At 44.6% G+C, this 120,060-nt stretch overlaps 16 protein-coding genes and 5 non-coding genes across 52 annotated transcripts in view; 12 read left to right on the forward strand and 9 right to left on the reverse strand.

The window, feature by feature from the left end:
- The window catches only part of LOC4336342 (uncharacterized), a 4,435-nt gene extending 3,413 nt beyond the window's left edge, over positions 1 to 1,022 (reverse strand). The window contains exons 1-4 of one of the 2 annotated variants that reach the window (XM_026024620.2): positions 922 to 1,022; positions 602 to 823; positions 406 to 482; positions 52 to 211 (exon numbers count right to left, since the gene is read on the reverse strand). In XM_026024620.2, the coding sequence (XP_025880405.1) occupies positions 52 to 211; positions 406 to 482; positions 602 to 773 (409 nt within the window). In that variant the 5' untranslated portion in view covers positions 774 to 823; positions 922 to 1,022. Of the gene's footprint in view, positions 1 to 51; positions 212 to 405; positions 483 to 601 lie in introns of both variants that reach the window. The other variant, XM_066309267.1, reaches the window with a different exon arrangement.
- Positions 1,023 to 13,037: 12,015 nt separating this feature from the next.
- Positions 13,038 to 15,722, forward strand: LOC107275983 (G-type lectin S-receptor-like serine/threonine-protein kinase At2g19130). The gene has a single exon (XM_015778763.3). It carries the CDS (start codon positions 13,115 to 13,117, stop codon positions 15,494 to 15,496), a length of 2,382 nt encoding a protein of 793 aa, XP_015634249.1. The 5' UTR covers positions 13,038 to 13,114; the 3' UTR covers positions 15,497 to 15,722.
- A 7,347-nt stretch (positions 15,723 to 23,069) lies between these two features.
- On the forward strand, positions 23,070 to 24,509 carry LOC4336343 (sialyltransferase-like protein 3). Its single transcript, NM_001402396.1, has one exon. It carries the CDS (start codon positions 23,137 to 23,139, stop codon positions 24,289 to 24,291), a length of 1,155 nt encoding a protein of 384 aa, NP_001389325.1. The 5' UTR covers positions 23,070 to 23,136; the 3' UTR covers positions 24,292 to 24,509.
- A 5,774-nt stretch (positions 24,510 to 30,283) lies between these two features.
- On the reverse strand, positions 30,284 to 36,378 carry LOC4336344 (uncharacterized). 21 transcript variants are annotated; one of them, XM_066309896.1, is made up of 6 exons: positions 36,232 to 36,378; positions 34,313 to 34,435; positions 33,790 to 33,866; positions 31,826 to 33,625; positions 31,444 to 31,630; positions 30,284 to 31,358 (listed from the first exon to the last, which is right to left on the reverse strand). In XM_066309896.1, the coding sequence occupies exons 2-6, from the start codon at positions 34,353 to 34,355 to the stop codon at positions 30,649 to 30,651; spliced, it is 2,817 nt and encodes a 938-aa protein (XP_066165993.1). In that variant the 5' UTR covers positions 34,356 to 34,435; positions 36,232 to 36,378; the 3' UTR covers positions 30,284 to 30,648. The 21 variants fall into 21 exon arrangements, with proteins under 21 accessions (XP_066165993.1, XP_066165992.1, XP_066165990.1 ...); XM_066309895.1 differs by having other exon boundaries at positions 31,444 to 31,633; XM_066309893.1 differs by having other exon boundaries at positions 31,826 to 33,628.
- A 3,186-nt stretch (positions 36,379 to 39,564) lies between these two features.
- On the reverse strand, positions 39,565 to 55,958 carry LOC4336345 (DNA mismatch repair protein MSH1, mitochondrial). Of its 3 annotated transcripts, none has more exons than XM_015781189.3 (22): positions 55,612 to 55,958; positions 53,482 to 53,548; positions 53,275 to 53,372; positions 52,721 to 52,796; positions 52,172 to 52,291; positions 51,504 to 51,551; positions 49,388 to 49,452; positions 49,066 to 49,151; positions 48,326 to 48,490; positions 47,763 to 47,872; positions 47,460 to 47,565; positions 47,297 to 47,372; positions 47,102 to 47,160; positions 45,105 to 45,172; positions 44,314 to 44,487; positions 44,028 to 44,234; positions 43,497 to 43,753; positions 43,025 to 43,168; positions 42,371 to 42,422; positions 41,319 to 41,618; positions 40,158 to 40,865; positions 39,565 to 40,070 (listed from the first exon to the last, which is right to left on the reverse strand). In XM_015781189.3, exons 1-22 carry the CDS (start codon positions 55,731 to 55,733, stop codon positions 39,846 to 39,848), a joined length of 3,333 nt encoding a protein of 1,110 aa, XP_015636675.1. In that variant the 5' UTR covers positions 55,734 to 55,958; the 3' UTR covers positions 39,565 to 39,845. The 3 variants fall into 3 exon arrangements, with proteins under 3 accessions (XP_015636675.1, XP_015636674.1, XP_066165775.1); XM_015781188.3 differs by having other exon boundaries at positions 53,482 to 53,614; XM_066309678.1 differs by lacking the exon at positions 51,504 to 51,551 and having other exon boundaries at positions 53,482 to 53,614.
- A 317-nt stretch (positions 55,959 to 56,275) lies between these two features.
- On the reverse strand, positions 56,276 to 58,136 carry LOC9270292 (protein LOW PSII ACCUMULATION 1, chloroplastic). 2 transcript variants are annotated; one of them, XM_015781191.2, is made up of 4 exons: positions 57,651 to 58,136; positions 56,932 to 57,528; positions 56,766 to 56,816; positions 56,276 to 56,678 (listed from the first exon to the last, which is right to left on the reverse strand). In XM_015781191.2, the coding sequence occupies exons 2-4, from the start codon at positions 57,516 to 57,518 to the stop codon at positions 56,537 to 56,539; spliced, it is 780 nt and encodes a 259-aa protein (XP_015636677.1). In that variant the 5' UTR covers positions 57,519 to 57,528; positions 57,651 to 58,136; the 3' UTR covers positions 56,276 to 56,536. The 2 variants fall into 2 exon arrangements, with proteins under 2 accessions (XP_015636677.1, XP_015636676.1); XM_015781190.3 differs by having other exon boundaries at positions 57,646 to 57,992.
- Positions 58,137 to 62,533: 4,397 nt separating this feature from the next.
- Positions 62,534 to 64,339, reverse strand: LOC107275997 (benzyl alcohol O-benzoyltransferase). Its single transcript, XM_015779742.3, has 2 exons — positions 63,812 to 64,339; positions 62,534 to 63,719 (listed from the first exon to the last, which is right to left on the reverse strand). Exons 1-2 carry the CDS (start codon positions 64,244 to 64,246, stop codon positions 62,805 to 62,807), a joined length of 1,350 nt encoding a protein of 449 aa, XP_015635228.1. The 5' UTR covers positions 64,247 to 64,339; the 3' UTR covers positions 62,534 to 62,804.
- Positions 64,340 to 65,729: 1,390 nt separating this feature from the next.
- Positions 65,730 to 77,017, reverse strand: LOC4336347 (CLIP-associated protein). Of its 2 annotated transcripts, none has more exons than XR_010740731.1 (21): positions 76,521 to 77,017; positions 75,715 to 75,870; positions 75,558 to 75,620; positions 75,396 to 75,464; positions 74,885 to 75,050; positions 73,765 to 73,926; positions 73,169 to 73,266; positions 72,726 to 72,800; positions 72,585 to 72,653; positions 72,427 to 72,512; positions 72,227 to 72,344; positions 71,526 to 71,624; positions 71,066 to 71,426; positions 69,121 to 70,918; positions 68,889 to 68,987; positions 68,300 to 68,404; positions 68,141 to 68,215; positions 67,984 to 68,052; positions 67,809 to 67,877; positions 67,028 to 67,129; positions 65,730 to 66,236 (listed from the first exon to the last, which is right to left on the reverse strand). XR_010740731.1 is itself a non-coding variant. In XM_015780562.3 (21 exons), the coding sequence occupies exons 1-21, from the start codon at positions 76,857 to 76,859 to the stop codon at positions 66,078 to 66,080; spliced, it is 4,332 nt and encodes a 1,443-aa protein (XP_015636048.1). In that variant the 5' UTR covers positions 76,860 to 77,017; the 3' UTR covers positions 65,730 to 66,077. The 2 variants fall into 2 exon arrangements, 1 of the variants encoding a protein (XP_015636048.1); XM_015780562.3 differs by having other exon boundaries at positions 69,121 to 70,913.
- A 7,281-nt stretch (positions 77,018 to 84,298) lies between these two features.
- Positions 84,299 to 88,039, forward strand: LOC4336348 (GDSL esterase/lipase LTL1). Its single transcript, XM_015781439.3, has 5 exons — positions 84,299 to 85,046; positions 85,152 to 85,279; positions 85,362 to 85,604; positions 87,024 to 87,276; positions 87,410 to 88,039. The coding sequence occupies exons 1-5, from the start codon at positions 84,800 to 84,802 to the stop codon at positions 87,643 to 87,645; spliced, it is 1,107 nt and encodes a 368-aa protein (XP_015636925.1). The 5' UTR covers positions 84,299 to 84,799; the 3' UTR covers positions 87,646 to 88,039.
- Positions 88,040 to 88,420: 381 nt separating this feature from the next.
- Positions 88,421 to 90,506, reverse strand: LOC9270356 (2-phytyl-1,4-beta-naphthoquinone methyltransferase, chloroplastic). 2 transcript variants are annotated; one of them, XM_015781442.3, is made up of 8 exons: positions 90,341 to 90,506; positions 90,161 to 90,225; positions 89,993 to 90,083; positions 89,814 to 89,902; positions 89,547 to 89,680; positions 89,395 to 89,456; positions 89,094 to 89,193; positions 88,421 to 88,708 (listed from the first exon to the last, which is right to left on the reverse strand). In XM_015781442.3, the coding sequence occupies exons 1-8, from the start codon at positions 90,500 to 90,502 to the stop codon at positions 88,608 to 88,610; spliced, it is 804 nt and encodes a 267-aa protein (XP_015636928.1). In that variant the 5' UTR covers positions 90,503 to 90,506; the 3' UTR covers positions 88,421 to 88,607. The 2 variants fall into 2 exon arrangements, with proteins under 2 accessions (XP_015636928.1, XP_066165545.1); XM_066309448.1 differs by having other exon boundaries at positions 90,161 to 90,242.
- A 91-nt stretch (positions 90,507 to 90,597) lies between these two features.
- On the forward strand, positions 90,598 to 94,735 carry LOC4336350 (uncharacterized). Of its 4 annotated transcripts, none has more exons than XR_001545621.3 (4): positions 90,598 to 91,010; positions 91,648 to 92,418; positions 93,329 to 93,439; positions 94,480 to 94,735. XR_001545621.3 is itself a non-coding variant. In XM_015781440.3 (2 exons), the coding sequence occupies exons 1-2, from the start codon at positions 90,683 to 90,685 to the stop codon at positions 92,361 to 92,363; spliced, it is 1,044 nt and encodes a 347-aa protein (XP_015636926.1). In that variant the 5' UTR covers positions 90,598 to 90,682; the 3' UTR covers positions 92,364 to 92,606. The 4 variants fall into 4 exon arrangements, 1 of the variants encoding a protein (XP_015636926.1); XR_001545622.3 differs by having other exon boundaries at positions 93,329 to 93,415; XR_001545623.3 differs by lacking the exon at positions 93,329 to 93,439.
- A 2,728-nt stretch (positions 94,736 to 97,463) lies between these two features.
- LOC4336351 (protein trichome birefringence-like 2) lies at positions 97,464 to 100,962 on the reverse strand. The gene is made up of 5 exons (XM_015781438.3): positions 99,538 to 100,962; positions 99,096 to 99,288; positions 98,811 to 99,007; positions 98,541 to 98,699; positions 97,464 to 98,245 (listed from the first exon to the last, which is right to left on the reverse strand). The coding sequence occupies exons 1-5, from the start codon at positions 100,779 to 100,781 to the stop codon at positions 97,903 to 97,905; spliced, it is 2,136 nt and encodes a 711-aa protein (XP_015636924.1). The 5' UTR covers positions 100,782 to 100,962; the 3' UTR covers positions 97,464 to 97,902.
- A 396-nt stretch (positions 100,963 to 101,358) lies between these two features.
- LOC4336352 (uncharacterized) lies at positions 101,359 to 104,679 on the forward strand. 2 transcript variants are annotated; one of them, XM_026025131.2, is made up of 5 exons: positions 101,359 to 101,520; positions 101,914 to 102,065; positions 104,055 to 104,116; positions 104,252 to 104,310; positions 104,387 to 104,679. In XM_026025131.2, the coding sequence occupies exons 2-5, from the start codon at positions 101,980 to 101,982 to the stop codon at positions 104,399 to 104,401; spliced, it is 222 nt and encodes a 73-aa protein (XP_025880916.1). In that variant the 5' UTR covers positions 101,359 to 101,520; positions 101,914 to 101,979; the 3' UTR covers positions 104,402 to 104,679. The 2 variants fall into 2 exon arrangements, with proteins under 2 accessions (XP_025880916.1, XP_015633738.1); XM_015778252.3 differs by lacking the exon at positions 101,914 to 102,065.
- Positions 102,383 to 102,470, forward strand: LOC112938846 (small nucleolar RNA SNORD25). Its single transcript, XR_003242166.1, has one exon. It is a non-coding gene; the product is annotated as a small nucleolar RNA SNORD25 (small nucleolar RNA).
- Positions 102,809 to 102,896, forward strand: LOC112938849 (small nucleolar RNA SNORD25). The gene has a single exon (XR_003242168.1). It is a non-coding gene; the product is annotated as a small nucleolar RNA SNORD25 (small nucleolar RNA).
- LOC112938836 (small nucleolar RNA snoR136) lies at positions 102,972 to 103,115 on the forward strand. The gene has a single exon (XR_003242156.1). It is a non-coding gene; the product is annotated as a small nucleolar RNA snoR136 (small nucleolar RNA).
- Positions 103,566 to 103,652, forward strand: LOC112938848 (small nucleolar RNA SNORD25). Its single transcript, XR_003242167.1, has one exon. It is a non-coding gene; the product is annotated as a small nucleolar RNA SNORD25 (small nucleolar RNA).
- On the forward strand, positions 103,732 to 103,819 carry LOC112938845 (small nucleolar RNA SNORD25). Its single transcript, XR_003242165.1, has one exon. It is a non-coding gene; the product is annotated as a small nucleolar RNA SNORD25 (small nucleolar RNA).
- Positions 104,680 to 105,595: 916 nt separating the features above from the next.
- Positions 105,596 to 111,353, forward strand: LOC4336353 (isocitrate dehydrogenase [NADP]). Its single transcript, NM_001419646.1, has 15 exons — positions 105,596 to 105,885; positions 106,003 to 106,046; positions 106,140 to 106,249; positions 107,351 to 107,388; positions 107,990 to 108,067; positions 108,473 to 108,526; positions 108,608 to 108,709; positions 108,798 to 108,883; positions 108,989 to 109,092; positions 109,507 to 109,575; positions 109,656 to 109,771; positions 109,908 to 109,942; positions 110,033 to 110,175; positions 110,329 to 110,451; positions 110,984 to 111,353. Exons 1-15 carry the CDS (start codon positions 105,645 to 105,647, stop codon positions 111,075 to 111,077), a joined length of 1,437 nt encoding a protein of 478 aa, NP_001406575.1. The 5' UTR covers positions 105,596 to 105,644; the 3' UTR covers positions 111,078 to 111,353.
- A 1,557-nt stretch (positions 111,354 to 112,910) lies between these two features.
- LOC4336354 (glutaredoxin-C6-like) lies at positions 112,911 to 115,779 on the forward strand. Of its 2 annotated transcripts, none has more exons than NM_001419645.1 (4): positions 112,911 to 113,118; positions 114,112 to 114,200; positions 115,208 to 115,306; positions 115,481 to 115,779. In NM_001419645.1, exons 1-4 carry the CDS (start codon positions 113,018 to 113,020, stop codon positions 115,573 to 115,575), a joined length of 384 nt encoding a protein of 127 aa, NP_001406574.1. In that variant the 5' UTR covers positions 112,911 to 113,017; the 3' UTR covers positions 115,576 to 115,779. The 2 variants fall into 2 exon arrangements, 1 of the variants encoding a protein (NP_001406574.1); NR_185092.1 differs by lacking the exon at positions 112,911 to 113,118 and adding an exon at positions 113,355 to 113,384.
- A 121-nt stretch (positions 115,780 to 115,900) lies between these two features.
- Positions 115,901 to 117,508, reverse strand: LOC9267434 (uncharacterized). The gene has a single exon (XM_015779381.3). The coding sequence runs from the start codon at positions 117,393 to 117,395 to the stop codon at positions 116,208 to 116,210; it is 1,188 nt and encodes a 395-aa protein (XP_015634867.1). The 5' UTR covers positions 117,396 to 117,508; the 3' UTR covers positions 115,901 to 116,207.
- Between the last annotated feature and the right edge of the window lie 2,552 nt (positions 117,509 to 120,060).

Below are 120,060 nucleotides of genomic sequence, written 5' to 3' on the forward strand. Positions count from 1 at the left end.
AGTGCCACGTTGAATAAACAAACGATCATGAACTGGACAAAAGAAACTTACCATACAGCTGGATGAAGATGTTGGGGACAATAAACGGGATGATGATTGACACGGCATACACAAGAAACTTCAGAATCCAGCACCCAGAATGCCACGAATTTCGAACTTCATGGAGCTTGCGAGTTCCAAATGTTGTGGCAAACATCACCCAGAAAAATATCTGGACTTATGTATAAGGAATGAACATATGGAACACAGCTCCTCCATAGACAGATAATAGCATGCCTATTCTTTCAATTTTGCTAAGTAGTTCCAAAGAAAACATCTGAAAACAGTCTAGCTGAGTGCATGTCTTCGCAATTAACATGCAGAATTAGCGATTTCAATTGCAGTATTCAGAACTGAAAAGGATACAAAGCAACCTAAGCTCACTCGAAGCACTCCTCCAGATTGGAAGCACTTGGAGTCTCCTGCTCCACAAACCGGCACATCTGAAGGTCAGACGAACAAACAGTAGGCACAGTGAGAGCTGGAATCCACAATTCATGGCGCGAAAGAACTTAGCGAACGCAGATGATTCAGAATTTTTGAGAGCGGAGAAGGAACCCACGGTGCAGGCCGCGGAGCAGCTTGGCGCCGTAGTCCCTGACGAACCAGGCCAGCAGGTTGGTGGCGAAGAATATGAGCCCGTACGCGTACCGCGCCCTCAGCGACCGCCTCCTCCTCGCCGCCTCATGCACGCCGTCCTGGTACAGCACTACTGGGCCCTGAACCTTGATCATGGCGGCACCGTTGCCGCCGGTGATCGCCGGAGCTTCAGAGCTTGAGGCTTCTGCGACGAACCAAGAAACGGAATTGAAGCCGCAATGCCGAGGCCTCAGCTGCTGCAAAGCTCGCGTAGGCCAGCAAGGGAGGACGAGGAGGGCTCACGGGCGGCGGCGCTGCTGCTAGCTCCGACGAGGTGGCGGTGCTCTCTGCTCGAGCTCGACGCTGCTCTGCTATTTCTACTGTTGCAGTGGTCGGGTCGGCGTGGCTTCACGCTTGGCTCGCTTTGCCGCTTTAAACCGGGCGGGTGCTGCGCTGGCAGTGGCGCACTGGTCCCGAGCATCTGGACCGTCCGATGCGCGGGATCGGATGGCTGCGCTGTACTGACGGGTGGGGCCCACGAGGTGGACCTGTTCCCCTCTCTTCTAGAAGCGCGCCCGGTCGACCGTTGGGGCGCGTGGGTGGCGTTTAAAGAAGGACGGCGCGCTTGCGAAAAGCCCCCTATGTTTTCCTCGTAATTACAGTTTCTTATTGGATTTCTGTAGTACGGGATTATTTGGGGAAAGTTGAGGGTTCATTCGAGAAATTTGCTTCTCAGCTGTTGTTCAAACGAAACCCAAATTCCTGTAAATTACTATGCGCTTTGGTTCATTCGTTGGGACACGTTTGTACTACGCATTTTTAATGGGGTTTGGTGAATAATAAACAGAGGGCCCCTAGCCTTTTCAGGGCTTTTCCGTGATAGGGGCACAAAATGACACGTTGATTAGGTATAAATAATCACCAACTGCTTTTTGCTAATAATTTTGCTTTTCTTCTTGGACTGCAATGAAGCAGCTATGAGCTAATAATTTTGCTTTTCTTCTTGGACTGCTTGGACACGATGCCTTTTGCCACATCTCTGGATTAACTTGTCGCCATGGTAAAATACAATATAGCATGTCTGGCCATTTCGGTCTGAAATTTGGACGGGATTTTGATCTAATCGGTCCAGGACTTGTTAATTTTGTGCCAAAGTATAGCAGGTTGGTGCAGCGTGAACAGTTGTTTCGTGGATGCAATTGTGGTCAAAGACCATGAGTGTACAACTTGGTGCAGTAACACGTAAGTCAGTGACCGACTCCATTCCTCCAACCATTCACAGTTTCTCTGACAAAATTGTTTATGCTGTTTGTCCAAGAAAGTAAAAAAAAACAATATTGTAAAAGTAATATAAAGTTAATTACAATTTGAACCATCTTTTATTATTTAAGTTTCACTTTTCACCATGCTTTTATCATATATTTTCACTTTTGGTTAGTTTATTTTACTATCTCTTATTTCACTCTCTTTTTTTTTCTCAGTTCGGACCACCCAACTCTTTTCTCTAGTCATGTCTAATCACTCTCTCTTGCAAAAGATATGGCTTACGCATGCGTGAGGAGTTCATTGGTGCACTGAAGCCAATGTGCTGATAAAAATAGTTTGGGTTGGTACAAATTACAACAAAAACAAAACTACTAGTCTGAAGTGGAAAGATAAGACAAAAGAGTACTCCCTCCGGTTTCATTTTAATTGACGCTTTGTGTAAGATCAAAGTGTGTTTTGATTCTTATTCTGTGATGAACAATTGGCATATGTGATTATTGGTTTTGATATTTGGAGATTATCGTTGAAGTGGTTTTGGAGATAATCAATTTTCAGGTGATGATCGGATTCACTGTTATTTTATGTGACCGGTCCGACTGGGCGGAGGTTGCCAGTCAGACCATGCTATGTGTGCGGTCAGACCGGCCGGCCCGCGGTCTGACCGGCCGACGCTGTGTAGGTTTCGGTTTCGGGTTGTTTCTTTGGATATCCGTGATTGTTTCATGGTTATGGCTTCTAGATGGATACTATACGTATGTAATACTATTGTTTGCTGCTAATGAGTCAAGTTGGAGATAGCTTGGTCTCGGAATATGGTTTCTTTGTTAGTTCCATGTGTAGGTGACTCGATGTCTCGGGAGATTATTTGCGGTGATGGACCGGGAGTCGGCTTGGGGATAAGACGACGTCCGTGGTGGTCAGAGATCATGCGGGATACTTTGGCTAGAGTTGATGCACGTGGTTGATGGAGATTCCATATGGCATACGATGGAGGTATTGTGTGCGTATGGGATGCGGAGTCGAATTTTGAAGGAGTCCAAATTTGGTACGATTGATTATGTAAAGTTTGTTTCTTGTACTAGAGGGTTTCCTAAGGTGTTTAGGACTCTTAGTATAAGTTTGGTTCGTGGCTTTAGGCTGCCTACCTCATGTATAAATAGAGGGGGAGCGTGAGGCTTCCCGGTATCTCTTTTTGTGTCGCTTTTCATAGCGTTGTGTTTTAGGGTTTCGAGTTTAGTCGAGATTTTTGTAAGGAGTGCTGTTGTTGCACTTTGTAAACACAGAGAGAAGCAATAAAGTTGTCATCTACTTTGAGAGTTCTTCGATTTGTGTTTCACCGGGTTTCGGCGGTTTAACCGGCAATATACCGACGGTCAGACCGGCGGCAAGCGGCGGTCAGACCGGCGGCATACGGGCGGTTAGACCGGCGGCGGTGACAGGCGCGGCAGGCGATTTCGGCGGTCAGACCGGAGATTCAACACTGGTCAGACTGGCATCCACTCGGTCAGATCGGCAGATCAATCTCGGTCAGACTGACTTCCGTCAATTTCGAGGGTAATTTTTATTTCCGCTAAAAGTTTTGGTTTTTGGGTATATCAACCATTCACCCCCTCTGGTTGGCTTAGTTCTTGTGATTCGATCCTACAAGTGGTATCAGAGCCTTGTTTTCTTCTTTGGATTTTTATCGATCTAGAGTTTTTGCCATGGCTACTCCCGCTAGGTTTTCAACTAAGCCTCATGTTTTCGATGGAACGGATTTTTCTCATTGGTATAGTAGGATGCAATCTTACATTATGGCTGAAGATTATGATATTTGGAGAAAAGTTTCTCATACTTATGTGATTCCTGAAGCTATTAATACTGCTGCTAAAAAAACTGCTTTTGAACAAAATTGCAAAGCTCGCAACATTCTTTTGAGTGGTATTTCTTGTTCGGATTATGATCGTGTTGCTCATCTTCAAAATGCTCATGAGATTTGGGTTGCTTTGAGTAATTTTCATCAAGGAACAAATAACATTAAAGATCTTCGTCGAGATCTTTTTAAAAAGGAGTACATTAAATTTGAGATGAAACCTGGAAAAGCTTTGGATGACTATCTTTCTAGGTTTAATAAAATTTTGAGTGATTTTAGATCTGTTGATTCTTCTTATGATGCTAATTATCCACAATCTGAGATTTCTCGTCACTTTTTGAATGGTCTCGACATGTCTATTTGGGAGATGAAAGTTACATCTATTCAGGAGTCTGTTAATATGTCTACTTTGACTTTGGATTCACTTTATACAAAATTGAAAACACATGAGATGAATGTTCTTTCTCGAAAAGTCATTCTAAGTCGAATGCTTTGATTTCTTCTTCTTCCTCTTTGGATGTTGATGCTTCTTCATCTAAGTCATCTTTTCTTGCTGTTTTTAATGCCACATCCGATAATCAACTCGAACAAATCGAGGAGGAGGATTTGGCTTTGGTTGCTAACAGAATTGCTCGAGCTATGAATAATGCCAGGAACAGGAAAAGAGGTGGTCCAAATCATTGCTTTGAATGTGGTTCAATTGATCATCTTCGTTCGCATTGTCCTAAGCTTGGGAGAGGCAAAAGAGAAGACAAAGATGGTGAGAAGACCAACGACAACAAGCCCAACAACAACAAGTCGAAGGGTTCATCCCAAGGGAGGAAGCTGGATAATCTCAGGAAGGCTTTTCAACAAGTTTGCGCCGCCTTCGAGCCACTAAGTGATGTAGATGGTGAAAGTAGAGATGATGATAAGGGAAAGAACATATCTGATGTTTGCTTCATGGCGCATGGTGAATCTGACACAGAGTATGAAGATAATGAGGTGAGTGCTTTTGAGGAAGCTATTAATATTTTGAGTGCAAAAAATAAGAAGTGTGAGAAGATGTATAGAAAACAGGAATTTATCATTGAATCTCTTAAATCTAAAATTGATAGGTTAAAATCTCTTATTCCTAATGATGATGATTGCTCAAATTGTGAGGTTTTAATGAATGAGATTCCAAAAATTAGAGATGTTAATGCTGCACATGATTTGAAAAATATATCTTCTCTTGCTTGTAGTTTTGCTTTGCACACACGCACTTTGGATGAGTTGTTTTTAACTAAAAAGTTGTTGCAAAAATATCAAATTGTTTTTCATGCCAGTTTGATGTTTAACATGATTTCTGTTAAAAAGTTAAAACAACCTCATGATGTTTTGGATTGCTCAACATGTAGTTTGAATAAGATGAAACTAAAAGATGCTTTAGGTCGTGTTGAGTTCATGGAAGATGTTGTGAAAAAAAATGAAGTGCTTTCTTGCCCTAAATGTCGTAAAAGCAAAGGTGTCATGGTAGATTGTGAAAATTGTGCTAATTTGGAAAAAGAGGTTTCTTATTTGAAAAATTCTTTGCTAAGATTTTCTGATGGTGAAAAGAACCTCAACATGATTTTGGATCAATCAAAGGTTAGCACACATAACCGTGGTTTAGGTTTTAATCTTTATGCTCATAATTCTAGACATCCTCCTGTTGTGTTAGGTGCTGGTGCTAGAAGTGGTGAGATTTTGGTTAAACTTGATACTAATAAAACTGTGTTTAAATCTGCCGGTATCATGTCTACCTTGAATGCATCTTCTTCGAAATCCAATGTTGTGAATGCAAAACCTTCTGTTGTTGCTTGTGTTGCTAAGTCTTCTAATTCTACCAATGTGTCTAATCATCGTGAAAAATATACTTGTTCTTTCTGTGGAAAAGATGGACATATTATTGGTTTTTGTTTCAGATTAGCTCATAAACAGAAAAAGGAGAGAGAGATTGCTTTTGCAAAATCAAAGTGGCAAAAATCTGGTTTTCCCTCGAGGAAACCGGTCAGACCGCAGTGGGTCCCGCGGTCAGACCGGCGACCGGTCAGACCGTCTATAGAGCGTCGGTCAGACCGGGCACTGGTCAGACCGGCGGTACAGAGGCGGTCAGACTGGCCCCCGGTCAGACCGGCCACTGTACCTCGGTCAGACCGGCCTCGGAGGAATTTTTCTGAAAATTCTAAAATTGATTTTGCATGTGGATATATGCCTATTGGATCTTCTGGTCGTGTGTCTCGGTACTGGATTCCTAAATTTTTATTATCTTCTAACCCCAGTACTGAGGCTTCGACTTCTGCTTGTGTGTAGGCTTTGGTGGCAAGGAAGGAGAACGTGTGGATCGTGGATTCCGGTTGTTCGCGGCACATGACTGGTGATAAAAATTGGTTCTCCTCTCTCAAAAAGGCATCCAAGACTGAATCGATTATCTTTGGTGATGCTTCTACAAGTGCCGTTCTCACTACAGGTTGGTAACTGAAAATTTTGAATTGAAGAATGTAGCTTTGGTTGAGGACTTAAAGTACAATTTGCTTTCAGTTTCATAAATTGTTGATGAAAATTTTGAGGTTCATTTTAAGAAATCTGGAAGTAAAGTTTTTGATTCTTGTGGTGATTCTGTGTTGAATATTTCTCGCTATGGAAGAGTGTTTAAAGCTGATTTTGAAAATCCTGTTTCACCTGTGGTAACATGTTTGGTTGCTAAGTTTGATAAAGATGTGATGTTTTGGCATCGTAGACTTGGACATGTTGGTTTTGATCATCTCACTAGGTTAAGTGGTTTGGATCTTGTTCATGGTTTACCTAAACTTAAGAAAGATCTTGATTTGGTTTGTACACCGTGTCGTCATGCTAAGATGGTTTCTACTCCACATGCTCCTATTGTTTATGTGATGACGGATGCACCGGGGCAGCTATTACATATGGACACTGTTGGTCCAGCTAGAGTGCAATCTGTTAGAGGAAAGTGGTATGTGTTGGTTATTGTTGACGATTTTTCTCGATATTCTTGGGTTTTCTTTATGGCAACTAAGGGCGAAGCTTTTCAACACTTTTGTGGTTTGTTTCTTCGATTGGATCTTGAATTTCCTGGTTCTTTGAAAAGAATTCGTAGTGATAATGGTGGTGAATTTAAAAATGCTTCATTTGAACAATTTTGCAATGAAAGAGGTCTTGAACATGAATTTTCTTCTCCCCGTGTTCCTCAACAAAACGGTGTTGTTGAAAGGAAAAACCGTGTTTTGGTTGAGATGGCTAGAATGATGCTGGATGAATATAAAACTCCTAGAAAATTTTGGGCTGAGGCTATTAACACTGCTTGTTATATTTCAAATCGAGTTTTCTTGAGATCTAAACTTGGAAAAACTTCGTATGAACTTCGATTTGGACATCAACCAAAGTTTCACATTTGCGTGTTTTTGGTTGCAAGTGCTTTGTCTTGAAATATGGAAATTTGGATAAGTTTGAGGCACGTTCTACCGATGGATTGTTTCTTGGTTACCCCGCACACACTCGTGACTATCGTGTACTTATTTTGGAGACTAACAAAATCGTGGAGACTTGCAGAGTTTCTTTTGATGAGGCTAGTCCAGGTACTAGACCCGATATTGCAGGTACACTGTCACAGGTTCAGGGGGAGGATGGTCGTATTTTTGAAGATGAGAGTGACGACAACGACGACGACGAGGTTGGCTTGGTCGGTCAGACCGGGCGCCAGGCCGGTCAGACCGGCGCAGGACGTGCGGTCAGACCGGCCTGGGTCGTCGGCTGAGGGTTCTGCTGATGCTGTTCGAGATGGTCCTCCGGAAATTACTACTTCGACCAGTACTGATACAGAACATGGATCAACTTCAGAAGTTGCTGCTCCTTTGCACATTCAACGACGACATCCGCCGGAACAAATTATTGGTAATATAGGTGAGCGGACTACAAGGTCTAAGGTAACGACTCATGATGTTTGTGCAAATTCTGCATTTGTTGCTTCTTTTGAACCCAAAGATGTGTCACATGCATTAACTGATGAATCGTGGATTAACGCCATGCATGAAGAACTTGAAAATTTTGAGAGAAACAAAGTTTGGACTTTAATTGAACCACCTTCTGGACATAATATTATTGGAACCAAGTGGGTTTTCAAAAATAAATAAAATGAGGATAGTTTGATTGTGAGAAATAAAGCTAGACTTGTTGCTCAAGGTTTTACTCAAGTTGAGGGTATGGATTTTGATGAAACTTTTGCTCCTGTTGCTAGAATTGAGGTAATTAGACTTTTGTTGGCTTTTGCTGCTTCAAAAGGTTTTAAATTGTATCAAATGGATGTGAAAAGTGCTTTTCTAAATGGTTTTATACAGGAGGAAGTTTATGTCAAACAACCACAAGGTTTTGAAAATCCTGATTTTCCCAACCATGTTTTTAAATTGTCTAAAGTTTTGTATGGTTTGAAACAAGCTCCTAGGGCATGGTATGATAGGCTTAAGAACTTTTTGCTTGCGAAAGGTTTTGCAATGGGAAAGGTTGAGAAAAGGCTTTTTGTTCTTAAGCATGGTGATAATCAACTTTTCGTTCAGATTTATGTGGATGATATCATCTTTGGTTGTTCGACTCACGCTTTGGTTGTAGATTTTGCTGAGACTATGTGCAGGGAATTTGAGATGAGCATGATGGGTGAGTTATTGTACTTTTTGGGATTGCAAATTAAGCAAACAACTCAAGGTACTTTTGTGCATCAAATGAAGTATACGAAGGATCTTTTGAGACGATTTAAGATGGAGAATTGCAAGCCAATTTCAACACCAATTGGTTCTACAGCTGTGTTGGATCCTGATGAAGATGGTGAAGCTGTTGATCAAAAGGAATATAGAAGTATGATTAGGTCTTTATTGTATCTAACTGCTTCTAGGCCAGACATACAATTTCTTGTGTGTTTGTGTGCACGCTTTCAAGCTTCTCCTCGTGCTTCACATCGTCGAGCGATCAAGCGAATAATAAGGTATTTGAATCATACACTTGAGTTTGGAATTTGGTATTCTACTTCATCTTCTATATGCTTAAGTGGATATTCCGATGCTGATTTTGGGGTTGTAGAATTGATAGAAAAAGTACTAGTGGAACATGTCATTTTCTTGGTACATCATTGATTGCATGGTCTTCTAGAAAACAATCTAGTGTTGCTCAATCAACTGCTGAATCTAAATATGTTGCTGCTGCTAGTTGTTGTTCACAGATTCTTTGGCTCTTATCTACTTTGAAAGATTATTGTCTTACTTTTGAGAAAGTACCTCTCTTTTGTGATAATACTAGTGTTATCAATATTGCTAAGAATCCTGTTCAACACTCACGCACAAAGCATATTGATATTCGTTTTCACTTTTTGAGGGATCGTGTTGAGAAGGGAGATGTTGAATTGCAGTTTTTGGACATAAAGTTGCAACTTGCTGATATTTTCACTAAACCTTTGGATTCTAATCGGTTTGCTTTTCTTCGTGGTGAATTGGGAATAATTCATTCTTTTGGCATGGTTTGAGGGGGAGTTTGTACCTCATGGTTTTATCAAGCAATAATATGACAATGAGAAAAATTGAGAAAAGAGAGCTTTGTTTATGCATGTGGTATTTTCTTGTGCATGCTAGCAATACTTTGAAGGTTTATTTGTCTCTAGCATAGCTTGTATGTATTCTAGTCTTTTCATGAGAATTAGATTTTGCTTTTAAGGGAGATGATGCATGACACTTAAATTCTACTTGAATTAAGCAAATATGCAATGTTGATGCTAGCATATGGTTTGATTTGTAAATGCTCTATATTTATGCTTTATTGACTTGTTATTCCTCACATAGATTTAATTGCTCATTGTGAAAAAGAGAATAAAAATATGAAAAAAATGAATACCGAATCCTTGGAAACAATCTTGACGACAAGGACGTATTCGATGTGAGCAAAATAATGGGTGCTGAATCCTTGGAAACAGTCTTGACGATAGGGACGTACCTGGAATAAAAGAGAAAAATATGAGCAAAAAGGCTCAAGAAAAGAAAAAGTTCAAAAAATTCTCTTGGTTATTTTGTGCTAAAGTTTATTTGGGAAAGAGTGATAAATGCAATAGGTATATGCGTTTAGTGTTTATTCTTCAACCTATGTGCTTGTTAAGATGTTGCATTATAAATCGTATGAAATCATGAATTTCGATTGTTGATTCTAGCTTAATTGTAAAATATTTGGTTTATGGTTATACTTTAATGCATGCTTGTTATATTATAGATGGGTTTATCTTCTTTTTATTGCAACACATGACTTGATATGCTATATGTATGCTAAGCTCTTGAACATTAATGAATATAATTCCTATGCTTGATGAAATCATTGTCAAAAGGGGGAGAAGCAAGGTGAAAATTTTTGGATTTTTGGAGAAGCCACGTGAATTTTCGGAGAGTTGTTGAGAAGAGCATGTTTTTGGTTCAACTAGGAATTTCTTTCTTTTAAAAAGGGGAAGATTTCTTTCTTTCAAAAAGGGGGAGATTTCTTTCTTTTAAAAAGGGGGAGAAGTTTTCTTTTGGATTTTTGAGCACGATGTGTACATTTGTACGAAATGTGCTTTTTACCGCTCTTGTTTTTATTTTTCCAAACACCAAAACATTTTTATTGGGTTTGCCAATGTGTTCATCAAGGGGGAGATTGTAAGATCAAAGTGTGTTTTGATTCTTATTCTGTGATGAACAATTGGCATCTGTGATTATTGGTTTTGATATTTGGAGATTATCGTTGAAGTGGTTTTGGAGATAATCAATTTTTAGGTGATGATCGGATTCACTGTTATTTTATGTGACCGGTCCGACCGGGCGGAGGTTGCCAGTCAGACCGGTGCTATGTGTGCGGTCAGACCGGCCGGCCCGCGGTCTGACCGGCCGACGCTGTGTAGGTTTCGGTTTCGGGTTGTTTCTTTGGATATCCGTGATTGTTTCATGGTTATGGCTTCTAGATGGATACTATACATATGTAATACTATTGTTTGCTGCTAATGAGTCAAGTTGGAGATAGCTTGGTCTCGGAATATGGTTTCTTTGTTAGTTCCATGTGTAGGTGACTCGATGTCTCGGGAGAGTATTTGCGGTGATGGACCGGGAGTCGGCTTGGGGATAAGACGACGTCCGTGGTGGTCAGAGATCATGCGGGATACTTTGGCTAGAGTTGATGCACGTGGTTGATGGAGATTCCATATGGCATACGATGGAGGTATTGTGTGCGTATGGGATACGGAGTCGAATTTGGAAGAAGTCCAAATTTGGTACGATTGGTTATGTAAAGTTTGTTTCTTGTACTATAGGGTTTCCTAAGGTGTTTAGGACTCTTAGTATGAGTTTGGTTCATGGCTTTAGGCTGCCTACCTCATGTATAAATAGAGGGGGAGCGTGAGGCTTCCCGGTATCTCTTTTTGTGTTGCTTTTCATAGCGTTGTGTTTTAGGGTTTCGAGTTTAGTCGAGATTTTTGTAAGGAGTGCTGTTGTTGCACTTTGTAAACACAGAGAGAAGCAATAAAGTTGTCATCTACTTTGAGAGTTCTTCGATTTGTGCTTCACCGGGTTTCGGCGGTCTAACTGGCGATATACCGGCGGTCAGACCGGCGGCAAGCGGCGGTCAGATCGGCGGCATACGGGCGGTCAGACCAGCGGCGGTGACAGGCGCGGCAGGCGATTTCGGCGGTCAGACCAGAGATTCAACACTGGTCAGACCGGCGGCATCCACTCGGTCAGATCAGCAGATCAATCTCGGTCAGACTGACTTCCGTCAATTTCGAGGGTAACTTTTATTTCCGCTAAAAGTTTTGGTTTTTGGGTATATCAACCATTCACCCCCTCTGGTTGACTTAGTTCTTGTGATTCGATCCTACACTTTGGACAATGACACGCTCTACAAGATATACCTTTGACCTTATTTTTCTATTATAATATATACAATAAATAAATGCATGTTTACTTTTATTATAGTGTTTTGAAAAACAAATCTATATATGTTTTTCTAGTTTCTTTAAACTAAATATTTTTAAAGTTATTGAAGGACAAAGTTATAAAAGTTTAACCTCAATCTTGTCCAAAACGTCAATTAATATAGAACCAGAGGGAGTAACCCAAAGTAAACTTTGTTAATGGAAGATGGTCCAAACTATAATCCACATGTAATACTAATATTGTTATATAGTAAAATATGGTATAGTTTTTATGTAAAAATATTATCTAGTACACTGGCTCTAGCAATCTAAAGTACTAGTCCTCTACATATATCTCTCCATGTCTCTTGGAGCTAAGGTAGATATTGCCATCTGCATCTTGTTGGGGAAATAAACCTCACTCTAGTGTTCGGTTAACTAATATAATAGATGGCTAAAATGCCTTCAAGACAATGCCACTCACAGGTAACGACCCAAGGGCAATGATGCAAATTTCCGAGGGAACCCAAGCTTAGATTCATGACGGAGGGGAGGGGTCACCCCGATTATTCCATCTATTCAACAACCATTCTCAGTCTCTTCCTATCATCTTCTCCCTCACGAATCTAAGCTTGGGCTCCCTCAAAAAAAGTGGAGTCCTTGCTATGTTTGTTGGACATTGCTCTAGCATTGTTCCAACATATCTCCTGTATTTTATTCCTTCTATACTGAGCATACATGACATTTTGATATTTTATGGATAGTGTTTAAGGGTTTATTGTACTTGCTTCAAGATAACATTTGAGAACAATTGTTTCGGTTTCAGACATACCAAGTAAATACTGAATTTGGTGGGAATGCAAAGCATGTGTCCTGGTTGTCCATAACGATATGATGCATGAGAGTGGACTCTCTGATTATTTTTTCGCCGGAACGACTGTGATTATTTACATTATCATTGCAAACGATCATCAATCATCATAGATTAAACAGATTTGTGGCCAGTGTTCAAAGCTGATGCAAGTGTTTATGATTTCCTTATGACCGGTTCCCCAACTAATCATATCATCCGTGCCATTCTGACTTTGGTCAAAGTCAAACTATTATCAATTTGACTACTTTTATAGAAAATAAGTAGTAATATTTTTAATCCAAGATAAATATATTATAAAAAATTATTTAACTATAGATTTCATGAAACTATGTTAATGTTGTAAATATTACTACTTTTTTTTATAAAATTAGTCAAACTTAGAATAGTTTGATTTTGACCAAAGTCAAAACGTCTTATAACTTGAAACGGAGAGAATATGATGTATGAACTGCTGTTATTTATTTTCTAAAAAAATGAACTGCAGTTAACTAAGCTGCTTTGCACTGTGCCACTGTGCAATTATGCATCCTGCATAATCGCTTCCAATTGACCATGGAGTTTGCACACCACAAGCCAACGCGCCATGGCACTTCTCTTCGTCCCATTTCTCTTCTCCCTACTGATCACCACCTTCCCGCCCGCTGCAACGGACACCGTCACCGCAGGCCGGCCGCTGGCTGGCGGCAACAAGCTCGTCTCCGGCAACGGTAAGTTCGCACTGGGATTTTTCCAAATGGCCGGCGGCAACGGCAGCAGTAGCACTGCCCCGAAGTGGTACCTGGGTGTATGGTTCAACACGGTCTCGAAGTTCACCCCGGCATGGGTGGCCAACCGAGAGAACCCTCTCGCCGACGGCGGCGCCTCGTGGCAGCTCGCCATCTCCGGCGACGGCAACCTCGTCATCTCGAACCGCGCCAACAACAACTCCATGACAGCTGCAGCCTGGTCCAGCCAGGCCAACACCACGACGAGCAACAACACCGTCGCCGTTCTCCTGAACAGCGGCAACCTCGTCCTCTCCGACGCCTCGAATTCCTCCATCATCTTCTGGGAGAGCTTCAGCCACATGACGGACACCTTCCTCCCCGGCGCGAAGATGGGGTGGAACAAGGCGACGGGTTTCACCCACGGCCTCGTCTCCAGCAAGAACTCCGGCGACCTCTCACCCGGCGTCTACTCCGCCACGCCGTCCTCCGACTTCGCCAACCCGGGCCTGTTCCTCGCGTGGAACTCCTCCGTGGTGTACTGGTCGACGGGGCCATGGAACGGGGACTACTTCAGCAACACGCCGGAGCTGACGGCTCGGGCTCTCTTCACCTTCGACTTCGTCAGCAACGACCACGAGGAGTACTTCACGTACAGGCTGAGGAACGACACGATGGTCACGAGGTACGTGCTCGCTGCCTCCGGGCAGGCGAAGAACATGATCTGGTCCAGCGTCTCGGAGGATTGGGTGACCTTCTACGCGAAGCCAGGAGCTCAGTGTGACGTGTACGCTGTCTGTGGAGCTTTCGCTCTCTGCAGAGAGGACATGCTCCCGTTCTGCAACTGCATGGAGGGCTTCTCCATCAGGTCACCACAGGACTGGGAGCTAGGAGACCAGACCGGTGGATGTGTTAGGAACGTTCCTCTGAATTGTGGTGTGACAGATAGGTTCTATGCCATGAGTGATGTTAGATTCCCTGCTAATGCCAAGAACATGGAAGCTGGGACTGCCGATGGATGCAAACAGGCTTGTCTGAATGATTGTTCTTGCACTGCATATTCGTACAACGGCAGTTGCAATGTTTGGAGTGATGGATTGTTTAATGTTGCACGGCAGTATAACTATAACCAGAGTAGCAGTGGAGGAATTCTTTACCTTCGCCTTGCAGCTGAGGATGATGTTAGTGAGAGCTCAAAGCACACAAGAGGATTGATCATTGGAGTGGTTGCTGTTGCAAGCGTTCTCATTCTGTCCTTGTTTACAATTGTTATCATGTTTGTTAGGAGAAATAAAAGGAACTGTTCATCAGTCGGTAGAATTATATGTGGAACAGTAGCTTTTAGGTACAAGGATCTCCAGCATGCAACAAAAAACTTCTCAGAAAGATTAGGGGGTGGCAGCTTTGGTTCTGTGTTCAAGGGTGTTTTGACTGACTCCACTGTAATAGCTGTCAAAAGACTTGATGGTGCTCGTCAAGGAGAGAAGGAATTCAGAGCAGAGGTGCGTTCAATAGGAATAATCCAACATATTAACCTGGTCAGGTTAATTGGTTTTTGTTGCGAAGGTAGCAATAGGTTGTTGGTCTATGAATACATGCCAAATGGTTCACTTGATTCCAATCTTTTTGGGAGTAAAGTTGCATCTCTGGATTGGAGTACTCGGTATAAAATAGCGCTTGGTGTTGCCAGAGGATTGGCCTACATGCATGGGAATTGTCTGGACTGCATCATACATTGTGACATCAAGCCACAGAATATTCTTTTGGATGCATCATTTGTTCCCAAGATTGCAGATTTTGGGATGTCAAAGCTCATGGGGAGAGATTTTAGCCAAGTTCTGACAACGGTACGAGGAACTATCGGATATCTTGCGCCTGAATGGATTAGTGGAATGGCCATCTCATCAAAAGTGGATGTTTACAGCTATGGAATGGTGCTGTTGGAAATCGTATTTGGAAGAAGAAATTTTAGAGGAGAGTGCACCAGTAATGCTACCTATTTCCCGGTTCAGGTTGTTGGTAAACTCCTTCAGGGGAATGTGCAATGCCTATTGGACCAAAACATTCAGAGTGACATCAATTCAGAAGAGGTTGAAAGAGCTTGCCGAGTTGCTTGCTGGTGTATTCAGGATGATGAATTGAACAGACCGACCATGGCACAGGTAGTCCATATACTTGAAGGCGTCTTAGAAGTCGACATGCCTCCCATGCCAAAGTTGCTTCAGGCAATTTCTGGCAACATGGATTCGACTAAGACATAGATATGTGGTCAGTGACATAAAATTGTTCGTGTTTAGTTTGTCCTTTTTTTTTGTAATGGGCCGGCCCGCTCGAATCCTAGTGGCGATCGATCGGACGGTGGGCTGGTGGTGGCCCACAGACCGGCGAACCGTCAATCAAACAGATTAGCGCTAGCCTCAAACAAAGGCATAAGTGCCAATCAAAATCAAACAGGTGCTCTAAATAAAAGCTAAGCATAACAACCAACTAATGATCTTTTATATTTCTTCTCCAGCTCCAAGCAGCTTGTGCTCCCTTTTTCCGGTAAGGATGCACTACAACGCACTGGTATATACACGAGTTATCCTCTTCATGGTGGTAATACACCTCGTGTGCATGCTCGTCCATATCTGCTTAGCGAATGTTAGTTTAGATTACACTACAAGCTTATCCTAAACTACTAGAATTGATTGAAATGATCTATACCGTATACGACGTGACGCGCGTTTTTTTTCTTCTTAAAATTAAAGCACTTTCGGTAAACGCGGCGGTGCTCAATGGCTTTGCTCATCTTGGGCAGGTTACAACACGGGAACTCTTCTCCGGCCCCAGTTGCTCTCGTGACGAGTGAAAAATCAGTGAATTAGGCAATGCCCAATGGCCTCATTTTCTGTTGTCTTATCGGTTTTATAACAGAACAAACACTTAATGGTGGGACTAAATGAAAATTGTTAGGACAGGAAAAAACAAAATTTCATCTTAAAATAGAACATATGTATATGTAAAGAAATATTATTAGGAAGTAAAATGAGTCATTTCTAATAGTTTTCCCCGCGTTGTTGTTTTCAGGGCCTGTTTATTTCGCGAAAAGAAAATTTTTAGGTTTGACCGGATGTCAAAAGGGGTTTTCGGACACGAATGAAAAAATTAATTTTATAACTCGCCTAGAAACCGCGAGACGAATCTTTTGAGCCTAATTAATCTATCATTAGCACATTTGGGCTGTAGCACTTATGGCTAATCATGGATTAATTAGTCTCAAAAGATTCGTCTCGCGATTTCCTCCCTAACTGTGCAATTAATTTTTTAATTTATGTATATTTAACACTCCATGTATGTATTCAAATATTCGATGCGATGTTTCTGAGAACTAAACAGAGCCTTAGTTGGTGGAAGTGTTGTAGTCTGTCGACGGAACAGTTAATAGGAATAAAATAGACCCTTTTTTTCTACAGAGGTAGTAGATTTTAAGCCCGGAAAGACATGTGTAGTTCAAATAATATCAAAAGTAAAAAAAAACAATTGTGAATGTGATTACATTTCTACAAATAAATTAATTTTTTTTGTCTCAGTGTAGATCAAATTTTAGTTGGGTTGATACAATCTACGTTTTAAAATATACAATGCTACAACCTTCCGATTTTATGTTTAAATAATTACTATTTTATTGTGACAAATATATGTTAAGCGTGACTTATAATTTTTCATATTTACACTATTTATTTTATAATGAATTGTCATAAAGATATCTACATCAGTGCAGTACACTTGAAAACAAAAGGAGTAGCACTCTATATGTTCTTTTCTTCTTCTTCTTCTTCTTCTTCTTCTTATTATTATTATTATTATTATTATTATTATTATTATTATTATTATTATTATTATTATTATTATTATTATTATTATTATTATTATTATTATTATTATTATTATTAACCATTTAGACCCCGTATTAGAAGCGAGCACACATGCCACCATGATTAGAAATTCAGAACTATTGATTTCCTGAAGAGTGGCAGATTTGTGGTGGTCACGTCCTCTCCTGAACACTTGGACAATCATATATATCGTGATTAATTTTCTGTTAAGATTAGCTAATCCTTTTTAATAAAAGAAATATAAACGCTTACGCTCACAACTTCTGCACACGCACACCCACACCCTACTCATATGAATACTATTAAAATAACCGGCACCAATAACTCATCGATAAACGAACGTGGAGAAGATCCAAAACTAACAACGACATTGAGGCATGACATTTGTTAAAAAGTCCAGCCGAAGCCTACGTCTTCGGGTTATTGATTATGAACACTCCCCCCTGATCTAGCATAATTACAGTATATTAGAGTTACAATGACTCTTGATTGGAACACCACCGGTCAGTTGTTTTCTTTCGTCTACGCTATGTCGTCGTGCAATTACAAATTATAATTGTATCTCTCTATTTAGAGAGTTTAGGACAGAGATCGACTCTAGCTCTATCCTAACACATGTACAACCCCCAATGCTAAATTGTAACATACTTTATACATATATTAGATAGAAACTTTATCTAGCACCCTCGAAAGACCGGACCGACAATATCTTAAGATTGACGAAATTATCATGGGCGTCTCTCCATCAACAGGTATGTACTGAAAGAATAAATTGTCATACATATGAGCACATATGTCAAAGATTAAAACTTGAATTCGGATAGACATGTTTCATAAAAGAATGAGACATGGTAGGACCGTCTCCAGGGTACACCGGCAAAGCGGACAATAGGCTTGCAAATGCTACATTAATCCAAAGGAATGCTACAAGCTCATTCCTGCATTCCAAATGGGACATGGATCCTCTGCAGTACTTGTAACGCTCCGCTTTTCGTGAGACATTAAAAACTAATTCGGCAAAATCCTAATTGCGAAAATTTTCGTTCTTTGTGTGAGAGTCTAAGTCGTGCCATGGATCTCAATTCAATCCCATTGTTCCCTCTCATCGAAATAAAAAATCCTCCACCTCAAGATTTCCTATTCAAAATTCAAGTCTCCGAAATCAAATTCCGAAAGTCAATCCCTTCCTTTGAATCCTTGCCGAATATTCGCTCCGACTACAAAAAAATATCCAAGTTTCTGTTTTGAATCTCTTCCTTGACTTCTCCTCGAGTCTCCCTTGATTCCTCCCTAAACCATCGAGTTCGAATGTCAAATTTGAATTCGAATCCAAAACCCCAATTCGAATCCACTCCAAATCAGTCTTCTCTGCAAAAGTCTATTTTACCTCCCTCGGGTGTTGTGGGCCGTTTTCCCCCTTAGCCGTTTCTCCTCCCTCAGCCTCGCACGTGCGTTGCACGTGCCGAGCCGAGCCGAGAGAGAGCTCTCTCGCTCTCTCTGTTTCTCCCTCTCTCTCTCTCTCTCTCTCTCTCTCGTTTTCTCTCTCTCGCGCCGACGCCGCTTCCCGCCGTCGCCGCCCAAAACCCGCCACCGCCTTCGCTCTTTCCCGCGCTCGCGCGTGGCCGACCGGCCGGTTGTTGCCGCCGTCAGCCCTGCCACTCTGCCGCTCCACGCCGCTAGCTTCCAAAGCCGAGAGAGGCAGCCCCTCTCTCACTCCCTCTCCCTCCTTCAACTTTTCCCGAAACAGCAAGGAGCAGACCTCCCTTTCTCCCCCTTCTTTTTCCTTTTGCCCGACCACCATCGGCGTCACCGCCTGCCACCGCCTGGACCACGAGCGCGACCGCCAGCTCCTCCCCTTGACCGCCCTAAGTCGGTTTCCTCCCCCAAAACCGACTTCCCACACCCATAAAAACCAACCCGAGCCCCTCCCTTTCCTCCTCGTTTCCATGCCCAACCTCCCCCGCGCCATTGTTGCCACCCCGCCCTGCAGTCGCCCTCACTGTTCGTTGCCGAAGCACCAGGGAGACCGGTGCGTGCATGGACGCGTGACGCGGGAATCCGGGCACCCTCTCCTTCCCCTTCCCCGGCCCGAGGCCGGAGAGCTCGCCCCGCACCGCCGCCACCCATCACTGCGCCCGGCTCGGTAGTGCCTCCCTCCCGTTCCCCTTCCCCGCTCACCCTCGTCCCCTCTAGCTTGCGTGGTAGCTCGGTAGCCCTGCCGAACGCGCGTAGACGCCACCCCAAGGACCGCCGCCACCCGGCATGGCCCCGCCGCCATTGCCGCCCACCCCCGGAGGCCGCCTCTCGTCGCCGGACCTCCACGGCGCCGCTCAGACCCATCCGACCCCGGAAATGAGCTCCTTGAACACCGGAGATGCTCTCGCCGCCTTTAATTGAGTCTTCGTCGCTCCTCGGTGATTTCCCCTTTCTCTCGCCGCCGGACGCCGCTATCGAATTCCACCGCCGTCGAACTCCCTCCGGCGAATCCGAGCCGTTGGCTCGCTCCTTCTCGACGCCCTCGTCACTCCGGTGTGCTCCCCGAAGACCAAATCCGTTGCGCTTGCTCCGGTGAACACGGCCGCCGTCCGCCGTCCATCTCGGCCTCCCCTTCTTCCTCCTCCCGCCGGCCTACGTGGCTTCCACGTAGGCGCCACGTCGGCGCCACCTCGGCTTTGACCGAGCCGAGCCGGTCAGCCGCCTCCTCCCTCCCCCCCTCGCGCGCGCGGTCCACGGTGCGCCAACCGGCTGCGCGTGGGCCCGCCGCATCCCTGGTCCATCCGGTGCACGTGCGTGAACCGCGCTCACCCGAAACCCTAGTGCCGCCCACATGCGCCGCTCCCACAGTGAGCCGCGCCACCGACAAGCGGGCCCCACTCGGGACCCCGCAAGGTAGACTCGGCCCACCGGCCCTCTCTCTCCCTCACTCTCCCCGCGCCCCCTTGGGCCGCCTCTCCGGGCCGGCCGGCCCATTAGTTCGGCTGAGCCATGCCTCCCCTCTTGGGCCGCACCCAAGCCGCCCGAGGAAGTCTAAATCATATCCCTCCTTCAATTTCTTTCCAGAAAGGGTTTAATAAATTATTAAATCCTTTTTCTTTAGACAGAAATTCCTTAATCCTTAGAAAATCCATATCTTCTCAACCGCTCATCCGATTGACTCCGTTCAACTTCCAATAATTCCGTAAAATTGAGATCTATCTAATGGTACTATTATCTAGTCTAAATAGGATCTTTATTTTGGGTCTTGTGTAGGTTTTTAATTGTTTGCGTATAGTTGTGGTTACCGGATTTTCGTCGATCGGGGGTTTTCTCGAAGATTCGTGAAGCTTCGTGAAGACCTCGAGCAAGGCAAGTCACCATTTGACCAATTGCTCCTATAATTAGAAAATTATTATTATTTTGTTTGCAACTTGCATTGTTAGAATCACACACTTAACTTGCTTGGCCTCGGTTTGCGCGCCAAACCGACGGACCTACCCAGTAGTCGCACTAATTCCTGTAGGCTGTACTACCCTGACTCCTTGTCGCTCCACCTTTGTGGTACCTCGGTATCCGTGCTCTCTGAGCGCGTATACCAAATATCCCACATACACCGTTGTTTGTCGAAAACTTGGGAAATGGGTTTGTAAAGCCTTGAAAACCCGACATGTGGTGTCGGTGTGATTAAAAATAAAATGAATTGTGAAAACTTGCGATGCAGGGGTTGTGCCTATGTGGCACTGTCCGTATTCGCATATTAGGACCGGTTCCTATGGGAAACTCATCGAGCATAATCAAAGTGCAACCACAAGGTGGTATGGGACACCCTGGCTAAGTAATTAGTCGGTTCAGGGAAACCTCGCATGCTAATAGTTGGGAACGCCGGGGCGGGGTCGGTTGGAGCCAAACCGGGTTCCTGGTAAGCAAGGAAGAGAAGCTTGCTGAATTACCGATCGAGGTAGTTGGAGTTTGATTTGTGAAAACTAAAATGGCCTATATTTATGTGAGGATTTGATCCTTCTATGTGGCATGAGGTAACCTTGAGTCGGCTTAGGAAAGGCTTTGTCGCGAACCTCTGACACCGGCCAGTGTCTGGAGTAAGTTCGTGTCTTGTGGGTAAAGTGTACCCCTCTGCAGAGGTTAACTAACTGTTCGAACAGCCGTGCCCACGGTCATGGGCGGATGTGAGGTGGTTCCCGTTGCATAGATTTGTTTGCCTGTGCTTTGTGAAAAGTTGTTGTGGTGTGGGAATCGTAATCAGAATCAGCCTATGTGGCAGATGGATGACCTGAGTGGTCAGAAACGAATCTGTGTGATTCGGGATGTCTGCGGGCATCATAGACTAGGCTTTCCGAGTGGAAGCGGATTGCTTTGCTGCTGGGCAGCTGGACTCTGGGAGTCCGCGAAAACGAATAAGGCTCTGGGAGCCGCTTAATCAAGTGAAATGGCTCTGGGAGCCGAGAAGTAATGATCTGACCCGGGAGGTCGGTACATTACCAATTGAGCTGTTGAAAAGCATCTCTTAAGTCGATTTGAGGCGCAAGTCTCTTTTCGACCCAAACTTAAAAAGAAATAAATCACTTAGTGATTTCAAAATGATTTCAAACAAAATATTTGCAAAACAACCTTGCCTCTCTTCCAATCTTGCATTAAACACCTAAGTTCCTGTGACTTGCTGAGTACGAAAGTACTCACCCTTGCTCTATATAAATATATATATAGTTCCTCCGCCCTGAAGAGAAGATAAAGTGAAGTGACGATTAGGGTTTCGTCCTGATTCCCAGCCGTTGCCTGTGGTGTTGGGTGTTCGTTCGTTGGTTCCGCTGCTGCTGCTGTTGTTGGTGTTTCCTCGTCAGCGTCGTCGGTTGCATTCTCGGGCTGTTCTGAGCTGCAACCTAAGTTAAGGTAAATAAGTCCTTTATTTATGTTAAGGATTTGCAATGATTCAAATTTGTCACCGTGGGTACCAGCGCTATGTCCTGGGACTGGTACTGAGATCGCGGTTTCGTAGGAAGCGATTCGCGCCGTTTTTCCTACGACACGCTCCAGTCAGGTGCCGTTGTACGGCGGTACCAGATTGGGGTGTGACAGTACTGCATTTACAATATCAGTGGTTGACATGTGGACCTGGTCCTATATGTCAGTGGCTGCTACTGCAGGTGTAGTACTGCAGACAATTCCCACGGTTACAAATGGCATGATAATAGGGTCAGGGACTCAGGGCGTTACCGTGCGTGTAAGTTTTGCCCTTTTTGTTTTTTTCTTCTGAGTGAAAATTCGCATGTTCTGGGATCTTAAGATTCCATCGCTGGACGCAGATTTGCGTGTAAAGATGACCGAGCACTTCGACCAAATGTTCAGTTCAGAGCTGGACGGAATGTCGATCAGCTGCCATGTTAGACCACCGAGTCACCGACCGGTACGTGTGTATCTTCCCATTTTCCACCGAGGAACGTGCCTGGGACGACGAGACGCACGCACACGCGCGCGGGAGCAGTAGTACACGACTCGAAATACATGCATCACATCCCACGACGTCGCCGCCGATCGACCTCCCCCCCGCGGCCCGCGCACTAGTTGATCACTGCCGCGCGAGCAGAAAACGCGGCCTCCTGGGGGAGGCACGGCTCGGAACCTTCGCCAATCGCGTCTCGTGGTGCACCATCTGCCGCTCCGTCCCCACATGAACCTCCGCCAACTTGCCACGAAAACCAATTGTTTACGCCGCCGCCGTGCCCTGAACCCTGCAGGCGAAAGCTTCAGCTGGCAAATTGTATTTTTTTTCTGCGTGGTAATCTCAGCCGTGAGCCGTCAACGGAGTAGAAATTATTAATTGAGAAAATTGTGCGCTAGTATGGGCGTGGTTCTGTATCTTCGGTTTCCAGATTCCGTCTCCCCGTTTTGACGAAACATGGGCTACATGACAGTGAGGATGCCATTTGGAACACCCGTATAAAATGGCGGATTTGCCCACAATCGTGGCGTGTGCTCTCTCTCCTCTGATACTGCAGAGGCGAGCTGTGCTGGGCGGGAGCTTACTTGGCGAGATGAAGAGGAGGCATTGGAGCCACCCGTCGTGCGGCCTCCTCCTGCTCGTCGCCGTCTTCTGCCTTCTCCTCGTCTTCCGCTGCTCCCAGCTGCGCCATTCCGGCGATGGCGCCGCGGCCGCCGCGCCGGATGGTGGTGCGGGACGGAACGATGGTGATGACGTTGACGAGAGGCTTGTGGAGCTCGCGGCCGTGGACCCGGCGGCGATGGCGGTGCTGCAGGCGGCAAAGAGGCTGCTCGAAGGGAACCTGGCGAGGGCGCCGGAGAGGCACCGCGACGTCGCGCTCCGGGGGCTGAGGGAGTGGGTCGGCAAGCAGGAGCGGTTCGACCCCGGCGTGATGTCCGAGCTCGTGGAACTCATCAAGCGCCCCATCGATCGGTACAACGGCGACGGTGGTGGCGGCGGCGAGGGGGAGGGCCGGAGGTACGCGTCTTGCGCGGTGGTCGGGAACAGCGGGATCCTGCTGGCGGCGGAGCACGGCGAGCTCATCGACGGGCACGAGCTCGTGGTCCGCCTCAACAACGCGCCGGCGGGGGACGGTCGGTACGCGCGCCACGTCGGCGCGAGGACCGGCCTCGCGTTCCTCAACAGCAACGTGCTGAGCCAGTGCGCCGTCCCGCGCCGCGGCGCCTGCTTCTGCCGCGCCTACGGCGAGGGCGTGCCCATCCTGACGTACATGTGCAACGCCGCGCACTTCGTCGAGCACGCCGTGTGCAACAACGCCTCCTCCTCCTCGTCGGGCGCCGCCGACGCCACCGCGGCGGCGCCGGTGATCGTGACGGACCCGAGGCTGGACGCGCTGTGCGCGCGGATCGTCAAGTACTACTCGCTGCGGCGGTTCGCGCGGGAGACGGGGCGGCCGGCGGAGGAGTGGGCGCGGCGGCACGAGGAAGGCATGTTCCACTACTCGTCGGGGATGCAGGCGGTGGTGGCCGCGGCGGGCGTGTGCGACCGCGTGTCGGTGTTCGGGTTCGGCAAGGACGCGTCGGCGCGGCACCACTACCACACGCTGCAACGGCGCGAGCTGGACCTTCACGACTACGAGGCGGAGTACGAGTTCTACCGTGACCTCGAGTCGCGGCCCGAGGCGATACCCTTCCTGCGCCAACGCAACTCCGGCTTCCGCCTGCCGCCCGTGTCGTTCTACCGCTGACACGCCACGCACGCAACCCCGCAAACGCATAGCATGCATAAAATTCTTTTTTGTAATTAGATACGTGTTTTAGTCATTGCAACAAAGCGAAGCAAACGTAAACAACAATCCGTGAACATTTGGGTCGTGAACTCGTGATCAGCTCGCTAATCTTTTGCCGTGCTTTGGCTGCAACGACATTGGCTTTGTTTGCGACGACGGCCACGATACTTTCGTTAGCCTCGATGGCGCGCAACTTGCACTCCATGATTCCATCAGCTTTGTCTAAGATAGTTTACGACTTACGAGTTACGAGCCTTCTTCCGTTCCCATGCACGTATTATTGTTTGGCGGCCAAAATCGCAACAGGCAGTTGACTCGTATTTGCTCTAGTCCGCGGCTTTGCACGGGCAGCACTTAAAATCGTCACGAACTAGTGGATCTGCAACTCCAAGGCGCTGAATTGGTAAGCACATTGTACAATTGCTGAGCTTTATTTGGCAGAGGACAAGTGGACTCTGCTGAGTATTGATTTCGCCGCGCGTGAAACATTATGAATCAATGCGACTTTTGCGATTCGGGCCGAATCCAAATATAGGAGTAGTATTTCCAAACTCCAGCCAGTTAAATCTCCACTGAGAACATCTCTACCATGGTTTACTTCTGGTGTTTCTAAGCTTTCACCTGTCTGTGATGACGCATTTCAGAAAGTTCTCTCCTAGTACTAAATTTACGGCCCATCCAGAGATTTTTTTTTTAAACTAATCGACGAGCTTCAATTTCATTGAATAGAGAAGGAGTAAACTTTACAAAGCGAAAGGAAAGAAAACGAGCTCAGAGCCTTCGGTCCGAGCTAAATAAAAGAGAGGCAATTATAGGCCCATCCAGAGATAGGTATGCTAAGATTTTCCCATCGCTACATTCTTCTTCTGAGCTCCTTAAGGAATCAGGATTCTCATGTAGTTTTGCACAAACTGTGCTCTACCATTCTACGGGCTGCCTCTGTAAAGTTCAATACAGTGGAAGATCCATGCGATCTTCAGTTCTGTGCTAGCCTAACTAGTCCATGAAAATTAAACCGATGAGAGAGCTGGGTCTAAAGGTCTTCAGGATTAGCAGACACACACATTGGAAGAAATCAGAGTACAATAATGGAAGAAACAGAATGGTTACTCCACTGAAACCATTTACCTGACGCCTCACATGCAAATAAGTTTTGCAGACAAACAGATCTAGGAGCAGGATTTAATCCTTCATTGGCAGCATCCATGTATATGATATGGACAGTCCTTGCAATTCATCAGGAATATAACAGACAGGTGAATTCACTAATTCATAATATTTAACGAGATAGATTATGAAAATATAAGAGACTATACAAACATACAAATCTAAATTCGATCTACACATGAAAAAAACAAAAATAACAAACTTTATTTGCGTTATACCGACACTATTCACTGTCTGATTTAATTGTTTTTGTTTCTGTAGTTATAAATCAAATTTAGTCTTGCATGTATGTTTATAGATATAGATTTGTATCATCTCAATTATAATGTTACTATTTTAAAAATAATTCTATAACTATTTTAAGTTGTATGCAAATAATAGATGTATAGAAAAACCCTGCCCAATAACTTCACGGAGATCACAATGCGAGACACTGTAATCTAACGAGGATCAAAACCACTCCTCTGAACAGGGAAAAGATATTGTTCCCAGTTGAAAAGCTGGTGAAAAGTTTGATTATTACAGGGCACGTAAAAACCAACCAGATAAGGCCAGAACATTGTGTAACAACCAGGTAAGGTCAGAAGTCTAAAATATGTGCCCCAATGCCCACTCATCAAAGTAGGAAAATTAATGGTGCCACAATGCTTTTCTCAAATCAATATCGCTGCTCCTGCCCCATTGACCGATGCCTATTTAACATTTAAACTGATAGTGCTGCACCTTGAAAAAAGAAAGATGACGTCCAGATTAGAAAAATCTCAAGCCTGGAGAACGTCCAGTGCTGACAAGAGCTCAAAGTTGCCATATTGTTGCACTAGACAAACGATTCGGGCCCAAGCCGCTGCCCAGTGCGCGCTCTTCCTCGCCGCCGCAATTGCTTCCTATGGATTACCGTTGCACTGGTATTGAAATACCGATTGACAACTGCTCCAAATAATCTAGGACAAACACTGACAACGACAAGGCCGTCCAACACTTCACACACAATCTGTGGTCTGATATGCTTCCAATTTCAACAACAGATGCTGAGATGTCTCGAAGAAGGAGGAGAGAGGAGCAAGAGAGGACCAGGATGCGGTGGCGCTCCGGCGAGGGACGGCGTGAGTGAAGTGGTCCCGGCGTTCTTGCTACCAACGGAACGGGTCGGAGTTTTAAACTCCGAACGCCCTAGGCCTCTTACAACCGTCCGATCACATTCGGGCGGCCAAGATTGAGTAGCAGACATGCCTCCCTCCCTACCGCCTACCGGCTGGCCCAACACTCGACGCGGCGAAATCTAGACCGCACGGACCTCATCGAATAGCGATCATCGATAAGATGACCCGGGGGGTTCGGAGCTGAAAACGAAGAGGAAAAATTTTGCCAAAAATGCGGAGTAGAATTTGTTGATTCTCGGATGCGAAGATATCAAATGGGATACATCAAACTCACATGTCCCGTGATCCAGCCAGGTTCTATTGATCATGTCTCCTTCTCAACAGTTGTACCTTGTCTTGGGGTTTTGGCTTTACTATCACCGGAAAAATCAAAGTCTCGGACTTCAGAGTTTGAAACTCTGAATGTATCTCGACTCTGATCACTTGTTGGGCCATCGTAATGGAAGCTGGGCTTTGACTTGCAATTCAGGCCCAACTCGGCCCCGTGCGCTCTCTTCCTCACCGGCGCAATCTCTCCTTCCAACCTCGCTGCGGCTCAGCCACGTCGACTTCGGAATCGCCGGCGTCTCGCCGTGACGCCGTCTCGTCTTCACCGGAAACTTCGCGTGCGCAGGTGCGCTGCCACCGGTCGTCGTCTAGCTGGTGCATCCATCTATTCTCTTCTCCTTTTCCTTCGTTTCCTTCCCTGCTTGCAGTGCCGCTAGCTACGTGGTTCTATCTTGGTAGTGATGAAGACTGTTTTTTTTTAAAAAAAAAGAAGGCAATAATTTCTCCTTGTATATTTATAAAGGAGTTACAGGGAAATATTTACAGGCGGGGAGTTTAGGTCATTCCCGGACCACAGCGTTTAGCGTGGAAGACAGTTGGAAAATGTGTGGTGGAGTTGCTGCCCAAATCTCTGCAGTTAAGAGTTTCTGAAGATGATGGAAGCTTTATGTCAAAAGAAAAAATAGATGACGGAAGCTGGATTCGGAATGTTGTAATTTGCAAGAGCTCGAAGTATCTCCATCTAAAAACCATCTGCAACCATCTAGCTCAACTTAAGTGTATATGTCCTCCTGCTGCAGATTTGTGGACGAAGGGGAGTAGATAGATATGTGTGGTTAGGGTAACAGAACAAAAGAAACTCCTGCTTTGGGCCAAAGAAAAATATATATAAATTCTAGAGTTTGAATCCTATGGGAAAATCTATGACAACACTGACAATATCATCCAACACTTCACACACAATCTGTGATCTGATCTGTTTCCAATTTCAACAACAAATGCTGAGATGCCCTGAGGAAGGAGGAGAGAGGAGCAAGAGACGATAAGGATGCCGCGGCGCTCTAGTGAGGGACGGCATGAAGCGGTGCGGGCGTTCTTGATACAAACGGGAGGGGCCCGAGTTTAAAACTCCAAACCCCAGGGACTCTGGTGGCCGTTCGATCAGGTGCGTGCGGTCAAGATTGAACAGTGCCTCCGTACTCGACTCGCCAAAAGACTGGCCCAAGAAAGAAGCATCCACGAAATCTAGGCCGCACAGACCTCATCAAATGGTGATCAGAGACCCAGAGGGGTTCGGAACTTTAGGGCTTGTTTGGTTTGAAACCCTACCAAAATATTGGTAGTACCAAACCTTGGGCACATTTTAGCACTACCAAATTTTTTATAGTACAGATTTGGCTCCACTCTATTGATTTGGCAAAATTTGTCTCCAATCCAAAATGCTAACATGTACTATTCAAAACTACCAAAGAATTGGTAGGGCAAGAATTGGCACCAAACCAAAATGGCCCTTAAATACCGAACCCCTCCGGGCTATTTGATCACTTGCAAATCCAACCCAAAGCCGCCGCCTTATGCGCTCTCTTCCTCAGCCATGTCGAGTTCGTGATTGTCTCCGGCGTCTCGTCTTTCACTGGAAACTTTGCATACTCGCGCTGTCCCCGGCCATCGTCTACAAAAAGTCCGTTGAATTTTTTTTTTTGGAAATAGGCAAGATGCACTTTTTTCTATTAAGAGAAATAAAATTATTTACAAGTCGAGGGCTGAAAAAGAAATGAAAGGTGAAAGGTACTGGAAGTGGGCAAAGCTTCGAAAGCCTATTCTCGTGACATTGATTGGACAGGAGCTGAAGTGTCACCTGCTCGGCCATCCCTTTGGCAACATCTAACTAGCTTCTTGGCTTTTGATGGAACACCTGATTATTCAGCGCCTTCCAAATTGTCCAGGCTATGAGCGTTGCAACGGCGTCGAATCCTCACCGAAGAGGCTTGCAAACTTTCTTCTGGTTGTTGCAGAGCCAAAGATGAAAGGATTCATCAACATGCAGTTAGGCTGCCCAATCGCTTTGAGCACACACCACTAAAGTTGCCTGGATTCTGGACATGCGACTAATAAATGATTGATGGAATAACCTATTTTAGAGGTTTTTGTGTGTGTGTGTGTGTGTTGGGGGGAGGGGGGATGAGTTTGTGGACTCGCCTTGTGTTATCATTTCCCACTCTTTGAATGTCAAGCACTGTTCTTTTTCATGTGTATCATCCAAACGATAGTTTTGATGTTCTCATATGTTAATTTTTATATGAATTACATAGGCATGACATTCTATTCCTGGACATTGGGGATAAGGCCAAGTGTGCAATTCCTAATCAGACAGGGCCAGAATGTTTAACAAAGATAAGGTCAGGAGTCTAAATTACTTGCCCCCATGCCTGATCATTGATAAAGTAAAAAAAAACTTAATGCTTTTTCTTCACCCAATATTGGTGCTACTGCCCCAATGGACAATTCCTACTTAAACAGTTAAACTAATACTGCTGCACCTTGATATGAGAAAGATGCCACCCAGATTAGAAAATCTTTGACCTGGAGAATGTCCAGAGCTGACAAGACCTGCTAATCACCTTTGTTTTTGTTCAAGTTGTCATCTTGTTGCATTTTTTCGATGATGGAAGCTTTATTAAAACTCAGTCAAATACACCAAGATGATACATTCCAACTGAGCTCACTCCTAGCCTCTGCATGAAATGCACACAGCCACAAAACATGATCTAACTAGATCCTCAACACAAAACAAATAAATTAGTGACTATCAAGCCGTAGACTAGATCGCCACACATGTTCCAGGGTAAAAAAACTCATGTGCCACCTGATCCAAACGACGCGATACCACCATAACAGTATCATGAAGACCCGGTTTGTGGAGGACAGACCAGGTGCATAGCCACCGGGTGACTAAAGCAATAATCTACAAAGGAGAAGACACCGTCTTGTTGTTAAAAAATTACCCCGTTTCTGCTTAGCCAAATGGACCAACAAAGAGCTGTTGCACCCATCAAAAGCAGATTTCTCATGTCCTTAGGAACACATGTAAGCCAATGCCCAAACATATAGTTAACATCTTGAGGAGGTTGTAAGTTATAAGCCAAATAAATAACGGACCAAATCAAACGAGTAACATGACATTGGAAGAACAAATGTTGGATGGTTTCGCCCTTACGACAGAAGCAACATTTCTTATTAACATCTTGTTGCATTAGACAATTCATTCTTGATTGGGACATTAAGATGCCCTCGTTTCAATTTTATATTCAGACGTTCAGATTGACGAATTTGACATAGAGCTCAAGACACCAGGATGCTGCCAACTGGCGCCGGAATGCATTATATAATACTCTTTGCAGCATATGGTCATATGGAGCAGTGTTCTGCTGCACCTCAAAGTCAAACACACACGGCCACTAAAAGTTAGTATTTCGCTTCCCAAAAAGCTACAATACTACTGACACCATATGCTATTGTTAGACTTCTGACTAACCCAATTTGACCAGTAGGACATCTACAGAGTAAAGAACTGCACGATTTTGGCCAATCTGAGCTGTAGGTATAAGCAGAAGCAAGAGTAAGCAACTACATGGACTTATATACAATCTATGAAGCTGCTGAGGAATTCTTTCAGCACAACAAAATTCAAGGCAAGTGCTCATATGAAAGAAATTGCTTCCTACAGATTTGCTACTGGCATTGAAATGCCATGCTCTGAACAACAAATTGACAGATGCTCCACAGAATCTGTGACAATGTCCTCCAACACTTCACTGGCAATCTGCTCAGTGATCTCATCTGTTTCCATTGTCAATAGCTTAATCCAACCCTTCCCTTCCACCTCCTCCTGCATAATTCTTTCCAAGATTATTCCAGCATTGTCGTCCTTGTTTGCCGCAAAGCTCCCATCTCCATAAAGCCAATCGCTCACGATGTTCCATACTTCTTCACCCAAGGTTTCAGATAGTTTCTCCCTCCATGTTCTTAAGCATGCTCTACTCCATGGATAGCTGCATAGTAACGTATCCTGGCCAATCTCAACCAAGGCCATATTTACACAATCGAAAATGAGCTTTTGGTGTGACCTTCGCTCCCTCGATTTAGCATCCTCCTCCTTGCGATCCAAGAACTTGTCACACAATGCAGGATCAAGGGGGGATTCAGGCAGGTACCACCCTGTGAAGACCATACTTAACTGCAGATGGCATAATCCAGCAGATGATACTATCTCTTGTACAAGAGAGTAACATTTTAGTTCATCATCATCATAATCGGCATCATCTACATTGGAATGCTTTAGGCCACCTAGCAACGGAGAACCTGAGTTGGTATCTTCCCATGAAAATGAGCGGGCAACAGAATCGATAGCAGGGCATCGTAAGGCAACCCCTAAAGACATAGAGAACATGTAGTTAGTACATAATAGAAGACAGCAATGGTAAGCTCAAGGGTCAGAACAGGTGACAAAACTTACTCTCGGTGCAGGAAGTTCTTCTTGAAGATTCAGGTTCATTACTGTTGCTATCTTCAAAAACCGTGTCAAGAATTGAAGTAGGACTAGTCTCATCGTGGATAGATTTTAGATCACCATTTGATTTTACTTCATCAACATCTCCACTTACACAGTCAGAAGATACAGGTACTTCTATGGAACCAGCATCCTGCTACATGTCTCTTATTAGTTACTGAGAGTAAGAAAACTGGAGTACAAAGCAGTATTCTTTTGTAGGAACTCGGGAAGAGATAATCAAAGAGCTTCACAAGGCCATGGTGGAAAAGGAGAATCCGGTAGACCAATGCATTGATAATTAAAAAAAACTAGTAAGGCATGAATATAATTTGAGATAAGTGCGTACTTTTGTAGAACAGGGAGCATGATTGGTGGAATTATCAGCTTCATCCTTGCAAAAAGCCATTTGTTCATCAGGACCAAGATTGTGATCAGACTGCGGCACCATGTGCCCGATACATCCAAATATCTCGCCTGAGCTATCAGATGAGAGGGAAGTTTTCTCTTTTGTTGGCCTTTTATTGCCTGGGAAGAAAAAACTTGATATTTTCCCCGTGAAAGATAATTTTGCTCTACCTGACTTTGTAAACACCTTCGGAGTCCCTTCAGAATTTGCAGATTGAGCATTCACTGCTACGTTGTCAAATATAGATGAAGACACTGGGACAGATTTTGATTTTGCTAAATTCCTTGGAGAGCTCTTCCCATTTTCATCGTACTCTCTTAAAGTAGATTTGCATGCATCTTTCATGGCCAACTCATTTTCTGTGCCACTTGACCGGTTGCTTGAAACAGAAATTATCCCAGCAACAGCTTCTTCTTTCTTAGCTACTTGAAGGGAGAGCATCTCACCCAAGGTGGTTGAGCTCCTTCGCAAAGGTACTTGTTCTTGATTGATCTCATTGTATGATACCATTGCCCATCTCTCTGAAAGCCGTTTTTTGGCTTCCCTGATCACAGATGACTCAGGTGAATGTGAATGGGCCCTGCTAAAAGTAGAGGCTGAGTGAGGACTGTTGTGTCTTCTGATGTAATCCCATGAATGTCGCGACATTGGACTGACTGCATCTGAGTCACTTGGGCTACCTCCTTCATCAATGTAGTCAACTTCTGACCCACTGAAAGAGCTTTCATCTCCACCATACCCATTTGAATATGTGGATGATATCAGGGATTCGTCCCGCCGATGACGACTCTCTGGCATGTGCTGAACCGAACCATGCAGTAATTCCCTAGATCCTAGGATGGATGCATCATCTTGTAAACCTCCATGGAAGTCGATCCGCCGAGTTTGTTCAGATGGAGCTGCTCGGGCAGTTAGCCTGGCTCCTGTTCTATTAGGCTTCCCAGGGCTAGGCTTTAGGACCACTATCCTAGTTGACTTGGAGAAGTTGTCATCTGCTGAGTAAGATCTCTGGTGAGTCTTTCCCATCACAAGTTCATTTTCTTCATTAATAACTTGGTGTGTTCTGGTTTCTCTTATTCCATTGTTCTCAACAGATTTGATTGGCTTCAACACTGTAATACGCTTCGTCGGAGGCGGTGCAGGCGTTGTGTCAAGTCCATCGAGCTGCTTCAAGAAAGCAGGGCTTGGTTCTTCAAGAAACTTCAGAAACAACTCCCTGTTTGAACTTAGAACCTCAAGAGCTTCTTGAAACTGCTTTGAATGGATGAGATTCTCATTTGTGGCAAGGCGTTTTGCTTCCATGAACTTCTGTCGAACAGCTTCGATCCTAGTGTCACTCTTGTTCCCAGAAGATCTTTCCCAAGGAAAATTTTGCCCCAGAATATGATGTCTCTTTAATGGATCTTCAGAGACTTCGTACACATCCTTAAATTCAACTGTCTCTTTGGGGCCTATGTGTATGTTTGGTGTTGTCCTGCTGTAATGCTGCTCTTGCTGTTGTTGGGGCCTGTTTGTTGCTGCCAAATTATCAAGTGAATGACTTCTCCGCAAATTTCTTCTAGAAGATTGTAATGCTGGTTCTTTAGCAGGTAGATCATCATCAAGCCCCATTAGTCTGGCAACGACACTAGGTGGCTTCCTCTTTGATTCCACTCCTTTGGACATCTCCATTGCTACTAATCTGTTCATTGGAGATATGGTTGATTTGTTGCTTGAAGAATTCCTAGTACTAGCTACTACCTGCTGCAATGAATACTATATTAGAAAAAAAAATGAAGACATACTTTCTGAAATTTACAAAATTGTGTAAGTGCTGTCCAGATATATATTTAGAAGGACAATCTGACACCTACGATAAATTGAAATTACATATGCTAGAATAGGGCAAATGACATGATACTCACTAATTTGTCCTCTACACAACCTATTTTGGGATCAACAGTTCTATTGACATCTTGCCGGCTTTTATGAACTCGAGAGCCTGAAAGATGCAAGCTGAACAATTAACATTAGGCAGAAAACACTTATGTCTATCAATACAAACTAACAAATAAAGAACACAGTCAGTTTGATTTTTAAGGTCAGTGTCTTGCAACAAAAATAGCAAGAGCTCTTTTGAATTATTTTCGAATCCAAGAAGAGGAAAACATCCAGAAAGAAAAGACAAATGTGTCATCATCTACAAACAATCAAACATGACATTGTCTAAAGGGAGACCACCATCTAACATTATGCAAATGAATCATTATTCAAACAATGCCAATGCCATCTAGCCCGTCTATCACAAGTAACTCTAAAGTATAAATTCATATGCATTATGAAAGCAAAATCAGGAGTTGCCGACCCGGCGAAAAAAAGCAAAATCAGGAGTTGCAGATCACTTGCTTAAGCAGCACTTCAAAGAAAAAGTGGAAGAAATTTTTGTACCATCTCTGTGAGTTCTATCAGTTAGCACATTTTTGCTGGTCATCCCGGTACTCAGGTCAAACAAATTGATCACTGCCTTCTTATTACAAAGGAAGCCTCAGAGGATAACAACATTGATGAATCCTGAAAAGACAGTTATGACAAGAAATTCATTCAAATGGAACAGCGAGTATGGAACATTACAAAACCAACCTTGTACCCGTGATCCAAAAGCTGATGTAGCCAATTAAATCACAATAGAATTACAGGTAGCTGGTAAGAAACTGGCGAGCGAACAACCTAGTGCAGCAAAGCATATAATGCTCTCTTGCAAAGCCCTCAGTATTGAACCCTTAAATTTGAAACTGTGGGTATGGGCCATATAAGGTCAGACGAGCTTACTAATTTACTGTACACTGTAGCAAGATGCTGTCCTTCCAGGAAAACATCAACACACACATGCAAAGGCTGGATTTTTGCAGGCATTAGTAGGCCCAATTTGATGCAAGGAGAGTACAGTTCATGGCCCTGTTCTATTTAAAACCAAAAGAAAAGGAGAATGGCACGTCCGACGAAAAGATACGATGGGGACTGAGCAACACCAGGCAAGATGAAAAAGTAGAATGTGGTATAGTAGCAGCCAACAGGAGGTAAACATAAAAGCAGATGCACTATTCCAATTGGATGGAGAGGATTACAAATCCATGATTACCATCAAAAGGAATCTTTGCAGTAACAAAGGCTTTTAAAGGCTGCACTTTCCTCAGTCAGATAGTTCAGCTATCATGAACAAAACAAGTGCACAGCTCCACAGCTGGCAGGAGAGAGAAGGCCAAAGAAGCACGGCTTTCTACTCCATGGAAATCAAAATTCGAGCTGTTAACTTCAAGCTCATCTAGTTTCAAGAATTCAGAATTCAAAAGAACAAAATAAGAAACATATAATAGAAAACTATCCAGAGCAACGAGATCGTACGGGCTGGACCTCAAAGGGAATCTTGCAGTTTTCATCAGAACATCGGTAGAATGAAAAGAAGAGGACGCCAGGTATTCCTGATGGCAGATTAGCAGGGGGAGAGGAGGAGAAGTATAACGACAACGTAGAAAGGAATGAGAAGAACGAGACGTAACGTACGCCCTGAACCCCAAACGATCCCTGAAACCGAAAGCAAAAGACAGAAAAAATAAAAAAAATAAAAGAGGAAATCTGATGAGCTCTTACTAAAGCTGCGGTTTTCGCAGCGGAGAACAAGAAGCACCAAGAACTCGAAGCTTTCCACGCGGAATGCGGCCGAATTCCAATCCGTGTGAAATCGAGACGAGCTGAGCGAAACCAGAACGCTCGTCACTACGCAAGCAGGAGCTCAGTGACGGACGGATGGCGGTGGTACGCATGAGATGGCAATATGGCATCTTGCAGCCAAACCGACCAAGCATTTAAAGTGTAAAGGCTCTGCATCCTTTGCTCTGCTCATCATCAGAGAGGGCAGCATTGCGAGCAATAAATTCTCGGGCGCGGGAGCGGAAAGGGACGGGAGGGGAGGAACTGCAGAGAAAAGGCGCCGCCTTTACGCCATCATCGATGGGAATTTCGGTCCGAGGGATATCACATAAACCCGAGCTCAGATCTTCACGCGCGCCCCTCCCGCACGGCCACCGGGATTTCCACGAACACACACCACCTCGCCTAAAGAAAAAAAAAAGGAAAGAAAAAATCGCCCGGATCAAATGCCGCACGCAATGGGTGGTCGAGGACAACCATCATCAGGGTTTTGCGGAGCGGAGCTGAAACGAGAAGAAATGAAAAGAGGAAGATCTAACGGAGAAGGCAAGAAAAACGAAAAACATCGGATAGGAGGCACGCAACTCATCCATCATCCGTGCATTAATTCCGGGAATGGTGGGAGAGAGAAAAAAGGATGGGAATCGGGAGGCGCGCACCTATGGCGATGCGGGCGGATGGCGAGCGTTCGCCCGCCGGCGGCGAGCGCGGGGGTGGGCGGGCGCTACGCGACGGCGGCGGTGTGGGGAGGTTGGTTGGTTGGTTTGGTTGGTGTTGGTGGGATGATTTAACCCCGACCCGCCTTCGTGAAACTGTGCGTGTTCTTGTTTGCTCTTGACCTTCTCACGCAGTCACGCGTTCCATCCATCCACCGCCACTCCGCGCGTGGGTTGCGTGCGTGCGTGCGTGCAAGAGAGAAAAAAAAGAAAGAAAGTGGACATGGGATGATGAGAAGTGGGGGAGTAATTAACTGAACTGAAAAGAACGGGAAGCAGCGGCGGCTGCACAACACGCCATGTGTGTTCCTTCTTTCTTCGGCTAATCCGTGGCACTGCTACCTTCCAGTCGTAGTAGTAGTACGGAGTAGGAGTACCGTGTAAATGTGCAGAGATTTATTCATTTGTTGTACGCTTGTACGCGTGGTTTTCTTTACGGAGGAGAACCGAAGTTTCTCTGTTTTGTGACAGGGAAGGCAAACCGAGATTCAATTTCAAAAGTCCCACGTAATAACACGGCCGTTATTTATTGGAGCTTTGGAAAACAAGCATCTCGGTAATCCGTAGTCAAGTCGTAACGCACCAACTGTTCGTACAGGCGTGACGTAAAGCACGTTGACCGCGAACAGATTGATCCATCGGACTGCTTTCTCTGGACCGGCAGTTACAGTAACTCTTCGCTCGTTGCACCCTCCCTTTCGAGTTTTGACACATTGCAAGCGATTTACACCGTTGATCAGACGGGCCTCAACGGGCGTTTGTTTGGTTTTCGTCCTACCCTCGGCTCTGGCCTCTGGCCTCAGCTTTGGTGTGGTGCGTTCACGGGAGGTGTGGGGGCTCGGGCGATCGATATTCGATCGGGACGCCACTGCGCGCCTGTCTGGGGTCTGTGCCCGCCCGCGGTTAGCACTGTACAGCGTGCACTGCACAGCATGAGAACAGCCAGCCATGCAGGCAGCGGTCGCGCGGTCCCGCGGACGTCGTACGCCCAAGTGTGGCTGCGAGCAAACGGGCGAGTTAGGCCGGAGCCGTACGTACTCCCCGCTCATCGAGATCCCCATCCACCCCCCGCCTCCCAGGTCCCAGCTCCCTCGCCGGTAGCCAACCCGCGCGGCACACCACCACAGCTGCACGAGCACACGGGCGCACGGCGAATTCTGGTGTTTTTTTACGCGCGCTGAGGCTGATGACGCGGACGCGGAAGCGGACGCCGGCCCGGCGAGCCGAGCGACACCGCGACAGGTTGGGCAGATCGACCACGCTGCCTGCATGCGCTGCGGCCGCATGCCTGCCTGCCTGTGGGCTGCTGGTGCAGGGGGTACTATACTCCTCGCGGTGTCTCGTCACGTGCCTCTCCGTCGCCTCGCCGCTGCGCTGCTCGTCTTCTCTTGTTCTTTTCCACGCGTGGACGCTGTCGGTGCGCGGCACGGGGAGGGGGCGTGTTGGTGTTTGGGGAGATACGATCAGAAGGAATTTCTCACCGCCCCGGGTTAACTTGCCAAGAAACGTCCATCGTTCCGGCGGATGTACGACGATGACAGATTCTGGTACCTCTGCACCACGAATACCGACGATTTAACGTCTCGTCCTCCCGTGAAAGAGATATTCCTTTCCTAGTACTTGCGTTTGCCTACAATTGTCCATATTTCTCCGAGTAAAATTTGAACCTAAGCACTAGCGAGTGCTTGGATAGTTGGACGAGCTTCTCCTAAGCAGGGAGTAGTATTTAAAATGTCAAAAGAAAAGTTTAGGATGATCAAGCTGTCTAAAGTCTTTTAGGTAATATAGGTTTCACTAATTACACTAGGCCGGGTCACTGAGGGACTGAGGCACATGTGACGTGGCTCACTGTTTGTAGATTTACGTAAAGCTGAACTTGCGAGGCAGACTCCACAGGTGAGATGCCTGACATTTCTGACGAGCCGAGAGAGCGTCCGCAAACCGGCAATCTATGTAACCCTGAACCGGCAGCTTTCGTGTGTAGCAGCATGACACACAGGTTAGTCATGACTCATGAGCCATTTCCAGGCGTGCCAGGCTGCCTGCTCATGCAAAAATAATGTCATAATGGTACTACTCATATGAGGCTAGGTTTTCAAAGATATCATGATCAATTGAGGGGGTGTTTAGATACAGCCATATAGCGGTGTAAAGTTTTGATGTGTCACATCAGATATTATATATAGTGTCACATTTGGTGTTTGGACACTAATAAAAAAACTAATTGCAGAATCCGTCAGTAAATCGCGTGACGAATTTATTAAGCTTAATTAATCTATCATTAGTAAATGTTTAATGTAGCATTATATTGTCAAATCATGAAGCAATTAGACTTAAAAGATTTGTCTCGCAAATTAGTCGCAATATGTGTAATTAGTTATTTTTAAGACTATATCTATATGTGTAATTTGATGTGATATGGTGTAAAATTTTTGTGGGGGATTTAAACGGGGCCTGATTATACGTTCACGGAGGACTCATGGGTGCTGCTTGATCGTCCAGCGGACTGAATTACAGAAGACACGAGGTTTACGTTTCCTCTGCATTTTCTATACTTTTTTTTAATATATAAATTTCTTTATCTTCACACATGTAGCAGCAGTAGTAGTAGGGCTGGTTAGTTAGCTGAAGTGTAACAGTCAGCCAGGTACGGAGATCTCATCATGCAAAACGGGAACTAGGGGGAGGCAACGATGCATATGCGGCTTCGGCACGTCGCCGTCGCGGCCCAAAACTGCCAAACCGCCAAGCGTGAGGCGAGCCCCCACACTCGTGTAAGTCTCTGGCAACGTAAAATCCGTCGCGAGCTGGCAACTTGTTCACGGTGACAAATGTCACCCGCATCGGATGCTGACTCTCACTTGAAGCCGAAGTCGTTCTGGAGAGCCGAGCAGAAAATAACTTGGCGTACCATTGTTGTCATAGAAATAAATATACAGAGGATAACTTGCACCTTTCTCATCACATATTCACAGAATCACATTATACTAGCTTTGGGTCATTGGGTGGAACATTTCGAGTATGTGGGGTTCAAGTATCTCACTCCCGTAACAGGGCAATGGCCCCCAGGGAATCTATTGATGAGAAACATAGGATGAGAGCGTTTTGAATTTCGATAGCCACAATTTTGCAAACAAGCAGTCTCCCTGAAGAATATTTGGGAATTTGTTGATAGAAGATTAACTACACCTAGTTGGGACCTCATAGTGGTAGCCATAGTGTCATCAGTAAATCCAGTTGTTTTGAGTAGCGAATCATGTAGTACGACATAAATAATATCCGAATTAAGCAGTTTATTATGCCATAGTATATTGCATTTCGCAACATAAGCTCTCCCACTGTTCCACATGGACGAAGGCCCCTTACTATGCACAATGATGGCATACTACCAAGTGGACAAAATTGGGGCGGGCAAGATGGATACGACTTTGCTCCTGCCACTTAACGTAATTAGCAACCAAACTGGATCAGAATTTACTCTCCTAGAGTTCGATTAGATTGCATATTATAAAGAGTTAGTAGTACATCAGATTTTCAGTGGGTATGCTCAGTGTGCTCTATGCGGCAATTGCCTCTCCTGGGACAAGAGATATACCGAAATTTCGATGCTTGCCATCTGCCTTGTTGATGAGCTTGAAACCTTTCAAAGGTAGCTGATTTATGAGAAGAGTTTCCAGTTGGCATGCAATGCTCTTCCCAGGTACCAAAATATATAATATCGTGGCATCCTGCATACCTTCCTTCGATCTGTGAGCACTAAGTCGACCCACAAGATCATCCGTCTGCAGACAACGGAGACAACATTTCATGACCCTCGTAGCAACGCGGTAAGAGAATGGAGATCACAGAGAATATGATAAAGAAAATACCTGTCCAATATAGAGCTTGCTGTCACGTCTGATAATTACATAAATGCTGGACCTGCCAACAGTTGAAGGTGGGGGTTGCTCCCTAGCACCCACAGCAACACAGACCACCTCAATCAGTTCTGAGATGCTCCTTTTGTTGTAGAGATCCAACAGTTTCTTCTTGCATATTGTGGTAACAACACTCTCAATTTCTTTTCTTAGTAATCCGAAGGAACCAGATTGAAGCTCTAGTCCATTTCTCAGGTAATTAGGCTTCTCAACCAAGCTATTTACAGTAGAGTTGGCTATGGATATTTCATGGTGGACAGCTGATGATGTCTGCTTGCTGTTTGTGCTCATAGCCAAATATAGTTCCTCAGCTCTTCTAATTATCAAGTCAGGCATACCTTCTTTCCTGGCTGTTTGAAAAGCAAGACTCTCTCTACAGATGCCATCCATTAATTTCCATGTTGGCTGAATGCACCTATCGATGATTTCGGTTCCCATAGCTTTGAAATCAGTATTGTGGAGTGACAGTGGAAGGTCAAAAATGCCATGCAAATGAGTTGATATGATGCCTATGCAGCCAACATTATCGAGTCTTTCAATGATGCTACCAGCTATACATGTTCCTTTTGCTGTTTCTGTGCCCCTACATATTTCATCAATTAGAACAAGACTCCTAGCTGTAGCTCGGCAGACTAAAGATCGTATCTCTGACATTTCAATCTGTAACAAAGAGACAGATTTGCCACGGATATTAGGAAGTTCATCATAGACGATAATAGCAAAACATAATTTTTAGATTAAGAAACAAATAACCTAATGCATGCGGTTGGGGACCAAATAGTGCTGGTACAGCAACTAAATTCATCATAGGGTTTGCATTGAAGTTCTTATAGTGATGGCCACGTTTTTTGAGATCTCGTGCAATTAGGCATCAAGTTTCTTATCATGTGAATTGCCATATGCTACTTATTGGGGGTAGATCAACGTAAAAAGATAGCTAGTAAGACAATTAGTTTACAACAGCAATAGCTGTATCAATACAATTTTAGCAGGTTAAATCCCATCATGAAATAAACTAACATAACATATGGTAATAACTAATAACACCGATGTCAACCTGCGAATGTAGTACACAAATTATATTTAAAAAATGAAAAAGCTATAAATTGGCACCTGAAACGAACTTTTACCATCAGCTGGGCTATCATATGCTTTCATATGCAGCATGATGGAATCGAAATGTGGGATGACAGCTGAAGCAGCTGGCACCATCAGGCCACATATTCCAAGTAATGCAGCAGCACAGACTGATCTCAGCATACTGGATTTACCACCACCGTTTGGACCAGTAAGAATAAACAAAGAGTGCATATGGACATCATTCAGTATTGCATTCCCTTGGTTAGTATCAAGCCAGTAAGGAAAAGTTCCTGACAATTCCATTTCACTTGAGATTTCCTCTGTAACATTATCCTGCATGAAATGTATTACACATATAAGCACAAAACATTGTAAAAAAGGAACATGCCTCCAGGCAAATAAAAAGTTAGTATCGGTGATGAATGGCTGGGGCTAGCATCTATACACAGAGGCTGGCCCTACTTAACCATGCTTTACTTTTGTTTAACAAGAATAACTGTATCATTCGAAACTAACAATACTGCATTTTGTACCTGTAACTAGCAAATACTGCATGAACACAACAAAGAATGTAACAGACAAGGAAACTTAGATGGCTACTATGAGTACCTATCATCAATCACGATTTTAGGATTTTATGGGACCTACTAAAACTAGCACGCATGCAATCATACGGCAAGTTAGTAACCCGAACTGGAAGTCCTCATTTACATAGACCAACCCCACCAGAAGAAAACTGAAAACACAGTTCTTGCGTGCATGCTTTTTCGCGGTTGTGACAGGGAGCCAGAGGGGCTAATTTCACACATACATAAAGGCTAAATGGATACAGTATCATCAATGCCCATTGCTAAAAGTTGTTCCAACTGGACTAACATGTGCATCTGTAAAACTGATACATGGCTACTTAAATCACAAAATAAAAAACCATAGAGAGCAGAAAGAAAAAGATAGCACAACTGCCCCCACAAACTTAAGCAACCATTTGAGATTATTTCAGTTTAAGCAAAGATAGAGGCATCATGTGAGCCTATTTACATGGAGATTATTGACCAGACTCAAAAAATAGTAAGACAATATGGTACCTTACACAAGGGAGATATAGTAGGAAGCACCCAACCCCTTCTTCGTCCTTCACTGCTCAAAACCCCAATAAAAAAAATGCATGAAACCAGAATATTGTGCATATTTACCAAAACAGGAACATCATAAGCACATTAAATTGACTAAATTGTCCAACAAATATAAGTAACAGGCTACTAGCTAAATTCAATTAGAAACATTTCATCAATAATTTCCAGAATAAGTTTAAAATGCATAACATAGAAATATTCAGGCCTAATACCCAAGATTGATGTCAGTGGCTAAAAAAACAAGTCAGTCACACTACAGATTGATGAGGGCATGAGGCCTTTAAAGAAAAGAACTAGCCAGTTGATTATCTATAAAATTTTCATTTTGAGAAACATGAAGTTCCCAGAATTATATATAAATTGAAAAAGAATTGAATCCAACTCTATTGGCGCTTTTGCCAGTTTGCTACAACTGCTATTAACCAGACCACCAGTTGTTTAGTGGAGCTATGGAACAGCTCAGGTGAAAAAAGAATGATCATTGCTTAATTTTACAATAGCAGAATAACAAGAGGATACACTATCTAATGGATTGCATGTTTATGAAAAGAGAAAGAATACAATACTCAATATGATGTTTGTAGAGGCAAGGCCAAAAGTAATCACCTAACATGACCAAAAAGTGCTTTTGTTATGATGAGCATCGTTGAGCAAAAGACAAGGACATTAATCTTGTCCTGCAATTCACTTGAAAGTCCTCTCAACAACTCAAGAACTTTACGTTTTGCATTATCACAAGCTTCATGGTACCTAAAGAAACAGATATTATAATTTTATTAAAAAAGTTACTGTCAAAACAACTAAAATGTTAATTTATTTGTTTCCTCTGTAATGAGTTACGGCTAGCTTATTATGGATGGAGATATTATTGTCAAAAAATACTATAGTGTGTAGATTATTATCACTAATTTTGTTCAGAAGCAAAACAATAAAAGGTGGAATTTTGTACAAATTTAGCAACTTCTGACTTCTGAGTGAGATAGATGTAGTTCAACAGATAAATCGGGTAAGACTGCCAATTTGATTATTAAGTGAGGTTGCCAGACCAAGTGGTTATCATCATCAGTATATTGAATACCTGGTTAAAGCATTCTCAACTTTGATAGTGGTGAACCATTCTTCTCCGACCTTTCTACCTTTTGAGTCAATTGCAGGCTTCAATTGCTTTATCTGTAGTTCACCAGGAGTGTTGGCCCACACATTTGGTGTGAATCGCCTCCCTTTAAACCAAACAGATTCATGCTCTTTTGCATAACTGATTTCTCCCTTCGAACTTCCATTTGAGGACATCACAGATTTTACTCTTGAAATAATTGGCAGAAAATCTTCAATGACCTGAAAAAAAAATCTTAATGTCTTAGTCGACTCATGACAAATCATATCAAAGGAAATGCAAATGCGGAAGGTGCAGTTCAGCCTCCTGCAAATATCCACAGTATTCATATCCTTGTTTGAAGACTGCAGCCACAGGTATTGATTTATTGTTGAAGATTCGCACATTTTTACATTAGTGACCACAACATAGCATTTTAGTTTGTTCAAATACTGATAATTCTGGTCAATTCACAATAAATTCGATAAACACAGAAACCAATTGCTCAAAACATACCGCTGTTGACAGTGCCTCAGCAGCTATATCAACATTTGAGAACTCCTCTTCAGCATGCACCCTTTTTACACGTCCCTTCCAAGATGACTCCATATCATTGAAGAACTCTTTCGGAATATATTCAGATGAAGTTATTGCCTGGTCACTTTCACCACCTAAAGAGATTACTTCAGCTATACGTTGTGAAATAAAGCTACATTCATTCACCTACAAAAAAGGCAAAATAAGATGCTCCGGATCAATAACATAGTGAAGGGAAAGACTATCAAAATTGGCTTCAACTTACTAGTATATCGGCTTCAACTTTGAACCCAGTAACTATGGCGGCAGGATCAAGCAATTTATTCAGGATAGCAGAAAGCTCAGCATTGCTACCCATGAACAACACCTCATCGAGGACATTCTTTATTCTACAAAATTCGATGTGATTAACCTCTTTTGACTCGAGTAATTTCACAAGCTGCAAAATCAACATTTGAAAAATAATATAGGATGAGAAAAAGGACAAAACAGTATGCACTATAATCATGATATGATAACTAAATTGATCAAAACTAACAGGAGACCAAAAAGGTTTCCCTAAAGATATAATAAAATTGAAAGTACTACAACAAAAAGGAATCTACAATACTTCCTTTTTTGATATCCCAATTATCATTTTACTCACTATAAAATGGCCCATGAACATATTGTGTGGCCAGTTAGTAGCAGTGCCTATTTTCTAGTATGCGCAATAGGCTGCTCAAGAAAATAGCCAAGAAGAATAAACATTGAACATTTGAAAAGACCTTTTTTTTTTGTATCTCCAAACAGTATTGTCATATGATGCATCTTACTTGGCTAAATTCCTCAGAATTATTTACAAAACCAGCTTACTGTATATTGAGTAACCACAAACATCTGTACACATCACACAAGTTACACATGACTAAGGACACTGCACTACTCTGGGCTGTGGTATATAACTACTGGGTATGAAACGTTAAATTCATTTATCCAGCATGAACATGCAACAAAGCACACAATCTAGTATAACTGATGGTGTTGCAATATCTCTAAGGAGAAAGAAAAAGCAACCTTTGCTGCCGGTATGCATGTAAATTCAGGAATCGAGCAAGTTATGCTACCCATAAGCCTGCAAGCCTCTGAAACAGTTCAAGAGTTCAAATTATAACAGCTGTTATGATATCACATGGTGCAACATTACTCAATTTTCTGGGGAACTAGAACAAAAGGCAAAAAATGAAATCTGAACAGAAAAAATGAAATTAATGCAGCGTAGTATCAAATATCTCCCTCTGATTCCAAATATAAGTTTTTCTTAACAAAATCCAAAATATATTTGTTTCAGATTTCTGCACGAGAATTAAAGAAATAGCTCAAACAACTCTATCAGTCTATTGCCCATCATTTATACAATATTGGAAAAGGATGAGTCATTTCTTTGTAAGAGGGCAAGTGCAAACATGGTAAAAGAGATGGCGAGGCGCCATTCCAAAATGACTTACATTTAGGAAAGAGTTGAGAAAACTAAAACCACTATCATTTGGAATCAGAGGGGGTATAGAGCATCACTAAGAATACACAGGATAAGCTGAAAGATGATAGTTGCTCAAAAAAGGATATAATCATTTCAACCTTGCAGAGCATATCAGAAAGGAGACTAAAGTTGTGATATCTAAAAATATCACAACTATGGCCCCATTTGGTAGAGCTCCTAACTCCAACTCCCAACTCCCAACTCCAAACTCCAACTCCAGTGAGAGCTAGCTCCTCTAGGAGCTGAGGTAGGTAAAAAAGTGTTTGGCTAGATTACTCAGCTCCACATTTCTACATCCTTTGTCGCCATTTCATCGAACACCTTCTAGGCGTCGCCTTGACGTTGCCGCCGCAGCCGGTCAGCCCACGAGCCACCGCCGCCGGGAAGCCCACGCATCTCCGCCGCCTCCCAAGCCGCTGAGCAAGCGCCGCCGCACAGGCCGCCGCCGTCGCCCAGGCTGCCTCCTGCCGACGCCCCCGCACGCGAGTCGCCTGCCGACGCCGCCGCCGCGTGCCGCCCGTCGCGGCCACCGCAACACCGCCCGCAGCCGCCGCCATCGCCTGCCGCCGCCGATGCGCCGCGGCCTGCTGCCCCCGTATGCTGCCAACGCAGACGCCGCCACAACCGGTTGTGGCCGTCGTCGGAGGATGGGGAAGAAGATGGGCCGCCGCCACCTGCTGGCCCCGCCGCCGCGCCGCTCGTCCTCGTCCCCCAACAGCCGCTCTCCGCCGCTGCCGCAGCCCCCCGCCGCCAGCCTCCGGCCGCGCGTGCGCGCCGCGCGCGCCGCCCGTCGTCGTCCCGCAGCCGCCGCCGCCCGCCGCTGTCGCTGCCCGTCGCCGTCGACGCTGCCGCAGCCCGCCGATGCCGCCGCACTAGCTCGGGATTGGGAGGAAGATTGGGGGAGGAGAGAGAACGGGAGGAAAGAAGGGGTGAAAGGGTAGTTGAGTGGCATTTTCATGTAAATACACTAAAATATTAGAGGGTAGTGGGTCTTTTGGGGTGGAGTGGAGCTGTGGAGTAGCAAAAACCCAGCTCCACCCCCGTAGTTCATTTTCTAGGAGTAGCTCTGCCAACTCCACTCCAAAAAAAGGTGAATCTGGACCGTTTGGCACAGCTCCCGCTCCAGGTAAGTTGGAGTTGGGAGCTAGAGTTGTGCCAAACGGGGCCTATGTTCCACCTAAGGGATGGTTTGTTAATGCAATTATGACCTATGAGGCTTTTTTTTTTCCTCGAAAAGACCTATGAGGCTATGACAGTATCTGCAGTTCTCCACAATGATGGAAATACATTTTTAGTCATAGCAATTAAACCATCATGATGTAGTGATGTGATCGGAAAAGGAAAGCATGCAAAGTTCCAAGGATTGAAATTCAGATGAAATTAGGCATTCCATTTTTGTCCATTTCCAAAGTTAATATTAATCATAACTGTATGCGCTTAATTAAAAATCAAATAGATACTATCTTACACGCAGTGAACTCAAGTTCCAACTCAGCAAATTACAAACACTGAATCTCACAGTGAAAAAATATACCTTGAACTGATGATGCAACATCAAAAGATGGAGGGTTAAGAAGAAGATCTCTAATATACCTACATATCATAAGAAAAGGTAACTCTCAAGAGCCAAGGCAAACACATATAAGCAATGGAATATAAAGATCTTGCTACGATTTTTATGGAAGGCCACCAAATAGGGGCACTTAATCCAACAAATAACAATACTTACAATGATGGAAGGCCACCAAAGTTTGGAGGGAGAACAATTTTTAGCAAACTGGGTATTCCCTCAGTTGGTATCACCCCTATAGCACATTAATTAATAAATGAGATGTCACCACTTTAGAAGTCTCTTTTAAAAGATCAACACTACCAAGGAAGCTAACTCATACCAATTTGAGTAGCTGTTCCAAGATACAAGGGTTGAGGCCTCCCTTCCAATGAGACACTGACATTACGGAAAACAGTCTTCTCTTCAAGCCCATATATTTCCCTTACCTTGATTTTTTTTTTTGGGGGGGGGGGGATATAAGAAAGTAAGAAACAATATTCAAGGCTCACTGAGAAGAATATAGAAGTGTGGCACATAAAAATCTAGGAAAATCAGCAAAAGTTCATATTTAATCTCAACACATGGACCATATGCACAAAAAATCATGATAATTATCCATTACACCAAGATATATTCTACAGACCTTGCATAACAGTTCTTCAATAGGATTACCATCAAACCACTCAAAAGATTTTCCACTGCACTCTCCCCACAATAGCCCACCTTCGCCAAATTCTCCCCAGCGTGATGTGCCTAAACCATAAGAAATTTGACAGGAAGGATCATAAATAAATAGGTGCATTCAAACCATAGATAGCTACAACTACATTCGTCATATGCATATTATCTTAATGGCACGAATCATATTACTCCACAAAAATTTCAATCTCAAGTTTCTTCCATCGTACATATGAGTGATGCAGCATTCATATAAAAAAACTAATGCATCAGTAAATGTAGAGAAAGGAGTGAGCACCACGAGCTTTAAAATTGTTGTTCAAGTACAAATGCATGAAACACGATACCAGTGTAACACCTTCAAATTTGGACAATTTTAATGGTACGATCCAAAATGAACAGAAAATCATGTTAAGAGCATAATTTGGAACTTTATATCTCCTAGTTCCATAATTACTGTATCCTTGATTCCAGATCAAACACAATAAATAAATGAGAAAACAATTGCTCTGAAATATAAACCCAAACCTGAAGAATTGTTCCTCAAAGAACTATGAAGGTATAGATGATGATAACGGCATATGCGAAGCTTAGTAACAACTGCTTCCTCTGTTAAGCCCTCCTCAGCTGAATATGTTTTCATTGTCTCTAGCACAGAAATCAGGCAATAGCCTTTTGCAGATCGTGAAATCCCTATCAATATAAATTTCATGGTGTATGAAAATGTCAGTGCTGGAATCAGTACATGGTGGCCTAATGAAACCATCATATAAACAGGGAATAGAAATAAAGCACGAACAGAAATGAAATACATTTTAAAACTTACAAAAAAGCATAACATAATGCCTCAAACACAAAAAAAGTTCTTTGCGCCTTGAACAACACTCATAGGTCTATACACCATGATTTATTACTTGTACTCATTAAATTTTGGGGGAAAAATATGCTATAAAATCTTTGTCAAGATTCATGAGTAGTAATTATGACATTTTTCAATGAAAGATATAAACAGTTCATAAAAGTATTGTTCAATAAAAGAAAATAACATTCCATATAACCTAATGGACTATACCATTACCAATCAATTTCCACGCTCGATTTTGATTTACTAGCACACTCTCAACATGAAATTAATCCTACAAAGTTACATATGAAATTTTATGGAGCAAACATATAACTAGCTAACAAGCAGCATAGTTACGATGGAAGAGATAACACAGAGATATTTAACTTGATTTATGGAGTAGAAATCTAGAAGTATAACCCACCAACTACAGGCATTGGATCAGGGAACTCAACATCATGGTCTACTTCAGCAAGACCAAATACATAAGGACTACCAGGATGTGCATGGCTGTAACAGAAACAGAGGTACATGGTTACGGACATAAGTAATTGTAAAACTTAAAATGTAAAAAGCATTATAGAACTTCCTACTATTAAGATCTAGATGCACCTCCAGTAACATTGAAACAGGCTTAAGGACGATAAATACTATGAGTACCACTATATTTTGTCAAAAGATCACCCATCACTAATAAATAATAAAATTATAAGTTAAACTTCCACGATAAATAGTCACACAATTACCCAGAAATAAATCGGCCTTTCCTAGCACGAGCTTGGGTTGGGCCTTGAATTTCTTCAACTATGCACTGCAAGCAGTAGTAAAAAATAACAATATGCACAAAGGGTCAGCTTCAAGAAGATGACCAATTAAATGTAACCAGAGATGCCAAATTGGTGGGAAATTAATGATCAAATATGTCACGGTTGATAAAAGCATGGTCAAGTACTGCTCATAATTGAACAGGTTGTGAAATGTGAGCATTGCATCTCTACAGAATAAACTGAGCAAAATCCACAACTGTTTAGTTCTATGATCACTCCAGCACTAACGCAAAAAAAGTTGGTTTCAAAATTTCTTGGTGTGAAATCATGTGGTGATCTCATGTATAAGATCTCATCTTGATACACCTCTCTCCAGAGACTTATGTCAGGCCCAATCAATTGTTCAGCATGAGGACACTGGTAAATAACATAAATAAAAAAGTAATAACATCCTTGAACTGTCCTGTAAACAGTTAATTAACTTTTTACTCTAAGGCTTGATGAGAGGATAAAAATTACAAACCAAAGTACTCATTACGGCTCCAAATAAGCACTGACATTTCATGTAGATCATTGAACTTATGGCTTACTGGAACAGTGACTTTAGACCTTATAGTTGAAGTTGTATTTCTACAACTACCAAGGTTCTAAAAAGTGATATCAGATTCCATGGGATCACCCCACCTTGTAGCACTTATGGGAAAATCAGCCGCTTATGCAGCTTGACCGGTACAAGGTTGGGGCACATGTTCCTTACATGCAGAATTGTGGTTCTTTTGTCAAGAACACTGAAAATTACATTGCACAAAGGGGCAATTGCATCCATGCCCCCACTTTCGAAGCCAATTGCTGTTTTACCCCCACTTTTTAGGGTTTGCAGTTTTACCCCCACTTTTTGAATCTGAATCAGCCATGTACCCCCACTTTTAACAGCCGGTTTTAACAGTGTTAGTGGTAGAAAAAAGGACATTTATACCCTTGGTGGTTATTGCATTTTTGCCCCCATTTTATTTTATTTCAGCTGTGCGATTTTGCCCCTATTTTGTGATTTCAGCTTGTGTGATGAGCATTTGGACCAAATATGAGCATCTACTAGGCAATAACAAAATTTGACCAAAGTTTGAATAAAATTTTAACAGCATTTACAAAATTTGACGAAAAAGTGGCCGCCGGCAGGCCCTCGACGCGGCCGCGGCCACCGTCGCCGCCTCCGCGTGCGCCCACCGCCGCCGCCTCCACGCGCGCCATCGGCCGCTGCCGCCACCTCCGCGCGCGCCCGCGGCCTCCGCCGTCGCCTCGTCCGCGGCCGCCTCCGCCTCGCCCGCCGCCGCTTCCGCGCGCGCCAGCGGCCGCCTCTGCCGCTGTCGCCGCCTCGCCCGCGGCCTCCGCCGCCACCTCCGCGTGCGCCCACCACCGCCGTCGCCGCCTCCCCGCGCTGCTGCCGCCGCCGTCGCCTCGCCCGCGGCCGCCTCCGCCTCGCCCGCCGCCGCCGCTTCCGCGCGCGCCAGCGGCCGCCTCTGCCGCTGTCGCCGCCTCGCCCGCGGCCGCCGCCGCCACCTCCGCGTGCGCCCACCACCGCCGTAGCCGCCTCCGCGTGCGCCCACCGCCGCCGTCGCCGCCTCCACGCGCGCCATCGGCCGCTGCCACCACCTCCGCGCGCGCCCGCGGCCGCCTCCGCCTCGCCCGCCGCCGCCGCCGTCTCTGCCTCGCCCGCGGCCTCCGCCTCCGCCCACGCGCGCCCTCACCGTCGCCGCCTCGCGCACACGTCGTCGCCCACACGAAACCGTCTCGCACGAAACAGACTCAGAGGCCTTATCCATTCCCTCGGGGGTACAAAGGTAATATCATATTTCCTAAAAACCTTTTTTTTATTTCCTTTTTTATTTCTTTAACACAAAACGTGGGACCCACCAAACGGCTGTTACAAGTGAGGGTAGACGGCTGGTTCGGATTCAAAAAGTGGGGGCAAAACTGCAAACCCTAAAAAGTGGGGGTAAAACAACAATTGGCTTTCAAAATGGGGGTACAGATGCAATTATCCCTTGCACAAATGATCCTAATGGATATGTTACAAGCAACTGAGTTAACATCTTACCACAGAGTAACCACATCGAGTCAAATCATCCAATGTCTGCCGCAAATTCTGTAAGGAAATGTGCTCTGATGTCATAGAATATTATCAACATAATGTAAAAAGATGTGCATTATTAGTTATAAAGTATAAACCATATTAAATCAATGTTTGCCACAAGTTCTGAATGCTCTTTTCATACTATTGCCAACAGAACAATAAGATATGAAGCATGCTAACTTCAATTCCTAGCATGTCTCCTAGTTCAAACCATATTGGTGAATAAAGCTTGAACTATATTGATGGATCATGAGCATACGAAATGCTAGACAGGTGTGATGTAAGTAACTAACAAAATAAATAAGTCTTCCATATCCACAATGTGTAATTGCAAAAAAAAGGCAGGCAACTTACAAAATGTTATTGTGGTTAGACTGAAACTTATATGTAGATAAAAGGCAGCAGTAAGTGCCGCACAGTATGGTACTGATACGCTGACTCTTCAAAAGCATAACAAAGGAACGCAACAAGATCTGTTTCACAGAAGAAGTTCAAGCTCCTCGTTCTCCACTTTTTCAAAAAACAAATTACATAATGATGCAAAAATTTGATAATTAACTAGGCAGATCACTATGATAGTTCTTAAAGCAATCCTAATTTCAGAGCATCAGCATAGTTATGTAACAGTTTACCATGACTGGACATCCAGCTTTTGGAATACTATCAGAACGCAAGCCTCCAAAAGGATTTAAGCCTGCATGCTCCACAAGGATACATGCATCAAACCCAACAGCCTCGTAGAAATCTCCCACCTGAATGGAGAAAGGTTATTCCGTTATAGGTCTATGTATTTGGATTTTTTTTCCAGCTTGAATGTAAGAGGAAAACCAGAAGAACGCTGGAGAGATACATTAATTCTGAGTATTATATTTAGCAAAATGCTGAAAGCGAATCCAGATTGACAGATGGAAATGGGTATGGAGGGGTATGTAGTGAAACAAAAAGTAAATTGTTTTGGAAACAAGGACAGCAGTGCACGTAAGTTATGGCATAGTAAAGATTTCCCAGAGGCACATAAAACACACCATCACATGTCATAGATGTTCAGAAAGAAACATCTATGACATTATAGGTTTTGATAACTAAAAATTCCCAGCTAAGAAATTCTTGGCATTTCTCCAGATTTTCGCAAAAAAGACGATCAAGCATGTGAACAAAATAAAAGAATAGAATAGCATTACTCTGCAAAGTAGAACTTCACGAGGAAACTTCGATTTGAATTGCAACATTTCCGTGTTCAGGCTTCCATCCTTCAAGCTGCAAAGATTCATATCAACATTTGTGTTAATGAAAAGAAAGTAAATACCAAGAAATGTGCCTGATTTGACCAACACAAAAATGGCTCAAGCAAGAAATATTTAATAAAATGAAAGAAAAATAACCATGGAAGAAAGGAATTGATTATATATGATACAAAATTACAATAAACTTTCTCCAAACTAGTCAGATTGCTCTGGTAGAAATTCTTTTTCAAGACATACATGAAGCCGTGATTGCCATAAAATTCTCCAATGATTAAGCAAAGAATAGGAACATACAAATTGTAAGATTAATAGAACTAAGCAAACAAATGGAGTAATGAACACATACATATTTCACTTTAGAATATGAAAAACTGAAGTAATTCACAGTAACTTAAAAATAGTACAACGTCATGCTAGCCTTCTATTTCTTAAAGAAAATGTGAAAGAAATGATCATTGCATAATTATATTAAGCATGAGCATCTGATTCACCTTCCATTTCTTAAAGTTGGATCCAATCCTAAAATATTTGAATACACAAGTCTCTGAGTCAATTGCATTGATGATGGTTTCCTGCACCTCTCCATTTTCTGAGAACATTAAACAGAATAACAGCAATAACAAAGCTGAAGCATTAGTGATTCCCTGTCAATACATTGGAGAGAAAAAAAATACATATATGCCAACTTTTGCAAGCACCTCTTTCCACCACAGAATATGTGGCAGCATGCCTTCATTACAGAGATCTCCTTGTTTGTTCATCTTCCTAGACACAATGGAAATGCTTCGTGAGACTTTCCTTGGTTTAGACCAGGACCTCCTGTTAAATAGCCTGAAGTGTGGATGTACCCAGATTACCAAGAAGTTTAAACAGGCCAAATAATATAGAACAAAAATCAAGCCAAGCATGCCACTTCTAAAAAGTGAAATTGAGATCAGGTTCAAGGTACAACAATCTATAAATAATTTCTTTAATATTTTTGTGTGTCTATCAACATTGTGCAGTAGGAAATAGGAGCTGATCCAACTCATATAGGGCACCAACGTTACGTGTTCACTGGTTTAGTATAGTAAAATGGATCTTGCCAGAACTGGACTTTTAGTATAGCTGTATAGGGCATCAACGTTACGTGTTCACTGGTTTCATCCCCAAATAATGATGCACGCGTGCAGTGCACTACAGCACTACCAATTGCATCACTGAATGACCTCCCATTGGTTGTTCTAAATTACAGTAGTGCATTTGAACTTGATTTTTTAGTTTACTTTAATATGGAAACATGGAATAAGTCTACATAACCCCCCAAACTATTGCAGGTTGACTATTTAACCCCCCCAAACTCTCAAACCAGGGATTCTACCCCCTAACCTTTTCAATACCGTTTACTTAACCCTGAAGTGGCTTCGCATGGTACAGCATATCATGAGGGAGACTGAAATTGGTATATGTGAGGATGTGAGATAATGTTGTACTGCACTTCTGTGTCTGTCTCTACAAGGATGACAAAATTTCAATTTGAAAGCCTAGGAAGCTATGATCGGAGCGTGGACATGGCCATCCTCCAGTGTGTCCCTAGATCATAGTAGTAACCTAGTACATAGTAATAGTAGTTGAGTATGGGTTGTTTTGGTTGATGCAAAAATTTGCCCTACCAAATAATTGGCAACTTTAATAGTACTTTGTAGATATTTGGATTGATGCCAATACTTGCCAAAACCAATACAAGTCCTATATCCAACTCTACCAAAAGGTACGTTTTGGACTACGGACTACCAATGATTTGGTAGGGCATCTCAAACCTCCAAAAAACCAAGAAATTTGGTAATATGCCATCTAATCCGCACGCCTTTGATAATTTACCACCCAATCCGCATGCCTTTGATAAAATGCCACCAGGGCTGTGAATTTTTCGATTTCGTGCCACTTTCGCCGGAGGAGAGCAGGAGGCAATGGCCCTTGATGGTGGCGGTGGTCAGCGGCAGCAGCCTCGCGCATCCCCGGCGTCTCCTCCGCCTTGACCCGCCGCCGGCGGTATCCATTCGCGGCTGCTGCCCACGTAGCCAATGCAACAGCCTTGCGCGTCCCCACCGATGTCTCCTTTGCCTCATCCCATTTCCTGCCCGCCGACGACGTCCACGGCTACTGCTGCTGGGGACGTGCCCCCATCGGCGTCTCCTTCACCTGGTCCCGCCGCCTGCCCGCCAGCTGCGTCCGCAGCTCCACGCGTCCCCATCAACGTCTCCTTCACCTTGCCCAGTTGCCTGCTGGCCGACAACGGCATCCTCGGCTGCTGCTGCTACCCGCGCTGCCACTGCATCGCCTCGCTGCTGCCCGCGCCACCACTGCCGCCACCAAGGACCATTGCCTCATGCCCTCCTCCAGCGAAAGTGGCACGGAATCAAAAAAAAATGCAGCCCCGGTAGCAAGACATGCGGATTGGATGGTATATTATCAAAGGCACACGGATTAGATGGCATATTATCAAATTTCTCAAACAAACCAAATGAGTCCTATATTCATTTCATTCAGAGTTCAGGCTGTTAACGATCATAGATACAGTAATCAAGCTCAGTTCTCACGGATTAGAAATAGATTTATCTAAATGCATGATCAATCTATTAGTATGTAGTACCCACAAAGTTTCGAGATTCCAAAAATATACCCCACCGCCGCGCCGGACTCCAAAATCCCTACCATTCGGATGTGTATTCTGGGCCACGAACGTGACAACGCCTACTATACAATGCCATTACCAAAACCAACAAACCGCCTATACAGCAGCAGCAGCAAAAGGCAGCAAATGCCCGGGGGGTGCGAAGGAAGCTCACAGCGCGGGGAGCGGGGAGCAGCGAGGGCGGTGGCGGCGCCGGAGAAACGAGTCGGCGGCGACGGGAAGCCACCGCGGCGTGGCGGCCACGAGCGAGCTCGCGAGCAGCCGCTGAATGGCCATGGCGCCGCCCGGCGCGCGGGGAGGGGGAGGAGACCCGCCGCCGCTAGGGTTCCAGCCTTCCGGTGGCTCCCCGGCCCGCGGAGCGCCTGGCTCCGGCCGCCTCCGTGGACGCCGGCGGAATGAGACCGGCGGCCCACCGCCACCGCGAGGGTTTTGGGGGAAGCGAGGAGCGGAGAAGAGGAGAGAGATATGGGCGGTTTGGGGTTTTGGGAAGTGTCAGGGCGCGAGCAGCCAAGAGGCGGTGTGGGGTTGTGGTTGTGGCTTACGGCCGCGCGCTTCTCGGGGTAGTGCGCACACGTCCCGACGTGACGTGACTGATGGGTGGGCCATGGTTTCACGGGCTCACGGTCCATGGGCTTTTTGTATTCTGGGCTGGCTGAACAACCTCAGGTTGTTTAAGCTGTCTGATTGTTTGCATTTAGCGCCTGATAAAAAGACCAGGCGACTACAGTATCATTACCCCCATGGTCCAGTGTTCCATCAGATTTGTCACGGTTCGTATATATATTCAAAAATAAAATAAAATGGAGAAGCCTACCACGGAAAAAGCGATCTTTGACACAGGATTCTCGTTAATAATCAAGTCACGTAGGCTGCAAAACAACATGTACATGGGCACATGGCATATCACATTCACTTGGGCGATGTCGCTGGGATGCAGGAAGCAAAATCAACCCCACAGAAGTTAAAGCAATCATCAAACTCTTCCTGTTCTTGTTCTAGTATAAGCTATAGATCGAACCCGGCCGTCCTTTTTTTTCTCCAATCAACTAATGTTTTCACGGTCTGTATCAGTCAAATATTCAAAGCACCCTCCCGTCCATCCCATCAAGGAGGCCGGACCACATCCCCTTCACCGGCGGCAGCTGCGCCACGAACGCTTGCCACGGCGGGTACCCGACGCCGCTGCCACGGACGCGGCCGTCCAGCCGGAGCGAGAGATACCTGCAAGAGTGATGCGGTTTCAGTTCAGCAGCTGCAGAAACTTCAGTTATATTTTCAGACAAATTCAGAGTAGTTTTTGATACTCACACGGGGGAATCAGGTGACACGTTGGCTAGCTTCTTCTGCTCATCTAGCCATCTGCAAGAAGCAGCAATCGATTTGAAAATGAGATACTAATTTGCATTTGAATTTCGATTGACATGAAGAAGAAATTTAAGCAGCTAAATTCATGGGATCCCGGCTTTGCGCGTACTTGGCCCATTCAGAAGTGTAAACCGGAGTGAGCTGCCAGAGCCTCCGCTTCATCTTCCCAGCCGCCGCCGCCGCCTCCTCCTCCTCCTCGTCGGCCTCGTCGAACTGCAGGTCCGGCGCGTTGCCGTCCGTCGAGAAGGGCACGACAAGCACGCCGCGCTCCATGAGGTCCTTCAAGAACGGCTTGCTCCGGCGGAACGACTCGGTGACGAACGCCGCGGGGCCGGCGACGATGACGAGCCGCGCGGTGCCCCTCAGCTCGCCGAGCGGGACGGGCGGGCGGCCCTCGCCGGCGCGGATCCTGAGCCTGGACAGGTTCTCCTCCCGCGTGAGCTTCGCCACCTGCGCGTCCTTGGCCTTGCTCTCGCGCCAGTAGAGGAACGCGAAGACGGAGACCGCCGCGACGTCGATGCCCAGGCCCTTGAGCGTCTCCCCCGCGGCGGCCGCCCTCGCCGGGCTGGACAGCGCCGGGATGAGCTGCGTGAGCGCGATGAGGGCCCCGAGCCCGGCGCTGGCCATGAACGCGAGGTAGAAGAACATCCGCACGGAGCGGAACGGGGACAGCACCTCACTCCTTATCTTTGCCATGGAGGTCGAGCTGCAAGAAACGAAGCAAGCCATGACGATCGACCGACGACGACGAGCCCAGAGCACCCCAGCCATCGAGCTCCGATCAACACAGAAACAAGAATATGGGGGGCGGCTAGCCGGCTACCTTACCTCGGTGCCCGGAGCGGTGGAAGGAGAAGGCTTGTTCGCCGCCGAGCAGCGCACGCCGCGGCATGCTCCGCTGCTGCAGGAGCCGGAGACCGCCGATGGATTGCAAGAAGCTGGCCGTAGGAAGAGGAGAGGGCTCAGAGGAGTCCGGAGGGAGACGGAGGTGAGAGATCGCGGCGGCGACGGCGGCGGCGGCGCCATCGAGCTGCAGGCCTGGGTGCCTGCCTGCCTGCAGAGTGCAGACCACCACTGCTCGCTATGGAGGGTAGGATTTCTTTTTCTCTGTTTTTTTCATCCATTTTAGCTTTTCTAACTGCCACTTGATTTGTGGCGGCAAATGCAACAGCGAGGGAGGCAGGGGGAGGCGCTGGCTTGGCTCTGTAGCAGCCGCATGCCGCCCGCATCCACTCTGCTTGCTAGTAGTACAACCAGGTAGGGGTGGATATCGAGCCACTCGGCTCGGCTCAGCTCGCTTTGCCTCGTTACCTTAACGAGCTAGCTCGGTTTGGATCGTTAAGACTAACGAGCTCAAACGCTGACTCGGCGAGCTGGCTCGTTGAGCTTGATTAGCTCGTTAACTCAATGAACCAGGCTTCCACCATCAGTCCATCTGTGCGTGTGCATGAGTGCATCACAGTCACGTAATAAGAAAACAAAACTACAGAATAAGATCACAGTCTCATAGATTCACAGATTGTTAGAATTCAGAGAACTCTATGAATATTAATTAAAATAGCATCACAGATTCACAGTCACACTCTCACAGATAACATACTCAGCAAATAGCATAGTAGCAGCAAGTACTTAGCAAATAGCATAATAGCAAGTTCTAGTATTAGTCTGTTATATTCATTGATCCACATATCCTAGATCCAATCATGCATAAGCATAATCGATAAATAATATCCATTGATCCATAATAGCATCGCTGTTAAGAAAAGCAAAAGCCCTTTGAAGTTGCAACTATTTTGTCTTCAAAGCCACCTAAAAGATCTTATCAGCCTCAAAAAATGTCTTGACAGCCATCCAAGCATCTAGCAGTCCCTACAAAATTAGATAATCTTACATGAGTATTCTTGTCTTCAAGTCTACATACTTGTATACATATTTTTACAAACATAAACACCCTTGGACCTCACCACACCATACATTTGAACAAATCATCAGAAGACAGAAATCTTACAAAATGTCTTACCTCTACTATCCTAGTTGCTAGCAACAACACTCTCTGGAAATCATCTAGTTGCTAGCAACATCATCCTTATCATCTTCCGCCTAAAAAGAAAATTGCAAGTTCAACTTAAGATATAATGCAATTATAAACTGGTAAAGAAAAATGCAAGTGGTTGATATGAGAGATCATACCACAGCCATTGGAGGTGTCTTGTTATCTTGAGAACCACGTATCCAACTAGAAGCACATATTAGTGCTTGAACCATTGATGGGCGCAAGGAACTTCGGTAATCATCAAGCACTCTTCCACCAGCACTAAAAGTTGTTTCAGATGATACACTAGACGCTGGAACAGTCAAGAATCTCTTTGCCAACCTTGACACAACAGGGAACCTGTGAGTATTCAACCTCTACCAATCAAACAAAGTGAAATCCTTGTCCGTTAAAGGATGATTTGGTTCATCTAGATAGATTAGCCATTCTGACTTAGATACATTTGCAGAGCTAGATTGCAAAAATATCTAGAACTCACTTGAAGATTTAACTGAAGCTAATGAGTTACTTGTGTCAATGGTTGAGGTGGATGTTTCATCCCTTCCCCTGTTTCTTGCAGCCTTCTCAAGGCGATGCGTCGTTTCAGCCGTGGCAAAGAGTTCATCAACTTCTTTCCTCAACTTGACCAGCTTCCTCACCATACATTTGAACAAAACACCAACTCACATACCTTATCTTAAACCTAGGATCAAGGGTAGTGGCAATGATCATAAGGTTGTTCTTCTCTTTCCAATATTTATCAAACTTTTCCAAAATAGCTTCAACCATATTCTTCAAAACCTTGTCCCTATTAGTAGACTTAGATGCAGCAAGCAATGCCCTCTTCACATTCACAATGCTTGGATAAAAAACATTTGCTGTGGGGTATGTAGATCCAGAAAATACAGTAGTTACTTCAGCAAGTGCCTTCAATATTGGATGAATTTTGGAAAAGACTAACCAATCAGCAAGCAAAGGTTGCCATTGGTATTTAGCATCCACATAGGCATATTGAACAAAAGCATCCTTGTAAAACTCACAAGCACAAAGCATCTTATAGGTTGAACTCCACCTTGTTGGCACATCAAAACACAAACCTTTTCCAATAGGCAATGCAATTTGTTTACATACCTCTCTAAATCTATGCATACGAGAAGGAGACTTCTTAAAGTACTTGCAAGTCTCTCGAAGGTTTACTAGCAAAGGTCCCAATGGTGCCAAGCCATCATTCACTATCAAATTCACTATATGCGAGTAGCAACGAACATGAAAATACTGAGGCATGAACTGTGATGAACCCCTAGCAATGAACTTGTCCTTTAATTTGCCAACAACACTATCATTATTAGAAGCATTGTCAAGGGTAATTGAGATAACATTATCCTCTATATTCCATTCAGTTATTCACTCAAAGATTGCCTGAGCTATCTCAACTCCAGTGTGTGGTGGATCCAATTCAATAAAGTTCAGTACACGACACTGCATTTTCCAATTTTCATCTATGTAATTAGCTACCAATGCCATATAGCAAATATTTTGGTTTGAAGTCCATAAATCAGTTGTCAAGCTTACATGATCAACACTTTTAAGAGCTTTCCTAAGAACCTCTTTTTCTGTATTGTAAACATCCACACACTCTTTTCTAATAGTTTTCCCACCAATAAATTGGTATGCTGCATTCATGTATTTCATCAAAATATTAAACCAGAGGTGCTCTACCATCCTAAATGGATATTCATGGACAATTATCATCTTAGCAATGATTTTACGAGTGGCCTCATGATCATAATCAAAAAGAGTAGCAATGAGAGAGGCACCTGCCATGTCAGGATTAAAGCCAAGCAAAGCTTGAGCCTTCTGCCTGCCCAATTTGTTCAAATATGCCGTGCACTTCTTTATATGGCGATTGAGAGTTGAAGTAGCACCACCTTTCTTATAGGCAATGAGCCTATAGCAAAAACTTCATTTGGCCTTCGTCTCAGTGGCCCCTTTCTCCGTTTTTGATGGAACATCCACAACCTTGAAAAGCTTCCAACAATCTGAATGCTTAACCCTTGCCACACTCTTTGCAGGGGATACAAAAATAACCTTCTTTCGTTTCCCTTTCCTCTTTAATCCTTGAGATCCAGAGTTGCCCTCATCTGTAGATTCCCCATCCACTTCCTTATCTTGACTTGAGGAATGAACTGACAAATGTGAGGGTGTGCTATTAGACGAAACAGACAGCATAAAAAATTCTTCATTTTTCGAGTCTGATCCCTGCAAGTTCAATTAAATAGTCAGATTGTTATGCTATTGCTTACCACATAATCAGTACAGGAGGGTATAACATAGCTAAGCCTACAGGATATCTCAGTACAAGTTGATATGGTTTTTATTGGAAATCTTAGCTTAATAACCAAACGAGTTGTATGGTTCAATCAGTGATAAAATGAGGAAACAAAATTGCTATAGATTGTGAAAAAAATTGATGCAGCACTTGATGTGAGGTTGGTGGATTTGATTTAGGTCTTTGTCTTGGTGGCTTCTGAACAGAGGCGAGGTGGCTGCCGCCTAGACAAGCTTCTGATGATTTCTTCCCCTTGCTGCGGTTCTTGGACTCCATGCTTGCCAATCGGCGCTCCCTATCCATGAAGGCCCTGCGGCGGCTACGGGAGAAGGGGCGTGGTCGGCGTGGCCTGGCGGCTGCGGTGGGAGGAGCGGCGTCATCGGCGTCGTCGGCATGGCGCTGCGGCTGCGGGAGGAGGAGTCGGTGGGCAGGGCAGCGGCAACGTTGCGGCCTGTGGCGGGCCGGTGGTGCAAGGAGAAGGGCAAGGGCGCGAGGCAGTGCTGCGGCGGCGCAAGAGAAGGCCACGGCGGCAGCCTGCGACAGCATGCGCAAGAGAGGCGCCTCGGGCCCTCGGCTGACTGAGGAAGGTCAAAGCTAGGGTTTTTCCTTTTTACTGGGTACTTGAGCTGTTGGGCTGGGAACTTGGGCTTCCTTATTGGGTTGGGCTGCATGTCTAATTTTTGAGCTATGCGAGTTTAACGAGCCTACCGAAAACTCGCGAGCTGGCTCGGGCTCGGCTCGTTTGCTTAACGAGCAAAACAGCTGGCTCGGCTCGGCTCATTAAGACTCCAAGCTCGAGTCGATCCGAGCCGAGCCTGAAACGAGCCGATCCGAGCCACGAGCTTCGAGCTTTTTGCCCAGCCCTACAACCAGGTTTGCTAGGCTGTGCGCCTGTGCCTCTGCTTGCTGAAAACCTAAAATCCATCCATATTTTCGGTACTTCGGTTTACCCAAGCAACTTCATAGAGTGTGAGAGCCCAGTATCCAAGTCTCTAGCAGGTGGGGCCATCCTCATAAGCCTACACATTAGAGAGACATGTCCCTCTAACGTCAGAGGAGGCTCGTGGCCACGCCAAGTGATGTGCTGATTTGAGTTCTGGAAACAGAACCATTGTACAACTGTTGTTCAATTACATAATGATATACAATCTCAAATCTGGTGCTATGTGAGTTCTGGGAGCAGACTAATTATCCTTGTGCATTCGCAAGAACCAAGTTGCAGGAAAAACATGGTTACGGACTTGAATCTTTGGACAGTTGATTATCCGTAGGAATTGGAGAGATCGAGAGAGGACAGCAACTGCAGTTCGTCAGGGAGTGATAATAAACTGATAATAAAGTAACAGCTCTTGGAAAAACTTTGGGCCTTGACATTTTCTGGTTTCTGGGTTCAGTGCATCCGGCCTAACTCTTCGGGATTCCCCCGCTGAAAAATTTCGTTCAACAATTAGCAAGATCTGTTTAAATTTGATCCAATATTATTTGAATTCGGATCAAATTATTATAGCTTCCGAAATACAGAACCCAGTTTCTAAAATTGATTTATTGGATTTTTTTGGGCCAACAATTGGCGCTGTAGAAGCCCAATAAGAGGCCACTTGAATGAAATCCAAGCCCAAGTCTACATCTTCGACAGAGCGGCGGCCTCCTCCGCCGCACGGGGAACGCCCGCCGCGAGCCCCGCACGCACGGCGCCCGCGAACCTCTCCATGGCGCGCGGCGGCAGGCACATCGGCACGGCGATCCCGCCGCCGCGGGCGGGCATGTGGAACGTGGCCAGCGTCGTCGTGGCCGGCCCGCCGAACAGCGGCCGCCCCCACCCGAGGTCCACCTCGTGCAGCGGCGACTTCGTCAGGTCGGTCACCAGGTACGTCCGCGCCGTCGTGAACCGCCGCCGCCCGCGGAGCACCACCGCGTCGGCCGCAGACTGCGCGTAGCCGTCGGCCATGGTCCGCGCCCTCGCGGCAGCGATCAGCTCCACGGCGCGGGACAGCGGGCCCGAGCAGAGCTCGCCGGCCGTCGTACGCGCCACGCCGAACGTGAGCGCGTTCCCGTAGAACCCCTCGGGCAGCGGCCTCCCGCCGTGGCCGCGGCCGCGGCCGTTCACGACGAACATGAACCGCACCTCGTCGCCGGGCGCGTACCCGAGCGCGGCGGTGCGGCAGCGCCAGGTGAACGCGGAGAGGAGAAGGAAGCGCGAGCACCGGGGCCCGAGGCGCGCGGGGAGCTGGCCGCGCAGCGCGGCGACGTCGTCGGGGCCGAAGAGGAACCTGCGGTGCACGAGCTCGTCGCCCGGACGGAGCTTGTCGCTGGCCTCGTCGGACGCCGGCTCGTACTCGGGGTGGTCGTACGCCGGGCGCGGCGGGTGGCGCGCGTCGAGGAGCTCCCTCGCCCACACCGGCCGGACGCTGGGCGCCGCCGCGCCCTGCGCGAGCTCGCCGACGGCCTGCCAGAACTGCGTGATCCCCGCCGCGTCGACGAGGTTGTGGCAGATCTGGGTGCCGAACACGAATCCGCCACACCTCAGCCTCGTCACCTGCATGCATGGCATCATGAGCACGTATACGTCACGTACAAATGGAGCAAAAGTTGCAAAATTTTATTCAAGTTTTATGACGACGTGTGTACCTGCACATAGAGTAGTGGTCGGTCGGTGACGACGGCGGAGTTGCTCTCCGGCAGGGTCAGGAGCTCGCCGGCGCAAGGGATCGGCGGGCACAGCGAGTCACCGAACTCCTCCAGCGAGACGTCGGCGTCGGCCTCGACGAACGAGACCCCCTCGCCGGTGCAGTCCACCACGAGCTTCCCGCCGGGAAGCTCCCGGATCCTCCCGGCGATCGGGTAGTAGTGCACGAGCGCCGCCGCAAGCGCGCCGCGGATGACCCTGGCCGGGTCGCCGCCGCCGGACCGGTAGAAGTAGATGATGGAGCGGTAGAACCGGAAGCTGCGCTGGTCGTCGATGTCGGAGAGCCGCCGGAGCCCGCGCGGCGTCGGCCCGGCCGGCGCGACGAGCTCCGGGTCGCCTCGGCGCGCCGTGAAAGCCAGGGACGATGACGCCGCCATCGATCGATCGCCGTACGTTCGCCGGAGCTATAGCTTGACGATCGAGCTCACGCGCTCGGACACCGAAATGGCTCACGTAGTACGTTTTCCTCGTACCACGCATGCATCTAGCCAGCACGCGTATATAAAAGCGGGGGAGAGTCGGATCGGGCGGTGAAGATAGTTTGGTCACTGCATGCGTCGTTGAAGCGGCGTACGTTCTTTCTCGGTCCAAACTTTCTACTCCGAATAGATAATGCGCCGGTTAGAAATTCCTCAATCGGTCGAAGTCTCGAGGAGGGCACCGGGCGGTGACGGTGAGACGCCGTTGTGGCGACTTTAGAAACCTAGAATTTCCTCAGCCGGACCTGGTATGTTAGGCTGGTATACTTGCATGCCGTCCAGATTCCGAGACCGGAGATTCAATTAAATTAATACTAGTACGTTTAATTCTAACTGATCCTCTCTGCACACGGTGTTGCTCGGTCAGTCAGTCAGACACCCACCAACCCAAATCCCTTTTTTTTTCAAAAGCTTTGGGTTCCTGCAGCCAGTGCGGTTCTAAAGAGTAAAGATGATTTTCGCGTGATGGAATTTTACTGACTAATCTGGCTAATCAAATCAATTAATGTGGCGCACCCAATCAACTGATCAAGTAGGAATATTATGCTGGATCGCCTGATCTAGGAGACTAGGACGGCATGATTGTAACCTCGACAAAAATATCGAGGGCTATTTTGAAATGCAGAAATGGAAAACTACAGGAATATATGAAAAAAAAATGTAAGAACATCATAGGAATGTTAAGGCCTCATCGTTTGGCTTTTTTCCCTAGGGAATAAAAATAAATTTGTAGGTAAATTATATATATATATATATATTCTTGGTGACTTAAATCCAATGCTAAAAAGGAACTACGTTGAAAATATCTCAAAATTAAGTTTGAAAATTTAAAATTTAGCTTTTTCTTTGTTTGATTAGGCCATCCGATGGGAGCTTAACCTTAGCAATCGACTTCATAGTCCATAGTCCTTTGTCGCCTGCCCCATACTGGCGGCCAGACTTGATAGTCCATAGTCCATAATCGAAGTTGACTATCAATCAGTTCTTAGAATCTTTAAACTGCTCTAAACAAACCCACTGTACGACAGACTCAGCAGCAGACGGACAACCTGCTCCCGCTCCTTGCGAAGAACCGGCATTATCCTAACCATTAAACCTCATCACTGGCTAGGACACTGGAGCTTTGCTGCTCCTGGAGACTGGAGTGGTGAATTACTGGCAAGGGAACCCAACTAATTAGAGACAATTTGACGCCGTAAAAATTTCAACAAAATCCACTGCGCTGGTGAAGGTGTGAACTTTGTATGAGTTCAGAGCTAACATGATGTTCGCGTTGCTGGTCCGAAACATACCAGAAACCCCAGAACAAAAACCAAGTTTTGGGCTAGATTGGGACCTCCATAAGCAAGGCAAAACCAAGAACGAGGCTGACAACTGAGAATTCACACCTAGCAATTCCAACGGAAATCATACAGCAAATGAAAATGGGGCAGACACTAGGTCTCTCCATGAACCTACACTATCCTTTTTCTTTGTACAGTGTAAGCACTAAGTGGTACAAAAGGAAAACACTCATTAACACTCACCATGCTGACAAAAAGAAGAGGTTGAAAAAAAAAAGGAATACATAATCACACAAAGAGAAAAAGAAGGGCAGGAGCTCGATACACAAGGGGCTTTGTTTATACTATACACATGCACAAACAAATGAAACCCAAAAATGCACCCCTGCCAAACAGGTATTCATACAGAACACAAATAATAACAGGGCGTTGTGTTGCACCTCAGGTCATTGGTTAGCATCAATCGGAGCGCCAGACCTTGCTTGTGAAATCCGGTTTGCGTAGATAGTTACAAGGCGCAGCTGCGTGCTGTTAAGCCCTTCCAAATACGGGACGAATGCCTTCCCAAGCATGATGTAGATATCCACCAAGCAGAATACAACAGTCTAAAAATATGAAAACAATACTATCAGATATGAACCGGGATGATGCATCACGAATTGATTCATGGTGAAAATGCAAGAACTATAGCAGGTTGAGACATTTAGAGGCTTAACCATTCTAGGGCATGCCAGAAATCAGGGTTACACAGAGATGTATGTGGATATTGTACCAGACACACACAAAAAGAGAAAAGAAAAGAAAGCAACGTAACAAAGGAAGCTGCCGACTTAACTAACTTCAACACCGGCACATCGAAATGAGTAGTACTGCATGGGGATGACAAACTATGGAAAAAAGACAATCTCATCCAGTACCAGCTTCAAACTAATCTTCATCCTCCATGTCCTAAGCTCGTAAAACACTGAATGTTCCAAATAACCAGGGCAGGTAAAAAGATTATCGTGAAAATATTTCAGTGGGCAAGAGCAAGTGATACCTAGACTGCATCAGAAGCTAATGGACCTAGTATCAGAGATGGGCAGGGTGGCTTTAATTCAGGAACTATAGGAAATAGGCATTTGTAAGCGGCATCCCTAATGTATAGCATGCTTCTCTATGTAAACTGTTACAATTCCATTCCACCAGCCTATCCTCTCCAGCTCATATTCCACTCACTGCCTGAATGTTATTAGAATTTAGTCCAACCAGAACTTAAGCCATGGACAACCATTCCACAAATCCTACCTTATAAAATCCTCATAGCACCAAAATTTCAGTGAAATAAAAAAGCACTATGAGAAACAGAAGAAATCTACCATGACAAGAGCTACAGTATTACTGTATTAGTACCTACCTTTCGAACATCAGGGCTTTGGTTACTAAAAGCATCAAACAGTGCTGGCAAAAATGTGGGCAACTGATTCATCAATTCCTCCTCGGAAAGCCGTCCAACAAGCTGCAAGATTATCCAAACAGAACCAGCAGTCAACAACACTTGCTAAAATTATATTTGGTTTACCGGTTTTTAATCAGTCGGAGACACAATGCCTAGATGCTAGAGGTGTGCCAATCCAATTGTTTTATTCAAATACATATGATTCATGTGTCCTATGCAGGGCATACATTTACGAACACACGATTAGTTTATTGGCCGCATTCTTCCGCACAAAGTAGTAGAATGGCGTATATACTCAAACAACAGGTTGAAGAATTCAAGAAAGGGGCATCTACAAGACTACAACCCACTAAATTGTAACATTGAACGCTAAAGCAATTCAGATATGTTGCAATCTGACCACTTACCAGAGTACCCCCCCAAAAAAATCATAATATATACATGGAACTGAGAAAAAAGCACTTGCACAAGAGATCAGGAAATCTAACCAAAGGATGTGTAATACGTTAGGTTTGGTGGAGCAAAATAACTGATAGGACAACTCAGCAGAGAGTAATTATATTATCAATTGATGCTATTTACAAAAGATCAGATATATAAAGAACATATGATATGAACTTATTCACTAAAGAACCATGGCACCATGAAGTTTATATGTTATATTGTTATTATGTGCCATTCAAACTTAAATGGGAAACGCTCAAACAGTAAACAGGGAAAAACTGCAGGTACGAGACACCTTTGTCAAGGAGTTGATACACACAACAAGTGTCTTTTCATCATCACTGACCAATAGAGGCACCACAACCTGCAGTGGAAAAAAAATCATGAAAATTAAGATAAAGCCAACTACAATTAGTAGAACAGGAAGTAGCAGTGGTACATAAGACATAAGAGAAGTAGTTTGTACATACAGCAAGACATCTGAAAGGATCATATTTTGCTAACAGAACATTTAAGCACTGGTTTGCCTCATTTGAAATCTGCAATGCCACAAAGAATCTTAACACATAGAAGACGCCAAGGAGAACAGTTCTAGAGTTATAATGTATATATCAAAGGCATGCATACCTTTGCCACCATGTCTTTGGTAACATGCAGAAGTTTCTCCAGAACAATTTCAATAGATTCTTCCATAGCACCACTCTGACAGCACAATAGTCATCAGTAATTAGAAGTATGAAGCAATTAACTAACTTAACCTGTTCATCAACACAAAATTCTGGATACCTGATTGTTGAGCATCTCGGCAACTAAAGACAGAGCAATCTCCCTAGTAGATGAATCAGAATCATCCAGCACCTCAAGCACAGCCGTTAAGATTTGATTGAAATACTGTTGTATAATTGAAGGACTGTAATTAGAATGCAATAGTATAGATTGAAAATTTTCAGATCTACCCAAAGTTGATATAGAGATACAAGGAAGAAAATTTGTTAGTCTCCAAGCTTCAAGCTATAACATGGGTTCCTTTCTTTCTATCATGGGGAAACTTTGCTTCTTTTGGCATAAGACCAATCATAGTTGGCAAACATTAAGTCCGAGTATTGGACAAATAGATATGTAGGATAGAACCAGACAAACTGACCAAGCACAAGTGTGGCTATAATAAACAAAATATGGTCACCTAAGAGCACTCTTTAGTTTTACAAGCAAACATTGCATTCAGAGGTCCAAGCTACTTTTCAGAAATGGGAAAAAAAAGGTACATGTAAATTCTAACAGATGTTTGTCTAGTACAGACAGCCAAGAAAAGGGCAAGAAAGGCAACTGATTAATAACATGTGGAATATTCATTGAAAAACATCAGATTGCAAACCTTTGCCCAAATGGAGATGTCATTATCAACAGAAGCTTTAACCAACTGCTGTAATGCTTCCCGCTTTTCCAAACTTGAAACTTCGGTACCGTTGCTTATCTAAAAAGGTGAGAAACAAATTATTACTTGTACTTGATACACATTTTAGCGAAGAAGAAAAAAACAACAGAACCATAAGGTAGTGACACAGAATAAAGGATACAGAAACAGTAAAAGACTTTTTCATTGGTACCTGATGAAGAAGTTGTGGTATGCTCAGTTCGTTGTCAGCATGTAGGGTAGTCTTTATAGAACTAAGTTTCACAGCAATATCTCCCTCTTGAACATTTTCTTCAGCAGTAGAACCAACAGCATTGTGCCCATCAGAAGCAGCGCGATGGCTTAAGTCTAAGCGAGGAGTACTGATAGCAGTTTCATCATCCAAAGGCGCATCAGTTTTTTCAGGATAGTTTGGCCAAGAACGAGCAGTTTCCACTAGTGAGCTAGTATTATTCTTTGATTCTCTACTTCTAGTTAAAAGAACTTCACTTCCAGTGTCCAGTTCTATGCTTTGACTAGTATGATCTATGCTCATATCAGAAGTAGTTCTCGCCATAGGCGCATTACGCGGTGTTGACTCTTGCACTGAATTCATCCATTTCCCACCTTCAGCATCAAGGGAACTAGAGGAATACCGCCCAAATGGATAGCTTTTCTTTGATGCAAGCGCGTAACCATCTTCGGAAGAAGTTCCATAATCTGCTTGATCATAAGATTTGGGACGGGGACGATCTTTCTTGCTCTGTAAGTAGTTCACTAAATCAACTTCAATGCGAGGTGTGTATTGCTTCAGTGCACGCCTCAAGAGGTTTTGCTCCTCAACAGATAAGTTTAGAATAAAATTTAGCACTGCTGTTGAATCAAAATGAGAATAAACAGATATGATACCAGAAATGGATGCCTCCTTCAGTTTTGCATTTTTTTCATGAACTAAAGGTGCCAATTTTGAAAGCCACAGTTTAAGGAACCCACTGTTACTATAACCTTCAGAATCTACAGTGTACTTGCTGAACGATTTATTTGCGAACTCAAGAACAGCCAACTTTGCCTTTGGGGACCTCTGTTCATCTAGTGAGCGCACTAGGGCAGGTAGCAACATATCAATTGCATATGTTCTCCCAACAACATCCAAGGTTGATGAGCATGGTTTTTTTACCAATTCTTTTGGATCAATAAGCCGGGAAAAAACATATGGCAAAATTCTTTCAACATAACTCTCAAATGGCTTCTTGCAAGCTGGAATAAGTTCTGCAAGAGTAGAAAAGGCTGCTTGTGCAACCTTATGATGAGGGTCATCCAAATGACGAAAAAACAGCTTCATGACCTTTTCAAAATTCTGTGTAATTTCCTGAATACCTCTCTGGCCTTGTTGCAGAAGATTCCGAATAAATTCAAAAGCTGAGACTCTCACTACCCAATCCGAACTAGGGCTGAGACCCTCAGAAAGAGCATCACTTAGTGAAGCCAGTGCATCCGTATAACCAGACACGTCACCTGACTGTACTTGGCTATCGTCAAAGCTGTGCCTGATGCTGGCAGAAGCCCTTGACATTACTTGCTTCCTTAGAAGAGGTCTCTGGAAATTTGGAACATGATTATTATGTGAATCTCTGTGGATGGCATCTCTGTAGGGCATGTCAACATAGTTTTGAGTTTGGGGGAATCTCCTAGTTGACCGGATATCACTACCCTCATCCATGCGGCCTCCTTCTTGTGGCCTCTCCAAAGACCTTCTTGGAAAAGGCAGTGATAAGCTTGTCATGGACTCAGATGATATATTACCCAAGTACGGTGATCTTGATCGCTCTCTGGTGCCCAACTGGGTTGTCATTGACTCCAATAAGCGGGAGCCTCCATTTCGTGCACTAGCATTTATGGTGCTAGGAACAGATGAGTCGAGCAGTGCTGAATTCTGTAAGGACAGATGATTTGAAGCTGTTGCTGCAAGCGGAACAGGAGGATCACGAGACGATGGAGGATCAACCCCTGCACTAGGATTAAAAGGAAATAAGAAACTGATTTTTTTTATCATAGAAAACTAAGATGATAATATTGTCAGTCAATGACCAGGAAATACATGATAAAAGGCCATTTCTATTACTTAACAGTAATTGACAACTAAGCAGTTAAAAGAATACCAAGATCCAAGCTGGTTGAGCGGGTAGCTGAGATATTTTGCCTATCTGATATGCTTACACCTTTCAGCAAACTTTCAATGGCAGAAACCTTTTCTTTGCTTGAGTTAAGCACACTCTCTAGGCTTCTTTCAGAACTTCTCCCAACAGTCTTTGACTGTGACAAACGAAGAGTATTTGATGAAAAGGATGAATCTGAAGAAATAGCAGCAGTTTTGTCCATAGCAACAATAGCTGAAGTGCCATATCCAAGTGCACTTGTACCACTTGCATGTGATAAAGAACGAGAAGGCTGCACAACCCTCTCACGAAGAGAGGGTGAAGCATACCGCTTGTGCACACCCCCATCTTCATCGTTTATAGTCTGCATCATTTGTAGTTATACATTAAAGCGTGAGGGTGTGCTTATTTGTAGGGAAGTTGTAACGGGGTGAATATACAAAAGATAAGCATAATTCCGTACCCTCTGTATAGCAGGATCAAATGACATAAAAAGCCGACGTGAACGCTCAGGCCATGTCTTTGCAAACAGTCTATAACAACTTCTAGCAGTTGCACGGACCTGTGGAATTGTAAAAAGACATAACAGAAAGTAATCATCATGAGTATTGCCGAAACAACAATAATGCCCATAAAAACCGATGCTTGCTCGATTAATAGTAGCACAGTGATATACAATTTCATCCCCCCTTAATCAATATCCAGGTATAATATTGTTTATCAAAGATATAAATATTGACGCAGAACATGGGCCTGCCATTTGCTATGTAACCTACAATATTTTCTCTGGCATCTTTTGCTTTTCAATGCAGGGTAACACAGCAATCTAATTGGGCGCAATGGTCATTTCGCAAGAGAAACTCCACAGCTCATGTATTGTGCAGGTTCCTGAGGATCAACTTGCTGGTTTTTGTAAGAAAATTCAAGCTATGAACAGAAATTAACAAAATTCCTCATGTCCACCCCACCCCCCCCCCCAAAAAAAAAAATTATATATATAAACAAATAAATAAATAAAAACAAATGCAGAGTACACGCTATACAAGGATCTTTATCTTTGTTTTGTTTTTTATGTGCAGTGGTATTAAAAATTGAATAATTACTTTCAATACAAACAAAGATAAAATAGGTGAGCCATGGAATGCATTCAGCAAAAGATCCTACCTCACTCATCGCATCTGCTACACAGCACTTTATTAGATCTTCGTATAAATCAGCTGAACGTTGTATCTCCGGGGCATCAGCCCAATACTCCAGTATTAAAAGAGCGTACTCGCAGCACCTAATACGGTAGATCGTAAGCCTCAAGGCTTCAGCACATTATATACATGGAAGCAGGAAGATAACCACACACAAACATATACCTAGCACGGAGAACTGCACTTCGGTCATTCTTTGCTGTGTCAGCTATGCGAGGAAGAATTCGTGAAATCTTGCAGTTCCGTAGAATCTGCAATATACCTCATGTCAGCAACAAGAGACTGAATGATAGCAACAAAATATATATTAAAAAATAACTCACGGTTTTTATGCATGTATCGGCTGATTCAGCTATGACAAGCACTGTTATGACAACAAGCTTAAAAAGCATCTGAAAAATTCACAAATATGTTAGTTTTATTGAAACAATATAAGGAAGAAAAGAAAATTTGTTTGTATATACCGGAATAAATAGTTCAGCACATGGCTCAAAATCACCAAGGAGTTCTTTGGATAGTACATTGAGTAGATGGCATGCCTGGTGAATAAAAAGAAGATGGTAAGGAAGTATCCTGTGAAATATGCAGCTCATTTTGGGCAACAAAGCAGGAAGAGAAGAAAAATTGTTGGAACTAAACAGCTACTCCCTTCGTTTTCATAATATTTGGCAATTGATTTACTTTGACCAATGATGTTTTCAAAATCGTTTGATTACGATGAATGGGATTTATATGTTTATATTCACCGTGTAACACACTTCATTAGTATGATATATATTTTAATAATCATAAGTTTATTTATAAAACAGGAGTGGTCAAACTAAAACAATGCCAAGTCGAATTGCCAAGTATTGTGAAACGGAGGGAGTATGTACTTACCAGAAGAATTGACGGGTGAACAACATACCTGTTTTACAATGCTAGACCGTCGATCAGACAGCTGAGTTGATAGAGGTGGAACCAACTGCTTCAAGAGCATAAGAAAAGATGGATAATCAATAGCACCTGACAAGATAAATAAAAACATTTTAAACTATCATACAGAATCATATTAGCAATCAATAAGGGGTTATCTGTTCATAATGAATGATATAGCTTTGATATCAATATGAAGGCTTAAAGTGACAAATTTCAGTTGCATCATCAAGATTTTCAAGTCCATAGTTCTTTTGTTGAACAAATATCACTAGATAGTGCTAATTTATTGAAGGGTGTTGCAGTGATTTCCTAAAGACATAATTACCATTTATTTCACTTCACTGAAAATTTCAAGAGCATGAAATCAATTAGGTTTGTTGCATAGTTATCAACAAAGGGACAGTGACAAAACGTTTACATCTACATCCTAGCAATGAGGTATCATCTCTGGATAGAAATAACAGTTTCTAATTTGTACAATCAATACATGCTACGAAGTCTCTGCACACAGTAATCATTAACGAGCATATTTGCACAAAACATAATCAAGGACAGTAGCATATGGGTGAATTCAGAGCATCAAACCTCCATACACCAAAGCTTCAATCCTTTGCATGGCAGCAATACGCACGGACCAGTCCTTTTCTGGAACAAGGGTAGCTGCAATCTTCTCAAACTCCCGAAGTAATTCTTTCTCTGAGTGAACTCTTACTGGTTCCACTGGTTTTTCTGTTATATCCGTGTCCCCTGTAAATGAAAAAAAAAAAAGGTATAGTACACAAGGAACATAGTATATGTATCACAGGTGTGAAATATCAATCATAATTTGGATACAAATTTCAACATATTTGCTGGCAGAGGACCATTCACTTCTAAGAAAATACTGGTTTATTGTGGTACATTGTATACTCAAGTGCTCGACAGAAGTTTCAGGAAAGACAGCTCAACCACATGCCTCCATATTGCATTAAATAAAAGTAGTGCTCCACTAAACCAAGAAAATATGTAAGAGCATTTGAACCGGCAAAAAATATATGCACATCAACATATGAAAGGGATCAAGGTTACAGATCATTTTCATAAGAACTGGTATGCATGTAATAAGTATGTGGCACTGCGGTGTACCCTATGGCTGATAAGCATATAGAAATAGTAGCCCCACTAGATCTCAAATTTGTAGATGTGCTACAGGTTATGTCATAATATTATAGACAGTTGTCCATGTAGATTATTTTCTAAACAAATATATTTCATTGCTGTATTGCCAGATCATACCAATGTATCTGGAAAAAAAAAGAATCATATCTGGTCAAATAATCCCTGAAAGTAAACATTCTATTCAAGCCAATTATATTTCAGTGTCAGTACACACAATATAAATGTAACTCAAGAACTGGAATTTGATTTTGCTGGCAAAGCTCAGAACTGCTAAGTGAGGGTATAAAATTAGCAACAAAAGTATGTTTTGTGCAGCTTCTTGATGACTGACTACACCTTACCATCATAGCATGGTAAAAGCGTTTATAGCATCTACAACTGTCCATCCAGATAAAGAGAGAGAACAGGAAGGGCATCTCCTGGTGACTAAGAACAACCTAGATTTGCTTCAAGAAATCGCTTGTGCCAGTAATGTCCTAAATTGTCCCTGCTTGAATGAAAATATAGCGAAATGCCCATGCAAATTTCACTGGTACATAGAACTTACCTCCGAATAATGTACTTTCCCGTGGTGTGCTTTTTGTCCTTGGACTGCCTCTTTTCGGATTAACACTAACAGATCTAGATTCGACAGCCTTATATTGCATGATATTACCATCAGATGTGGGAACCTTTGGTTCTATTCTTTCCAATCTTGAATTTATCTCCCTTAGCTGTGGACATCAAATAAAACAGATTAGGGTAATCTACACATACTCCTCGCATTTCTTCAAAAACATGGACCCATAAGAGCTCAACCATCCATGGTAATGCTACTACAAGCCTCCTACTCCAAAATTAAAACATTATAACAGTGTACTATGTCTATCACATTAAAAAAGTGTCATAAAAACTGCCAAGGAAAACAAACAAAAACGTATGAACTGTGTGGTTTGCATAATAATAAAATAGATGATCATATAACCATGAAGAGGGATTTTTGCCCTCTGACTCTAGGGAGTAAAAGGAGGTTGTAGTAAGACAAATAGGCACAATAACTAGATAACCAAATGTATTACCATGTACGGAGGTAAGTTATGGCGCTGCAACTCTTCATGGAACTGAGATCCCATATGTGTGTACATCTCCTGCAGTCAAACACAAACCATGAAACTGAGAGCAATATAAGTAGAAAAATATGAAAAGCATTAGCTGAATCATTTAGTTTGACGTCAGCTGACCTCAATGCAATAGATAGCAGCATCTCGAACACTTTGATTTGAATCATTCATCAATTGCAAGACCTGGAAAGCCAGAAAATCTTAGCAAGCCCATCTATTAAAGAAATAAAGTAGGAGCTCTCCACAGGAGAAATTACTAAATGAAGCCTAGACTTACAGGTGAAAGAAGAACTCGTTGCAATGGGAGCTCGGTTGAAGCAAAAAGCCCAACCGCGGTTGCCACTGTACGTACAAACTCTTCCCGGACCCTCCAACTCTTGTGAGTCCATGCATAACTTCCAGCTCTTTCAACTATGATTGTCGGCGAAGAAACCTGAGATACAGATAGATTAAAAGGTTAGCTGCCAATAATCCAAAACCCTGATAATAAGACAAACATGTTTGGATTGGTCCTTTCAAATCATAGGATGAATGTAGAAAAGTAAAAAAAAAAAAAGGTCTAAAAATGATAGCACGTTTAGTATATATAAATCAACATTGACAAGTAAAAGAGAAAAGCTATCATATATTTACACTATAACACCAAAAAATATATATATATCAGCACAAAAGGGCAAAAGAAATATCTTTGAATATGAGTATTTGAAAGTTAAATCATCTGCTCCGAATAAAGGTCAAGCCACTACATGCATGGAAGAAGTTTCAAAGTTCACTTGTATCCCACATTTTAACATCAAACCCGGTAAACAAGTGCTCCCTGAAAATCATATTTAGTGTTTTGATCAATTTTGGTATTAGGGCCTATCAATTTATTGTAATGTGCCGGACAATTTTAGTTTTCTCATTTAAGTTCGGCTGTGCAGCTCAACATCCCCAATAAACGAATCGAACTACTCAAAAACAAGCCCACAAGATGCCAAGCCTGCTCCTTATCTAACACTAACTCGTATTTGCAGCTCCATCCAGCTCCCAAACAGAACGAAAAAAAAACAACCAATGAGATTGCAAGCAACAGGAGCGGACCTCCATGAGGGTGATGAGGAGCTGCCGGGCGGCCTCGCGGACGGGCTGCTTGCCGTCCCCGAGGCGCTCGACGGCGGCCGGGACGAGCGCGTTCAGGTGGATCTTAAAGTGGTCCCCGGCGACGACGGCGGCGGCGGAGAGCGCCTGCAGGCCGCCCTGCGCGACCCGGAAGTTGGCGTCCCGTATCAGATCCATGCAGGTGTCCACCAGCGCCGTCACCTCCCCCGCCGTCAGCCCGCGCTGCCGCGCCGCCGCGTCCAGCGCCTCGTGCAGCCGCTCCACCCCGGCCAGCCGCTCCTTCGTGTCCTTGGCGCGCGCCGCCTCCAGCGCCGCCTCCATTTCCCCCCCGCCCCCACCCACTACACCCCGAGCGACCAAACCTAGGGTTTCGAGCCCGGAGGCGAGCGGCGAGGCGAGTCGAGGAGGGGGAGGGGAGGGGAGTGGCCGGATCTGGAGGAAGGAGAAGGGGAGTGTAAGCGCAGCGAGACACGAATGCCAGGGTGGTTGGGGGGGCTTTAGGTGGCTTTTGTGCATTTACACCCCTGGTTTTTCGTAACCTCTCGCTTTTAGGCCCCTCTTGGTTGCAAAGCCTTTTGAGGTGTGAACTGGACTCCATGAGCAGTGGGCCCCGCTACGAGCTTGCCTCAAATATCCGCGGCAGATACGAATTTTGGCCATAATTTGAGCAGCGGACAAAATTTGTGTCCCCTATTTGAAAGTGTAGTTTTGTTATGGCTAAAGCGTCGATACAGGAGTACTGGTACTACTGTCCGAACTGGCCGTTCTTAAGCATACAAGAGTACAAGACATGACAGAGTGTCGCAATCAAACAGTGCCAAAATCGTTTCGTATTGCCGTGATGATGTTGCCTCGTCGCCAATCCCTGGTTTGGTTTAATCCGTCACCAAAGTACTACTATTACTACCAATCACCTAACGCGAATTCTTGGTTGAATTCAACAGGAGCTGGAAGCACGTACTACGTATCACCAAATCAGGTCGAAAAATGCAGCTATTTCAGCAGACGAGCCCGCCTACAGTACTGGCAAGCAACAGCTACGGCGAGATGTTACATCCCAGCTAATCTTATCCTGATCTCTAAGCTAAGCAGTAGGACACGCACGCTGCATTCATTTCGATCACTTCGCTTCCCAGAAAGGCCGAAACAAATGGGAGACCCTGAAATTAATTCCACGTATCCAAACCTGAAAGTCTGAAACATCCAGTACTAAATAAATTTTGTGTTGCACTGATGCAAAGTCAGCGGTCTCAGTTCAGTAAGCTACTAAAAACAGTATTGAAAATTCAGTTAATTACACATTTACACTGCATTGTCCTAATCTGAATTAAGGTAGCTTACCGATGCTTCAAGGGATCGCAGGTACAGGTTGGCTCTCGATGGTTTAACTGACAATGATTACGTACTGAAGCCATCATTTTTTATCGGCTCGCTTTTGCAAAAAAAACAGTGGGGCACTCGTGCTGTCGCACGCCATCCGCGAGACCCATGATCCATCCAATCTTGATCTCTCCTTTTATTACTGACCATCTGCTTGCTTTTACCCCACGAGGTCACACCAGTCTGGACTAGCCTGGAGAGGCACACATGCTCTCACTCTCTCAGCATCGGCGTCGCTGGCTGGACTTCAGTGTTCAGCCGCCATGCATGGATGGACCAGTGCACGCAGGTGCAGCACTGCAGCTATGGCCGCAGCGTTTTCTCTGATGATTCACAAGGAAAAGGTTGAGTACTGCTGAGTAGGAAAGAGACGAGGCGTGATCTGTTTTTGCAAAGGTTCAACTCGGAGTAGTAGACAGTAATGGCTTTCTTTATAATAAAAAAAATCATAGGAAACTGTCAGGGTAAGAGCTCCAGAGCTCAAACGGGGGTGTCGTGTGGAGAGACAGACAGATGCGGGAGTGCAGCGGGTGGCAGATCTCAGAGGACGGGCAGCATCAGAATTCTGAAGGCGATCGTCCGTTCTCGCACGCTCTTTCTAGGCCTGGTCTTCAACTCCAATCATTTACCTCATCTCATACTTATGGAGTAGTAGTAAAAAGGTTTGAGACCAGCACATTTTCATGGCTAGTTGGCTACAAATGAAAGCCCGGGCTGAGTCGATCGACAAGTAGTGAACACTGAACAGCATGAACCCAATCATAAGAAGTCGATTGGTACTAGTACTGAAGATGTTGGATTAAGATTACCGAAGAAAGCTAATGTGACGTAAACATTGTTAGCTCTCGGTGGACTCAACTCAAATCGATCAATTGACCAAATTGGAACGGCCCATCAGCAGCTATTTAGCAGCGATTTGGGCCTTGTTGTGGCCCACGAATAAATGGACCTCTGATTTTAATGGCCATTGTTGGGCTTAAAGGCTATTTAATAGTCCAATTTCACGGAGGCACGAAGTTGTGTCTCAATTTCAATCACCACGAAATTCGGCCTAAAGGTTAACGTGGGTCGTTTTGGCGAGACATGCCGAGCCTGAGCTGGCTGCCTCGTGTTCGTTTTCGGCCTCCAATTGCCCCGTCACGTAGTCATGTAGCACGCATATTAAGGAATAAGTCTGTTTTTCCTCCTTCACGTCTTGTTCGAATCCCTTGGCTCAACCGTAAAACCAGTTATAACGTCTTTCTCATCTTGCAAACCGGTGTAAATTGACTCTTTTGGTGGTTTGGGAAGCGGTTCCTTCTCATCTAATCTTCTTCCTCCATCCAACGTTCCAATAGCAGCAGCAGAGGCATGCAGGGAGAGCGACGGTGGTGAAGAGCTGGAGCCCTACCCTCCTCTTGTGGCCACAGAAAGGCATATCATATATGTATTATGGGACCCACGCACCCGCATCGACGAAGGCGGTAGAGACAGTGACGGGGCCGCCGTGGAGGAGGACCAACTCAGTGATCTGTCGGATTGCCTGCTGTAAGACCTCCTCGCGCATCTCGGGTCCCATCAAGCGACGTGCGGAGCGTCGATAGCCGGACAGGGAGCTGCAGAAGGGGCAGAACCAAAACCATGTGTTGGCGACAACGCGGTTGTACGTGTCGCACCGCGCGTCATGGGGAAGAAGCGGCGGCCACATCCCAGGCTCGCTGCCGCCGAGGATTCCCCACGCAAGGAGACGACACTCACAACAGAGGTACTCCCTTCGTCCCATTAAGTGCACCCATAAGTTTTCATGCTCAACGTTTGACCGTCGTCTTATTTAAAAAATTTTAAAAGTTCAGTCCCTTATAAAGTACTATTCATATTTTATCATCCAATAAAACACAAAAATAATAATCATAAAATTATTTTAAATAAGATGGATGGTCAAAGTTGGACACTGAAACCCACGGCTGCGTTTATTGTGGGACAGAGGGAGTAAGTGGGGTTCTTCCGTCATTTCCGTGGCCATCACTTGACGGGGACAAAGAAGGGTCTGCTGCTGCTGGTCGTCGGGCTTAGCCAGGCTCGACCACCGCGGGGCGTGAAAGCATGATGTATGACTTGATCCCGAGAATGTACGGGACGACGAGGCTTAGCACGACTGCCCTCCTCAAGATGCCACCCTTGAGGTAGTAGCGAGAGAGAGAGAGAGAGAGGCGATGAAGAAGATGAGACGAGGAGAAGTCGTCGACAGATAGGTTCTACTTGCTGACTCAGCGAGTCAATCATGATCAACCTATCACGTCAGCGAAAACAGGTTCTCAGATCATTGGAGGATTCAATTTGAACCGGATTTTGAAAAATAGGGATGCGCTTTATCCATTTTTGTGGTTGATGAACGCGATTTAATCAGAAGCACGAGACGAGCAAGTCAAAATAGACTTTCTCGCATACTAATGGACTGGAGAAAGCATTTTGACTCCCTCCTATATTGGTTGAATATGATTCATACCACTCAGCTGTAAAATTGGGTATATCACCACTCACAAGAAACTGCTTTGAGAGTGATTTTAGTCGACATGGTTGTTCACGTGGCAGCTAGTTATCGAATAAATTTAAAAATTATGTGGGCCCATCCCTCCTATATCTATATCTCATATTCTCTTGTCTCAAAACAAATAAATCTAATACGGAATGTGATATCTAATGTCACGTCCTTTTATATCTCCTATCACATCTCGTAATAGGTTGGTTTATTCCACAAAAGGTTTGTTCCACGAAGTATGTCTCGATGTCATATGGCTGCGATGCTGACCGGCGCTCATCTGGGCCGTTTTTGGCGAGACAGGCGGCCTCCGTTCGGCCCGCCATGAAATCATCTGGCAAGCCTATTAATGGACAGAAATGGACCATACCGGGACGGCCCATAAGCTACCCGGCATGTCCGTACACGCCGAAGGCTCAGCCCAGATAGCGCGTGCGTGTCCCGTCACGGCCCACAGCCGAACGGTCACCTAACCAGACGCACGCATGCGTCGTCGTCGATCGTTCGTCGAGCTCTGCAAGTCTGGATCTTCCCGTCGAGTGTTTGCTCAGGACTCAGGAGGTTCAGTTCAGAAAACGGAACGCGACATCATCATGTAGAACACATCTACACAGTTAACTGCACACAGTTAAAGCACTGCAGCGTCGTTTTAAAGCTGGTCCCGATCGAGAAGAAGAGATAGTTAAAACACAAGTGCGTGCCTGCAGTGCTTCGGATCAAACGGCACATGCATATATGTATATGCGTACCATGAAGAGCCTAGCAGCCAGTCGCTCGATCGATCCAATGAGGAGCGGAGCTGGACCGATCTGGATCGAGAGAACACGATATGATCGAGCAGTTAATACGAACTGATCTCACTGTTTGTGTTACAGCGCGTTATGATTTATGAACTCACTGTTGTTACAGCAGGTACTCTGGCACAGCGAGACCACCGGGACGGCCGGAAGAGATTGGAATCTTCGGGCGCCGCTCCGTACGGCCGGCCGCGGCGAGATCGATCGATCTGTGAGTAATTTCAGTTTTCACGGCCGCTAAGCCGGCCTCGTCGACCTGCATTGCCCTGTCGTGTGAATTGTCGAGACTCGAGAGAGACCAGCCGGTCGATCGCGAGGAGTGTCAGCAGGAACTTCTGCGGCTGCTCGATCTACTCACATAAACTTTTAACTTTTCCATCGTATCGTGTCAATTTTAACCAAACTTTTAATTTTAGCGTGATCTAAACACACCCTTGATGGCCGGCCGTTCGGCGTTCGCGAGATGGGAGAGTAATTGTACGTCAGTAGCTTGCAGATGGATCGCCATTCGCCAGCCGATCTGCAGACCAAGTACATGTGTATCAGTCCACGGGAGCCAGCTGTTACGAGTAAATGCTCGCTTTAGCCTTTACAGTTACAGATGGTAGCTAGAACAGCAGAGAGCCAATCAGCCAACGACCGATCGGGTTTTACCTTGTCCCCCTCCTCTCCACAATTTTACTGTAGTACTCATGGTGAGTACTGTACAATTAACTGCATGGTCTAGATGTGAAGCTGCTTGATAGGTGCATGCATGTATCGGTGTGTATGGCTTTCCTGGTGGAACTCGCACAGCTCGATCGACGAGCTGTGCCTAAATTCCTGAACTGCTTCTTTCCTGAACTCGCACAGCTCGATGAAGCTCGATCGAGTAGTACATATATACAACGCTGAATATGAAATTTCAGAACACACCTACGTACACAGAGAGAACCGGAACTGGAACATGCATGCCACTGAATACGCTCCTATATATACATACGACGCGAGTTTGATAGCTGCTGGTGAGCGTTCGATCTCTATGTTTTGAGATAGATTTTTTGTGCATGCAAAACAAGAAATCTCATTTACACATAATTAATTAATTAAGTATTAATAATTATAAACTTAAAAATGAGTTTATTTGAATTTTTTAAATAACTTATATATAATTTTTATAAAAAATATCATATAACAGTTTAATAAGCGTGTTAACAGAAAACAAAGAAGTTTGAAGTTTGAAGTCGAGAAATACAACTCGATTACATCACAATTGGTAGATCATGGAGTAATACTCTGGGTGTGTTTAGTTTCTAAAAAAGTTGGAAGTTTGAAGAAAGTTGGGAGTTTGTAAAAAAAAAAAAAAGTTTATGTGTGTAGAAAAGTTTTTTTTATGTAATATGATGTGATGGAAAGTTAAGAATAGAGGAGGCTCTACCCCAAAATGCGTTCTTACAGCCCGATCTGGCAGATCAGTAAGTAGGAGTACTTCGCTGCAAAGCCTGTACGATTTGCAGAAGATGGAGTACATAGGACGAATCGCCGGCCGGCGAATATCTTTTTACAGCGCTGCGCAATTACGCCTCGAGATTTTATCTCACTCGCCGTACGAGCGTGCGACTAGTAGGCGGTATTAGCTATGGGTGGTGGCACACATTGATTGATCGATGATTTCTACCCCACCGCTTAATGAATCTCACATGGCGTGGCGTCCCCTCTGCTACGCGCATGCATGCATGCATGCATGCGCAATACGTACTGGATCAAGTACAATAAATGAAAGCTGGCCGTCTATACGTACGGTACGACGCAGTATACGGCCGCGATACATATGATGCTCCGTGTGTATACTGTATATACGGCCATGTGCACTATACATCGCAACTGTCGCTCTGAATTTACATGGAATACGTATACATCTATACATCACAATTGTCACTCTGAATTTACATGGAATGCGTATACATGTACCTGTCAGAGTCAATTTGTTTCGTTACTGGTAACTGGTAATTAAGTGTGGTAAGGGCATGGCCGCAAGGCAAATGAAATGGCTAGCTAGGTAAGTGGTAAACTCCCTTCGGTATGGACCATACATATATGATATATGTACATCTATCTATCCCAGCTGTCAGCTGAATTATGACATGTCAATGTTTTTCTGATGGAAGGTAAGTGCAGTATATGTTCAGGGGATTTAATTACATTATTAACTCGCCAACCTCTCACGAGTTGCAGGTACGAGTAGTTACTAGTTAGGAGGACTGAGATAGCCCAAGAGGATGAAAAACAATATGGCGTATTGAAATCTTCGGTGTAGAATCCATGCATGGTTGCGACTTTTGTCCGTGAGAGAGCTCGCTTCAAAACTCTGTCTAGAAAGCGGAAAGAGGAGCTAGCGCGCTGAGTCTGAAACTCTGAATTAGTACGTTTGTTGGAAAATCAAATTAGCTTGCCTTGAGTAGCAGAATCAGATTACTGTTGTTTATCACGCATCCCAAATTAAAGGAAGACGACCGATTTTGAGGTTTAAATCTTGTCACTGTGCTGCTTCTCGTACCCGATTTGAATTGAGCGGGAGTTAGTTAACTTAGTTTCAGCTACGGATTTTCTCTTATTGGATTCTTCATTAAGATGTCCGCGCTCCATGTCCCACACTGTTCTACTTTCAGGAACAGCAGAGGATCGACCGCATTAATCGTGAGACCAACCATAAATGATCGATCATCGATCGATATATACCAATTAATCCAGATGACACTAATCTCCATCCTAACACGCGTCGCTCTCACTCGTGATTGCAAAAACACATCTTCTCCTCCTATGGAGACACCACCAAAAAGGCGAATTCAATGAGAAACAAATTAAGACGCACAGCTGCGCATGCCCCCCTGCTCCATCTGGAACGAACTGAATAATTGACGATGACTATACACGCACAATGCATCCCGGCCGGAAGAGGATTCAGTTCCTGTACTGCCGGGTTCACTAGCTTTCAAGTCTGGGGAGCAATGCAATTCTGGTGGTAGGTAGCAACAGCGAGCTCGCAGCGTTCTTTCCCCTTCGATCGATCTCCATCTCTTTCTCGTGCATGCACATGATCCGAGGCACAGCAAGGCAGGGCAGGGCAGGGCCGGGCCAGCCAAGTGGCCTCCGAGGGCGAGATGCGTACGCGGGGACGCAACGCGAAGCGCCGCATTTAGCATCCAACCACCCTGCATCTGCGGCGTGCAGCAGCAAAAACAACTAGCTTGCGTGCTTGGTCAGGCGCGCGCGCGCGAGAGAGAAGAGGGGTGTGTGGTGTGGTGGTCCTCGCGCGCAATTGCTTTCCGTGTCCCGCGCCCCGCTAACTCACTGCTCACGCCTTAACTGCGCGTCTTAAGGTGGCGTGGCGCGAGACATCGATGCGAATTGCGAACGCGAATGCGGCCTCCCTCTATAAGAGAGATCGCAAGCGAGAACGTGAACGCCGCCACCCTCGCGCCGTCCATACATCCACCGTCGTGTCGCCCACTGTCCAACTGCCAGTCAGCTAGCCCCAAGTGTATACTCTCAGCTGCTGTCGCGAGTCTCGCCGACGTACGCGCGCGATGGGCGCTTCTTCTTTGGTTGGATTCCTCATGGCGGCGGTGGCGGCGCTGCTCGTGGCCGCCGCGACGCCGGCGGCGGCGGCGCCGAGGGCGTTCTTCGTGTTCGGGGACTCGCTCGTGGACAACGGCAACAACAACTACCTCATGACGACGGCGCGCGCGGACGCGCCGCCGTACGGGATCGACTTCCCGACGCACATGCCCACGGGGAGATTCTCAAACGGGCTCAACATCCCGGACATCATCAGTTAGCACCTTATCCATCACTGTCACTTGTAAAAAGAAACACAATGCAATGCACAAAGTTAGTTACAACTGTTCTTGACACGCTGCATTTTTTTTTTGGGCTCAGGCGAGTACCTCGGGTCCCAGCCTGCTCTGCCGTACCTGAGCCCGGACCTCCGAGGCGAGAACCTTCTCGTCGGCGCCAACTTCGCCTCCGCCGGCGTCGGCATCCTCAACGACACCGGCATCCAGTTCGTAAGCCCCCCCGCGCGCGCATCCGCCACCATTTTCGTCACGAACAAATGCGCATTAACGTTGTGTTTTGCTGTGGGTGCAGGTGAACATAATTAGGATCGGTCAGCAGCTGGACAACTTCGAGAACTACCAGCGGAATCTGGCGGCGTTCGTCGGCGAGGACGCGGCGAGGCAGGTGGTGCAGCAGTCGCTCGTGCTCATCACGCTCGGCGGCAACGACTTCGTCAACAACTACTACCTGGTGCCATTCTCCGTCAGGTCCCGACAGTTCGCCATCCAGGATTACGTCCCCTACCTCATCTCCGAGTACAGGAAGATCCTCACGGTTAGTCTCATCTCATCGATTCCAAGTTTCTTCTTGCTCTAGAGAATAATAAGTAGCCTCAATTAACTTCCGTGTTATCACCAAAGGTAGAATTTGGCAAATTTACGATTAGCATTTCAGTAGAGACTCAGCCGATCGAAGCAGATGAGCATAACTCACTTGCATAAAAGCAGTAGTAGAAAACAATGCTGCATGTTAACTGTTGGCACTGCAAACAATAGATAGAAAGTGCAGGCTGCAGCCTGCAGAGTGAACATATCCTGGTGTGGAGTCTCTTTTGGGTAATATGTTGTCAATGACATGACCTGTAATTTTTTCTGTATCAACCTGAGAAAGTTCCTGTTGAAAACAATAAGCCGAATACATTATGCAGTTCATCTCACACTATTTGCAGTCAGTGTCAGTAAGCCCCCATCTTCATCCTCCTGTCCACTGCAAAGGAAGAAAATAGAAGTATGGGTGGTCTGGTAGTAGTAATGTACTCCGTATACCAATACCTGTATCATCATCAACCGTTAATTTATGATTTACTGTTCTACTAGTAGTTAAGGCACATCGTAAATATATATGATCGTTAGATTAGAAAATATGAACGGTATAGATTGATTGTAGCGACTATTTAAAATACCTGTAAAAATACTTCCAGTTAGGACATTATGCTAACTTTAGCATCATTAAATTAAGAGCTCGAACTGCAACAAACAATTAACATGTCTGACAAGCAATATAAGTACAGTGTAATGCGAAAAAGGCTTCACGCCTTGCATTATCAGAAGTACAAGATTTTCATTACAAGGAGCAGTAAGCCAGTAAATGAAAATGGGCAAGTCACTGTATCAGATCTCTCTGCTTCAGATCTACACATTCCTTCACACTCTTGAGTTACTGTATGATTTATGAATAGCTTATTACTATGATCTATGGGGTTCAATGCCAATAGGCCTAAACATTTACTACTACTAGATCGGCTTCCCACCAAATAATTTCAAGAGGTAGGAGGTAGCAGTACATCTAGCACCCAAGTTTTACCGTACGGTGAGTCGGTGACAGTACTCTGTCTGACCGACTGTTCCTCCTCGTCGCCGTTCGGGTGGATGTATGCATGCTGTGTCACCTACCACACCTTCACTCTGCAGAGGCAATGAATATGCCAAGTAGGACAATTAACGCTGTAAAAAAAAACAAGCAGGATGCAGTCATCGTAGAGGGGGCTTGTTGTGTCATCGCATTTACTCACTCGTGTACCCGCGAGGCCATCGTGCCAAAATTTACTCATGCCACATGCAACGACAGTGCCAGTTGCCACTCGTGCAGACGTGCAGTGCTCGCAGCTTCGTGTACATGTAAATTGTATTTGTGTCCTTCGTCTTGAAAGGAAAAATGACATGACTGCGTCCGTGTATATGGTGGTGCATGCAGAGGCTGCACGATCTGGGTCCGCGTCGGGTGATCGTGACGGGCACCGGGATGATCGGGTGCGTGCCGGCGGAGCTGGCCATGCACAGCATCGACGGCGAGTGCGCCACCGACCTGACGCGCGCCGCCGACCTCTTCAACCCGCAGCTGGAGCGCATGCTCGCCGAGCTCAACTCCGAGCTCGGCGGCCACGTCTTCATCGCCGCCAACACCAACAAGATCAGCTTCGACTTCATGTTCAACCCCCAGGACTACGGTAACCAATTACCAACCAAGAACAAAAATTCAGAGATGAATCTGAACAGAAGTCGTTTTTAGAAGTTGGTTTTTTTCTGAGACAGACGGAAGATCCATGTAGATGATTTTGATGTGTTTGTGGGGGTTTGCAGGGTTTGTGACGGCGAAGGTGGCGTGCTGCGGGCAGGGGCCGTACAACGGTATCGGGCTGTGCACGCCGGCGTCCAACGTGTGCGCGAACCGGGACGTGTACGCGTACTGGGACGCGTTCCACCCGACGGAGCGGGCGAACCGGCTCATCGTCGCGCAGATCATGCACGGCTCCACCGACCACATCAGCCCCATGAACCTCAGCACCATCCTCGCCATGGACGAGAGGAGGAATTGATCGATCTCATCAGGCATTCACAGGACACTACTACTTTGCCCAGAGAGTACATCATATTTACTACTACATTACAATGTGTGGCTGGCTGTATGTGCTTAATAGTGCTGGTTCAAGTTTTGAAGTTTTCTCTCTACCTTCTTTGATTTTTCTGGTTTAGGTGAAAGTGATGGTGAATCTGGTTTAGGGGTGAAAGTAAGTAAGTAATGGGTGAATTAAGAGCCTACAGTGGGTTGTGTTTTGTTAATGTTGCAAGGGTACTTATTGGATAGTGGGGGTTTAAGGCATGTGTTTTCTCCTCGGTTATCAGGTGGAGAATTTGTTTGTAATAGCTCAGTAAAACTTCGTTGCTAGAATTTATATTGCGAACATTTTGGTGGCTGGTTCGTTGAGCTCAGTTATAACGACCCTACAGAATACTTGTCCCGTTGTGCAGCGAAGTGGGTAAAGAGTCTGACGAGTGATTAAAAACTCTGCCCATAAATACGAGTGCACATCTGGTCTGTCGCCAATAGGGACCGATTAATCATCAGACAGAGGATTCTGAAATCAGGGCAATGCACACTATGGAGATCCTTTGGGTTGAGGGCTTGAGATTCTCACCTGCTTTCATGCCTCCGATAACCGGATCGTTGATTGAACTGGCTGATTTCCAGTCAGATAGCTCAAATGTTGCCAGGTCGCTGGTATGCACGGTACCGGATTTCATCTCAATCGTCTGATTTTGATCGAACCGCTCCTGCACTATCATGAATTGCAGGTTATTGATTTTTTCAGGTGGTTACAATTGTCCTTTTTTATTAAAGAAGAAAGGAAATATACATCACGAAAGTTTTGAGTTTTTGATGCATGATCCCTGTTGGATCAGCGGAACATAACTATCAGATGATGTAGAGGGAAAAGGAATGAAGCAGCTACAAAATTCAGGTAAGTTGTACAGATCAGGTTCTTCACAACCATTCTACTCAGCGAGTTGCAACTAAGTCTCCCATGAGACCTCCACCAAGTTCATAATGCTTGGCTGCAGAAAAGCCAGCTTCTTTAGCTAACTCCTCCAGCTCCTTTTCTACAATGGACGTAAACCAGCACAAATAAATTAAGGTAAATACATGAGAGATAACTTTGGTCGCTGATGAAAGGGCATTGACCAATGGACTGTTTGGAATATAAGAATGCAGCTTCTCATATAAAAATGAATTGAATCTTTAGATGCGTGGCCTTGTGAGCGAAAAAAAAGGGATTCCTACTGTACTCCATCAGGATTAATTGAGAAGTGTGTTGAAGTACTGCTACTATCAGAATGACAAATGTAAGTTGTGTCATTACTTTTTTGTTTTTCTAAAGTTATAATTTTTTTTTGTTTTACTCGAGTATTGCTTAAAAAGTGGTAAAACATGTGACCATCTTGTTCTTCAAGGGAATTTTCTCACAAAGGAAATATAAATGCAAACCTGTTAGATAGTGTAATATTGAACTTTTCAGGTACTTGTATTCTTCAGTGAGTCCATAGCCACTAGCTAAAGGAACCACAACGTTATCGATCATCCAACTCTGTCCAAGGGAAAACATCAATTTGGTTAGGGAATTATAGGACCAACCCAAAGTCATTGACACTGGAAGTCAACGCATGATCCATCCGTGAGACCGTGATGTTGTTACATTGTCATAGTGCAATAATCAGGAAGTTATCTTTCTCTTTGATCTCAAACACAAGCCAAACTTGCGTGTACTATAGATGGTCTGATATTTTACCTGCAATGACGTTGTGAAAAGTGATGAGCTCTTGTTAAAATCTAGAATAGATGCTCTTGATCCTGCAGTCCAGCGAAACCCAATCATGAAAATTTCTGCTGAACTGTATAAGCATGATCAACCAGAAAAAAACTTTGGAATCTGCACTAGACCTGGTTTTAGGACCCTAAATATCTCCCGCATTGCTTTGGGTTTGTCAACCACATTGCGTAACCCATAACCAACCGTAACAGCATCGAAGTAGCAGTCTGTGAAAGGCAAATCAAGTGCATCGCCTTCGATCCACCTGCAACCATAGAGGTCCAAAGCACGCATCTGTCAGCCACGCGCACGACCTGTCCACTTCATTAACAGCAATCACAAAACTACATATCACAGGTTGTTCTTAATCTACAAACTCTCACATTGAGGATGCTCACTTGATGTTCTTGTAGCAAGGCTTCCAGCGTTGATCCTGACGGCTAGCAGCCGTTTGCAGCTGCTGACTTGAGAAATCAACAGCCATCACCTGTAAAATATGAGAGCTTGGGCTAGAACATTCAAGTCGATTTTTTTTTCTTTCTGAAATCTAAAGCAGCCAAGCAAATCCAACACCAACCTGTCCATCCAAGCCAACCTTCTGAGACAGAAGGAATGCCAAATCCCCACTCCCGCAGCAGAGATCAAGAACACGATCCCCTCTCCTTGCCCTGACCACAATAATTCAACCTTTTCCATCAACCAATTGCAGAACAAGAGTATATGCATGCTGCCACTAGTGGCGTACCTGGACCAAGACACGCAGATGCGCTTCCATGTCCGGTGCTGTCCGAGGCTGAGCACGTCGTTCAGCTACAAGGAACACGGCACTGCGCCCGTCGTCAGTACGATGCTGCTGGTAGTATACATATCTCCAGTGGAATTCAAAATTTTGCGAGAAGGGGAGGAGGAGTGGGAGGTAACGGACATGGTCGTAGACGGGGGCGATGCGGCTGAAGAGGGCCTGCCGCTCGTCGGCCGCGGAGGACGAGCCGCAGCTCACGGCGGCGAACCCGCGGCGGCGGCGGCGGCGAGCGGCGGGGGCGGGCGCCGCGGGGCCCGCCGAAATCGCGGCGGCTAGGGTGGCCATGGGTGTCCGCCACGTCCCCAGTCAGGATAGGTATATCGTGACCGGTTTGGACTAAGTGTTTGACTATTTTGCCCCCGCCGCCGCCGCCTCGCCGCGGAAGTGAAAGCGCTCTCGACTCTCGCCGCCGCCGCCGCCGCCGCGAGCCGCGTCGTGCGGGAACGCGAGGGTTTTTCCAGGGGGATGGATTTGGGGTCGTGCTACCTCGGCGGCAACGCCGACGCGGTGGAGTTCTGCCCGCACCGCCCCTTCCGCCACGTCCTCGCCGCCGCCACCTACACGCTGCAGGAGCAGGGCGGGGAGCGGCAGGACCGCGCGGGCAGCGTGTCGCTCTTCGCCGTCGACGCCGGCGAGGAGGACGCGCCCCGGAGGCTCCGGCTGCTCCACACGGTGGAGACCGCCGGGGTGTTCGACATGAAGTGGAGCCCCGTGGCGCCTCTGCTCGCGCAGGCCGACGCCCACGGCCGCCTCGCGCTCTGGCGCCTGGAGCAGGAGGACGGATCGGACAAAGGTGCTGTTTGTTCCTGCATTTGCATTACCATAGAATCAAATAAGTTGTCTGCTGTGTCAAAATTGGATCACTATCCACTTACTAAGCTTCCATGAATTATTTACTGAACATAGTGATGCACTGCTACTGATGCCAAAGGCAAATTCAAGTTCTTAGGATTCTGAAAGCGTTCTATCATCCATGTGAATGTTGCCTGATGCTTGCAGAAGTATTTAGGGGTTCAGGGGTTATGCTTTTTTTTTTTTTTGGGGGGGGGGTTGGTGAAATGGGTTTCTTACTCTCATGGATTGAGTGGATGTGTTCCCAGTGGTTAATCTGGATTAACAAGAAGTTGCTTCAACTATGCAATATTCTGCCCTTCTGGAGGTGATCCGTGTCTGTCATCTTCTTTTGAGAATAAGGCAATATGCTGCTGAATGATGTTCTAAGTCAATTCGTATTCTTGCATTTCTGGATCAAATTTGGTCTTGATTTTTTAGTTAAATTGCCACGATAGTCTAGTTGATTCTGTACTGGAAGCAGGGGAGCTTGTGTAGCTATTTGTAAACACCTCAGTATTTGTCATATTTGTAGTCCACCATGTATTTCTTATATGTTGAGGCTGAATTCAAGTGCTTTATGTGACCGAATTATGCAGGTGCTGTTCTCAGGGATGTCTGTTCTGGAGACATTTCTTCTTCGATGTGCTTGTTTGTGGACTGGAACCAAACTGCCAAGGCACTTTCCGTTGGATTATCGGATGGTTCCCTGTCTGTGGTTTCCATGAGGGAGGACCGCTTGGAGGTATCAGAACAGTGGACTGCTCATCAGTATGAAGTGTGGACTTGCTATTTTGATCGTGCAAATCCACACTTGTTATACAGCGGATCAGACGACTGCTCCTTCAGCTGCTGGGACTTGCGACAGAACCCATCAAATGCTGTGTTTCAGAACAAAAAGTCGCATAATATGGGTGTCTGTTGCATTGCTCAGAATCCACTAGAGGGGAACATGCTACTTACTGGAAGCTATGATGAATTTCTCAGAGTTTGGGACATAAGATCAATGGTGAAACCCGTTAATGTGAAGTCCCTAAATTTAGGGGGTGGTGTATGGAGGATTAAATATCATCCTCTTATTGCAGATGTTGTCTTGGCTGCATGCATGCACAATGGGTTTGCCATTGTTAAAGTAGGTACTGGGGATGCTGCAGTAGTGGAAACATATTGCAAGCATGAGTCCTTAGCATATGGTGCGGATTGGCAGATAAATGAAGGTGCAGAACAGAACAAGAATTTTTCAGTTGTTGCTACCTGTTCATTTTATGATCGACTCCTCCGTGTGTGGCAACCGGAGAACCTAGGCAATCTTTAAGAGTGAAAGTGCCATTGCACTCAGTTCAAGTATCACTATGTGGACTTGTTTCCAGGTAGCTCCTCAAAGTTGTGCTGATTTATTTAAAGACATGAGCTTTTGGTAGAATCATGTCTGTTCCATAGCTTGTCATTCACATATATTTGTGTGATGCCAGCTTTCCCGTCGCAAAACTATATATTTGTATGGTCCTCAAAGATGTTTCCTGTTGATTATATTTGAAGTACTCCATTTTGTAGATTATATTGACGCTTTAACAACAATCTTTACATCACAAAATTGCCTTAGTGTGGATCTTCCTTAGCTTTTTGAATTTTGACCGATCACACTTCTGTCTGTAAATTACTGTATTATGTAAGCTTGTTTGATAATTTGAATTTTGCCTTTCAATCATGTTTTTAGTAACAGCTATATAATCCAAATTTTATCCTTTAAAGTTGGTGCCTTCATAAATACTACCTCCATCCCAAAATATAAGAATTTATAGGGTTGGACACGGATATCAAGGAAGTAGGTGGAATTAAATGTGAGAAGGTTGTGATTGGTTGAGAGGAGAAAGTATGTGGAGAATTTGAATGCTGGAAGATTGTGATTGGTGGAAAAGAGAATGTATGTGGAGAAGTTGTTATATTTTGGGACAAATTTTGAATGCTAGAAGTTGATGTATTTTGGGATGGAGGGAGTAACCTTTTTATTGGTATAAATGGCAATATACCAAAGGCTTAAATTTCAAATTTCTATTTATGAAATTTGAGTTGTTTGATCTTTGTGCCAAAAGAAAAATAACAAATAAGTTCATTTATTGGGGTTTGTAGTGGATCTTACTAGTTTCCAGTAGACATACATTTAGATTCAAGCTCTTTAGTAAATAGTAGTGTTACTTCTTTGAAAAATCTCAGATCTTTCTTTTCTAAGAGAGCTGATTGGCACTCTCCAGGTAGATAAACTGGTCTATTTTGTTTTAGGAACCTGTTTTGATATTATCATTGTTTGGATTTGTGGTGAAAACATGGACGATATGGGTCGATTATGGCATCGAATATGATCTATAGGTAAGTTTGAAGATGTGTTTGAAGGTAGGCATTCTTTTCATTTTTTGCGTTGACTCTAAATTTATTAACATTGAATCATTTATCGATTATCATAGAAGTGCATGCCTGTGGAAGACACAAGACGATATATATACTGTTTCTCCTTATCTGATACCGCTAACCGCAATGCACTCGTGTAAGATAACTACATGGGTGCATATCCACTCAATAAACACCAAAAGTGCATTCTTTGTAGGTTACCATTATTTTTCCATGCTTGTGATGTGGACTGCATTGTGCCGTCCTCTTTGATTATCTGTAAAGACATGCCTTCTATGCTTTGATTGTCACACTAACCCTACTTGATATTTCATAAGTACAGCATTTTTCTTTAGTTTGAAAGAAACAAACTACGGGGTACAAGAGTTGAAGACTATGAATAACCATTGTGCTGTCTATACAGTGTCCTTCTATTTCAATACTGCCAATATACTATTTACTGTGCATTGTTCCACAAACATAATGAGAAAAAAAACAGAGCTTTCGAGGAAAAAAACAGAAGGTTCCATGTGTTGCTTGATTAAAAATGGAACATGAGACTTGGTTTAGGTTATGAATCTGATTGCCTTATGTGATTCACTTTATTGCTGGTGATTGGTGAGGGGTCTGTTTAATTACCATTGGGAACTTTACTGTTTGTATTATAATGACTTATTCTGCGTGTTGATTTAATCTTTCTGCTAAGGTTAGCTTTATTAGCTGGAATGTGCAGTGGATCTGATAAACTAATATTTGCCATGCTTTAAATAAATTTATTGAATCCATCCCACTGGATTAGACAATGAAACTTGAAGAGGGATAGCAACTTAACATAAGGCATTCCACTGTTGCTTAAAGCTGTGCAGTGATGTTTTTCGTATATCTTTTTTTTCTCGAACATATTTTCATATATCTTGCACCTACTGATATGCTTATTTATCAGAATTTAGATTTAGTGACCCAAAAGCTAAGGGTTAAGAGAGGTTACTACTTAAACCCTGAAATATGATATCTTGTTTGATCCCACCTATCTTTGGCATTGACAGATCATTCACCATTGAATTGATTGACAGCATAGCTGAGTCTGCAGAGTTCAGTTCTGGTAATGCCCATAAATTTTGAAGGTGCGGAAGGAAAATGAGGGCAGAAGATAGGAAATACCATTAAAGTTGCATTCACGTAATATTCGAAGCACAGCTGAAAATTACTTGCCTTATATCGTGACATGTAGGGAATGGATCTTTCTGTGTTACTCCCTTTGGGGCAATGTTACTTCTTACATGAATAATGCTTGACCTTTTTCTAAAATACTGTGTTTTGACCTTGACATTCTGTTTGAGATCTATATAGAATGCTTTTAAGACTCTTTTTTGAAGCATTATGACCCTTGTGGTTCACTGTTTTCCTTTTAGTTTCTGTTTGCTACAAAGTGACTCATTGTTGGTTGCTACTGTAAGTTGTGAACATAAACAACAGAATTGATGGCTCATGGCTAGATATTATATCATACATAAAGAAACATAGCACCATAGGCATCTAGATCATGCTGCAGATGCAAGTAAGGTGCTCCTGTTAATAAGTTGGCACTAGTTCTCAATCAACCAAAATAATTACCGAACACATGCAAACCAAGTTATAATCCTGTTCCTTTTCTTCTTTTTTTTTTGAGAAAAATACTTTCAGAGTTGGGCAAATGTAGGTAGTCAAACATGGTCCCTGCTTGGTCAAGAATGATTCTGGGATAATGTGCTCTCCTAATGTATCTAAAGCCAGCTCCAGATTTGTTACTGCTCAATGGCCAGTGCATGTTATGTCTGGTCGATGAAAACAATTGATCCTCTATTGGCTAGGATACAGTTCTAATAAGCTGCTACTTGATAGCCAGCTATTCAGGCACAAAGTGGTTGAACCATCCAGTTTTCATTGGTTTCTAACAAAACTAGATAGAATATGTGATTCTTGATATTGCTTGTTCTTCACAAAATTGACGGGGGATGGCATATTATGACCAATGGTACCCAACCAATTGGTATTGGCGGGACCTTGAATCTTGACTGGTATATGATGTTACTGATTGGGTGCATTTCTGAGAGGGTATTCACTATCTCCATGTCAGCCACCTATTAAAAAAAAGTCAAAAGTTCAGAAATTTTCATAGGAGTGTTCGACTTGTTTGTGCCCAGCAACTAAATCCCACTTCGGTGAAGCGGTTGAACCCCACAATCGGTGCTAGTGATTTCCTCCCTGTACAAGTGGAAAATTCCATCCTAAAATACAGTTAGTTCTTTTTCTGTTTTGTTTAGTTATATGCATATAAGGATGCCTCCGTTGGGCTCAAGAGCTCTAGTCGTACATGAAACTGAGATCTTATCGAATTTAAGTGCATGTTATGGAAGCTGATTTATTTAGAGGGAGGGACTTCTGACTTTGTCATCCAGGATTTGGAAATGTAATGCTTTGGATAAACATGAGTTAGTGGCTAAACAGGAGTGTCACATTGTTCTAACTCCACACTCTTAAAGGCATAGCTCTAAAGGTGGAGAGTGCTCCTTCAGCTTTTTGTAATGGGTGCCTTTCTTTTTTGCCCCCTCTCTTGCTGATAGTAGATTCAGTCACACATCATGAGTTTTTGAAGTTCGTTTTGTTGGTGAGGGCTTAAGTACAAGGTTGGTGATTAACTTGCTGTATCTACAGTTCTACAGAATTTTCTTTCTTTTATTAGAAACACAGATATAGGTTGTTCATTAAATGTCAATGAACTAATAGTGAAAATCAAGGCAGATATAGTTAGATGAAGTGTGCACACTGCAAAAGAGATGCACAGATTTTAGAAGTATATAGGTTTTTCAGGAAAAAAAACAATTTACAAGTATATATTCCCTGGGAACTGGAACTGGATCTTTGTACATCTTCTTGTTATATAATATAGGTCTATAATTGTTCTGTTAAGTAAAATACTCTGGATAGTATTGGGTTTGTAAGTGGAATGAGAATTTCTCTAGAGAAGGAATATAGTTAGAATTGACATGATGAGGGAAGAACAACCTCAGTGTGAAGTCCAGCAAATGAGCACTTGGCACAGTTTTTACTTTCATTGTCCTTTCTCCACTAAGCATGCTGCGCTGTCCAATTTAAAATGCTACCATGCAGATTCTGGGTTCTTTGCAATTGATTTCTCTGGAGAAGTACCTGCAGACATCAGCAACCTCGTCAAGGTATAAAGTAGCTTTCCCCCTCGTCTTGTTTGTACTCACTACTAACCATGGAAGATGAATGGCTTGAACATGCACATGGTTCTTGAGAGCAGCAGGAGGAGGAGGATGAAGAGCAATGGCTAAGCTCCAGTTCAAGAAGCTCTTCAACTCCATGGTGCCTTTCCGGCCTCCTAGGTGGTCGGCTGAGGTACGCACCAAACCGGCAAGTCACAAAACGGCAATGGTGAAACTCCAGCAGGAGTCCACCCTTTTCTTTTCTGCATTTCCATCCTTCCAGTTGTATCAGGTGGTGGCGAAATAATCAGAAATATCTGTGTGATCCTTAATATCAGGTGGTGGCAAAATTATTGATACCTAATTGCTGAGTCAATGCTTGTTTTATGTGTACTCTGGAAATTGCCCTACTACTAATAAATGGCTGCTTTTTATCTAGAAAGATGCTATGTTGTCTCATTTGATTGTCTTTGTGCCAGTTAGCAGTTGGTCATATCCTTGCTTTGAGACAAAGTTGCTTCTGCTGGGGGGATGGAGAGTACACCTCATTTCATTTCTGCCTTATGCCATTGCAAGTATGTTGATCCTGTAAAGATCTGCCATAAGAAATCGATTTGCATGTTATGTTGGTGACTATCCAGTTTTTTCTATTGATATACGTTTCCACCGAGGCAGAAATTTCCAGGTAAAAAACTATGATTTGAAATATGCCAATAAGATTTTTAAAACTGAAAAGAGGAGGAAAAAATTCAAAGAAGTTTTCCCTTTTGCTGCTGCCTGCTGGCTGAGTCCAGCATTTCTTCTGAACAAGCCCGGAATGATTTACTGAAGGAAGATGAATTGTTGCAACGCAAAAGAGTACTACTACTTTGCAGTGGTGCCTGAAGCAGAACTAACTTACAGTTACATGTGTTTCACTGACTCCTAAGTCCTTGAACATGAAACCTTAAGACTCAGACGTGGAAACTTCTTGCAGTGTACTCTATGAAAAGGCAGCTATGGTTTCGATATGAATATGTGATGATATTCTTCAGATGGTACATCAGTTATTAAGCTCTCATATGTACATGAACTACCGGGAGGAAAGAATTAAAACCTCATCATCTTATTAACGATTAATCTGCTTCTACCTGATCTACTCACTGCAGGATTTTCCTGTGTTTATGTGCACCTCTAACATGAACCATGTTACCACTCATCTTTTTTTTTTCGCCTGTGCCTTGTGTGTCAACTGTCAAGAGATTTTGAGAAATCAACTTCTCATAGTCTCCACGATCCTCTCCCTGCCTGGAGCAGCGAGGCGTACAGCAGCTCGTTCCAGGAATCCGGCACGCCGGGCAGGCACCAGTGGCTGCAGTCCTGCTTCGCCACCGCCGCCATCCGCTCCTCCTCCGTCTCGTACCGCACCCGGTACACCGACGGGTGGGCGTCCTTGCGGTAGTCCGTCATGGCGCTGATGTTGAGGTAGATCACCGGCGTCCTCATCCGCCCCAGCACCTGCTCCAGGATCCTCATCTTCTCCGGGTACTCGGCGAGGTGCGTCCGGTTGAAGATCGGCTCCGTCTCCCTGTGGCATCTCCCTCCTGAGTTCCACTGCCCTCCCCTGGAAGGTGAAGATGGATCATCAGATGAGATGGAGGAGAAGAAGAATACGCCGTGTGATGATTAGAGTTCAAAATTCCGGAACAAAATTTGGACAAAATATTACCAAATTCACCAAAAAAACATGAAAAACTTTAAATATTTTGGCTGAAATAATATCATATCGGGGTCTGATACAACTGAATTTTCTAAAATTTCGGTATATCGACACCCTCTGATACAAACACTGAAAACGAAAGATTGAACCCTGGTGATGATCGGATGGTGCGACGGAGATGTGTGATTCGATCTCTTACCTGAAATGTGTGAGGGAGTATCCTCTGAACACCACCTGAGTTCTTGTGGAGTCGATGTTCTTGTCGACCCATCTAGCCCAGGTGGTCAGAGCTCTCTTGTATGCGTCCATCACCTCGAGGCTGGGGTGCACGTAGTTACCTTCTTGGTAGTAATTCAGCCTGTGGAGACAAGAACAACGTTTGATCAATGGTTTGGCAGGAGAGGGTGAAATGACAGATTTTGTGTAAAGTTTCATGTGGAAGTTCAGTTTGGAGAACGGTGTGATATACCCTCTTGATGTTTTCCAGTGCGTCCACCAGTGGCCGGTGTTGAAGACGACGATGTCGGCAGTCCGGTACGCCGGAGTCGTTTCATCGAGTTCATCCAATCTCAACTTAGCGTCCACCACGGCGCCGCCTTTGGTCTCGTTGATCATCTCCTTGACTAGAAATATTGATCTTATGAAATCCACGGAGCAATTGTAATCCTACAAGTGCAGTGAAATTAGCCATGAGATACAAATGTTGACAAAATTCAGAGCTAGTGTTGTTCAGTGAGCCAGCCTAGCTGTGTACCCTGAATCTGAAGGAGTAGTATCCCCTGGTCTTGAACTGGTTCCTCCCTGACGCTTCATACATCCTCCTCTTGTCCCTGACACCATGCCGCAGAATGCACACCAGAGACTCCCACATGTTGCGGTTCAGTGAGTCGCCGACGAATATGATCCTCTGCCCTCTCAGCCTCTCCAGAAAATCAATCGGGTTCAGCCTGATGAAGCAGAAGAGAATTAAGCTTCGATCACAAATGCACTCGAAATGATCTTGAAATTTTTATAATTCCGAAGCGAATTCAGAAAGGTGTCGCGTGCATATTACAGTGTACGTGACGGAACAAGATCCTCTAACGTTACGCAACGTAACGTCAGAAAGACATGGTCGCTGACATGTGGGTCCCACTGACCTCCGGTTCTCTTGGAGTTACTGGGAAGTTCACAGGAGCTGAGGTTGTTGGGCTCACCTGGGGATGTCGCAGCCGTGCGGCTGCCACCTCCACCTGAGGAAGCCGGTGTCGGCGCGGCCGTTCTTGTGGCAGTTGAAGTCGTCGTCGATGTGGGGGCACGAGCCCGGCGGGTAGAACGGGTAGGCGCCGCCGCCCTCGTCGTCATCGCGCACCCAGCGGCCACTGAACACGTCGCACTTGGCGAAGGAGACCAGGCCACTCTGCACGCCGGACGTCCAGACGACGCGGTTGTCGCCGACGGTGCTGGTGTTGATGATCGTCGCGGCGGGCAATGGCATGGCGGCGCCGTCGTCGCGGCGATCGGGAGCTTCTTGGCGCGCCGCCGCCGCCGCGAGGAGGACGGTGTCCTTTCGCCGCCTCGGGTGCTGGTGATGCTGCTGCTGCTTGTGCCTGATGCCTCTCCGATGGCTGTGGTGGGTGTCAGCCTTCCTCTCCGGCGGCGTCGATGGCGTGGCTGCGGCTGCTGCTGCGGCTCGCGGCGTCGCCGTCGAGTTCAGTGGTGGGGCCGGGGCGTCGGTGGAGTTGCCGGGAGCGGCGACGATGGCGTGGTGGGTGGAGTTCTTCTCCTCGTCCCTTCTCTGCCATCGCGGCATTGGTGTTGCGGTTTCCTCTCGCTGCTGTCGTGATCGCGTGCCATTCCCGACGCGTTGATCCCCGTCGACGTCACCGACGGTGGCGTTCCCGGCGCCCGACCGGAGATCAGAAACCCGCGGTTTGGCCGTTTGCTCCGCCGCCGGCGCCGGCAACCCCGAGCCCTCGGCGCCGCTCTGCGTTCTACGCGCGGTGTTACGCAGATCAGCGCCGCCGCCGGCAGGAGGAATGGGCGGGTGAGGCGGGAGAGACCTCCTCGGCAGCGCCGCCGCCGACGTCGAGTTCGACGACAGCCACGACAGGAGTGACGACGACGACGCCCCCGTCGGGGAAGGGAACGAGGCGGCGTCCGCGGTGGGGCCGCTGGCGACGGAGACGTAGAAGAAGGCCACCACGAGCGCGACGGAGAAGCATGCCAGCACGGCCTTGCTACTCGTCATCACATGGCCGCCGCCGCAACCACCACCGCCGCCGTGCTTACCGCCGCCGCGCTTGTAACCGTTGAGCGACGACGACGACGAGGACGGGGAGAGGAGGCCGTGGAGGTGCACGTGCAGCGACCCGCTGCTCCCGCCGCCTCCGCCGCCCGCGCCTGATCCGCCGCCTCGGTCCAGCATCGACAGCCACGCCTTCCTCCACGCGCCGGCCATTCAATAGCTACTAGTACTAGCTAGTCAGCGTGATCGGTGTGTCCGGCTAGCCGCGCGCCGCCGCCGCAACTTGCTGGGGAGTGAAGCGAGCGAGGAGTCGAGGTGTGTGCGCGACTCTTGCAGCAGTTGGTGATAACTGTAGTGGAGTGGAGTGGATCGGATCAGCCAGAGATCGAAGTGCAACCGCTTTTACTGGTTCTTGGCCAGTGCCCAGTGCAGTTAGGGTCGTCGAGCTCCCTCTCCCCGCGCTTCGCCTCCGGACTTTTTCCAAACACCTTGCATGCAACACGATCTCGTCGATCTCGTCCTCGACCCTTCAGAATAGACTAGGAGGCCCGTTTATAAATCTAACCCAGCCACCGAGCATCTCGGCCCAATCATCTATTGCTCCTACATGGAGGCCTAACACAGAACTGGGCCGAGTCATGGGCCGCACCCTCGTTATCTTAGGGTTAGTTACCCATGAAATCCTGACCGTTTAATCTCTCGTATCTGCATCCTGACCGTCAAACAAGATTACACGGAGTACTAATTAACCCACCTTCTATAAAAGCTCGCCCCCATCTCCCTCCGCCTCAGCAAGCGCCGCTCCGGTTAATAATAGCAAAATCCCCTCCCACCCCCGCCTTCTCTCTGGAAGCTTCCTCCTGCTCTTCGCCATGGCCGGCGGCGGGAACCTGTTCGGGAGGGTGCTCAGCTACGTCGTCAACGAGTTCATCGTCGAGGGGCTCGCCAACAAGTATGATCCCCCAATCTCATCCCTCTCCTCCCCCCTCCCCCTATCTTCAGATCCGTCTGTACATGTATGCGAATTCGTTTTTGATTCGATTGATGTGCTGCGATCGGTAGGCTTTCGAGAGAATCAAGTTCCCGACGGAGTCGTCATCTCGTTATCGTGAAGTGATATATGTTCTTAAATTATTTTTTCTCACAACTTTTCGAATGGATGTCATGGAACAAACGAGATTATGCGTTCTTGGAATCTGTAGGAGACGGACTAGGATTTGGAGTCCCAAAACCAGCACTTGACCGAGTCTTTTGTTGATTTGTGTCCAATCCTCGGTACTCTAGTGTTGATTTGTGTCCAATCCTCGTACTCGGGTTCATGTCGTGTCCGATCCTCGTACTCTAGGTCAACCAACTTTTATCTCCGCCGCCTCCACCTCCCCCGGTGTAGCAGAATTCTCTTCCCTGTGCCATGGCCTGTGGTCCTGGTGGCAACCTGTTCGGAAGGGTGCTCGGCTACGTCCTCAACGAGATCCTCGTCCAGGTGCTCGCCAACAAGTAATAATCCCCCATCCCATCCTTTATCCCCCCAACTCCTTATCTTTAGATCTGTTTGTCACATGCGAATTCGTTATTTGTTTCATGACATGTGATTGCTACGCTTCGTCATCTGGTCTGTGGGAGAATCAAGTTCCCGATGGACTCGTTCCCTTGAAGCCACATTGTCTCGTTGTATCAGCCCTTATCTTGCGCCCTTGTAGGGTTTCCCGTGAAGTTGGGCGCAGTATGGCTCTTACATACATGTTACTGTCACCATGTTTTCCAGTAATATGCGTAATGTCTGATTAGTGTATGGAATTTTTGTTAGTTGTGCCTGTGGCAGTGATGAGCCCTAACAGACCTGTAATGATTCTTGTGTATATGATCGCTTGATTCAAAGAACATCTAAGGGACTGAGTTGTCATATATGCACAAGACTGGTGTTGTCTAGTCTAGTAAATTGCTACTGTATAGTACATTGTTATTCTGTCTAGTACATTGTTACTCTTTCTAGGGATGAGATGTGATCGTTACGCTTCGTCATCTGGTCTGTGGGGAATCATGTTCCCGACGGACTCGTTCCCTTGAAGCTATATTGTCTCGTTGTATCATGGGCCTGTCCCTTATCTTGCTCCCTCGGAGGATTTCCTGTTAAGTAGGGCGCAGCATGGCTCTTACATACATGTTACTGTCACCATGTTTTGCCATGCGTATTATGCATAATGTTTGGTAACTAGTATGGAATTTTTGTTGGTTGTTCCCATGGCGGTCTTGAGCCCTAACAGACCTGAAATAATTATTGCGGATATGATTGCTTAATTCAGAGCACATCTAAGGGACTGAGTTGCCATAGGCATATGGACAAAACTGGTGTTGTCTAGTACGTTGTCATTCTGTCTAGCAGAGTAGTTGTTTGTGTTAGTGATCGTTACCGCTTCTCGAGGTTCATGCTTAAGAGCTGGTTGTGGTTCTTGAGCTTTGGAAAGTGAAGCAAAATACTTTGTGGTTCCTCTCGCTATCCGGGGCAGAATTCTCTTTGATGTTACTGGACGTCGAGGAACTACATTAGTTTGCTTGAAACATGTAGTCATCTCGGTGTTGATTTGTTAATTGTGTCATGCAATGTTTTAATGTAGTTTTTGTGTTATCATCTGGTCTTTGGGAAAGATTAATGTCCTGATATTCCCAGTAGACTTGTTCCTTGGAAGCTACTTCCTCTGTTTCACAATGTAAGACTTTCTAGCATTGCCCACATTCATTTAGATGTTAATGAATCTAGACATATGTATGTGTTTAGATTCATTAACATCTAAATGTATATGGATAATGCTAGAAAGTCTTACATTGTGAAACGGAGGGAGTACTATCATGTTGTATTATCATACATAGGCTTCCCTTTTCTTGCGCCCCTGGAAATATTATCATACATAGGCTTCCCTTTTCTTGCGCCCCTGGAGATTTCCCATGGGACATGGTACTTCATGGCTTTTTTACTTTCATGCCATCTTACCATGTTCATTTGACGGTGATTAGCCCTAACAGACCTGTAATGATTCTTGCGGATACGATCGCTTGATCAAAGAACATCTAAGGGACTGAGTAATAGTATGCTTTGTATTTCCATCTTTGGTCATTGGTTTTAATGGATGATCTTTATTTATTCGAAGCTTGTGAATTACTGCATGGCAACAGTGATGAGTCCTTACAGACCTGTAATGATTCTTGCGGGAATGATCGCTTGATTCAAAGAACATCTAAGGGACTGAGTTATCATGAAGCTTGTCAAACACATTTTGTATTATGTGCTTGTCCATTAGATAATCTTTGCTCCCATCTCTTCTCTTGATTTGTCTTTCATCCTTTGCTTGTTAATGCTGAAGTAAAAAGGCTTAATTTAACACTTCTTATTTCAATCCTGCTGAGCATTTCTGTGTACTTTCAATTGTTTCCTATTGTACTTGTCTTGTTTCTGTTGGTTCTTACAGTGGGACATCTCAATTTTTGCAGCCGTACCTTCCAGAGATTTGCTGTGAGGACCAACAAGTCTCTTGAGAATCTATCGTCCAAAGGTAGTTTGCTTAGCCTCTGCAGTGATTATAGTATATACTGGTCATGATAGGGTTAATCTATGTGTTATGACCTCGTGATATTCTGGTGAATTGTTGCGGAACATTACAATAATGTTACCGATTTGTGCTTTTCAGCTAAAGAAGTGAGGGAGGAGCTATCGGAGCAATGGAGGAATTCTCGTGGCAATGATGATGTAAGTGGTTCGCATAGAGCTTTATACTGTTTCATATTCCATCAAGTGCTGTATCTGATCAAATTCTGTTTTGCAGCATTTCAGGCAGTGAAGCTGGTCATTTTATGAGGACTATGAAGTCGTTGCTAACTGTACAATCTTGCTATCGGCTTTCCTAGTGCTATGATTGCTATTTTTCTATATTGTCGCATGGAAGAAACCATTGTATAGAAACCATGTGATCTCAATTTTTGTGAACTTGATAAGTAGAAATCAGACCACTTTCATGTCGTACTTCCCTATTATCTTCCGAGTATACTTTGTAATGGAGAAATCCTGCATAAGTTAACTCTTGATGATGACGGAATGATAGACCCGCATTTAAACGTTCGTTGGTGTCCTATGTTGGTCTATGAATGTTGACAGTATTATAAGCTCGCTTGCTAACCCTTCCCTTCCCCAAGGGGATCTAAGGTTGTTTGGTTCATTGTCAAAACTAACCCTATCAAAGAATATTTGGCAATTGTAATTGAGCGTCATGGCTGACGAATTTCTTAATCAAATGGGATTATAGCTTCTTTTTCAAGTGGTTAACCTATCAAAGAATGATTGGCAATGGCAATTGATTGTCGTGGTTGCTTCTTTTTCCAACGGTTACCTATCAAATAATGGCAATGCAAATTGATCGTCATGCCTGACAAATTTCTTTTTCCGATGGGATTTTAGTTTTTTGTTTTCAGTGGGATCTGGTTCATTGCCAGTTTTGAGAAAAATATAAAAAAACATAAGTCACTCAAACTATTATTCATATTTTATCATTTAATAACAATAAAAATAATAACCATAATCCTTTTAAATAAAACGGACTATTAAAGTGGTATGGAAATTTAAAATGTGACGGATGGAGTTACAGGCATCCAAATAACCTTGGATGGAGTAACAGGCATCCAATTAACCTTTAAAATGTGACGGATGGAGTAACAAACCCTATTAACCCTTAAAAGAGAGGGTACAAATTACAATAGGCGAAACCAACGATGCTGATCACATGTTGCCAAACCCTTTTGCCGGACTGCTTGATCCTTTCGCGGAGACGACGCCTTTGTTTGCACCAAGGCCGCCCGTCCCCACTCGCCAGTCGCTACGCTCCCTTCCTCTCGGTCCCGGACTTCCCCTACCGCGGCGCCGCCGCTTCGTCCCTCTTCCCTCCACCCTCCCTGCCGCGCGCCCCCACCCCACCACCACCACCCTTGTCGTGCGTGGTGCGCGTGCCCCACACGCGACACGGGAGGACCTCCTCGGCTCCGCGCCTCTTCGACCTCGTGGGTGGGTGTGCGGGTGCGGGACTCGGTGGGATGCGCCACCTGCTGCTCCTGCGCTGCGGCATGGCTCCTCTCTACGGCTCCTCCTCCTCCGCCGCCGCGACCAAAGCCCTCCTCTTAAACCCCGCCGCCGCGCACGCCTTCGTCCCTTCTTCCCCCGGACCCCGCGCGCTCCGCCGCGGCGGCGCCTCCCTCCGCTGCTATGCCGCCGCCGCCGCGGCGGTGGCCGAGCAGCACCGCATCAAGGTCCACAACCCCATCGTCGAGATGGACGGTGCGTTGTTCCACCCCCGATCCCACCGGCGGCTCGCCCCGCTTCCTCGCTCCTTGTTGTACAGGGCTCTGTTGTAAACCTCGCTCGGATGACGACTCTCGTGTGTGCCCTTTTCAGGTGACGAGATGACGCGGGTCATTTGGAAGATGATAAAGGATAAGGTGCGGGATTCCGCGATTGCCTCCTCGTTTTTGATTCTATTGGACTTTTCTACCTTGTTTGATGCTCTGATGACGCGACCTGCTTCGTGTTAGCTCATCTTCCCTTACCTGGAGCTGGATGTCAAGTATTTCGACCTTGGGCTGCTCAACCGGGATGCCACCGATGATAAGGTCACTGTTGAGAGTGCCGAGGCTACGTTGGAGTGAGTGGATCCATTCCTTGCTCTCTGTTCACATCTCACGATCTCAGTTGCAACCAATTCGATGCAAACCCTTCATGCCAGCATCATAGTAATTAGCATAAATTGAAGATGAAGTACACGCGTAATTCATTCGGAATTCGTATGCCAGCTTTTGGAGATGTCATTTGGTTGTCATGTAAGTTAAGCTGTCGAGTTCGTAAATGTGAGGTTCAACTAGTATAGAGATGAAATTATCACTTACGTAGCTGAATGCAAGTTTGCCATGGCATTTTAGCTTCCTGCAGGCATGGAGGTCTAGCACCTTTTCCTTAGAAATGGTTCGGTCAATTTCAAACCAAGTGCTTTATTAGATCCAATTATTATTGGACCTACCTTTGATTTAAACTAGATGACCTTAAAACAGGCTTACATGCCCCGGTTTTTGGGAGGAAGGCTTAAAGTGAAATGGCCTGATGGGCTGGTATTCAGGACAACGAGGGGCATGCCTTTTAATAGGGTCGTCTTAATTAGACTGAAAGCAGTTAGATCATGTGGAGTAAGTTCCCACAGAGGAATTGTGCATGTAGTGAAGTACTCTCACTTCAGACTTTGGAGAAGTTTGCCCTGCAGAAGCTAGATTTTGGCTTTACTGTTCCTTTCTTCTCTGCTATTCAGTGTATTTCAGGGATGTTCTATTCTATATCCAGCGGTAGGTTTCTTCTCTCCAATTCAATATCTAGCAATAGGTTTTCAATGACATGTCTATATCTTTTGTACTCTGCTCCTTAATGGTGGTTCTCTTTTTTTCTACACATATCTCATTGTGTGACTAACTAATTGAAACGAGTGCTCTGTTGCACTGTTGTTATTAAGTAGGACTACTGCAGCTATCTCCTGTCTGTAGACCTTATGGTGTAAGTAGTGTCATCCTTCACCAAATGCAACTTCTTACGGAAACTGTTATTCTAGGTAGATAGTCCTGTGTAAGAGTGTCAATGCTTTGAAAGAGATGATCGTAAGTTGGTCGCAAAAGTTACATTGAACCTTTTTGAAGTAAATCTCTCTTTGGATTTTCTTGTTGCTTCAGTTTGTATTCAAATTCCTTCTTTATGACTTTAACAGGTATAATGTTGCTGTTAAGTGTGCTACCATTACACCTGGTAGAGTCCCTTAAACTTTTGTTCCCATATTTGATTATATTTCCTTTTGCATTAAGGTGCACATATTTCACTAGTATTTATGTTTTATTTTTCCAGTGTCCCTTTTGAATTTTTTTTTATATATATGTGCTTCTGTCATAAGCATATGATTTAATTTCTGTACCTATTTCTGGGACATTATTTGTTCTCTGAATATTTTCCCTTGTCAGCTTGGTTTTGATGAGTTCAAAAGTTACATTTTAATTTTCTTATGATCCCCACTATTTTCATGATGCAGTACTAGCATTATTTTGCTAGAGCCATAGTAAAAAATGTTATATATGTGACAATCTTTGAGAAAAACTATTCCGCATACTTCAAAAGAAACAAATTAAAGGTTCTATACTTTGTAATACTTATTTGAGTTATTTGAGCTGTCAGCAAAGCCAACTATGATTAGCCACCTTTTCCTGGGCTACGCAATTCTACCTTAAATGAAGTTGATAGTACCTATAGATATACTATTTCTGAACTTCTTTTGGTTGAGTGTATGTAGATTGTATTTTTAATCTTGGGTACTTTGTTTGTCTTATTTTCCTCTTCTCTTTATGCCTATATGCAGATGAAACAAGAGTTAAAGAGTTCAAACTCAAGTCAATGTGGAGGAGCCCAAATGGCACCATCAGGAATATTCTAAATGGTTAATTTTTCAACTCTTGAGATGTCTTTGATCTTTTATTTACTTGGTGAAATGATTCTCGAACTGAATTGACATGCACTCTGTGAATTTTGTTAGTGGGATAAATTTAAATTTCTAGTTAATGCTTATAATAAAATTTTATGGGGTCAAAATTGAGAATTCTGGTTGCCTTAATGTTGGAAATTTTACACACACATATTTTCATATGTACTATACTTCATCCTAATGTGGAGTGTTTAAATATACCTGTAGATTCTGACAAGTAGCAATAACATGAAATTTACTTGAAATATACTTATTTTAGCACAGATACTGATAATCCTGAGTAGCAATAATATGTCAGGAACTGCAACAATATAAAAAATATTCTGTACCATGATCACTAATGTTCACCATGACATACAGGAACTGTTTTCCGGGAGCCCATCTTGTGTAAAAATGTACCACGGATACTTTCTGGTAAGGAATTATTGAAATATTGTCATGGGAACAAGTGACTAAGTGACTGTTTTCCAGACTAAAGGTAATTTTCTTCTATAGGCTGGAAGAAGCCCATTTGCATTGGAAGGCATGCATTTGGAGACCAGTATCGAGCTACTGATACAATAATTAATGGTCCAGGAAAGCTTAAAATGGTTTTTGGTGAGCTTCAGTTGACAGCTACTTATTTGTATACCATCTAAAGCTGTTTTGTTGCTCATCAGTTTGTTCTTTTGGTACTGAAAATCAGTCCCAGATGGTGCTGAACCTGTGGAGTTAAATGTTTATAATTTTAAAGGGCCTGGTGTGGCTTTATCAATGTATAATGTGGATGAGGTATGATAGAAAATCAATGCAGTTCACTGCCTTATTATTCTCTTGAAAGCTATGCTAACTTTTACTCTCTCTCTCTCTCTCTCTCTCTCTCTCTCTCTCTCACAGTCTATTAGAGCTTTTGCTGAGTCATCAATGGCAATGGCACTTTCCAAAAAATGGCCTCTTTATCTCAGCACCAAGAACACAATATTGAAGAAATATGATGGCAGGTATCTGGGATTGCCATTATTTCCAGTTATTTATTATGTACCAGTACTATAGTCAAGCACTCTTTTGTTGCCACAAGGAGTGCCTTCTGACTTCTATTGCAAAGTTACTCTCTTAACCTTTATCCTCTCGGTACACTGCTTCATACGTGTCTTTATGATTTCTCTGGTCTCTTAACAATTTATAAATTAGTATGAGGGGCACTAAATCTCATTGTAAATTAGTGGACAATAGCAGTGTACCGAGAGGATAAAGCACTCTTTAGTATGATGGTTATTGTCCTCGGTACATATGAAAATATCAAGCACTCTTTAGCATGATGGTTATTGTCCAATGATTTAAAAACCATACTGCAGCTGATTATATTATCATAAACAAGTCCAATCCTGACATAGGCAGTTTTGATATCACCAAAGGTTCAAGGACATCTTCCAGGAGGTATATGAAGAGAAATGGAAGGAGAAGTTCGAGGAAAACTCGATATGGTATGTGATATTTTACATTACCATATTTTACCACTAAAGTTCTTCGTGAATTCCAAACAATATTTGGATCATGCACCCAGGTATGAGCACCGGTTGATTGATGACATGGTGGCATATGCTGTGAAAAGTGAAGGTGGATATGTTTGGGCTTGCAAAAACTATGATGGAGATGTTCAGAGTGACTTCCTTGCCCAAGGTTTGTGCTTTCTAGTTGTAGCTTTCATGAAGCTGAATGGTGATATTTGGCAGTATAATTGCTTTGCAGTGTGGATTTTTCTCCTATTCCTCTTTCTCATTTGATACTTTTTCCCCTCACTGAGCACTTGTTTCAGGTTTTGGTTCCTTGGGTTTGATGTCATCTGTTTTGGTAGGTCACACGAATCCTTTTGCTCCATTGTAGAATCTATTCATCTATTGTGTTTTATTGGTCCCTAAGTAAACATGCTTTATTCTGCAGTTATCTTCTGATGGGAAAACGTTAGAAGCTGAGGCAGCTCATGGGACTGTCACTAGACATTTCAGGCTACATCAGAAGGGACAGGAGACAAGTACAAATAGCATTGCTTCTATATTTGCTTGGACTCGTGGACTAGAACATAGGTAATCACAATAGTTGGTGTAAATGATGAATTCAATGCACAAGCAAGTTGATCTGCTAGGATATTCCCCCTTTTGCTTCTTGTTCATAATCAATAGAAAACCGGTATACCTTTTCTTACCCACAGATGTAATGACTGCCCTTTTCTTTTTCAGAGCAAAGCTGGATAAAAATGATAGGCTGCTGGATTTCACAAAGAAACTTGAATCTGCATGTATTGAAACAGTTGAATCGGGGAAGATGACAAAGGATCTTGCACTCCTTATCCATGGCCCCAAGTAAGCCAATTTATGCATATGTGTGAGTTTTTTCATGGTAGTTCAGAAACTTAAATGTGTAACAGCTCAAGACAAAGTGTTAATATAATAATACAAAGTAGATAGTCCTACAGTGACATGGTTTCTCAAAAAGTAGAGTTGCAGTGATCATAATAGAAAACTTAGGCAGCTAATATTACTGTAGCTTTTCTACGGATGGTGATAGATCATAGCAAGCATCAAATAATTGTTCTTGCTGATTGCAAGGCAGTTAGTACACCAAATAGTTTAAATATTTTTCAGAAGTGGAAATTTTAAGCGCTTGTTCTGCTGCACATTTTTAGACCAAATTCCTGTATACTCGAACCTTTTCTTTTTTTGGATCTGTGCGGTAGGGCAGCCTGTTTCACATATAACAAGAAAAATTTCGGTGTTTGTATCAGTGTGTTATACTGGTTGCTGCTATTGGCTTATTGCCTCCGCTGCTCTGTTTTATGTATTGCCTGGTTTTCACATAAGCTTGATAACAAGTGTGCACTGTTCCTGTTGTCAGGGTAACAAGGGAGTTCTACCTTAACACCGAAGAATTCATTGACGCTGTGGCTCAGCAACTGCGAGAAAAGATTCAAATACCAGCTGTGGTTTAATCCTCAATATGCAAATTCTATGTCTGGTTGGAAGCCTATCATTGGGTGCAGCAGGTTCACTCGCTGTGCATTCGCGCGCATTTTGATTGGGGTGATGAGACGGATGATCCCATTTAATAGTTTGCCTCGAAGCGATTTTTGTTTCAGCCTACCATTTTATCATGTTAAACTGTTAATAATCTGCTAGTGCTAAGTGAATTGGTGATTTCGCTACTCAATTCACAACCTCGCATGGTTGGGTAAATTACCTTGAGGTCAATACATAAGCGTAGTCTCATTCAGGGTTTACGATTCTGACATGCCCTTACGTTTCAGGCACTGGCGGAATTCGGAATTTCATGAAATCCGGTGGAAAACCGGTAAATTTTGAATAAATTTCATAAACCAAAATTTAAATACAAATTTATTGAGTTTGCCGACAAGTTCTCGAAAACCGGTTGGTTTTGGTGAAATTCCGATCGAAATCATCGAAATTTCGACCAGTAATTTGTAATAGAGGTAATTTGCTGAAATTCTTTTTTTTCTTATGTAAGTTTCAGTAAATACATACAATACTTTTTTAAAAAAATTTATATCCCTATAGGTTATATGAATATCATAGTATTTATAAGATTTTATTTGATTTTTTCTTTTTTTTTATCAATTTATATTTGAATTTGGATGAAACTCCTTGAAATCTCATATGGTTTCTCCTTTCGAGCCTCGTCGAAACGTCAAAATTTTGCGAAATCTGACCGGATTTCGTCGGAATCATAAACCCTGGTTTCATCCATGCTCTTTTTGTAGAATTTTATTTCCATCTTCTCGGACATGAACTGGCATCCTTTTCTTCATGTAATTGTACCCTCTTTGCATTCTGGACCTTAACACACATCTCTGTACGACTGTACGTGTAAACGGGCCACAACAACGATGGTTGTTCTCAACTTCTCAATTCTCATACCTTCCGAACTCTGCCCCCTCAGCCAGCGGCTCAACGCCCGCCTTCGTGACCCAGCAGCGTCCTAATAGATTAGCGAGCAAATTTACACTGTTTTAAATGTTGTATTGACAGTGAATTTACCGTCTCACTACTCCCTTACTAATAAACAATCAAATTTAAATGATTAGCCACATACAGAATCAAATTAAGATGAACATTCCTATAGCTATAGGTAGCACATTTCTTAAAAATACTTTTTAATTTATTTTAGATAATATTATAATATATTTTCTTGTATTCATAGTTAAAGTTCGGTGCTTAGCCCCGTCTCGCAAGGCCGCAATAAATTAGATAGTACTAATACCTGATTAGACGCCGTCCCATTGAAACTACCACGTACTTACAAGTGCCGGACTCATCTTTTCGTTTATATTTATACTTATAAGCTAAATTGTTAATTTTAAATTTAAAATTGATTTTAGGGGATTTTCATCTGAGCTTATGTTCCAACTTTTATTTTTAATCACTGACGGCAGCGTTCGAGAGGGTGAGAGCCTGAGTTTGTTTGTTTCTTTTTCCGCGCGCACGTTTCCCAAACTACTAAACGGTGCGTTTTTTACAAAAATTTTCTATAGTATAGTTGCTTTAAAAATCATATTAATCTATTTTTAAAATTTAAAATAGTTAATACTCAATTAATCATGAGCTAATAGCTCACATCGTTTCGCGTATCTTTCCAATCTTCTCAATCCACCTCTACTCAAACACACCCTAAGAATACGTATATAAAAATTTTATTTATAAATTATTTTTTATTTGTAAACATGCTGGGGCTATTTGTAAACATGTTAGGCCGGGGGACGTGCCCGAGCAGTCAATCCTTGGATACGCGTCTCGCCGCGAGTCCTCTCATCCCAGACCGCTCTTCCACCGCCAGCAACCGCCCCCCGCCGCTCTGCCACTTCCCACCCACCCCACTAATCCACTATAAATACGCGAGCGACGTCACACCGCAGAGATGGGAATCGCCTCCTCCTCCTCCTCGACCCCGGAATCCAGGAAGATGGCGCTCGCCAAGGCCAAGGAGACCGTCGCCTCCGCTCCCGTCGTCGTCTACAGGTTTCCCTCCCTCTCGATTTGCTCCCTGCCGTGCACGGTTGCTAGTTCTTGCATCTTTAGAAAAGAGTGTAGTTGCCGAGGGATTCGTGAGGAGATGGACAGGGGAAGGGGAAAGAGAAGCGGAAGTTTTGGATAAGAAGGAATAAATGCTTCTGCGGACTCTTTTCCTCACTCATCCCTTTTCCTCCCTTCCTCATCTCCATTTACTGAGCATATTCCTCCGCTGTTCTTTGCTTATTGTTTATTGACGGGAGTATTATATTTGAGTGGGTGATGCAAAGAAATCACATGAACTAGATTTCTAGAGAGAGTACTTGATTATTTGCTTTCTAGAGTAGAAATTGTTTGAACTAGGTGTACAATTTCTAGAGAGTAGTTGATCTATTTGCTTTCTAGAGTGGAGAAATTGTTTGAACTAGGTGTACAACTTTTAGAGTGAGTACTTGATTTATTTGTTTTGATGTTTTCTAGAGTAGAGAAATTGTTTGAACTATGTAGACATGTGAAACATTGAAAGCCTATTTGGAAGATCTGGCCCAATTTTTTGTTTGTTTGGATGGCATAACTGTGATTTGTTCTGCAACCCTGCCATGCGTATGCGATTTTGGGGGAAAGTACATTGAGAAATCTCTTTCTGGATCACTATGATTTTTTGTCTCCAAAATGTTTTGATGGAGCTTTTGATTGTCTCTAATGTTCTAGTGTTGACATCAGAGGTTTGTTTTGTTTTGTTAAAAAAAAATCGGTAATGATGAGTTCAGCTCACCCACCTGGTACAGAGTTAGTAGTCTGCTCCTGTGCTTTTATAAGCTAACATGCTACCATCTGACGGGCAATGGTTTCACTTATTCTAAATTTATTATTTTTAGTTTTGATCTTTGTAAGTTTTTGTTCCCTGTTTTTTTATCTGATTCTCTTATTGTTTGGTTTATCTGCAGCAAGTTTTTGTTCCCTGTTTTTTTATCTGATTCTTATTGTTTTGTTTATCTGCAGCAAGTCTTACTGTCCTTTTTGCGTCCGTGTGAAGAAGTTGTTCGAGCAGCTTGGAGCAACTTTCAAGGCCATTGAGTTGGATGGGGAGAGTGAGTACACTTGCCTTTGGTTCCACTTTCTCTGTTCAGTTATGGAATCCTTAAGAGGACAGGGTAAAGGATTACTAGTACAATACAACTACGAGTAGCTGGATCGAATTGCACAGGAAAAAACAAACTGATTTGCTTGTCCTGGCAGTGCTGATTTTGTTGAAACATGAAAAAGGTGGGCATTTGGGGTTTTTATTTGGAAATACTACTGTGGCAGAAAAAAAATTATGTAAGCTCACAATGTGCAGAACCTAGGATACTTAAAGGGTCTGTTCGATGGAGAGTTTTGGCTTTAGCTTATTTGCGGCAAGCGAAACGAGATTAAGTATTGACTATTGTAAACATAAAAATGAATTTATTCGTTTTCTTTAGAAACTTCTATATAGAAAGTTTTGCTTTTGCATGAAACACACCGTTTAATAGTTTAGGAAGTGTGTTCATGGAAAACGACGGAGTAAGCTTCGCTAACCAGCTGAATCAAACGCAGATTGCTTGATTAGATGCCAGAGGAACACTGAATGTGGCAATTATCTAAGAATTACAGTACTAATAATTATGGAATTTCAATGTTGACCATTATAGTCTCAGTTAATGTTGTTTTTATTTAGCTGCCAAGCCCCTATTTACCTCGGACTTGGATCTTTTGCATTGAAGAAAATGCTTAGGATCCTTTGCATTATAGTCTCACTTGCATTAGGCATGGTTTTTGCCATTGGATCTTCACCAAACAGCTGAAAACGAATGCTACAGTGGGAATAATATTTTTTTTGTTCACCGGTGAAAATCACACTGTGCAAACATTTTTTGCTACAGTACTACTGTGTTCTACTGTGTCGCTAGACTCCGTTTACTGTTCTAACCACGTCCATTTACCTCCTAGCCGGTGTACTGTACGTGTACCATACATAGTGATGGCTGAGTCATCATTGGACTCAGAAAGAACTACTATTGAATTGCGAAAGAAGATTGCGAAAGAAAGTACTCATAAACCAATCTGTTCTATGAAGGTGATGGATCTGAGCTGCAGTCGGCACTTGCTGAATGGACTGGACAAAGGACTGTTCCAAATGTCTTCATCAATGGGAAGCATATTGGTGGCTGTGATGGTGAACCCTTTTGCCTTTCATTCTTTGTCTCCAGTACTCTGTGCTTTTGTTAGTTTCTATATTGATTGTTGTCCATGAAGTCCATTATCTCTGCTTGCTCGCTCGCAATTTTATTAGTACTCTTCAGTGTTCAGTTAACGAATTACTGTTTGCTGTAAATGTCACTTGGGGCAGATACTTTGGCATTGAACAATGAAGGGAAGCTGGTGCCTCTGCTGACCGAGGCTGGAGCAATTGCCAGTTCTGCAAAGACGACAATCACCGCATAGTTCTTCGTGGGACACTGGGACTAGCCTTCGTTGACCTCTTTATACTGCATCCATTCTATTAGATAATAAAGGTGGATGTTTGTTTGGCAAGACCATTACTTGTTGCCGTCTAGTATCGTGTGATAGCTATCCTGTGCCCGTGTGAAACTCCTTGGACATCAATAATATCGTCTTTGTGATAGCAGTTCGCTGATATTAACTGTCGATTATAGTCTTTCTGCCGTGAGCATACATGGCTACGAAACACATGTTGGAGAGAAGCTATAAACGTCGAAACTGCATAGCTCCACACAATGCCCTGCAGGACAATCAGGGAGGCAAACAAATTTCAGAGGCAGAAAAGCCAAAAACGCAACAACAACTACCAACAAATTTAAGAGGCAAAAAGCCAAAAAACACAACCACAAGTCCTCAACTACTTGATTACAACTGTGAACTGGGGTAGCTTTACAATTGTGATGTGAGCTAATAGCAGCTTTACAATTGTGAATGAATGCGACAGGCAGAGGCACAGATCGACGATATAGTTAATTCGAAGTGATGTGTATTTTGATATTTTTCCTCCAAAAATAATAAAGTTGTTACAGATATCTGATATCCCCGGCCATCCAAAATTCCAAACAAACGACGATTTATCGCCGGTTACCGACCAGCCTAGGATACACCTTGTACACCACCAGCTCTTCGTCTTCGCCGCGCGCCATGGGCGCGGGCAGCTCGCCGTACGGGAAGTCCGGGCCGAACCTGTACTCGTCCATCCACCACTCCGTCCTCCGCGACGCCCGCCTCGCCTCCTCGTCGTCCTCCCTGTACCAGAACACGAGGCGGCAGCCCATGTCCCCGCGCCTCCCGTCCACGACGCGGCACTCGCGCACCGGCACGTACGCCCCTGGCCCGGCCTTCCGCGGGCGCGGCGGCGCGCCGTCCCCGTGCCCTTGCGCGTGCCCGCGCGGGCGCACGGCGGCGAAGAACCACTCGCACCGGTCGTTGGCAGCAGGGAGCGCGGCCGTGATCACCGCCGGGTGCGCGTCGAAGACGTCGTCGGCGCGGTGCACGCGGCACGCGAGCGGGTTCCCGAGGCGGAGGCTGGCGAGGTAGAGCTGGACGAGCACCTGCGGCTTGGCGTCCTCGTCGGCGCGGTGGCGCGTCGCGAGCACCGCCCGGTCGGCCCCGAGCCGCTCGTGGAGCGCCCCGCCGCGCGCCGGGTAGACCTTGCAGACGACCAGCTCGAAGCCCTCGGAGCCTCCGGCGCCGGCGTCGCGGCCGCGATCGCCGTACTCCACCATGCGCCACTCGGTCTCCCTGAAGCCGCCGCCGGCGTCCTCGTACTCGTAGTACCGGAAGCTGTGGCAGAACGCGTTGCCGCGGTGCTTCGCCTCCTGCGAGAGGCGGTAGTCCCCGGGCCCGGCCCTGCGCCGGCCACCGGGGCACTGACGGCGGCACACGAAGAAGAACCACTCGAACCGCTCGTTCGCCGCCGGGTACACCGACGCGAGCAGCGCCGGGTGCGCGCCGTACACATCCGCGTCGTGCACCTGCCTCGGCAGCGCGTCGCACCGCAGCGCCCGGCGCAACGGCAGGTACCGGTTGACGATATCCTCCGCCGTGGGGTCGAACGGCTGGCCGCCTCCGCCGCCGCTGCTGCCGGACGCCACGGCCCTCGCCATGGGCGAAGGCGGCGGCGGCGGCGGCCTCGTCGCCCTTGACCTGCCGGCGAGGAAGACCCACCCGTCCTCGGTCTCCTCCTCGCGGAGGCTCTCCGCGGCGGCGGCGGTCTCCGGCGCCGCCGCCTGACTCGCCCTGGGACGCATGGGCAGCATAGGGTTTAAGCTAGGTCGTCGCCACGGCGGCGCATGCGCGAACTCGACTCAACTACTACTCCGCCATATATACTATCGGCACGCACCGAAACATAACCCACAAACCCACCCGCCCGCGCTCGCGTAGGCACGCACACGCAATATATATACTGATCGGTCGCCTCGCGGCGCGCGGGGGATTCGGGGGTTGAGGTATCCGTACCTGACGCGCTCTCTCCAACAACCCCCCACGCCGAATCGTTTAACAACACGCGGCCTCGTACAGACGGAGGCGTCGCATCTCCGTCTCGGCTCGTGGCGTGCGTGCGGCCGACGCGGACGCGGACGCGGAGCGGCGGGAGCGCGACGGGGGCACGTAAAAGTCCCCTGGATTTTTGGGCCGGCCACTACACTACTGGAAAAGGTGGACATAGATCCTGCTTCCAGTGCAGCAACACTGTAGCAGTGGCTGACATATAGACCTGGGGTCCACACGTCACTTGTCTAATGCTGGTGTAGTGGTTGTGGTTAATAGTAGTGCAAACAATTCCATCATGAAAAAGTCCACTTTTCGAAGACACGACTATGAGTTAAGTCAAGTTAGATTCGTAAAAAAAAAGTCAAGTTTTACTCGCGTCTCTCAACCATAAAAACAGATATAAACCATTCTCAAGTTCTCAACTATCAAAACCCCAATAAATCAAGCCCCTCAGCAACAATTTGGATGATAGTTTTATTAACTTGGTATTTATCCTCTATGTCGACGGGGGATACCTGTAGACCGGATAGTATGGATATTGAGGTACGTTGGTACGAGGATATATACGATTCAACATCAAGCAAACAAATAGACAGGATTATATCGGTTCAAGCCCCTCATGAGGTAATAGCTCTAATTCAATTTATATGAAATTGATATGGAAATACACAGAGTACAATAGAGAACAACTGATTTCGAGATTACCGGCGAGATCCTTATCGGGAGAGTCTTGACGAGATCTACCAGCGAGTAGGTTCCAAGTCCTCCGTGCTTATGTGGTGGCGGGTTGGTTGGTGCTATGATTCGATGCCTTGGACCCCTCAGGGGATATGTATCTATACCGTAAATCCCTTAGTCTCCAAGTATAACTCGAGGACCCCGGACTCTGCACGATATAGTATAATCTTAATCCTTTTTGAGTAGAGCTCTGTTATGTGCCTATCCATGAGGATTATTTTCATAATCTCTTGTTGATTTCCTTATCGTATACGGAAGTCTACCGTACATATGAAGGTATGCCGTATTCATGTATTACATAAGTCGTATGATAGAAAGTATGTCTTATCCATAACCATGACACTCTATGACGTCTATGTGGCTCTTATACGATACTAGAAAAAAACCCCTCAATGGAACCCGCATGTCAACAAGAGGGAAAGAACAAAAGATAGTGGCCCCTCTCTTCCTTTAACACCCCCTTCCTTAGGTTGTCCATCTTATAGTTTCACATCGGAGGGCCACTTGACATCGCTTCGTGTCCTTCTTCACCTTCCTCAGCTCACTCGCCACCGTTGCTCCTTTTCCCAGCAAACGATGATGCTAGGCTAGGATCTATGCCGTAGTCCTGCTAGTCGTGGGCCAGCAAGGAGGGGCTCGTTTTGACTCGCCTTGTCAGAGAAGAGGCGAAGGCCTCACCCACACGTCGAGGACGACACCAGCAAACACAAACGACGAAGTCAAGGGGCACGAGTTCGAGGGGCATGCTATGATGTGACAAGAGTCATAGGAGTGCGGACTAGCGGCAATGGGAGGGATGCAACGTGAGCCTATGCTGCTACTTATCATCGTCGTCCTTTATGACATTGAGGGGGCGACATGGACATGGACAACCACCTACGTTTGGATGCTCTTTACCACTTGCTTCCTACCTAGATGTGCGGGGCTCTTTGCCACACTCTTCGTGGTTGTCTCTGTGTTTGTCGAGAGGAAACGCCACAATGCATCGTATGGAGGTCGAGGTGGGGGAGAGAGAAGGGATGCAGGAGAGGAAAGAAAAAAAAGAGTGACATGGATGAGGTTGACAACTGGGCCTTTACCAAAAGTGGGATAGCCACGGAATGACTCATCATGGTTAATTATAGGACAAGGCTAGATCGCGCGCGCTAGCGGCATATCGCTAACCAGCGACGCCCTTCTCTTAAACAGTTACTAGTACACTCAACAGTACATGCCTTTTTTTTTTTCTTCCTAGAGAATTTTCTCCTAAATTACTTATCCGATTTATAATCCGATTACACCATTATAGTCGTTGCAATTAAATCTTTACAACAAGATCTTACACGATTATATTCTGATAAAAAAAATATCTATGTTGTAAATTACTTTTATTATATATGTAAGTTACTTTTGTCCTATACATAAATTACTTTTAGATTTAAGCTCTTTAATAACTTATATCTTTTAAATCACGTATTATTTTCATGATCTATTTACATCATTGTACTCTACATAAAATATGAGATAAAACAAGATCCATGTTGAATATATTCAAATATTTCATTAATTTAAAAGTAATTTATTTAAATTGTAGTAGTAACTTAGCTATGCAATAGATGTAACTTAGCTATACAATAGAAGTAAGTTAGCACAAAATAGAAGTAAATTCTTACAACATTAGAAGTAAATTCGAGAGAAAAATATTTTGTA

This window comes from Oryza sativa, chromosome 4, assembly GCF_034140825.1.
Source record: "Oryza sativa Japonica Group chromosome 4, ASM3414082v1".
NCBI classification, from domain to species: Eukaryota; Viridiplantae; Streptophyta; class Magnoliopsida; order Poales; family Poaceae; genus Oryza; species Oryza sativa.

Bases quoted from the DNA above. Each gene is read 5' to 3' on its own strand.
- LOC107275983 (XM_015778763.3), top strand. From the start codon at position 13,115: ATGGCACTTCTCTTCGTCCCATTTCTCTTCTCCCTACTGATCACCACC.
- LOC4336343 (NM_001402396.1), top strand. From the start codon at position 23,137: ATGAAGAGGAGGCATTGGAGCCACCCGTCGTGCGGCCTCCTCCTGCTC.
- LOC4336344 (XM_015781590.3), bottom strand. From the start codon at position 34,355: ATGACCAGCAAAAATGTGCTAACTGATAGAACTCACAGAGATG. The intron at 33,867-34,312 runs GTACAAAAATTT...TGCATCTTTCAG, and splicing joins TGATAGAACTCACAGAGATG to GCTCTCGAGTTCATAAAAGC. The intron at 31,634-31,825 runs GTACGCACTTAT...AGAGACATGTAG, and splicing joins ATGCTCCCTGTTCTACAAAA to CAGGATGCTGGTTCCATAGA.
- LOC4336345 (XM_015781188.3), bottom strand. From the start codon at position 55,733: ATGGCCATTCAGCGGCTGCTCGCGAGCTCGCTCGTGGCCGCCACGCCG. The intron at 44,235-44,313 runs GTAAGTTGAAGC...CCTTTTTTGTAG, and splicing joins AAGTTGAAGCCGATATACTA to GTGAATGAATGTAGCTTTAT. The intron at 40,071-40,157 runs GTATTTTCTTTA...CGTTGTCTGCAG, and splicing joins GCAAGCTCTATATTGGACAG to ACGGATGATCTTGTGGGTCG.
- LOC9270292 (XM_015781190.3), bottom strand. From the start codon at position 57,848: ATGGCGCCGCCGCCGCCGTCGCCGCCGCGATCTCTCACCTCCGTCTCC. The intron at 56,817-56,931 runs GTACGCGCAAAG...TGCTTCTTGCAG, and splicing joins TACACTTCTGAATGGGCCAA to ATGGCTAGATGAGCAGAAGA. The intron at 56,679-56,765 runs GTGAGTATCAAA...TCACTCTTGCAG, and splicing joins GTGTCACCTGATTCCCCCGT to GTATCTCTCGCTCCGGCTGG.
- LOC107275997 (XM_015779742.3), bottom strand. From the start codon at position 64,246: ATGGCGGCGTCATCGTCCCTGGCTTTCACGGCGCGCCGAGGCGACCCG. The intron at 63,720-63,811 runs GTACACACGTCG...CCATGCATGCAG, and splicing joins GACCACTACTCTATGTGCAG to GTGACGAGGCTGAGGTGTGG.
- LOC4336347 (XM_015780562.3), bottom strand. From the start codon at position 76,859: ATGGAGGCGGCGCTGGAGGCGGCGCGCGCCAAGGACACGAAGGAGCGG. The intron at 71,427-71,525 runs GTACGGAATTAT...CAAATGATGCAG, and splicing joins TTGATCCTGCTATACAGAGG to ACTATAAACGATGAAGATGG. The intron at 68,988-69,120 runs GTACCAATGAAA...TCACCTTTTTAG, and splicing joins TACCACAACTTCTTCATCAG to ATAAGCAACGGTACCGAAGT.
- LOC4336348 (XM_015781439.3), top strand. From the start codon at position 84,800: ATGGGCGCTTCTTCTTTGGTTGGATTCCTCATGGCGGCGGTGGCGGCG. The intron at 85,047-85,151 runs GTTAGCACCTTA...TTTTGGGCTCAG, and splicing joins CAACATCCCGGACATCATCA to GCGAGTACCTCGGGTCCCAG. The intron at 85,280-85,361 runs GTAAGCCCCCCC...CTGTGGGTGCAG, and splicing joins ACGACACCGGCATCCAGTTC to GTGAACATAATTAGGATCGG.
- LOC9270356 (XM_015781442.3), bottom strand. From the start codon at position 90,502: ATGGCCACCCTAGCCGCCGCGATTTCGGCGGGCCCCGCGGCGCCCGCC. The intron at 89,903-89,992 runs GTTGGTGTTGGA...CATATTTTACAG, and splicing joins AGGTTGGCTTGGATGGACAG to GTGATGGCTGTTGATTTCTC. The intron at 88,709-89,093 runs GTTTGCATTTAT...CGTCCATTGTAG, and splicing joins AATATTACACTATCTAACAG to AAAAGGAGCTGGAGGAGTTA.
- LOC4336350 (XM_015781440.3), top strand. From the start codon at position 90,683: ATGGATTTGGGGTCGTGCTACCTCGGCGGCAACGCCGACGCGGTGGAG. The intron at 91,011-91,647 runs GTGCTGTTTGTT...CGAATTATGCAG, and splicing joins GGAGGACGGATCGGACAAAG to GTGCTGTTCTCAGGGATGTC.
- LOC4336351 (XM_015781438.3), bottom strand. From the start codon at position 100,781: ATGGCCGGCGCGTGGAGGAAGGCGTGGCTGTCGATGCTGGACCGAGGC. The intron at 99,289-99,537 runs GTGAGCCCAACA...CTGCTTCATCAG, and splicing joins CACGGCTGCGACATCCCCAG to GCTGAACCCGATTGATTTTC. The intron at 99,008-99,095 runs GTACACAGCTAG...CTGCACTTGTAG, and splicing joins ACTACTCCTTCAGATTCAGG to GATTACAATTGCTCCGTGGA.
- LOC4336352 (XM_026025131.2), top strand. From the start codon at position 101,980: ATGGCCTGTGGTCCTGGTGGCAACCTGTTCGGAAGGGTGCTCGGCTAC. The intron at 102,066-104,054 runs GTAATAATCCCC...CAATTTTTGCAG, and splicing joins GTCCAGGTGCTCGCCAACAA to CCGTACCTTCCAGAGATTTG. The intron at 104,117-104,251 runs GTAGTTTGCTTA...TGTGCTTTTCAG, and splicing joins TGAGAATCTATCGTCCAAAG to CTAAAGAAGTGAGGGAGGAG.
- LOC4336353 (NM_001419646.1), top strand. From the start codon at position 105,645: ATGCGCCACCTGCTGCTCCTGCGCTGCGGCATGGCTCCTCTCTACGGC. The intron at 106,047-106,139 runs GTGCGGGATTCC...GCTTCGTGTTAG, and splicing joins GGAAGATGATAAAGGATAAG to CTCATCTTCCCTTACCTGGA. The intron at 108,527-108,607 runs GTAAGGAATTAT...TTTCTTCTATAG, and splicing joins TGTACCACGGATACTTTCTG to GCTGGAAGAAGCCCATTTGC.
- LOC4336354 (NM_001419645.1), top strand. From the start codon at position 113,018: ATGGGAATCGCCTCCTCCTCCTCCTCGACCCCGGAATCCAGGAAGATG. The intron at 114,201-115,207 runs GTGAGTACACTT...TGTTCTATGAAG, and splicing joins CATTGAGTTGGATGGGGAGA to GTGATGGATCTGAGCTGCAG. The intron at 115,307-115,480 runs GTGAACCCTTTT...CACTTGGGGCAG, and splicing joins GCATATTGGTGGCTGTGATG to ATACTTTGGCATTGAACAAT.
- LOC9267434 (XM_015779381.3), bottom strand. From the start codon at position 117,395: ATGCTGCCCATGCGTCCCAGGGCGAGTCAGGCGGCGGCGCCGGAGACC.